The sequence below is a fragment of the Haliotis cracherodii genome, unplaced genomic scaffold (genome assembly GCF_022045235.1).
Source record: "Haliotis cracherodii isolate W230 unplaced genomic scaffold, xgHalCrac1.p SCAF_11, whole genome shotgun sequence".
Classification (NCBI taxonomy): Eukaryota; Metazoa; Mollusca; class Gastropoda; order Lepetellida; family Haliotidae; genus Haliotis; species Haliotis cracherodii.
The window spans coordinates 36,769,714-36,893,698 of record NW_027266266.1 but is presented as its reverse complement, the minus strand read 5'-3'; the positions used below and the strand labels follow the sequence as shown (position 1 = coordinate 36,893,698).

The 123,985-nt window shown below is 40.2% G+C and overlaps 2 protein-coding genes across 6 annotated transcripts; one reads left to right on the top strand and one right to left on the bottom strand.

Annotated features, from left to right (window-relative positions):
• The first annotated feature begins 3,734 nt into the window (after positions 1–3,734).
• On the top strand, positions 3,735–38,178 carry LOC139456454 (serine/threonine-protein kinase TAO1-like). 4 transcript variants are annotated; one of them, XM_071238174.1, is made up of 20 exons: positions 3,735–3,895; positions 13,802–14,062; positions 14,597–14,668; positions 14,946–15,047; positions 16,235–16,280; positions 16,426–16,575; positions 17,833–17,985; positions 18,501–18,676; positions 21,387–21,578; positions 22,300–22,446; positions 24,487–24,516; positions 28,248–28,340; positions 31,764–31,937; positions 32,226–32,360; positions 33,290–33,418; positions 33,967–34,164; positions 34,542–34,781; positions 35,084–35,296; positions 35,715–35,897; positions 36,597–38,178. In XM_071238174.1, exons 2-20 carry the CDS (start codon positions 13,937–13,939, stop codon positions 36,834–36,836), a joined length of 2,799 nt encoding a protein of 932 aa, XP_071094275.1. In that variant the 5' UTR covers positions 3,735–3,895; positions 13,802–13,936; the 3' UTR covers positions 36,837–38,178. The 4 variants fall into 4 exon arrangements, with proteins under 4 accessions (XP_071094275.1, XP_071094277.1, XP_071094278.1 ...); XM_071238175.1 differs by lacking the exon at positions 3,735–3,895 and adding an exon at positions 3,952–3,993; XM_071238176.1 differs by lacking the exon at positions 28,248–28,340.
• A 9,014-nt stretch (positions 38,179–47,192) lies between these two features.
• Positions 47,193–105,160, bottom strand: LOC139456452 (serine/threonine-protein kinase NLK-like). Of its 2 annotated transcripts, none has more exons than XM_071238172.1 (10): positions 104,769–105,160; positions 74,248–74,377; positions 71,499–71,554; positions 62,012–62,118; positions 61,146–61,231; positions 60,297–60,506; positions 54,006–54,194; positions 53,341–53,539; positions 52,737–52,839; positions 47,193–52,075 (listed from the first exon to the last, which is right to left on the bottom strand). In XM_071238172.1, the coding sequence occupies exons 1-10, from the start codon at positions 104,951–104,953 to the stop codon at positions 51,979–51,981; spliced, it is 1,362 nt and encodes a 453-aa protein (XP_071094273.1). In that variant the 5' UTR covers positions 104,954–105,160; the 3' UTR covers positions 47,193–51,978. The 2 variants fall into 2 exon arrangements, with proteins under 2 accessions (XP_071094273.1, XP_071094274.1); XM_071238173.1 differs by having other exon boundaries at positions 52,743–52,839.
• Positions 105,161–123,985: the final 18,825 nt, after the last annotated feature.

Below are 123,985 nucleotides of genomic sequence, written 5' to 3'. Positions count from 1 at the left end.
TGTTATTTTCTACGGTGCATAAAGAATTTTATTTTATTTCTTGATGACAAGAAAAAGGTCAAGATGTAGCTGGGACTGACAGATACAGGTTAGAGAATATAATTATTTTGGGGCTTTTTTTTCTGTGAAAGTTGAGGCTGAACAGTGGTGAGATTTTTTCATGTTTGTTTTTATCAAAATCCAACATGTCCAATGAACATTTTTGCATGTAAAACTTGTCAAAGAACATCTTATGATATCACACAGACCTTGCAACCATCTCAAGAAATCTTGTTCATAGTACCAACTTGTTATCAAGGATCACCCGGACACCTCTCAATATGGGGTCAATGTCATGTAGAGAACTCCAAAAGATACATGTTGGGGATATATGATAACTAGAAGTGATGCATAAACCATATGGGGTTTCTACAGAGAACACTGCTAGATTAATATTCATAATGATACAATGACCATTCTTTGCTGTTGTCCTTTAATGTCTGCTTGTGTATGATTGGTAAAATTACCAAAGTGGTATGACTCTCAAATATGCAGATAATTTTTTCCTGTTATGTATTTATGTATCTTGTCTCAAGGGGGAAATGTATACTAAGAAAGAAGTCACTTAGTAGTTGGGGAACCAGTGGTCAAATGTGGCACAGTCGTGCCCCTTACCCATGTCAGGATCCACTGGTCATTCCTTCACATACCAATTTTACCCAATTATGCTTCTTGGTCCAACATCAGCATTATACATTGAAGACACAACACAACTGAAAATCAAGAAGGTGCCCAGCCGGGTTGTAATAGGGGACTAAATGGATGGGCTGATCATGCCCAGTACTTGATTTATTGGGAGTGGTATCTTGATGGCAGGGTATGTTCATCATATCAATCACTGGTTTGTCTGATCAAGAATATAGTTGATGTCTCATTTCACAGGTCTTTTTACTCTGTGAGTCTTGCGTTAGGGTTGTTTAACGCAGCACTCAGCAATATTCCAGCTATATGACGGGGGTCTATAAGTAATCTATGCAATTGGGATACGATGACATGCATCAACCAAGTCAGCAAACCTGTCCACCCTATCTCGTTAGTAACCTCTTACAACAAGCATAGTCGCCTGTTACGGCAAGCATGGGTTCCTGAAAACCAAATCTAAATCTAATCTCCCTAAAGTTTGTATGGTTCATAATTTCTTGAGATAAAATGTGATACTCCCTAACCGTCTCTACACGTCCATAATATACCCTATTCCACTATCATGGCGTCAATGCTGTAAAATCCGCTTCTGTTTTGTCTAATGATCAGACGTGTATAGACAACGTGTGTCGATTACCAGATAACAACACAGGCATTTTCAAAATTCCATTGCTATTTAATCCCCCTAGCATATTAAATTACGGTAGAAACTATACAGTGACTGTCAAATCAGTATAATGAGGCGCATAATGTTAACCCCAAACACTAAAGCATTCTTCACACGTGCATTTTTAACATAATTCAAATCACGTCCGTCGCTGTTATTGATACATAGACACACAGAGGCCAGTGCTACTTCCCCATACCACGGACATACCTCGGCAATATTCCCCGGTCAAGTACTCATCTATATATAAATGAATGATATTTGACGCCGCGGTCACCAATCGTTTCCGGCATGGCCAGGCAAAGCAGTGGTTAGAATCATGCGATGACACCAGTCAACCATGGCTCGCAGCCCAACCCAGACTACCTTTTAGTTGGGTTTGTTTGTTGTTTACGCCGCCGCACTCGGCAATATTTCAGCTAGATGACGGAGGTCTGTAAATAATCGAGTCTTGGCCAGACAATTCAGTGATTGATATCAGGAGCATCAATCTACGCAACCGGGATACAATTACATTAATCAACAAAGTCTTCGAGCCTGACCACCCGATCCCGTTAGTCGCCTCCCACCACAGACATGGATTGCTGAAGACAATTCTAACCCGGAATCTTCACGGGACCTTTCTGTTGGGTCGTACGACAAGCATGAGGTTAAAGATTTCTTGGGTCCTTTTCTGATCCGGAAGCCTCATGCATGAGCGAGGCAGTTGGATTTAACGCCGTTTTGAACAGTTCTTCGGTAATATATCGCTGCATGCCAGCTTAAAATGCGGGAGGAAATTAACCCCAATGTGGTATTACTAATGTTGCAGTGGAAATCTGTGGGCGGGTAGTTTCGGATTATGTCTGTTGACTCATTTGGGTACTTCCGACTTATCTACGACCACTGAAGGGCGACAAATGTGTCCGCTGGCTGACTTGCCAGGGTGAGTGAGTGAGTTGGTCAACGCTGTTTTAACGTGTCATCTTCAAAAAATAATTATGCATCAGTCTGTTGAAAATACAATAGTTGCCTGCCTCAAAAATGACATTGTTGCATGGTGTTTTTGTTTTTTTAAATAGTTAGGCTCATATAGTTTGAAATAAAAACTATATCTGGTTTTGTAACTGTAGCTGAACAAATATCTTATCGCCATTCAAAATCCCAACCAACACAATACACGGATGATTATGTTCCTAAAACAGTCCACAGACACACGAGCTTGCTGTTGTCTTGTTTTTTCCTTCTGCAGTTCAAACTGACGAACAATCCTATGCGCAAGGACACCACGACTTAGATGAGCCTATAAACCTCATGACGATAACTAACCCCAGTTGACCACGAAGACAGGTGGGTGTCTGTCCTACAGCTGCACATATTGATGCCGCCAGCCAATGTAAAACATAATTTATCACATCATCAAAGTATACATGTAATCCTCATTCACTGTATGGTCACTTTGACCCGTTAAGATCCAGATTAGATTTGGTCTTCTCCATCAATCCTGCGTGTAGCAGGAGGCGATTATACCTGTCGTAAAAGACGGATAACGAGTTTGCTTGATATTAAAAATCCAATCACTTTTGGATAGGGACCAATTCTAACTTATTAGGCTGGCTCTTTTGATAATTCAAACTCCAAAAATGATAATGATTATAATTAAAAGTGACACTTGAAGTGAGATTGTTTATAAACATTGCTATACAATAAAGCAGACACGGATATCACGAGTATCGCCGAATTAAACTAACCAATTAAATTATCAGATATACTTATCATCAATGTGTCGATGACCATACGTTGCCAAAATAAAAAAGATATGCATACAATAGGGGTGCATTTTAATTAATATTTTGACAGGGGACTTTCGTTACATATTTTGGAGTCATGAAAGTATCTCACGGTTGGGATCCCAACTGTTTTATTTTTCTACAATGACGAAAAAGTATTTAATATGTCTTTATAATTGTACATTAATATACGACTAACATATAGGGTCTATATCGCATAATATCAGATTGAAGTAATCATTAATTGATAAAAAGAAACCCCCTCATTTTTCACTTATACGAAAGCTCGAAGCTAGGACCAAACGACCACTGAATTATGATTACACCACAGTAAATGGAAATGTACTTATCACCTTCTATGAACTGTTAACATTTATTTGGGTCAAAATATTGTGGCTTAAGTTTTTGATACATAGCACTTGTTAAGGGGACTTTGAGACACACCTAATGCTTTTCACGTCTCATTTATAACTATTTGCTTGCTGTGTCCACAAGTTATAAATATATCCATTATATTTCCGACAAAGTTGATTTCAAAAGAAAACTCGAGTGGAATGTCAAATTGCTCTATTTTGGACCAATCATCAACCGATATTCTAGTTGGTGCTCGAAGCAACTTCCGGTGACGTAATGCATAGTGTTTCCTTGTTCGAGAGGTGAAAGGGAAAACAAGATTTGATACCCCTATACTCAAACTCTACAACAATGGTTGTGCGCTAACTAATCTTGGAAGTTTGAGGAACGAATTGGTTGTCACACGAGACGGAAACGACCTAAAGTAAGGTCTTTTCAGAACACTTTTTTGTTTGAAAATCGTAACCCCTAACGGCGCATGTCTGAATCGCCATATTGGGTCGGAAAGGAATTTACTGCAAGGTGCTTCATTATAGAAAACATTCTTGTATACAGTTCGTTGCATCGTTGTAGTGCAGATAGTCATTATATCCAATGTATTGTCACATTCTGTATGTTTTGGCATAGTTTGTCGTACTAATCAATAGTGATCATAACCTACGGAGAATTATTTGGGGTCAGCTAACCGAAGAGTTGACATAGCAGCTAACACTCCCCTTGGCTTGTCTGTGATCGTCCTACTTTGAAATCAACACACCCTTGTTCGAGAAATTCGGCTACCCGTGCGCAACTGATCATATCACCACGAATACTTTACTTTCGTTTGCATGTCACAGTGTCTATTTGACATTTCGTTAAGTTAATGCTTGTCATAAAAAAGTTGCCATGTACCCCCATGTTTACCTTGTTGAAATGTCAAAGTTGTCACATTATGCTACAGACATTCATAGTATTGAGTTTCAAACTTTGTTAAATTACTTTTAACATCATAGATCCACTGTTAATGCCATTGAGTAGCTATACAATGCATTTCAGTCACATTCGTAGAATGCATGTGTTGACTGTTGTTTAGTATCTTAGTTTTATGAAAGTAATGTCCGTTCAGATTTCCTGATGGTGATTCTGAATATATGTTATGCTCACAAGTATTTGGAATGAAATGCATAAACTAGAAGGTCTGACACTGTGCATCACATACATGACAAGACACATGTCATGAATATAAGAATAGTAATTTGACATTTTCTTTTTCCATTCCCAAATGATGCAATGATACTTTGGAAATTTCAAAGTTTATCCCCACTTACCATGCTTGTATTTGAAATAGACAAAACATCGCACCATGTGTTTGTAATTAATGTTTTGTAATTCAGTGTTGATTGATGTTTAAGGCAATGGCTCATCACGGTAAAGATCAGGATTTGATTACTCACAAGAAAAAAGTGTGTGGAGCTCATTTTTCTTCTCCCGTGCAGTGATGTGGTTGGAATACTGTTAAAAGCAGCATAGTACTGTTGTATTTCCCTAACTGTTTTGTTGTTGGTATTTGACAAGTTAAATGACGGTTAACAACATGAACATGTTTAAGGAGGAAGATGCTGAGATCACCGCTGCTCTGAAAGATGGATCAATATAATCAATCAAATAATTTCATAATTATTCCCAATAATTTGATAATAGACCTTGACAATCATGACAGTTATAATTATTTTATAAATACTTATACATCATTGTAACATCATGGCAGGCAGAATCAATTGCCGCTCAAGCCATTGTTGTGATATGTTTTATGCAAAGGACATTCTATGTTAATGAGTAATTTACAAGAAACTATTAAAAAAACTGAGCTGACTCAGAACTTTTTCAGTCTCAGACCTCTTTGCTGTAAGTTTGTAGTATATGTCTCTGATCTGTCCACAAAGTACCCTCCTCACAACTGACTGTAGGTTTGTGATTATGTCTCTGCCCCCTTCACAAAGTACCCTCCTCACAACTGACTGTAGGTTTGTGATTATGTCTCGGCCCCCTTCACAAAGTACCCCCCTCACAACTGACTGTAGGTTTGTGATTATGTCTCGGCCCCCTTCACAAAGTACCCTCCTCACAACTGACTGTAGGTTTGTGATTATGTCTCGCCCACCTTCACAAAGTACCCTCCTCACAACTGACTGTAGGTTTGTGATCATGTCTCGCCCCCCTTCACAAAGTACCCCCCTCACAACTGACTGTAGGTTTGTGATTATGTCTCGGCCCCCTTCACAATGTACCCTCCTCACAACTAACTGTAGGTTTGTGATCATGTCTCGCCCCCCTTTACAAAGTACCCCCCTCACAACTGACTGTAGGTTTGTGATCATGTCTCAGCCCCCTGCACAAAGTACCCCCCTCACAACTGACTGTAGGTTTGTGATTATGTCTCAGACCCTTTAACAAAGTACCCCCCTCACAACTGACTGTAGGTTTGTGATTATGTCTCGGCCCCCTTCACAAAGTACCCTCCTCACAACTGACTGTAGGTTTGTGATTATGTCTCGCCCACCTTCACAAAGTACCCCCCTCACAACTGACTGTAGGTTTGTGATTATGTCTCGCCCCCCTTCACAATGTACCCTCCTCACAACTGACTGTAGGTTTGTGATTATGTCTCGGCCCCCTTCACAAAGTACCCTCCTCACAACTGACTGTAGGTTTGTGATTATGTCTCGGCCCCCTTCACAAAGTACCCTCCTCTCAACTGACTGTAGGTTTGTGATTATGTCTCGGCCCCCTTCACAAAGTACCCTCCTCACAACTGACTGTAGGTTTGTGATCATGTCTCGCCCCCCTTCACAAAGTACCCCCCCTCACAACTGACTGTAGGTTTGTGATCATGTCTCGCCCCCCTTCACAAAGTACCCTCCTCACAACTGACTGTAGGTTTGTGATCATGTCTCGGACCCCTTCACAAAGTACCCCCCTCACAACTGACTGTAGGTTTGTGATCATGTCTCGCCCCCCTTCACAAAGTACCCTCCTCACAACTGACTGTAGGTTTGTGATTATGTCTCGGCCCCCTTCACAAAGTACCCTCCTCACAACTGACTGTAGGTTTGTGATTATGTCTCGCCCCCCTTCACAAAGTACCCTCCTCACAACTGACTGTAGGTTTGTGATCATGTCTCGCCCCCCTTCACAAAGTACCCCCCTCACAACTGACTGTAGGTTTGTCATCATGTCTCGGACCCCTTCACAAAGTACCCCCCTCACAACTGACTGTAGGTTTGTGATCATGTCTCGGCCCCCTTCACAAAGTACCCCCCTCACAACTGACTGTAGGTTTGTGATTATGTCTCAGACCCTTTAACAAAGTACCCCCCTCACAACTGACTGTAGGTTTGTGATTATGTCTCGCCCCCCTTCACAATGTACCCTCCTCACAACTGACTGTAGGTTTGTGATTATGTCTCGGCCCCCTTCACAATGTACCCCCCTCACAACTGACTGTAGGTTTGTGATTATGTCTCGGCCCCCTTCACAAAGTACCCTCCTCACAACTGACTGTAGGTTTGTGATCATGTCTCGCCCCCCTTCACAAAGTACCCCCCCTCACAACTGACTGTAGGTTTGTGATCATGTCTCGCCCCCCTTCACAAAGTACCCTCCTCACAACTGACTGTAGGTTTGTGATCATGTCTCGGACCCCTTCACAAAGTACCCCCCTCACAACTGACTGTAGGTTTGTGATCATGTCTCGCCCCCCTTCACAAAGTACCCTCCTCACAACTGACTGTAGGTTTGTGATTATGTCTCGGCCCCCTTCACAATGTACCCTCCTCACAACTGACTGTAGGTTTGTGATTATGTCTCGCCCCCCTTCACAAAGTACCCTCCTCACAACTGACTGTAGGTTTGTGATCATGTCTCGCCCCCCTTCACAAAGTACCCCCCTCACAACTGACTGTAGGTTTGTCATCATGTCTCGGACCCCTTCACAAAGTACCCCCCTCACAACTGACTGTAGGTTTGTGATCATGTCTCGGCCCCCTTCACAAAGTACCCCCCTCACAACTGACTGTAGGTTTGTGATTATGTCTCAGACCCTTTAACAAAGTACCCCCCTCACAACTGACTGTAGGTTTGTGATCATGTCTCGGCTCCCTTCACAAAGTACCCCCCTCACAACTGACTGTAGGTTTGTGATCATGTCTCGGCCCCCTTCACAAAGTACCCCCCTCACAACTGACTGTAGGTTTGTGATTATGTCTCAGACCCTTTAACAAAGTACCCCCCTCACAACTGACTGTAGGTTTGTGATTATGTCTCGCCCCCCTTCACAATGTACCCTCCTCACAACTGACTGTAGGTTTGTGATTATGTCTCGGCCCCCTTCACAATGTACCCCCCTCACAACTGACTGTAGGTTTGTGATTATGTCTCGGCCCCCTTCACAAAGTACCCTCCTCACAACTGACTGTAGGTTTGTGATCATGTCTCGCCCCCCTTCACAAAGTACCCCCCCCTCACAACTGACTGTAGGTTTGTGATCATGTCTCGCCCCCCTTCACAAAGTACCCTCCTCACAACTGACTGTAGGTTTGTGATCATGTCTCGGACCCCTTCACAAAGTACCCCCCTCACAACTGACTGTAGGTTTGTGATCATGTCTCGCCCCCCTTCACAAAGTACCCTCCTCACAACTGACTGTAGGTTTGTGATTATGTCTCGGCCCCCTTCACAAAGTACCCTCCTCACAACTGACTGTAGGTTTGTGATTATGTCTCGCCCCCCTTCACAAAGTACCCTCCTCACAACTGACTGTAGGTTTGTGATCATGTCTCGCCCCCCTTCACAAAGTACCCCCCTCACAACTGACTGTAGGTTTGTCATCATGTCTCGGACCCCTTCACAAAGTACCCCCCCTCACAACTGACTGTAGGTTTGTGATCATGTCTCGGCCCCCTTCACAAAGTACCCCCCTCACAACTGACTGTAGGTTTGTGATTATGTCTCAGACCCTTTAACAAAGTACCCCCCTCACAACTGACTGTAGGTTTGTGATTATGTCTCGCCCCCCTTCACAATGTACCCTTCTCACAACTGACTGTAGGTTTGTGATTATGTCTCGGCCCCCTTCACAATGTACCCCCCTCACAACTGACTGTAGGTTTGTGATTATGTCTCAGACCCTTTAACAAAGTACCCCCCTCACAACTGACTGTAGGTTTGTGATTATGTCTCGCCCCCCTTCACAATGTACCCTCCTCACAACTGACTGTAGGTTTGTGATTATGTCTCGGCCCCCTTCACAATGTACCCCCCTCACAACTGACTGTAGGTTTGTGATTATGTCTCGGCCCCCTTCACAAAGTACCCTCCTCACAACTGACTGTAGGTTTGTGATCATGTCTCGCCCCCCTTCACAAAGTACCCCCCCTCACAACTGACTGTAGGTTTGTGATCATGTCTCGCCCCCCTTCACAAAGTACCCTCCTCACAACTGACTGTAGGTTTGTGATCATGTCTCGGACCCCTTCACAAAGTACCCCCCTCACAACTGACTGTAGGTTTGTGATCATGTCTCGCCCCCCTTCACAAAGTACCCTCCTCACAACTGACTGTAGGTTTGTGATTATGTCTCGGCCCCCTTCACAAAGTACCCTCCTCACAACTGACTGTAGGTTTGTGATTATGTCTCGCCCCCCTTCACAAAGTACCCTCCTCACAACTGACTGTAGGTTTGTGATCATGTCTCGCCCCCCTTCACAAAGTACCCCCCTCACAACTGACTGTAGGTTTGTCATCATGTCTCGGACCCCTTCACAAAGTACCCCCCTCACAACTGACTGTAGGTTTGTGATCATGTCTCGGCCCCCTTCACAAAGTACCCCCCTCACAACTGACTGTAGGTTTGTGATTATGTCTCAGACCCTTTAACAAAGTACCCCCCTCACAACTGACTGTAGGTTTGTGATTATGTCTCGCCCCCCTTCACAATGTACCCTTCTCACAACTGACTGTAGGTTTGTGATTATGTCTCGGCCCCCTTCACAATGTACCCCCCTCACAACTGACTGTAGGTTTGTGATTATGTCTCGGCCCCCTTCACAAAGTACCCTCCTCACAACTGACTGTAGGTTTGTGATTATGTCTCGGCCCCCTTCACAAAGTACCCTCCTCACAACTGACTGTAGGTTTGTGATTATGTCTCGGCCCCCTTCACAAAGCACCCCCCTCACAACTGACTGTAGGTTTGTGATCATGTCTCGGCTCCCTTCACAAAGTACCCCCCTCACAACTGACTGTAGACTAAATTTGTGCTTATGTCTCTTCGTAAAGTGCCCTCCTAACAACTGGATGTTTGTTTGAGCTTATGTTTCTGACCTCTTTCCAGGGTACTGTCCGAATACCATGTTTATGTATATGGTCTCATCATGTAGTTTCAGCCTTCAAAAAGACCGCCTCCGTGGTCTAGTGGTAGAGTGTCCGCCCGGAGAGCGGAAGGTCCGGGGTCCGATCCCCGGCCGCGACATACCAAAAGATGTTAAAAGATGGTACTTGCTGTTACCCTGTCTGGAGCTCGGGATTAAGTGGTCGGCTCGGAGTCAGTATACTGTGTCTGAGTGGGGTATTCATGTTAAACTGTGGCATGGTATCTCAGTGAGCTAGCACTATAAACCGGCATCAGTCCGGACTAGTACAAGCAGCCACACACACGTACATGCACGTCGCTATATAAGTGCAATCATCTTGGACGCGACGTTAAACCCCATTTCACCTCACCTCACCTCAGCCTTCATAAAAGATTACAGGTGCGTGGCACATCTTGCATTGTGATTTTTTTGTGTGTGAAGATGCGGTGCATGATACATAATGCTTTTGTATCGATACAAGACAACACACTTGCTAAAATATATCTTACTTCTTATTTAATGACCTCAGCCTTTTTGTGAGTCAGGTATCACACAATGTGTTGTAATTAGCATGATAAGTATTTCAAGTTTACTACTAAAAATAGCCCCTATGAACATGTGTCTACAGCTGGCCTTTACTTTTGAACCTGCTCTGAAATAATTTTAGTCAAGACCTTTCCATGTAATTTGACGTAACTAAGGGCATCGCAATACATATCGTATTGTGACTTAAGTTTTACCTCAGATGTTTCACAACATTACCTGATAATCAAGTCTTTGAAAGGCATTTAGAAGTGATACACATGAGGAAGAGAATTTATGGATATCAACTTCTTTATTATGACGAACACAACATTTCAGGGAACATTCACGTAATGAAGGCGTAAAGTATATACTACAAAACGTTGTGTTGCACATAATAAAGAAGTAGACATCTATAAATCCTCTTCCTTAGTATCTGATAATATTGAAAATATTCGGTACTTCAATTTGACAGTAAATCTTATATCAGGTTGCTACTATCTTAGGACAGGGAAGTAGATAGTGACCACTTGTCACGCTATCAGCGTTTTACTGAGCGTCCTTGAATTTTAATCATTGGGTCATGGCAGTCTTGAACAATGGATGTTATACATGGTTAGAAATAAAAAAATTGTTTTACTTTTCTGCAAAAATGATCTACTACAGAGCTAGTCCTTATGGAATTTAACTTATCTGGGACAAGCTGTCTTATGTTACAATGGAACTTTCAATTGGATAATAACAAGGACCCATTCACTTTCATGCTTAATTTTGGAGTTTGCACATTCCTGTCCATTCTTTCAAATCACAGACCTGCCCCATTAATGACCCTGGTCAGGGCTCGGTTTAGCTTATTAAATGCCCAAGTGCAACCTATTATTAGAAAATGCAACCTAATATTCATGTCTACATGCATCAAGTGCACGTCAAACATTTCAAATTTGTGTCTGACGGAACCTTTTTTGTCCACACAAAATTTATCTTTGAACATACTCAGTACCTCTCACATTTATTCACCACACTACACCACTAATCCCTGATCACATGTACTTGTCATGCTTTCTTGTAGGCTTGACGTCCTCAAACTCTGGGTACTTGAATATTATGTGCACATGTTCCTATTATGTTTTACAGCAATGCGCCATTAGTTTGTGTGACTGGCGGCAGACCAGCCTATGTTTCAACTTTGATCAAATTTTGGAACAGGGTGCAACCTGGTTTTGTCTGGTGCAACTTGGTTTTCATGTGGACATGCACCTGGTGCAAGTTAAATCAAGTTCCTTAAATCGAGCCCTGCTGGTCTGTGTAGCGCCATGGCTCTACCATGTCAGCTGGTTGTTAAATATCTGTGACCTTTGTCATTGTGGGCTCTCTCTAAGTCGAATATTGAGATCACGCACATTGTTTTAACTGAAATACGATTTCATAATAAACATCAAATATTGAAACCTTTTTCATGTACATTTCATAGTATCGAACTAATATAAAACTTTCAAATTATAATACCTGATATACAATAAAACTAAACAATGTTAAAGGGGCGTCCTGGGGCTCTTGAGGTCTTCTATGATGTATAGTCTGGGGGGGGCCCTTAAAGTTAAATCTTCAACTTTTAATATTGGGGTTGTGAAAGGACCTTTTTACTTTATTGCTTAATTTCAAACACTGTAACTTCTTGGTTTTAATCATGTTAAGTCTGCATTTCATGTTGTTGTTTTTTTATCAGAACATTGTACATATTTAATCATTATAATATAAATACCCTCTGTGATATTTACTCCCGTACCTTGGCTAGTGTTGATCAAATAGTCGACTACGAGAACTACTATTTATGTGTGGTACTGTATAAACATTGAGTTTTCAATTTCAATGGCCTCTTTTCAAATTCAATTTGTTTGTCTGTGAAAAGCCTACACTGCCGCCTCTCAATGGAAGTGATCCACGGCCCTCTTTATGACCACCAAAGTGAATTCATGAAAACCTGTCTGCCTGTGTCAGTATTTGGTATTGAAAGTTAAATACCATACTAATGCTATAGATTGTGGTGATTATATTAACTTGATCACATTCATTGCTATGGTAGAATCGCAAGCATCTGTGTTAACATTCACAAACTTTTAGATGCGATTTTAGGATCATTATTATTCTGATCATGTACACAGTCTGTGACTTTAGCCTCTTGTCCGAAGCCTGAGTCTAGTAAACTTCCGTTTGGTTTAATAATTAATGCAAATGCGAAATCCTTACATTAACACTAAAATCTTCTGAAAATGAGGTTTTGGCAAGTGCAGTGTGCATTAGGATGTTGCCAAGGAATAGTAAGTTGAAAATACAAGGAGATATTGTTTGATCTTTTATCCCAAAACCATCTTCCCTAGGCAAGTGAGTTAACTGACTATAAAAGTCCAGTTTCCACCCTTGCCGAACTAGGCTGGTGTTATGGAGTTACATTTTGGCTGGGCTAACGAGTCTATGCATAGTCCAATCAAATTGCGTAACAAAATCGAAATCCGGTTGGTAAACTGTCGTGCTGATTTCGGTCGATTGCAGGATTTGCAAAGCATGTGCACCGCCAACTCCTTGTCAACAGATATTTTCCAAATCTTTTCATGATTTTAATCAAGGTGCTCACGTGATCTGATGCACTTCGCGATTTAAGACCCTGTTTTATCACAATAGAGACCTTGATTATCGATCAGATCGTCTTGTTTGAATCAAATGCAAGTGATATGCGAGGTGGAATCTAATTGGTCCATAGGAGAGGTTTAGAAGGGACATAACTCGTAATAACCACTGGTGGCGCTACAATCGAGCCCAGGAATATCAGCCTAGTTCGGCAAGGGTGGAAATATATTTTTAAACAAATCAGATGTTAAGAATATTTATTACAAGTGAAAAGTATCACTAAAAGTGAGAGTGTTGAATGAATGCATGATTTTGAGTCAAATTGTTTTTTTGTCACAAGGTTTTAACAGTTTTGAAAAGGTCTTAGATTTCATGATGCTTTCAAAATGTAACACTTTCTAAACGTGTCCTCAAAAATTCCTTGAATTAGTCAACCATTGTTAATTCGGCTGTTAAATACATGTCTTAGTTATTTTTATTTTTTTTATGATGTCTGATGACATCATGTAGCAAATAATAAGTAGGTCATAAAAATAATATTGAATGTGAAACACAGGCGTAAGAACTGAAATATTTATTTGGTGTATATGGATGTGCAACTAGAGCCCTTCCGGTGAATATGTTTGAAAGCACACTGGTGTCTTACTTTAATCCTTGAAAAAATTATTTGATGATTTCCCAGACTAGGCCTTAAGAATACCTCAAGTTTGTAGAAGGCTCAAGTTTGTAGCAGGTTTTGTACGGACTATGTCTTACCATGCATGTTTGTAATAAGTTTGTATGTTGTGATTCAGGCGGAGGTGCAACTTATCAAGTGTGATCTATGCCGCTAACGTGCCCTGGCGGCGAGCCACTTCCCCGCTACAACTGTCGAGAGAGGTAGAGGGCGGCCGCTGCCGCGGAGTGCCAGTGCTGCACCTGCCACCGCCATGCCCTCCAAACCAGGCAGCCTCAAAGACCCTGATGTAGCCGGACTGTTTTCCACGGAGGATCCGGAGAAGATTTTCACGGACCTCCGTGAGATAGGACACGGGAGCTTTGGGGCTGTCTACTTTGTAAGTTGATTCTCTTTTTACGATGGACCTATGGTTTATGGCAATACAACTTTTTGTGCAGAGATGCATACCCTAGATGACAGGATCTGCTTGTCATAGGTTCGATTTTTATTCTTAGTCTGTCAGCTCTATGCATGTGTAGGTGGGTTTCACAAAAATAGTTACTACTCACAACCTTGGTCGCTCTGGGCTTTTCCCTCACATTAAGCTGACCCACTTTATTTATTGTTCAAAGAGATGTCAAAGCCAACATACTCACTTACCTTTTTTAAACGAATTGAAAGGCAGAATTTTTTTTATTGATTACATACACACGCACCCACGCCCCCCTCCAAAAAAAAAAAAATCAAAAGAAGATAAAGACACAGCCCATCCTCACTATATTTTCAAAAAACATTGCCTGAGAACCAATTCTTTTGTTTTTTAAGCCTTAAAGTAAGATTGCAGTTAATTGGAGCCATATCATTTTTAGGCCTTATTTTAATGCTGTTTGTTCATTAACATAACCAATGATGATGATGTTGTTTCTAACAGGCCAGACATGTCCACACCAATGAGATTGTTGCCATCAAGAAGATGTCATACAATGGCAAAGGATCAGCTGACGTGAGTAATCCACATCTTGCCTTGCTGTTAGTTGTCTGCCACATGCTTGTTATAAGCAAATATTTCCTCAATATAAGTCCAGTTTCACACAGTAAATAATATTAACAATTTGGAGAAATAAATTGATTGTACAAGAATATTGTCTAGAAAATATGTAATGGAAAATATTAAATATTTTATCTTAATGTGAAATTAAGTCTCCTCGAAACACTTTAGTCTGCAGCATGAAGATTCAGTGTAAGGAATTAATGCTGATTGAATGTGACAATTTTTCCAGAAATGGCAAGATATCTTGAAAGAAGTCCGGTTCATCAAGCAGCTGAAACATAGGCACACCATTGATTACCGTGGCTGTTACTTGAAGGAGCATACAGCATGGGTGTGTATGACTGGTTTCAACTAACTCATTCACATCTACAACCTGCACCGCTTCAGGCTTTCCTCCCACACTAAACTGAATTGTTCAGAGCTTTTGACTCAAGTCAGATGATGTGTTGTAAAAGGCTACTATTTACAGACTACTGTCATATAGCTGGAATATTGCTGAGTGTAGCGTTAAACAACAAACAAACATTTAAAATGAAGTCAAGTTCATCATGATTGGCTTTGATACGAGTGTAATGAGATATTGATGGATTACAAATGTTTGCCCTTCGTTTAAATTACATCGATAGGAATTTAAAAAACACTTTTGATATCATCATAGCGTGCATAACAGTTGATAGTTTCTATAGTCATAATGACTTATAAATAAAACATAACTTAGTTTTTGCGGTCAAATTTCAAATCTGTCGTGTCAATAAGCAAGGTTTACAACTTCAGATTAGAGTTACTTCCCTTTGGTTTTAGTTGCAACAGGGAAGAAAATGGCCAACTTTGACTTTGCTGGCAATACTTTGTTCATTTCTATTACATTGATTAATAAAGGACCGCCTCCGTGGTCTTGTGGTAGAGCGTCTACCCGGCCGTGTCATACCAAAAGACGTTAAAAGATGGTTCTTCTTGTTACCCTGTCTGGCGCTAGGCATTAGGAGGCTAAAACAAGGACTGGTCGGCTCGGAGTCAGTATACTGTGTCTGAGTGGGATATTCATGTTAAACTGTGGCATGGTATCTCAGTGAGCTAGCACTATAAATCTGCATCAGTCCGGACTAGTACAAGCAGCCACACACACACACACACTTGCATGCACGTCGCTATATAAGTGCAATAATCTTGGACGCGCCTTTAAACCCAATTTCACCTCACCTGATTAATATAGCTGTCAAGCCTTAAAGTTGGTTTAATCAATACTTTTGCAGTTGTTGACAACTGGCTCAAAACTATTGTAATAATGTGGGGTACTGTTGCCATACTATCATGACATTATAGTGGATATAGTCCCTTTCGTCTCTACGGTCCTGAAGGCCTGAAAATTGGGGCCTTTCTTGTGCTGAAACCTGCGAAAATAACATACATATTGCATGTCATTACCATGGCATCTACTATTAGAAATCTTGTGAGGAAACCTACACATACGACATAATTTGCAATGTTCTAGTAATCGTTTTTTTTTTTGTGTTTCAGCTTGTTATGGAATACTGCCTTGGATCTGCATCCGACATTATTGAAGGTACGCTGCACGTGTCAGGCTGTCCCCATGTCTCATGATACAGGTGTTGTAATGATACACTCAAGTATCAGTGGAAACTAAACTTTGACTGATTCACTCGAATGTTGACTGCAGTAATTCACAATGGCCTCTTCTTGATTTTTAGTTTTAAAGATGCCCTTAAAGGAGCTGGAAATAGCGGCAATTTGTCACGATGCCCTTCAGGGTCTAACCTACCTCCACAGCCAGGACAAGATTCACCGAGATGTCAAGGCAGGCAACATTCTACTCACTGAAAATGGCACCGTCAAACTAGGTGGGTCTTGTTGAAAGATTTCAACCAAGAAGGATAAAAAATGTTTTATGATATCAATTGGATTGATAGTATTAAAATCCTATTTTACAAGTATGACTGTTTCCTTTCTCCATATTTATACAGCCTGTTGTCACCAAGGTTGAGCTGCCAACACTCCCACAACCTGTAAAAAGAAGGTCATCATTTAGCCTAACAGTCGGCTACTTTGGCTAAAATAAATATAGCCTTGGTTCTCAGGCACCGCCTGCATCATCATAAAGTCTGCCGCACGTTTTGTTTTCATTTCCAAAACAAAACACCGCCCGTCCGCACTATTTTTTCAAAAGCGAGAACCATTTCAGTATTTTTTTTAAGCTTTACACGTCTTGTTTATCGACTTGTATGAAGTCAATGTAGGGTGATGCATCTGTCAAATCGAGACACTCCACTTGTATTATTGGAAGTTGCTGTAGTCAAAATAACAACGTAATGATAAAAATGTTAACTGAGTTTCGGAATCACATGGCTGTATGTACTGCAGATGATTCATATCATCAGGGTTTGGTGTCCCGACGAGAAGATCTTAACAAAATACTAACTGTAATTTGGGAAAGATGGCAACTGCATCAGCTCATCTTCTGTCTCCGGTGGACAATAGTCTAGTGGTAGAGCGTCAGCTCGGAGAGCGGAAGGTTTGGGGTTCAGTCCCCCAAAGCATCATACCAAAAGATGTTCAGTGATGGTACTTGTTACCCTGCTTGGCACTTGGCATTAAGGGGCTAAAACAAGGACTGGTCGGCTTGGAGTAAAAAAACTGTCTGAAGGGGGTATTCATGTTAAACAGCGGCATGGTATCTCAGTGGGCTAGCAATATTAAATGGGCATAAGTGCACACACACTCACACACAGACACACACACATTATTTATGATATTCTAATATTTCAGCTATATTTCACTGATAACCATGACAAATTAGAAGAAAAAGCATTGTGACATACTTATATGTCAGTTTGTGACGTTGAAGACAACATCACGTCGTATTGTTCTCAACAATGAAGCAGTGTGACATCATTTCGCTTCAACTGATCCGAACAGTTATCGGAAAGTTATAACACCTGAATTTTCTGGCCTTTCGGGTAATTTTACTTCTGTAGTGATCCAGTATTAAGACCTTCTAATTCTTTTCATATTGCCATCTAGATTAGGACAGTGATACAAAAGATTGTTGAAGATGCTTTCGATTTTGTCTTTTAACTTGTGACTATTGACTGTTTCAGCTGACTTTGGTTCTGCATCACTATGTTGTCCTGCCAACTCATTTGTGGGGACTCCATATTGGATGGCTCCTGAAGTGATCCTTGCCATGGATGAAGGACAGTACAATGGGAAGGCAGATATATGGTCTTTAGGAATAACTTGTATAGAACTTGGTGAGTCTGTTAAAGATTTGGATGCTTGGATGGGATAGTGAATGAATTTGTTGTTTAATGCTGCACTCAGCCATATTCCAGCCATATGACAGCGGTCTGTAAATAATCGAGTCTGGGCCAGACAGTCCAGTGAATGACGTCTTGAGCATCAATCCACGTCATTGGGATAGATGACATGCATCAACCAAGTCAGCGAGCCTGACCACCCGATCCCGTTAGTCGCTTCTTACGACAAACTTAATCACCTTTACAGCAAGCATGCGTAGCTGAAGACCTATCCTACTGCGGTTCTTCACGGGCCTATGTATGGGATAGATTGGTGGAGGAGAAAGGAAGGATGGATGAATTCTTGTAGTTATGTCATGTTGCATTTTAACTACATTCAACATTAACTGTATTCATTGAGGTGGTGAAATTCAGAAAGTTTACCGACCAAGCTATGCAGTCTCATAGAAATACAGTCCCTTGATAAACAGGCTATGCTGTGGCATTCAGTAGCTGTGTTTCTGTTTCAGCTGAGAGGAAACCACCTCTATTCAATATGAACGCTATGAGTGCTCTCTACCACATAGCTCAAAACGACTCCCCGTCTCTGTCAGCTGGAGAGTGGTCGGATGACTTCAGAAATTTTGTTGACGCGTGTCTAGCGAAAGACCCAGAAAACAGACCCTCAGCAGCAGAATTGTTACAAGTGAGTAGATGCTGCGACTTCTTGCTGCACTGTTCTTTCAGTGTTGTATACACCACATTTCACTCTGTAGCTCACTAGCCATGCCACAAACTGTTGGTTTGGAATCCAAATCCCAAATGCTGATTTATTGTGATCCTGCTTATTAGAAACATAACCATGGTCTTTCAGTAAAAATTACTGATTCTTCAAGATGAGCTGAGTAATATTATTATTTAACTTATCCTGCAGTACTACCTTAATGCTTTTACTGCTATTTCCTTGACAGATAGACAGAGCTGTGAGAGGTCCAGGCTGCAGAAGAAGTTGTTCCAACTAGTTGTGTGGCTCACACCCTCCCACAGCTAATAAGTGACCGGAGGTGCCGGTGTCACATATTATCACATTTCTGCTAGTCATCATACTGTACAGATGTTTGAGAATAAACTCCCAGTTTCTAACAACCAGACAGCATCCTATGCTTGTCCTTTTGGTTGCCAATGCATTCATAATTCATGGTGTGTTATTGTGGTCCTTTCAGTTTTACAATTAGCGTTATTTACGCCTGAATTTGGCTCTTTGTCGCACCTTACTTCGTGTGTGTGTTGTTCCATCAGCCATCTTGTTTTTGCCACATTGTCATGTCTTCATGTTTTGTGCTTTGATATTTCATATGTCAATCTTCGCTCTTGTTCATGTGCTATTAACACTTCTATCCTGGGCTTTAAGTGTATTATATACTTCTTGAATTGAAGTTTTCTCTCGTAAAGTTATAAAAGTTTGAATTATTTGCCCGTTTTTCTTTGTTGGCATACATGTCATTCATGCTTGCAACGTTTCCTTACTTCATAGTTTATGCCGTGTTGCTCTCAGAGTCATGGCAGTAATTCAGCTCAGAATCCCCACCTCTGGTGCACCGATTGTACAGATCCCTGCTCCACGTCGCGGTGTGATCTTGGCCGTTCTTTTCCCCCTCATGACTTCACTGAATACTTGAGGGTCTTGAGAAAAGCCTGCAGACATCCCCAAATGGCCGACGACCATGTTGAGACTTCCCTGACACCTGAGGTTGACTCTGAGGTCTTGTTATCCCCTACCACACTGCAGTTTTTACTACTGTCTCTCTTCCTGACGTTGTCTTCATCCGTGTTCACGCCTGTCATGTCCGCCCCCACAGTCACCTTTGTGTCAATGGGACATCCAGCACTGGTGCCTGTGATGCCTCCCGGTTTTGGCTCTTTCCCTGCGCCGTATCTGGACCCCACTTGGGTTCACTGGATGCAATCATGTTCCCACCATCCATGGCTCAGATGGTGCTTATTGGCCCCTTTGGCGACTGCAGTTTTCCACTGCTCCCTGTCGGCCACATCTACTGGTACATCCCCACAGTCAGTTGCCACATCCAGCTCCAGACAAATTTCATCTGCACGCTTGGTCTGAGTACTGTTCGAGCACAAAGCACATGGTGCTGTCCACCTTGGGCTTCGAATCAACTCCCAGGACAGCCGGACAGATCTTATACCATTCTCCCCTTATCATCGAAGTGGGTTTCGAGGATGAGGATGAACTCTTTCTCTGCCCAGTTTGAGCAATCCTGGTTGTCCTTTGTCTTTGAGGATCTTGGAAATGACTGTTTATTCCGGTCTCTCCTACATTCCAGACAGAAGTTAGTTGCAACACTATCTATTTGTGGCTTCGTTCCATTATCCTGCAGGCTTATGACCTTGCCAGTATGTACCCGCCCAGAACCAACAACCCCCATGAGATTCGAGCCGTCACTTTGACCATGGCTGTCCATTACAACTGTTCCATCAAGTCCATCATGGAGGGTTGTTCTTGGCACTTAGGTACTTCTTCGAGATGTGGCTCTTGAGGATGTGCAAGTTTTGGTCCCCTGGTGGTAGGGCAACAGGTCACAAACCCCAGACGGTCTTGATGTTTACACCTCGGAGCTGACCCTGCGACCTCTCTGGTAGAATTTATCCCAGACTAGAGGGTTTCATACTTCCGGTTGTTCCATTTTTCTTGGTCGGAATTGAGTTTCCTGACTGGACTTCATCTCTCCTACTCTCTCTCATGTGGCTCTATCAGACAGGAATGGTGTTTGGTTTCCGGTTTCCTGCTCAGGTTGCTATCTGGTTACCTGGACTGGTTGAGGGTCTAGTTGCAGGATAAGTAAAACATTTAGTAAAATCTAAATGTTTTTTTACATTTTGAATACCTATCCTGTATTACTACATCTAAAGTGACGCCCATCGCTTTGCTAACTCCCCACAAAGTGGTTCAGATGTTAGTTTCTGGAAGTAATGTGATTATACGTGACATCGCCACTTCCGGTCAAGTCGTAGCTGTGGGAGGGTATGAGCCACACAACTAGTTGGAACAACTTCTGCAGCCTGAACCTCTCTCAGTGCCGTCTGTCAAGAAAATAGCAGGAAAAGCATTAAGGTAGTACTGCAGTATAAGTATTCAAGTGTAAAAAATATTCAGATTTTACTAAAGTTGTTGGTTCATACTCACAGGCCTTTCAACCTCAGCAAGAATATGCTATGTTGACAGCAGAATTGTTTTTAGAGGGAGCTTGTCATGTCTTAAGTCCCAGTTTCTGTTGCCCAAATGGGTGTAATTTGAATCCAAACTTTGGCACCCCTGCCATGATGTTGAAGTTTGGCACAAAACGGCAGCAAATAATAGTCCTTGGTTATGATCATGATAATATGCCTGATATTTGCAGAACCAGTTTTTAACCCGTATTCGACCACCCGATGTGATACTGGAGCTGATACAGAGAACCAAGAATAAAGTGCGAGAGTTAGACATGTCTCAGTACCGTCGCATGAAGAAACTGATCATAGACAATGACGAGGGCAGCACGGAGCGGTCCCCTGCCCCATCCTCCACCGACGGGGGTGAGGAAGATTCTCAGGTAAGGTTCCAGTTTTCAATCTCCTTTACCATTGATTTTAAAATTTTCCCTAAAACCCAATTATTTAGGGTATTTTTAATGATATAACGCTCAAAGTGGCCTATGGTTATCTTAAGTGTTAACTTAAATCTTGAATGGATAGTAACTATAAGTTACACTCGGTTGCACTTATTCTCTAGGTATCTGTAATGAACTAAATGGAAGGGCCTGAAAAGTGTACCACATTTTTATGTGTATAAGGTAGTATGAGTAACATTAAATAAGTTTATTTTTGGACCTTATTTTAGGGAGGTAGCTTTTATTCAAGACCTTGCATTTGTGACTCAAATAGTGTAAGCACCCTGTATAAGCTGACATCATCCAGTTGATGTGTTGGTGGGGGGGCACGGGTGGCCCAGTCGTCTAAGGCGCCGCGATTCGCTGTGCAGAGTTGTGTCCCTTGGGCACGCCAGAAACCTATGATTGTGGGTTGGAATCCCGGTTCGCCCCGATTATGTTTCTAGGTTTGTCAGCACCATACCCGTGCTCGTGGGTTTCACCGAAGTGATAAACGTCTGAGACCTGCATCACTTCGGGCTTTCCTCCCACATTAAGCTGACACGCCGTGATATAACTGGAATACTGTTAAAAGCGGCGTTAAACCCAACTCACTCACTCACTCACTGATGTGTTGGTGATGTCGTAAACAACATTCACTCACTCACATGTTGACATGGTACAGGATGACGACAACTTGGATGGCAGCCGGTCGGACAGCCTGCAAAGTCACAACAGCAACTGCGCCAGTAGCCAAAGCAGCATCGCCAGTATAGGAGCCAACACGAGCGACCTGAATGCCATCCACTCTTTCTATACCCGCGATCGGAGTGTAAGTCTTGCCACCAGACAGTACAACAGTTTTATTCCAGGAATTACATTTCAAAACCAGCTCTTGATGAAACTAAAAATGTTGGAACTTTCTTTCCAGTTCTGAAGACTTTTTATCGAAATAGTTTTTTCAGCATCACATTTTCAGAGGATTGACATGACATTTTGTTATGAAAGTGGGAACCAGTATAAAAACTTTGCTTGCTATAGGGGCTGTGCTGAGCCTGCTATTACAGTAGACAGATGATGGATAACTGAAGGAACATTTATGTGATTGTGTTATTAACTTTGCATAACACCTGCGAAGATCCGGTTAGTATTAGCCTTCAGCAACCCATGGTTGTCATAAGAGGTGACTAACCGGATTGGATGTTCAGGCTCGCTAACTTGGTTGATGCATGTCTCCAGTTGCGTAGACCAGTGTTCATGATGTCAATCACTGGGTTGTCTGGTCCAGACTTGATTATTTGCAAACCACTATCATATGGCTGGAATATTGCTGAGTGTGGAACAAACAACAAACAGACAAACAAAACAGAAACTTTTGCATAAGTTAGTATAACTTATTTCAACAAACTATTACGATGCAAATATTTAGGATACTTGATGGGCATAGGATTGTGTTGAGTTTTGTCAAAGATGTTCATCTTTGCATTGTCAGTTGTCTGTTGGTTCCATTTCTTAGTCTGGATGACAAAGATCATGTTTCTTCACATGCTTCATCAACATCAAATTTCCCATCTTGTCTCCTTATCGTAATGGTAAATCTTCTTGGCCGGCCTTGTCGCAGGCAGCCTGGATTCGATTGTCAGGTTATGAAGACATTCCCAGAAGGACTCTAATTAATGCTTCATGGATGCTCTCTTCATACATTACTTTGTCATATCAACATAGCTTTATACATGTCATGATATTCATGTTACTATAAACATGATAAATACAAAACATTATTTTGGACATACTACATGTGACCATCTAGGGTAAGGCAACAAAAGGTCATCATGGTACACATACAGCACGTGATAAGAAAGTGTGGAAAGTGGGGGTTTATTTCAACATATATTTAAGGGGCTGTTTTGGTCATAAGTTGAATGTGACATATATACCTACCAAAACGATTTGGAGTAAAACATTTTTGTGTGCAAAACAGTAGATTGTATATGTAGTTTTAAGCAGTTTGCAGTGAACTGTTATTTTGTTCTTTGTTCAGCGTGTCAATTGCCCTTATCCATTCAAAATTTAAAGAATTTATGCCTTTAGATTGGAGAGAAAGATATGCACTGTGCTTGTATTGTCTTTTTCACTTGGCTAGATTCAGTTCAATCACTTACTCAATTTTGTGTAATTCTTCAAGACATGACAATGTAAATTTCACTAGGACGGATAGCAAACTTTCATGTATATTTTATTTGAAGTAACTTGTATCAATGATCCTGGTTAGGTAGCTCAGGTTTTTTTTGCTTAGGTTTGAGTCCCTTGTAGAAACATACTTCAAACCCATTGTTGTTTGTCCTTTGCTGTGATGTCATTGAAAACTTTCTCACTCAGATTAAGCACGGTTTTCATATTTTTTCACCATCATGGGTGGCTCTTTAAGGCACTTCATCATGTTGTGTGTAGTCCTGACCCTTAGATATGCCAGGATCTGCTGATCATGGTTTGAAATACCTATGTGTTGGTCAGCCTGCACCAATTCCGTGCCCAGGTTTCCGGCCAAAGTAACTTGGGATTTTCTGACCACATCTAGTGGACACACCCACTCTCTGCCAAAGCCTGCAAGGGGGAAAATTGACACTTGGCATAATTTTCAGTAGCTTTAGTATTATATGGACTATCATTTGCTGAGCTTACTAGACCTAACAGAAGTTTTCAAGACTCAGGTTTTGGACTAGTGGCTTAAGTCACAGACTACACACCATGATGTAATACTGTGCAAAGTGGTTTTATCCCAACTGACTCACTCACTTATGGTGCACAGTTGGTAGAAAGGGTTCCACAGTGCAGATGTAACAAGAATTAATTGTACTGCTTGTATCTTCAGCCTCCCCCAACCGTACAAGTTGAGACACAGGTAACTATAGCATGGCCGTCACTCTGCATGCTGCCCTTGTCGTACCAGTCTCCCCCAGTGGGCCAATATGCAGTATGTCATGTACTCATTATACTGTCCCCCAAGTTACATGTATACCTGTGGAAATTTTAGCCAAGGGAATTATATTGGGGTTCTCCTAGGCAGCTGGTCTCAGGTCTTCAACAAATACCAGTAAAAAAGGACCAATAAACATTCAAATTCTTATGTACCTAAATGTTACCATACCTCCTAATTAGGCATTAGAAAATGTAGACTTTAAAAAACAATCCCAATTTTGGACCAAATATATTTTGGACCAGAGACACTTGGTTGAAAAGATGTGAACATTTCCCGGTATTGAAAAGACTAAAACAACTGAAATCTTGATCATAAATGGTGTAGGCTAAAAAGACACATTCAGAACATTATTATCTGAATGTACTTTTGTTAGCAAACTCTACTGAGGTGACTTAATGGATCAGGTAGTCAGGCTCAGTGACTTGGTTGGTAGCATGTCGTAACACGATGGCATGGATTGTTGCATAATATCAATCACTGGATTGCCTTGTCCAGACTTATTGTCAGGCTGCTGCCACATAGCTGGAATATGGCTGATTTGGGCGTCAGGCTAAATAACAACCAAGTCATAGTTTACAACAGTACGTGTTATGGTAATTCTCGGTTCCGCATTAATGGTAAATGTAACTATGGTGTATTGTCTTGTGCTTGTCATCTGCACATTGATCTATAAAATGTTCATGACTGAGATGGGCAACACTTCAGCCACAAGCGTTCAGATGGCAGACCTCAGAGTGAGGTTGTTTACTCAGAGTGGCACTCTACTTTTCCCCATGTTTATTCATATCTGTACAAGCGCTGACCTGCCATGTAGCCCATCATGTGGCTAGTGCTGTATTAAGTTTACACATCTTTAACTAGATCAAAAGTAAAACTGTACAAATATTGGCAGTCAAACGTAACTACCTCACAAGGTCATGTTGCATGAAATTGATTCGAAGTGAATGTGCTGCTTAACTTCATCATTTGACAATAATTCGGCAGAGCATTTGAATTAAGCCTTATTTTGTTTTTCTCTGCAATCGTCTGCATGTTATCAAAAGCCAATGTACTTCTGTTTGATGCTTAAGTATTAAACATGCAATACCAGAGCTGACAAGAGCATGTTGCATACAGTGTTTCTCAGTCGTCATACTGTAATTACTCTTGTATGAACCATCTAAACATTCAAGCATAAATACTGTATTCGACCCATTAAGCGCCCCGCCCCCATTGAGCGCTTCCCGGTTCCGAAAATTTATATAGTAATTATTTCGTTTTAAATGAAAATCGTCCGGGAACCGAGGTTTCTGGATATTTGAAGTACGTATAAGCGGGGCATGACTGTATTCTGTTTATTTTAGATATTTATGACTTTGAATATTATGGGCAGAAAGAAATTACACCGTACCCCTTCAGCGAAGTCCGGCTTAAAAAAAATCACCAGACATGTTGATTTACCATTTAAATTGTATTTTTTGTTCAACTAGGTATCGTTTTATATCCAGGGATTAAGATTACCTTGTGTATTTTCTCGTAAACTAACCCGGACACAGCAATCAGCTGTACACACGTTTTCTTGGAATCTACCGGTTATTCGGTCAAGACACACCCAATGATATAACTTTACAGGATTTTAAATGCAAGGATTGGCAAAAGTTGTATCTGAAACTATTTTTTTATCAGGAATATTATATTCCAATATCTTGTTAATTTAGATGCAGCTTTTACTAAACATATTTAAAATAATAATAACCCTAAGCGAAGCAGCTGATCGCTATTGACGGGTATTATTTTTTACATGGAACCAGTCTGACCACTCACCGTCAAGGCTCCCGTGCACGTGATCGCGTGATTGCGAGAATTACGTGTTGACATAGAATCGTCCAACAAAAACAAATATGACTTTTAACCATTCAAAGTATGGCATTTATGATATATGTATCCATTCTCTGTCAACTTAAGTTCGTTTCAAGGCGTCAATAGTGGTAATCTGACTGTGGTTGCTTATTAATGAAATAAGTTACAAACAAAAGTCCAGATATAAACAGGACACTTATTATAGCCAGACAGTGTAATAACATGAATAATTTGCGAACTTCAGTATGGATTTGTTGACATGGTATTTCCGGTGTTACATGCCCACAGTAATGTCTTTCCATGGGGGAAAAAACATCAAAACTCATTAATTTGGGTATAATGCGCACCCCCTTCTACACAGCTGTGTTTTTTGGAAAAAAGGTGCGCACTATTCTCAAGAAAATACGGTAAGGCTTACTGATGAATTTACGCCAATTTGACCTGAATTGTCCCCAATAAGCGCCCACCCTTTCTGTCTTTTTTTAAGCGCCCTGGGCGCTTAATGGGTCGAATACGGTATGCTGAATTTATTTAATGTTTCAATTTTTTTATAATGTGATGGATATGACAAGTCATATTCTTACAAGATTAGCATCTGCAAATAGATAAGATATTGCTGCTGCAGGTTTAAACATTCAATCACTCCCTTGACTAAAATTTGACTGTGAAATGAATTATTTTTTATTTTTTTATGTAAGTGATGCAAATTAATTATAAAACATGTTTTTAAATCATGATATGCAATATGTGGTTGAGACTGCCTTTGTTAATTGTACTATAATCCCAGAGTACCCCATATCAATGTTAATCATGTTGCTTTCCTCTTCAAACCAGCTGTTGAATATTGTTTTTATTTTCCTGTTTATGTTGATAGAATGATTACGGTAGTTATGATAGTGTCTGATATTTATTGTAAGAATTATCATTATTTTTTATGGTTGTGAAATAGACATACATGAGATTTAATGTCCCAGTTTGCATCTGGAAGTTGGCTGTTTGCTGTCCTGCCTTTCACATCTGTGAATAAACAACAGTCACAGAGTTAACTGACCAAATACATTAGATGAAAAATGCTATACAAAATTAAAATGAATTTATGATGTCATGAAGAGCGTAAATCATCTAACCAGGAATCAAAGTAAGATTCATTCCTCTCTTCAACAGCTGTGTTACCATCATGATCAGGGATCTATCTAGACTTGCTCAGAGGATGATAGTCAGCCCTCAGTAAAAAAGCAGAATAGTCGGAATAAATAATTTCCCAAGTCATGTTATTACAGTTGCAACTAATTATTATAACTATGCAGAGGTGAGCTGGATTGTGCTGATAGCAGGACCAATAAGGAGGATGGGGCTCTAATGCTAAGTTTTTCATTTTTGCATTGAAGGAAATGTTAAAATACCTCTGACTTTAATATAATAAGAACTTCCGAACAAATTCCCAATTTTTAAACAAATTACATGGTTTCTTTTCCCAAGTTGCCCGCCAAAAGCACTTAGTTTGGAATCCTAGATAAATCCCTGATGTCATCTAATTACATTACCGGGTTCTGAAATACTGACAACTGCTTGTAGAAGAAAATAAAATGCTGGTACTGTTAATTTATTGTAATAGTAGTCTCATATATCCAACATGCCATAATGCTGTTTGACCTCAGTTTCCACAATAATTCACTGCTTCTGTAGTGTATTTAGTTCCTTCACTGATGAATGAATACAGCCTCTGCTCGCTCGCCCCACTGTGTTGACATCATGTGTGTGTGGCCTTATTTTGTTGTTGACTCACATTATGACATCCCCTGCTTCGTTATTAGGGTAATGTGCCAAATACTGACCAGTTCCCTTCACACGTGAAGACATGGTCATGGTTTTCACGGAGCGGTTCGTACAGTCCAAACTCACCAAAGGTAGGCCGGTTTGTGGGAATGAGATGTGGCCATAATGGCTTCAGTCTTTCACTGTGGCTGACGTCTTGTCGTGGGTCGCCTGTTTCACGAGGGCTCCATTATAGATGCGTCTTTAGATTCCGTTTTCCTTTTTTTTGCTTGATTTTGTTTCATCTCTGGATATATAAGTGTTGTTAACTTACTTTCCGATTATTTAGTTAATATAGCTGCTATGCATGAATGATATGACATTTTGTTTTGCCGTATTTGCACGTACCACAATTTACACTGCACAAGCCGTGGGGAGCTTTATCTTTTCACAGTGACCAATGAGGACACCTTGGGATGCATTAGTGCTCATGTAGTATCCATTCATTATGTATGTTATTGATTTGGAAGAATTTGTCATTTAAAGACATCTTCTAGTTTCCAGCCAGTTATGTAACAGAATTTGATCTCTCAACATATGTGCAGTTACAATTGTGTGGTTACCATTTTTACATAACCTAACCTAATGCTTCATTATATCTTGTAGTAACACATCCCCCAGTATCTGTAAATAACTTATGCATGTTACCTTCTACCCTAATGCAACAGAAAAGTATTTAAACTGTATGGCTACTTTTCCTATGTGTATATATTCTGAGGTACCTTGTAGCCATGGTAACAGTGGCATGTGCATGTTAGCTGTGTCATAACCAACAGGTACATGTACAGGTTAATTAACACTTTGGGGATTCTGGATCAAAGCTATTCCCTGTACCCAATGCTTGGTCACTGAAATGAGGATTGGATTGGCTGAGTATCTGATAAGGAGATAAACCTACTGCTTTCAGTTTGGAGGTGTTGAACATGCATTTGATACCTGTAAATATAATTCTAAACCATGGTGTGAGATTTCTATTTTGAAACATTTTAGGTATCAAATCATATTTGTAACCGTGTAAATTGAAAACATTCCATTCTACTATGACAATAAAATGAAGCTCTTTTGTAATAGCGAAGTGATGAGTGATGTTGCATCAGTCGAGTCTAGTATTTGTAGTAGATTGAATATGTTTGCTTTCATATATTCAAAACATGATTTACACCGTAATTGATAATGCTTAAATCACCTTGGTAATAAAATCATCTACAGTCTAAGCATTATTCAATCCTTCTTCCTTAGAAAATATGAAGTGACCTATGCAGTACAGTATTATCGTGATTATATTCTCACATGACCGACTTGGTGTCACGCTATGTGATATGTAGGACTGTATGCCAAGCTCTGCTCATGAAAGTGAATCTATGAGTAGACTCTTGTGGACGATTTTGCTTTGAATAATTTGCCACACTTTACATAATTGAGAAACCACCTGCAGATGTTTTCCAAAGCTTTTAAGCAATTTTTAAACTTATCCTATCTAACTCTATGCATTTCATCCTTCTTCTTCCGATCCTTGTTTGGAAATGCCCTAAAACAAAGTTTCCAGCTTCTAAGTTGATTTCGCCCAAACACTCCTTGCATCACCATAGCGCCCACACTAACAATCAGGCCATGCACCTGAATCTTGTGAGGCAGAGGGTGTCAGGTGATCAGATCTTGTAGGTCAGGCTACACTGGATTCGGGGGCAAGACTTGATTGTTAGGCTGGTTGCCATGGTGATGCAAGGTGTGTGTGGGCAAAATGAGCTTAGAAGCTGGCAACTTTGTTTAGACGTTTCCACACAAAGATCAGAAGAAGGGTGAAATGTATAGAGTGAGATAGGATAAGTATTATAAATATACAATTTACTGTAAAATTTACAATAATTGCCTACTGTTTGGTATCGAGACAGAAGTGCTTTTGAAATAATTTCTTTTGCGGTGATGAGGTCATTATTAGGATCATGGTCTAACATTGATTCAGTGCCATTGACAGACTGATCGGATTGCAGGATTCTAAAATGTCATGGTAGAAAATTGTTTTGGTGGTCCCAGGCCTGAATGACTACCAGGCCATAGATGGCCCAGTGGTCATAGATAGCCCAGTGGTCGAGGATGCTAACACGCCCTGTGCTGTTGGTGCCCTGTTGGTGGTCCCAGGCCTAAATGACTACCAGGCCATAGATGGCCCAGTGGTCGAGGATGCTAACACGCCCTGTGCTGTTGGTGCCCTGTTGGTGGTCGCAGGCCTAAATGACTACCAGGTCATAGATAGCCCAGTGGTCGAGGATGCTGACATGCCCTGTGTTGTTGGTGCCCTGTTCTTGGTCCCAGGCCACGGATGGCCCAGTGGTTTAGGATGCTAACACGGCCTGTGCCTAGAAATAACTGAAATACTGTTGTCTTGTTTATTTAGCTGAATATTTCATAATGTTGCAGTGTATACAATAATTTTTACTTGATTTTTGGAAACTGGAAAAGGTTAATTATTTAATCATTAATCATGTTAAGTACAAATTTGAGGTAAGAGGTTAGAAAAGAGATAACAACTGGCTGTTCGTAACATAAAGAACCATGTAGGCTTATGGGAAAATGAGGAAAATTATTTTACATTTAATCATGATGTTTTCATGAGTATTAAGAAGATAGGTTTTAGAATGATTTTTTTTAAAAGAATTTCTTATATATCTGTGCATGACGTTATTGTTATTGTTATGTCTGCATGATCTTTTAATACAAAATTTAGTTAACTTTTCTACACTTTAACAATTGATCAGTAAAAATTGATTTTCTAAGAAATAAGTTCTTTCTCCATTCATGTAGCATGGATTATAAGAGCTTTAGTTAAAACATGTTGGTAGCTTACTCTCTTCTAAGAACAGCTTTTGTTTTGAAACAAAAACATTTTATGTACTTTTCGTTTTGAAAGCCAAAACTATTATTGAAAAGGTGGCTTGATTTGATTTGGTCAATAGGGGTACCTCAAGGTACATCCATTAACTCAGAATGTGAGATCTGGTGATGTTGTCTTTACTCCTTTACACATTTATTATGTAATTGATGGAACACACAATAGTGGGAATACACAACTCTCTGTCGTCTTATTCATACACTTGTCTCCGTCTCTGTTCTAGGCCTTGTTATCAGAGCTATGTATTAAACAATAACGTGTCTCTTATGGACTGATGGACCAGTTTACATTTTGCTGCACAGAATTGTGTCCCTTAGCCATGGCTGAATACAGATTTGTGCGTTGGATCCCAGATTTCACCGTTTATGATCCATGGTATATCAGTAATATACCCATGTGGGTTACGCCATACTAACAACGATAATTTGCATCACTTTTGGCTCTCCTGCTATGCTGACAAGCCATGATATATTGGTAACTGAAATACTTTTACAAGCTGATTTAAACCACCCGCGCTTAAAATATAATAAAGCCAACAGTTATGCCAGATGGAGATATGTCTATGTTTTAGATGATAGATTTAAGCAGTTCAACAAGTGAAGGGTGTGTATATGTGTCTTTGCAGCCATCAGCAAGTAGCGCTCGAGGTATGGAGTTGTACCAACACAACTTTGCCACCATCCGGACACCGTCCATCGTAAGGAAGGAAATTAAGGACCATGAACATAGTAATGAGCTCCGGGAACAGTTTACGGGTTACAAGCGCTTGCGGAAACAACATCAAAAGGAGTTGATACAGGTACCACATGCTTTTATCCGTTTGTTAACTCGAGGCCCAAGGGATTCGGGGGCAAGTCCCATGATTATGTCGGCACCAAACTGATCCTCACAGGTATTTGAAATGTCTGGGCCCTGCTTTCCCCTCACAATAAACTGATACAGAGATATGACTGAATACTGATCCAACCCGAATTAGACCCAACTCTCTCACCTCTTGAAACATTTGTAAGGGGGGATAAATCAGTGAATTTGAGCCTATTTTGTTCAGTTATGTTGCTCTTTCACCACCCACTCTCTGACACTGCAGATGGAGACCCGCTTCAAGGCTGAAATGGAAGAACACAAACAGAAGTTGGACAGGGAGTATGAAAGCTTGCGGCAGAGGTTCTCAAGAGAAATGGAAAGACTCAGGATTCAACATTCATCTGAGCTGGACCGAGGGGTGAGTCTGTACTACAGATACTAAGGTGACATTTGACAATGCACCAAGACCTTGCATTTCTACCCTTACTAGTCCCATCACATTAAAGATTGCCTGTATTCATGCTAAGACTATGGGCAGACAGGGCAGGTCATGTCTAAGTTTTAACATGTTTCATCATGGTATTGGGACATGGGTGGCCCAGTCGTCTAAGGCGCCACCATTCACTCTGCAGAGCTCTGTCCCTTGGATACGCTACAAACCTATGAATGTGGATTTCAGATCCTGGTCGAGCCTGGTTATATTCATGGCTTTGTCAGCACCATGCTTTTGGGTTTCACCAAAGTGGCAAACACCTGAGATATCAGGCTTTCCTCCCACATTAAGCTGACATGCCGTGATGTAACTAAAATACTGTTCAAAGCAGCATTAAACCCAAACTCACTCATTCATCATGTTATTTGATGTTGAATCTGAAGTGTGTTGAGAGGTCATCTATTGAAACAATCAGTAGTCTACTGAAACAACGATTTTTATTCATACAGTCATCAAAGTAATTCCATTAAACCATGTACATTTCAAGTCCAATGATAGTTAAGCCAGTTGGTGCTTTGCTTTTACGGAGAGACCAATGGTAGTTGCTCTTACTTATTACGGGGGCACAGATGGCCCAGTCGTCTAAGGTGCCGCGATTCGCTGTGCAGAGTAGCGTCCCTTGGCCACGCCAGAAACCTATGATTGTGGGTTCGAATCCCGGTTCGCCCCTATTATGTTTCTAGGTTTGTCAGCACCATACCTGTGCTCGTGGGTTTCACCGAAGTGGTAAACGTCTAAGACCTGCATCACTTGGGGCTTTCCTCCAACAGTAAGCTGACACGCTGTGATATAACTGGAATACTGTTAAAAGCGGCGTTAAACCCAACTCACTCACTCACTCTTACCTATTACAGCAAAGGACCAACCAAGCTCAGGAGAGGAAGATGAGGAAGGACATGAACCAGGCTCACGACAGTGAGAGAAGAAACTTCAACCTGCTGATGAAGAAGAACTACAAAACGGATAAGGAGAGGAAGAAGAAAGTGAGTTGAGGATCACATTCTGTATTGTGTGTGTGTTCTCTGTATGCACTTTATAACATGGGGCAGTAGTTAGTTTTGGCTCATCTTGACCAATAACCCTGCTTTAATTCCCCACATGGGTACAATGTGTGAAACCCGTTCTTAATGAAACCCTAATGAAAGGAAACACTCAAGAAACTGAAACCTCTCTCTGAAATACTGCTAATGCCATATACAAATTTTGATCACTCACCATGCTCACCTCCCTAACTTCTGGGTCATGAGAGGCCCATTAGTCTCAGTTGTAGATCCCATTGCACAGAGTTGCGTACCTTAGTTATCCCAGGATCAGCTGTTTATAAGGTCCCAAATTGCTCTGATTATTAACCTTGGTCTGTCTGCATCATACCAGTTTTCGTGAGTTTAAGCAATCAGAGTTACCATCACACATTAAGCTGACATGTTTTTATAACTAAAATTGTGTTTAAGAATCAAAACAAACTCATTCTGAAACTAATGCAATGAGGTAGATGGTATAGATTGGCACTAAGTCGGATGAGTTGTTGCAGGACATGGATGATGCCACACCTAAGAAGGAGCGCGAGGACACAATGAGGAACTACAAAGAGAAGATGTTGCGGCAGCAGAAGGATGCAGAATTCAAACTGGAGAAGCAGCAGAAGGACACCACCGAGTTTCAGCTGAGGAAGTTCCGCAGGAAGAAGGTCCTACAGTTCCACCAGCTGGAACAAAAGCTCTTGAAGGAGGTGAGCTACATGACCTCGGATCTTGGAGGGATTCAATTATCATTAGCTCCATTTTCAGTACATGGATTACCTATTGAAGCCTTGACAACACAGTCAAGCAGCTCCAATGTTATACTTCTCAAGCTCTCCTCTGGCTTTTGAAAAAGGAAATATAAATCCCTTGCTCTTTCTGGCTTTTAGACACTGATGATTCCAGGTCTGAAAAGGTTCCCAGTACCTCATGCTTGTTGTATAAATTACCAGCTTATTGGGGATAGAATAGTCTGTCTTATTGTACCCACTTTACTTAGTATGAGTGCATTTTACTTGTAACTATCTGACCAGTAACTGTGTCTGTCCCTGTTTTGTGACTTTGTTTCTCATCTTATCTATTGCAGGAGATTGGTCAGCGTCGGGCACAGCTAGAGTATGAACACACGATGCTAGTGCGGCACCATGAGTCCACGCAGGACCTGGAGTACAAACATCTGGCGGCCATACAGAAGATGAGGGACGAGCAGCTGCGGAAACAACATGAAACAGAGCGAGAGAATCAGAAAGAATACACAATAAATGCTGAAGCAGACCTCAGGAAAAAACATGCCTTGGAAGTTAAACAGCAGCCTCGAAGTTTAAAGGTGTGCCTTGTGTAGTTAAGATGTTGACAATAATGTCTTATAAGTTAAGATCTTTGGAAGCTTTACATTTTTTATAAGATTTGTTTTCTTTCTGCTACTTACTTTCTTTGTCAATAAGCCACAGTTCAGGAAGCAAAACAAAATCAAAATAAATGCCAGAATTGACACAAGATAAATTTCTGGAAGGCATAGTTTGAGTAAGCATGGCAGCTGAGGTGTTTGAAGAGAAAGAGAGGAAGTGTCTGATCACAATGCACTTTCTGTGTATCAAACTGGGTCATCAGTTGATGTTTCTCCTTCAGCAAAAAGTGGTGTTAATACGGCGGCAGTTTGACGACGCTGTGAAGACGCAGCAGCGGCAGTACAAGGCCTTGAAGGAACACATCCTCCAGAACACACCCAAGGCGGAACAGAAGGCCGTGGTGAAAAAGCTGAAGGATGAACAGATGAGGAAGCTGGCCCAGCTCGGGGATCAGTACGAGGCCAGCATCGCAGATATGTTGCAGCAGCAGAATGTGAGTCACACATTTAAAGGTGTACAGACAGATATTGGTACTTTTGTATGCAAGGATGAAAATTATATCAACTTATAATATGACCTAGTTTGTTCAATTGAGAGAAAAAGCCTTACCCTGTGGTGTTTATTAGTGATTGTGTATGTTGAACTCAACTAATTAAGACAATCTTCTGAGCCTAGGCAAACTCTGTATGAAAAGTCATTAGTGTGTATTGTCATACCTTTTTGGAATTACTGTGCAAGCATGTTATAGTGTCTTATACAATATATCCTGATCATAATATTGACAACAGTCAGCATTGTTTAGGATGTTTCACAATGCTCACTTGGGTATAACTGGAATGTTTTTGCATCAGCTTGTGATATGCTCATGTCTCTCACCGGCCCATGACTTCATGACCTTGTGTATATGACAGGTGCGTCTTGACGAGTCGCAGGTCGCTCAGGTCCATGATCTGAAGCAGAGGCTACAACAGGAGCTGGAACTGTTGATGGCCTACCAGAGTAAGATCCGCATGCAAACCGAGGCGCAACACCAGCGGGAGAAGAAACAGTTGGAAGAACGTGTGTCCCTCAGGAGAGCACTACTGGAACAGAAGGTCAGTAAACTCCTCTTGCTTAGAACACGGGTGGCTGAATGGTCTAAGGCAACCTTTACTCAGCCAGGAGCAGTCATGGGTTTGTTTTAGAGTTGTCCCATTGTCCTTTTCTCATTTTTGTCTATCCTGTAATATTTTTGGTAATTTGTTATTTGAATGCTTGCTCAACTCATCTTTCAATTTAAAGTTAAAAGACCAAAATCTGTATATTTCTATTTGTGAGATCACTTTAGTTGTATCCCCCAAAATGCGGTAATATTAGATAAACACTTTGTTTAATATGAATTAAGGAAGTGATTTAGCTCTGGTGGTTTGGGGATTCTGTTGGGACTTTTGTCATTGATCATCAGTTTGCTTCATCCATGGTGATGATTATTGTCTTTCCGTCTTTTGTTCAGGGAGTGCATGTCAAAAGATTTGATTGGAAACTTGAAGTACCTTGGTCTAAAAATGAAAATACTTGATAGGTTGCAAACTAAGGGTGAATGTGTCTGTAGTTATTTACAAAGAAATAAATGAACATTTTGAATACAGCTTGGTATCAGATAGTATATTTCTCAACAATCTATATTAATGATTTTTGACATTCATCATGACATGGATAGAGAGTTATTATTGATAGTGATCATTCATCGGTAAACCACATTCTGATGGTGTCTAGCCTGCCTGGATGATATTCATGTTGTGTTTTGTCTACAGATGGATGAGGAACGGGTGACCCTTCACAAGGAAGAAGGGGACAAGAAGCGCCAGTTACATGAGAAGCAGACAAGAGAGGTGGAGGAATTTGATATTGAGACAACAAGTCTCGGACTTAATGCAATGGAGATAGCAGAGGCATCTAACATCCCTGATGATGACATGAGTTATCGGGGGAGCATGCTGAGCCTTAGTGGAAGTAGCAGTAGTAGTTCTTTCTCCTCCCAGGTGCCCACATAACTACAGCTCAGTCTTAAGTTTACTGTCCCCCTCCCCCTCCCCCTGATCCCCAGCAGGTGCCTGGGTGTCTGTAGATATATAAATATGAGCAGAACTACCAGAGTGTGCCTGAAGCACATGTGGATGCTCCACCAGTGTATGGAAGACCCGCGGCTCAAGGACGGTGATATTGGATGCCTGGCCTGGTCTTCTTTACGTGGCAATATGTGACAGTGTGATAGAGACAGCGGCGGCGGTGACGACGATGCGACTGACCGGAGGTGGGGGAGTGCGTGCCGGGGTCCATTATGTGCTAAACGGTGATAATACTGGGTGAACACGCCCACCCTACGGGACTAGCCACACAGTCTCATCCCTTTAATTCTCAGGCTTCCTCTTAATGAGACCGATGTACCAGAGATTGAGCAGAGTTATGCCATTCTTACTGTGGCAACCTGGCCAACAACTATCTCTTACAATGTATATATACCCTCTTCAGAAAGCATACATATATAGCCTAAGATGGTCACTCCATTATATATTCATGACATAAGCAAGTGACCATTCAAACCAGGGAAAGCCCAAGGGGTACCTACTGAATTAGCAGCTAACTACTTTAAGCATTACCCTGTAACCCTAAGATATTTATCAAAGACTTCGACTTAGGATCTTGTCTAAGTTGCTCAAAGACTGAGATAGCTAAGCATAAATTATTGGCCGGTGGTAGCATTCTGAAAACTTATTACATTTTTGCATGTTCTTTTCAATTCACATGCATTCAATTTAATTTGAATTCAGAATTTACCTCATATTTTGTACGTGGAATAGTGATAAGTGATTATTCTGTTGATTTCTGTGTTATTTGTAATTGCGTAGGCCATTGTGAACTAACAGTTAGCATAAGGGTGACACTAGACCTGTTGCGACTTAACTCATTTCTGAACCCAAATATACCTTTCATGGAATAGGCTTCAATCTGCAGTCAGGCAGATGGTGATGATTGTGATGTTCATCACAAATTTCCTGCACAATGTCCAGGTACAATGTATAATAATTGTATAAATTTTGTAAAAAGGTAAAAGAGGTTAATTACTTGATGCAATCTTGGGAGTGATTGTTGTACCAACGGCAGACTCTGCCATCAGGGAGAGTTGTCTCCCTTGATTACATGCAAATGGAGGCAAACATGCTTACTGTTGGACCTACGTTGACTGGCAAAACAACCAGTGAGATATTTTAATATTAGGACTGACATACAACACTAGTTCAAGTGTAACAGTATACAGTATACATGTATTCTGCCATAAACTACTCAGTTGGTTGTCAACAAGAAAATTGCAATTAAAATGATTACCTAATTCAATTGGGTTGTGTTCTTTCTTACTGATGGATGTGGTTGCCTGTGTGGCATAACCATGTGCCAATGGTCCAGTGGATGTTGATATATTATCTGTCACAACAAAGTCCCAACGAAGTGTGAGCAACACATTCAAGACCCTACACACAATGTTACACTCATGAATAGCTCTAGTCTTCGACCAAAATATATTAAGGTTTTATCAATCTAGCTTCGCTTATTAGCATGTTCTAGTAACTTGAACTACAACGTGTATACAGCTGAAGCTTTGTATTAACGATCCCAGCTATGGTGTGTCTGAAACCTAATTCTGATCCGAATTTATGCATGACTGCAATATGTAAAACAAAATGTCAGTTTTGCTCATTACTCGCCATAGTTTCAGAATAACATATATGTCTTTTGGCATAGTTTGATTTTTCATCCAGCTACGATCTTTTACTTTTACTTGTAAATGTTTTTGTTTAAGAAATGGTTTTGTCATTTGATACACAACCATCTTGAAAAACAACCACATTTAAACAATTGTCTTTACACTTGTGTGATTATTCCGGTCATTCCACATTAGAGTTGGACATACGGCACCAGCCTGCATGTCCCAAGTGGTGGGAAAACTAGATGATATCAGTTTAGCTGCTGGGAGAACTAGTGCGAAATGAGTGGAGTTTCACGCCTGGTGTAAATACTGTTATCCCTTCATCCTTAAAGCATGATATACGAGTTGTGTACGTATCATGATCGGTTATTCACAGAACAAAAACTACCTACCTGGTGTATATAATGGGAAAATAATGGCCCTTGAAATCAAGCTCATTTCTGAAACCAGGTTGAAATATTTAGAAAAATGGTTTGATTATTGGCAATTTCACCCTTCTGTTTACAATCTGATATTATCTTTTTTACTGATTTATTAATCTACTTTATTTACAATATACTTCAATTTTAACATAAGTAGCTTAAGATGAGTCTGATTACATGGAAGACTGTCTCTTTCTTTGGAAAACAGTTTGTCTAATTAACATTGGTATCTACCTACAATAAGAATAGAAATATCTTTGTCTATTTTTAGATGAATTGAATGTCATCTTGGATGTCATGGAAGTGTGAATGGACTTTAAAGTAATTTTTTGTCGGCACATACAACGAAATATGAGATGCCTTTAATAAACTAGTTTATAAAGCTGATATTACGTGTATGCTTAGGGCAACTGTTGAGTTGGTCACCCACATGAAGCCAACCCTTTCCAAACTAGACATGAAAATAAGCACACCAAGAAGTCATCTAAGGCAACACTAAGATGAACGATATTGGCATAACAAATAAAAACAATATCCGAACAAGGGTAAATATTGCACGAGCTGGTAAACACAGACCAACATATTACAAGTTTATGAGTTACAAAAAAGTAACAATTTCACGTGCAGGTAATGACAATTGTTTATTGCTCTTTTAAAACAACCTTCGAATTCTGAATACTGAGGTGTGGTGAAATGGGGTTTAACGTCGCGTCCAAGATGATTGCACTTACACAGCGACGTTCTGAATACCGAGGGTCACTAGGTAGGCTAATGGTTCGAGTGTTTGTTCATCATGCGGAAGACCAAGTTACGTCACCCACCTGGGTGCCCACTGGAACTGATGCACATGTTCAAAGACTGGTTACCGGTGGGATTCCTGGTAAGAATACTAGTAAGTAGTATATTGGTTGATGGCATGTCGTACCCCGATTGCGTGCGTCGATGTTCCTGATGTCAACCCTCTTTCTCTCATATCAGTGTATGACAGTGAATGTTTCATATGCAAGTCTTAATCATATAATTCGTTGTCATATTCAGTGTTGCTGTTGATTAAACACATCTTAATTAACTCCCGAAAGTGTGAGTTGCTAAAAAGCGTACAGCAGGTTGAAATGTTATGGCTGTCTGACCAACAACCTGTTTTGAAGGTTGGAAGCTTGAAGTGTTTTCGCTGCGTGATAAAAGAAATAGGTTTCCATGTTATTTATTTCCCCGAATTCGTTACTTAGTAAAATACATGTAAGACATTTACGAATGTTGTGAGGTATATGCTTTATAAAGAAGTAGCCCCGGTGCGGGTTTAGAAACAATAATCCGTCAGGACGTCATTGTGCTGCTTAAAACACGAGAAGTATAGCTCTTGTGCGTGTTTAGAAACAACACTGTAGTTGTTCCTATGCACAACATTTATTTAATGCGGTTCTAGATGTATGGAGGTGAAAGTGTTTTAACAGACGAACACGCGAATGTCTTAAATATAGGAGAATGGTCAACATGTTAGTTTTTAACACTTTTATAAGTACGATAAGATATTCACTTGAAGAGAAATTTAAACATTCAGCTGACTTTAGGTATTTGACATTTAGTGTGTGAGAGTAACAGATAGTTTATGCTTTACTATAGAGTCACAGAAATAACGGTCATACGATTTCTCCAGCAACACAACCGACATATCCGTTAACTCCGGACATCCGAATCATAACCTTTATAATTATTATAGAAATGTATTACCTATAAGTTGGCGGAAGGATGGGCTATGTCTCCACGTGTATTGTTGTTCACTTACGTTTTGAATTGGGTCAAAATGGTATCAGAGAATGAAGAATAAACTAATAGACTGATGCACAGATTATTAACTTGGAATTTCAAATTGTACGATAATTTATCTGACAGCAGGGTTTAACCGGTCGCAAAATATTGCGTTCTATACGCATACGAGTGAGTGAGTGAGTGTGTCGGGTTTTACGCCGCTTTGGACAGTATTCCAGTTATATCACGACGGGTCAGCTGGATGTGCGAGTAATGTCCGCAATGCTACAGGTCTCAGATGTTTACCACTTTCTTGAGACCCACGCGCACCTGTAGGCATACCAATTGAGAATTGACGCAAATAATGTGCACTGCGCGTCCCATCGATATTCATAAGAATATGACATTAAACTCAGCTGTACCCCACACGTTATATAATTCTTTCCTGATAGAAAAGTTCTGACAGTCTGTGTCATATGTTTACTTTGCTTTCAACCATTCAAACAAGAACATAATAAACATTTCTCTCTAAACGTACTGGTGTTGGTCACCCTGCGTGGGACCCATTGGCTATTATACCAATGTTGGCTCTTCCAATTGGAAACCTCGTATGTCAATTTAAATAAATAATGAGCATATTTGCTAGTCTAGGAACCCCCGAGAAAGTTCTTTCATTATTTATCATACAATGTGTGTGCGCGTGTGTGCGGGTGCGTGCGTGTGTGCGTGTATGGCAGGCAGGATAACAAAAGAGATAATCTTTTAACGTATTTTCATATGCCACAAGACCATTCAATGTAATTTGTAAACATATACTTGTAATGATAAACATAAAAACATGTACACTTAAGCACGGGATAATGCAGCTATTGGCGTACTCAACCAGTGCAATCGTACGTTGCTAAAAGGCGAAAAGATGTGCAGCAATACGATGTTTTTCAAAACCCCCCTTTCCCTGTGAAAATTATAGTTATTCGGAGTTACTCTACTTATCTGTTGTGGTAAGTGCATTCGGAGAATGCCTGTTATGTGGTGTTAACTTGTGTCAGATCCATTTCACCACTGAAAAAATAATGTCGGTAAACATTTGATTCATTCACTCACTACAGCACTGAATTGTTACAATTTGAGAAAGATATTGGTTACAGTGAGTGAGTGAATATGGTTTTACGCCGCTTCTAGCAATATTCCAGCAATATCACGGCGGGGGGACACCAGAAATGGGCTTCACACATTGTACCTATGTCGGGAATCGAATCCGGGTCTTCGGCGCGTGACGAGCGAACGCTTTAAACACTAGGCTACCCGACAGCCCCCGTATATTGGTTACATGGCATAGGACCACAAGCATCTTTTTCAAATGTTACTGCACTTACCCAATTGTTATTTCCGAATTTTTCTTAAAAAACAGGGGCCACGGGTGGCCCAGTCGTCTAAGACGCCGCGATTCGCTGTGCAGAGTTGCGTCCCTTGCGCCAGAAACCTATGATTGTGGGTTCGAATCCTGGTTCGCCCCAATTATGTTTCTCGCACCATACCCGTGCTCGTGGGTTTCACCGAAGTGGTAAACGTCTGAGACCTGCATCACTTCGGGCTTTCCCCCAACATTAAGCTGACACGCCGTGATATAACTGGAATAAAGTTAAAAGCGGCGTTAAACCCAACTCACACACTCACTTAAAAAACACCTTCCGGGGAAGAAATCACTTTCAAGAAAGTTGGTTTTCAAACATAACGTTCATTGCAGCCCGTTCATAGTAGACACAGCAATAGTGAATGTCTACCTCATGCTCCTCTCAGTTTTAAGTTAATTCACACCAATTCCGAAATTAATTTGATAGTAATGGTGCATTTGTTTTATATACGCCACGTCTGCTTCCATTCATGTCGTCTGGAATAACGCGAATTAAAAACTCGTGCAGCGGAAGTGAGCCCCGATTGGTCAAACTTGTGTCCATGACTTCACGTGACACTGCTATACATAGCGAACACCTGCGTGAAATATACAACGTATCAACACTGATTTGAGGTTCGTTTGAGTAAACAGTCAACGGAAGGACCCGACTGTAAAAATGGAGAATTTTGCGCTCCTATTTCCAGCGTGCAAAGCATATGACCCCTTTCAGGATAGTTAAAAATGGCTTCGCCTTGGCTTTAACATAAGAGAACGCCTACAAGTATTGATGTATGCTGTATAAACTGAGAAAGTAATTTGTTATGGCCTTAGAGAGAGAGATTACAAAGACACATATCACACATCCCTTGATTTTTACCATTAAAATAAAGTGGAACAATTACTATACAGGGTTAGTAATTCCCTACGTTGTAGTGCTAATTACAGTTCAAATCATGATAGCACAGGTATACTAATTTCCAGGTGCCTTACTTTGAAGACTCAGAAAGGTTCATTTAGAAATCATATCATTTTTTAAAATATCTTGTGGTGGCGTATGATATATGAAGTCAATGATAAATGTTTTCTAGCAAAAATAGTGTGCGCAAACATTCAAAACAGTTTTTTTGGCAAGATTAACGAAATCTTGTAAACACTGTATAAAACTGCGAATCTTTCTTCAAGGTCACGCGGTAATTCTATGACGTCATTCTAAAGAATAAAACTGAAGAACAAAAACGAATATGTAACGTCATCTGAGCCGGGGATAGCGTGGAACAGGTTTTGGCATTGACTGCGACCCATGTGAAATCGATATCTATTGCTAGCATGTGAGGGCAGTGTATTGCGTAGCATGCTGAATAGGTCCTCTGTGAACGTAAATGATGACGGTTGTTGTCACGGCGTCACACGCGATAATAGCATCAGGCTTGGTATGTATCTGGTGGTATATATCTAGCATATGTCACCATTATCTAGTAGATAGTGGGAGAAGTATATATTTATTAGTCGTTGTAATATAGGTATTTTTGTGTTGTTGTTGTTGTTGTTGTTGTTGTACAGATAAAAAAAATAAATGAATGCAGCATTAAAAGAGGGTTTAGGTGATCCTGGCACAGTCGGCCTGGTGAGGCACATCATCAGCTCAGAGTCCATGCTCCCGCTACACGCAGTCCAGACAGCGAATGGGACTCCTCCCAGGAAGCACTGCTTTGTCGAATCCACCGAGAACCTTAGTAGTAGTAGTAGTAGTAGTAGTAGTAGTAGTAGTAGTAGTAGTAGTAGTGATGGTGGTGGTTGTAGTTGCAATAGAAAGGTATAGTCCTCGCCACTTGAAATAGAATCACGAAATATCGCGATGCTCAGTTAACAACGATAGCTACATGTGTGCTAATACAGTAAATTATGGTTATAACGAACTCAAATGGACCACTAATTTTATTTTGTTATATCCGTAGTTCGTTATAAGCTATCGAATGTGACACATCTTGGAAAATACATCTTATAAAATGAGCACGGCCACCCGAGTAATATTGCTGTTATCCCTTTCCTAGAGCCCACGCAGTAACATTCCTGGAATATTGCCAAAACATACTTGATTATCCAGTACCTCTTTATCACATCTCTATTCTGTTATGATATATCATGACTGGGGATTAAAAACACAGGATAAGCGAAATGTGCCGTGAGCGGTGTAGAAACAGCTCAATCGCTCAATGAGGCACACGTAAAATCTCTAAACTCGACCACGTATTCCTCGTCAGCACCAGTTGGTTTCATTTTTGCACAAAAACGTTGCAGACTCAACCACTGAAAGGAACGTTACTTTCTTACCTTCTTTGGTAATGTTTTGGTGTGTTGGACTATATCACACAAGTGCTAAAAGTGTCTAAAGAATGTACGGTAAACGATGTTTATAATGAACATACTTATAACGAACTGACCGATATAACGAACTTATTTTTTAGTCCCGGCCATTTGTTGTATATATGCTGTATATACACTTATAACGAACTACGGTTATTACGAACTAAAATGAGTGGTCCCTTTGAGTTCGTTATAATCGTAGTTTACTGTATTTCTTAGTTTACAAGGGAAACCTGACAACTAGACAACATTAGGACGCGCCATGTGATATGCACGTACAGCATATGTACATTGAAGTCTCCCAGCACAGAACAGTACGCTTCCTTCAACCCTTGTGTGCTCCGTGTGTCCGTTATGGAAGGACTTCAGTTTGATTTGATGACTTCAGTTGCCAACTAGTTAAAACGTGTTGTAGACATTATCTGAGACACCTGTCGTTGGAATTGGACGAAATAAAATATAATAGTTTGTTTCGTCTTCATGATTTCCATGCTTTAACGTCTGATTCGTTTTATAGGACCTATTTGTAAATTTTGGTTTTGTTGTAAGTTCATTGTATTCAAAAACATAAGGCATAGTCGTGTGTTTTTTCGTTTGGTCTGAATAGGAATGCTCTGTGAGAGAGTGAGAGAGGCAAGTGTTTTCCGAATTTGCAAATGACTGAGTGAGTGTTGGGTTCTATTGCGTGGTACTGCATTCACTTGCAAAAATGATGTAGTCATTCACAGTGGACTTCTGTGCCATACGTCATACACTAACACCAAAAGGCATTCGCCCCTCATGGTTTATTCTCCCTGCAGTGTTTTATTTTACAAAAACAACGACCACGAGTCATTTATTTCTTATACCAAATATCAACATTTTGTAGAGCCACTTTAAGGATGTTAAAGAAAAGTGTACAAGCTTTAAAATATTTACCCTGACGACTCGCTGAATAAAATCCGACCTCGGGAAAAGTCCACTTTATGAACAGGGAGTAGTTAAGTTTGGTATTTCCCGAATATTCTCACAACTTTAACGTCAATTATCTGTACCTTTTCTCCCAATACCGAGCGTCAATCCCTGCCCCTTCAGGATGCGATCGCTCGGCCATTGCGTCAATCTACACTGCCCAACTACGTCTATGGGGAACAATTCACTTCCTTCTGATAAAGACTTTTATCATATAATGGGAAGGTTCTTCGGCAGCATAAAACCAACGGATAAAAACGATATCAGCTGGGGTCATATGCGGATAGAGATGCAACTACGTATCAAAGGTCAGCTTGTGACTACTTTCAGTGTTTATAAACAAACCTGGCATCGCCCTTGTCAGAATTAACCATCGGGAATCGTGAGTGGTAGTGAGTGAGTGAGTAAGTTTGTTTTTACGCCGCTTTTAGGAATATTCCAGCAATATCACGGCGGGGGACACCAGAAATGGGCTTCACACATTGTACCCATGTCAGAAATCGAACCCGGGTCTTCGGCATGACGAGCGAACGATTTAACCACTGGGCTACCCGACCGCCCCCACCGCGACTGGTAAAGCTTTGGGTCAACCAAATACATAAAAGATGCAGGAGTATATTACTAGTGAACATTAAGAACTGTGCACATGTTACATGTTAACAACTGTTAAACAATGTATATGTAATACAAATAATGTGACACAATACTTGAGTTTGTCTTCTTTATTTTTTGTGTGGTGTTATGACTTTACCTTCTGACAGGAGTCCGTTTTTCCCTGCTCCCATTTACACGACATGCATACTGCTTTTCCATTGGACGAGACGTCGGCCACATGACCTCGAAACTGAAGTTGATAAATGTGTTAATGACACAACATGACGTCCCTACGTTTTTAACGAGACTGCATTCTTGAAATGACGTAATCACTGACGGACTACTTCCACATTCCTTGGAGAAACCCCTGGGAGTTCCCTAACACGGATACATATACCGAATCGTTGTTCCTGATCATTTATACCCTTCACTCTTGAACTCAACGTTTTAGAATACATTATGAAAAGTAGGAGCGCTAAACTGCATGATCGTGCACGGATACCCACGCTATGAACAAAATGAAAAAATGCCAATCTAAACTATCGTATCGAAAAGATCCACCTCCGACGTTCATACAGTTTAGCCCCCACCCTGAAAAGGTTCATACTCCAATGAACTCACACAACGTGAGAGTCAATTCTTAAATAATTTTTTTGTCCAGTGGAATAGCCGTATATCCTGTAAACCTCACATTAAAACAATATATGCTGTTAGAACCCTAGTCCAATTAAAGTCCAAAGTGATACCCTTTCTTGTGAAATTAGTTTTTCTATTGTTTTCAGCCTATCTGGGTAGCAAGGATTCGAACCCAGGTTTCCGCAGTGACGAACGAATGTCCTAACCACTAACATACCCACTCCTTGTCTTCAGCATGATGCCAATGGTGGGCATTCAGTCATGCGCACTCAGCAATATTCAAGCTCCATGACAGTGGCCTGTAAATAATAGAGTCTGGTCCAGACAACCCATGCAGGGATTGATATTTTGAGCAACGATTCGTGTTGTCGAGTATGACGATATGCATTCGAATCACTGGGCCCGACCATTTATTCGCTTCTTATGACGAACAGGTTGACCAATTTTAACCCTGAATCCCCACGGCGTAGGGTAATCCGCCCCCCATAAAGACTTACAGAAAACAGAAGTGCAACTATTTATCAATGTTTTATTGCAAATCCAGATGGTGTACAATGAGTCTATGGCAATCTTGAGCTGTGAATCGGATGAGGCCAACGTCAATACACAGCCGACAACATCAGAATACCGACATGACCAACAGTCAAACAAACAATTTCCAGTTGCTGCTTGAATGCCAAAAAAATAATCATTTTAAGCATGATGTAACCTCGGTAATTTGAAAATGTACAAAAAACATTTATTTGGGCTGTCTGGTCCATGAAGCTATTCTGACATCTTCAGCCGGTGTGCTAACCTTTCATAACGTTCGGAGGAGTGAATGTGTCTGGGCGTACATCTTTCACTGCTGCTGGTTGTCGGAGGTCATGCGACTTATCATGTGACTTATCAGCTGATCGTCACATGACTATACATTTTATCATTGTTGTGACTAGTCTATTAACACTCCGAGGTTGGGGAGGGGCTCGGATCGAGTTATCTCCCTTTGAAGGTTATTCAGACAGAACTAATTACAGGTATTATTGCACATTAATGGTGGTTGTTGCAGATTTGGAGAAAAACATTTGAAGACAATCTCTTGAATTTACAAAACAAGTTCACAAAAAGCAGTTGAATGTGCTCACAAAATATTGTACACTGACAAAAGTTGAAACTATGCTAAATATGTCCTATTTCACTCACAACAGACAGAATAAGGCTTCAATCATTAATAACAGTACATGTGCTAAGACTGTCAGCTACAACTAGCATATGCATTCAACCTTTGCTTCACATGTATTCAGTATTAAATGCTGATTCTAATGGACTAAGTACAAGTTGTACAGATATGCCAAGTATCGAAAAACATTATCACCTGTCGATTAATAAATTTGGGTAACACTACAGACCTTGGAGATATATATGTGTATATGTATTTACAATTAGTGATCAATGATAATTTTAATTATTTGTCAGAATCACCAAATAATCACCAAGATTTCATTTTCAAGTCATAAACTTAACTTACCCGCTGTGGAAAGACACACCCACAAATACAAAATACACCAATTTGCAATCACACAAGTACAGATTAGGAAAATAACTCTTCTACATATTAACAGATACTATAATAGATTTTCATATGAAGAGCATAAATTACTTAGAATAGCATCATTGTGGAACATGCACAGCTATCTACAACATAAATGCAGGGTCAACCCAAGTTGGAGCAGAACACTGGTACATTTTCAGCAAATGCCACTAAGGAGAAAGCCATGTTAGCAAGGGTTACCTCCCTCTTATAACTGTACAGGTCCATTCTTGGCATCTGGTCTTAATAGTTTGTCAAAATATCATTGACAGATGAACGATACAATGTCAAATAAATCTTCAAGATGTAGATGTGTTGTCATGGAAATGGTTGAGGGGGTATTTTTCAATTATGTTGGAAAATGTTAAGAAACAAACATTTGCTATTTCGGAACTGAAATTTGAGATGTATTTTCATAAACATAATTAAAGGAATATGCCGAAATGTCAATGTTTCTGAAACCAGACAATAGTATCCAACATGGCAACTGTCATCATTATGAGTGATGGATTTAATTTCAAAAGCAAAAGCATGGTTTTTGTAGTTGTTACTTCAAGTATTTGGATGATAATTTGACGACCTCATCTATGTACCTTGCTACATGCTATGACAAAAAAAGGGATTCCTTTGAATGCCTGATGAGATGCACTTAATAATCACACAGGCATCGGTATATTTGAGGTGAATATGATTGATTTCTGTCTCCCACACGCTGCTATCCTGCAAGCAATCCTTGGACTACTACTGTAACACAATGTATAATACACAAGCACGACTGATAGCCGCAAGAGGTAGAAGTATGAACGCTCAACTCTCAAAGTAATGCCATACTGACGATTACTCGAGATAAATACTTTCTTTCTATACAAAGTTTTATATAAGTTAGAATACGCTTTTAGAAGTACCCTTTTCATGGTGCAACATTCTTATGGACTAACAAACATTTCACATCCAAAAACAATTTGAAAGACATGATGTGCAATACCTATGAGAAATTGTCTCCACAATTAGTTAAGTTGATTTCATACTGATATTCAGCGAGTAAGAGAGAATTAATACATTCAGGAAATTGCAGAAATGTTTGAAAATAATATTTTGGTTTCAATATTTTTACTTATGTAACGTAGGAATCGAATCGGTGACATAGGACTCATTATCAAATACTTGACTACCCAATCAATTTGCAGTGAAATCACAAATTTGGAGAATCATTTTCAGATTGGTCTTGGCTTTGAACAATTCAATTTTACGACAGGAGGATGCTGACATCTTGAGTGAGCAATATGCAATATTCCAGGTATATCCTGGCAGCATGTCACTGACCATGCCTGGACCTGGCACACCTGTTTTGACATCATTTCAAGGTAGAGCACATCATTCGTTCAATCATGTCTTTGCTCATATTACATCTGATGTTGTCACATGGTGTCAGACATGACATGGTTTTTACCATTAACATTCACTGTTTAAAATATTCACAAAATGGCTACGATAGTTTCATAAATTCCATTACCAACATCAAACACGTTTGTAAATTTTCAAACAATCTATACTTGTATAAGAAGAATAAGTCATTACAATATATTTGTTACAAAGCAGATTGGGTTGGAACAATAATCTACACACACCCAATATAGATAAAAAGCCAATAACAAAGTTTGTAAAATCGGACTTGGAAATGTTCACACGTTGAGCACTCCCGCTAAGTTTCCGTGGTGACAACATAAACGGCTATTTTGGTTTGGTTCGGTAGAAAGATGTAGATGTTTATCTGCCCCACATATACATAGATGATTGCTGCGAAGCTCACACTAGTAAACAGCACCCAGGCTACATCCTTCATCTTCAACAAGCCACCAAACAGGATAAAAACTGCTACAAAAACCAAGTTGATGACATCATTGACGAATTTGTAAAACACTTTCATATTTCAGTACCTAATTACACAAATACTTAATGTAGGACCTTGATAAACTGTTATTGGAGAGTGTTTCATCCTGTTTGTTGCCTTGCAACCTATAGAGCGGTTAATCTCGGATGTAAATTGTCTATAAAATGACCATTTCTGGTATATATACATTATGGCCGACTATACAGCAACTGTAAAAGCTCACGTAACAGACAACCACGCCATCTACCCCCAACAGCTAATCCCAGTCTGTACAACACGCTCCCCACACATAGTAGATATTTACACTAATACTTCCGATGGAATGGCAATTTCTCAAGATGACCACAAAATACATGAGATGATGATGACTGGCTTTCACTGGAGTTACCTCCCTTGGTGTAGTTCATCAGGCAAGGACATACATTATGCCTGTTGCTATGCACATATGACAGCGGTATTATGCGTGAACTGAACCCTCAGTTCGTCTATCTGATGCCATTTCGCATGCTTCATTTACTGTGTTACCCTACCTCGGAGATGGGTATATCCTCCAGCGCTACTTGTGTACAAAAGTACAAAATAGACTTGATGTTGTCTACATAATTTCTCCTCGAAGTGTCTACCATTGTCCAGATACTCTAGAAAGTGTCAAAATGGTATGTACAACATGTCTAGCATATACATCACAACATCAAGAATATCTTGGTAGTTTGAGTCGTAAGGCAAGTCAGTGTTGATTGGCTGCCTGAACGTGTTGAGGATTTGATTGGCTTGCCATGGAAGTAGGGTGTAATAAAGCGTTTGTCACTCAATATTTTGGCGTATTTTTACTGGGAATCTGCCTTTCCCATGTTCTGTTTTGCAAGTTAGACATGCATAGATCTTTGAGACTGTATTGGATCTGATAATGCCACTTTCCAATGTCTGAAGGTTTGTTGTTATCATAAAAGTTAGTACAAAACAAGCAAACATAAATAAGAGAAATACACTACATATAAACAATACTGAACAGTTGCCTGTTTAGAGAGTATACCTAAGTCATGTGATAGTCATGTGACTGTCAGGTGGAATATCGTACGTCATGTGCTCACTGAGGGGAAATAGTGGCAAAATAAATATGGTGTAAAATGAGATCAGGAGTGGGTTCCAGGCGACGACGCACGCACATGCATGTCTACACACATGCGAGGCAGGTAACTGGTCGTAATGGTGTGCTGGCCCGCGCGCCATTGGTCAGGGTCACCACCACCCACTCACGCACATACTTCACGGAAAAAACACACGCACAACTCATGGAAAATGTACTGTACAAAAATAGTGTAGTAGTGATGGGTACCCAGAGAGGATAGCCATTGCTGTGAGCCCCTATCAGCACCAGTCTTGTTGCTTGTATCCTTTTGATGATTTTCAAATACTCGAAGGTCAATGGTTTCGCCAACTCTGTCCAACCTGTACATATTCATATGCCTTGTATGGCAAGTAGTCTTTTTGCTTCAGTAGAAGCGGTGTGATTCACCAGTTCAGCCAGATGCTGGTCTGTAAGCATGGGCCAATCAGCATGCAGCTTACATATTGACTAGGCCATTAGGAGGTGGATGCCAACACATTTCAGAGCAGTATTTCTGAGTGAACTGTACATCCATGTATGGAACTCAGACGAAAACAACAGCCACCTCCACTATATCATCAGTCCATGCTCGGCCGCGTGTAGTCAGTGTTTTACCTCCAACAGGATGGTACTACCCACAGGTCTAGTATATCGACCAATCAAACACATTGTCACATCCAGTAGGCTGAAACTGATGTATACGCGAATCCTGGCCCTGAGCAGTCTGTTCACATCTGGTCTGTCTTCCTCTAACATCCATACGGTAAGTTGGGCCCACGGGACTTACTGGCCAGGTTCGAGTTTTGTTGGGAATGGGACTGGCTACGTGACTTGCGTCCCTTGACACTGAAATATCAACATGTTACACATTAGTACTATTCAACTCACAAATGAACTGTGTTCAATGCTGTTATCAACTATGTTGCAGTTATAGCACAATCTGTCAGCTGAATAAGAAACACGGGTTGTATGCTGATTGATCACATTTGTTTGTTGTTTAACACGGCACTCAACAATATTCAAGCTATATAATGGCGGTCTGTAAATAATCAAGTCTGGATCAGACAATCCAGTGATTGATATGAGCATCAATCCATGCAACAGGGATACGATGACATGCATCAACCAAGTCAGCGAGCCTGACCACCCGATCCTGTTAGTCGCCTCTGAGACAAGCATAGTTGCCTCTTACGGTAAGCATGGGTTGCTGAAGACCATTTCTAACCTGGATCTTCATGGGACTGATTGAATACAGGAAACTCACACACAGCATACATGTTAGTCTAGTAACTGTTTTCCAAAAAGATTAGCTTCACCAATTTGTATAAATGTTAATCAAATCTGATTACATAGAAAGGCAATGAAGATCAATTTTCGTTACAAGCTTACTCAACTAATTGAATGCATTTAATGATAGAATAAGACCTTAGTATGACAAAAAGAACAATAGGGTAAATAAAACCACAGTTAATCTTGAATGAAAAAAATATCAGGTAAAATAACTCACACACACCTTTGGAAACTCTTAAATGAGATGGAATTGGGGTTTAGACAGAGTGGGACTCGCTTGGCTCGTTGCTGTTGTTCTGATATAAAGTGATGGAGCTTCTCTGAAAACAAGAAAACAAAATGTAAGTGATCCTGTTGAAATATGAGTATAGAGAGTCGATATTGTCTGATGCCACAAAATCTCCACAATCACGATGGAAGGTAAGCAGTCTGTACCAAATATTTTTGTCCGTGCCCATAATATGGCTCTTTCTGTCCTTTTTTTTAGGAATCCTTTGTGCTTAAGTGAGCTTACAAGACCAGATTGAATGTTACTAGACTCTGGCTTCAGACTAGCGGTTAAAGTTGCCAGTTGTCACCGAGTGCGGACATCCAGCAGCTGATATAAGAGCACTGATAGGTCAGCAAACACTCAGTACGACTTCACATAGAGGGCCGTTAAGAGCAGACTTGACATATTTGTAGTTCAGTATTGGCTACTAAAATCTGTACAGCTTTTCACATAAAGTTAATGCTGCCTCTTGAAAATTTCAGCTTTGAGGATCTTAACTCTAGAATTTCAACTTGATTTGTTGGAGAGTTATTGTGTAGTTGTATCTCACCTTTGACCTTTGCTACAGATGTGAGCTCATCTTCGAAGCTATAACTGAAGGGTTGGTGACAGGGAGGCTCGAAGTCCGAGGTATAATGGCGTCCGGCAGACGTGTTATAGCAGCACTTGCACATGCACGAGTGATACCGAAGTCGACCTTCATCTAGGTATGGGTGCGTTAATGCATCACTGGCTGTTATTCGTTTTTCCTGAAACACAGAGGGGTGAGTGAGTGGGTCTGTATAACAACAATAATCAGGCTACATCAAATCATAACAAAGTGGCTCAAATAAACCAATTGTCTATAGTGTGGGTAACTATCAACATCTAGTTAAGTTCTGATGACACACAATGTTTGTGTTTGTTGTTGCTGTTGTTGTTTAACGCCGCACTCAGCAATATTCCAGCCATATGACGGCAGTCAGTAAATAATTGAGTCTGGACCAGACAATGCAGTGATTGATATAAGCATCTATTTCTGCAATTGGGATATGATGACATGCATCAGCCAAGTCAGCGAGCCTGACCACCCGATCACATTAGTCGCCTCTTACGATGATCATGGGTTGCTGAAGACTTGTGCTAACACTGGGTCTATGATGTCACACAATAAGCCATATGACATGAGTTGCTTCTTTCCTAAGAAGTGAGGTAGTAGTGAATGAGTGTACTTACTGGATTAAACACTAGCATCCTACAGAGTAGATGGACTGCCTCATGCGTGGCCTGGCCAGAGAGGGTGTAGAGGGCTGCCAGTGAGGGCTGCTTGTGGGGCTGGCGGAGGATGTGGGCCTTGGCACCTTCACATGCTGTCCGCATGTCTTCCAGGTTGGGGGTGCCGAGGAGGTCGGTGATGAGATCAAGCTGCAAAAGACAGGACACTTGATCAATACTGAACACACACAATACTCATCAGCCACAAACAAGTGTATGTGAGTGTGTGAGCTAGGATAGGAGTGTGAACTAGGGTGAGTGAGTGTGTGAGCTAGGATAAGTGAGTGTGAGCTAGGGTGAGTGAGTGTGTGAGCTAGGATAAGTGAGTGTGAGCTAGGGTGAGTGAGTGTGTGAGCTAGGATAAGTGAGTGTGAGCTAGGGTGAGTGAGCTAGGATGAGTGAGTGTGAGCTAGGATAAGTGAGTGTGTCAGCTAGGATGAGTGAGTGAGTGAGTTGGGTTTAACGCCGCTTTTAACAGTATTCCAGTTATATCACGGCGTGTCAGCTTAATGTGGGAGGAAAGCCCGAAGTGATGCAGGTCTAAGACGTTTACCACTTCGGTGAAACCCACGAGCACGGGTATGGTGCTGACAAACCTAGAAACATAATTGGGGCGAACCGGGATTCGAACCCACAATCATAGGTTTCTGGCGTGCCCAAGGGACGCAACTCTGCACAGCGAATCGCGGCGCCTTAGACGACTGGGCCACCCGTGCCCCCTTAGCTAGGATGAGTGAGTGTGTGAGCAAGGATGAGCGATTGTTTGAATGAGCTAGGATGAGAGTGTTTGAGCTAGGATGAGTGAGTGTATGAGCTAGGATGAGTGAGTGTTTGAGCTAGGATGAGCGAGTGTATGAGCTAGGATGAGTGAGTGTGTGAGCTAGGATGAGTGATGGAGTGAGTACATTTAACAGCAATTTTGCACAAAATTCTTTTTGCTAGGCTTACATTTTTTATTTGTGGGATTACTAAACATTTTGGCCTAAAATTCAACTCGGGTGACTTAATTAATTTTCTCTAAATTTCAAAGTGCTACTAATCAAAAATCTTTTCTTTTCTTTTTTTAAATGAAAAAAAGAAAGAAAAGTTTTCCCATTTTATACAAATAGCAGCGACAAAAACAAATCTCTTGGTTTCTTTTCATTTCACGTCATCTTACAACAGAATCATCAAAAATGTTTATGTCAAAGTCATTTTTTTTTCTAAATTCATTTTATGGGGAGCTGATTGGTCGGTCTTGTGTATATGTCGGTCTTATATATGTATATATACCTTATTTTAGATGGGATCATGTACATATTGAAAGTAAACAAAAGTTGCATCAGCTAAAGAATCATTTTGTTACTGGACAAGAAATAAGTACGGTAATGCAGACCAAAACAATGATATGTGTGGCCATCAAAACAGTTCAAATTTTCAATTTATTTTCTGATCCAAGCAATAAATAAAGGTTGCTCTCCACTTCATCATGTCTTAAATATATTACAAGAAATAAGCAAGTATTATAGCACAGCCAGCATCTGGTATGCAGTACTGGGCACCCCGGACACAGGGCTTCACTCCGGGCCAGTACTTCCACAACACATACATATCCATCAGCATATTTGTTCCTAGTTCTCATCCGTTAGAATAGATATGATGACCATTATCAAGGTATCAGTGTACAATGCTGCACTACAAGCAACTATTTGGGTGACAACACGATTTTATTTGCCTTGAATACATTGCAATGAATCTGCACTACTACTCCAGCATGTTAGTTGGACTGTCTAGTAAATAACAGTGTCCAGTTTACCAGTAATTACCAGTTTTTTACCTGAAAAATTAGGCTTGGACTGGTAATTCAGGTGACTGCCAGTCCCTCTGGGCCGGCAAATAAAATACCTTATAAATCTTTGTTGTTGAACAAAACATTGGCAATATTCTTGTAAATTCATTTTTCTAACAAAGTCAGGGTTCCCCCTTGTCTATTTTTATTGCAAGGAAATAACATTTTGCTTTGCTTTGAGGTTAAATATCCATTTGTAGTGACTTCGTCTCGTAATATTAAAAAAAGGAGAAAATTGTGACTGAAGTTAGTGGGAATGATGTATAGATCTAATTAAGTTACTTCAAGGTTACGTCTTTGCACTGAACATGATGTTGAAAGAATGAAAACCATGTAAGTTTCATACGGTTTTTTTAATTTGCTAAAAGTTGGGACTGGCAAAAAATAGTGGGGGGACTGGTAATTATTAGAACTGGCAGTTTCAAAAGCCAGTGGGAACACTGAAATAATCAATTCTACTAAATAATAATTAGAAGCTTGTAACAAAAATCCACAAATTACTTTCGGGGAGATTACTCAGTAACAAACACATCCAATTGGAGTCATGGGAAGCTAACTGCTTCATTTAAACTGAAGAAAACAAAAAACAATTAGTTAATTTTCGAAAACTGATGCAGGTGTGTGACAATGAATCAATTTTTATGTATTTTTTCTTTTAAGATACTGTAATTCACACTAAACCTTTACATAAAGCCATTAATTTATCAAACAGCTAAGACTATTTTCATTCCAAAAATATGTGAACAGATACAAAACAACAGACTAGAAATAACACATCTAACAACATTTCAAGATTGTGCAGGCAATAATTTCCTTAAAAATAATGTATTATTTAATTCAAAACAGTGTTATGAACAAAAACATTTTGCCCCATGTTAAAAATATTTGCTAATTTAAGAGCAAGTTGTCATGCATCCCCCACAAAAGGCCCCTGAACAAAGCCAGCCAGACAAACAATGCACACGCCAATAACGCGGATGTGGGTATGAATTAATAACGACTCCCTCTGCTTGGTGGCCTCACCGTGAACTCAATCTGGATGCACTGATAACAGACCTCCCTTCATCTGGGCGAGAAGACACGGATGGTTTTGCCGTGATAACAACAATATTGTCATTATTCTCACCATCATGACCACAATATCACAGGGAGGAGACAAAGCTCCTTGCACTGTTTCAGCATGTCAAGAGTAAGACTGTGTATTGCATACAATGTCAGTCTGTTAGATATAGAAGCTATTGTCTTATAAGGATTTCTGCAACTACAAGGAATTACGTAGGCCTGAAGGCGATAATAAGCATCTCACATAGCGAAGACAGACTTCAGTTATATTTCTGCAATTGCAGTTGTTACAATTAGTAAAGACAACAACAACTGTATTTCTGAAGAATTGTATGGTGTAAAAGATAATGTTAGGGTCTAAACAATGAACCTAAACTACTCATAAAAAAATTAAAACTATTGAACAAGATTTTGTTTGAATAATATGAATATTATCCTGAAACAATCAAGAAATAAAACACATATCTTATGCTTATGTTTCTTATTAATCACATTTTATGATATACACAGAATCTGTGCCTTTGCTTAGAAAAGTAACAAACTTATATTAGATGAAGCACATTTTGTTCCTATGAAAGGAAATTCAATGACATGTTACTTAATAAATGACAAAGTTAGATAGATCAAAATATCCTCCATTTAACAAAGAACATTAGGAAGGATTAGAAATGATTAGCCATAATTCAACTTGAAAGAAATTGTGATCTTCTCGAATTCATCATTTAAATGGGAGGGGAGTGATGTCAAAATATTGATAAAGCTGGCCTATTACTCAGAGGCATCTCAGGAGACGACCCACTGCCGTCGCGGCAGTGACGCCAACTCGGATGTACTCTTTAGAATCTGCACAGCATCTTGTAATACTGGCTACAGGAAGACGGTGGCCCTTCCCTCCAAGCACTGTCTCATCCACAGCGGTCTCCCTGTAACCCCTGACATGTTTGGCCTGGTTACCATGGAAACCACAAACTAATTGATTTACTTTCACAGAGTGGTAATATGCATTCATTGATCTGTGGTCGTGAGAAAGCGGCCCTTGCCTTCGTCTCTCCAGATTTCCGCGGATGTCCTCACAGAAGACGGCATAGGCCATTCCCCACCATGGTGCCCCGAGTAGCACTAATTGTTTTCAGCTTTCGTTTTTGAAAATATTGACGTTCTGTACATCATTAAAGACACCCTTTGTTCAGGCCGAAGGCCCTGAAGCCCTTTACTTATCACTGCCATGTTCAAAGCTTAGAAATATAATTCCTGACCACAATGCAAACATAGGTGGAAGCCACTCTCCATGATTGTTGTACAAGACGGTGCCTCTACGTAAACACTGTCACGGACCTGAGATTATAAGAAATTAATTCTGGAAGACTTTGGGAACAATACAAATCAATAACGTATGCTAACACTTGCAGCCATATTTCTTGATTGAAGTTGTCTACCGCAGCGCAGATAATGGTTAAATAGCTACATGAATATTGACGAGGATAGAGAAGCGTCAACTGCCTGAACTAGCATCATTGAATAACTGTGTCATTATAGAAGCTAGAGAGATAAATATAGAATAGATATTTTTGATTGGACAAAATGTCAAATTGGAACTCTTTCACTTGACTGCATCACTGAACACTCATAATAACTCAGTGTAATGTGCAATATCATCAGTAAATACAAACCCACAGGAAACAGTGCACAGGTAATATGTCCAATACGGTTTTGTGGACTTGAGCCATGCAAGTGTCTTATTTATATGACTATGTCAGAGGCTACGGTCAAAGAAATGCGCATGACATTTTTTTCAAAGCTGTTTTGCTAAAACCAAATGTCCATGATTCAGCTCAGTTAGGTTCCACAATCAATACTACAGATATTATATTACATCTCTTTGTTAATTACTGCCCATTTCTATAGTATGTCCAGGTCAAGTTTACAACAATATTCTCTGTGTATTACAAGTCTCTAATATGAAACCTAATGACACATTATACCTTATATACCATTCTACTTGAATCTGATGGTATATAATGTTTCAATCAATGACCTGTCATCAGAGAAAGGTTAATGGAGAAGGCCAGATTACTGGTACTTCTCAGTATCTGCCCACAATCCATCTAGTCAGAGCCACATACATCCACGTTTATTAGCCCTACCATGTATTTTGGCAACATATCAAGTACACTTTATAATCTTCACACATGGATTAGCCTTAACTCTGCCGTCTAGTCCTTGGAATGAGTGAGACTTTACGAATAGTGAGGACAAAATATTTCTGCTGATTTTTTTGTTTGAATATATGCAAAAATGATTTCTCCGAACTATTTCATATCAAATTCACATGAAATTGTTGAAATTGCAAGAATTCAAATGCTTTTCTTCAATAATAACAATTTCTTTTGACAAGTACAACATTACAGATGATCCAGACAATATTGTGTGTCAGTACATGTATGTACGTATGTGTCTATCAGGCTGTGGTTACCATTCTCCACATTTGTTCATCTATTATAAGCTGGTCAGTGTGAAACTACTCCAGATTTCAAGCAGACGTGCTTCTTATAAGTCAACAAGGAACATGTATTCCATATTTAAGTCAAAAAGCAGTATCATTTTCATTGGGGCTGCCATCTTGTTTTCACTTCTGATACATATAATGTACACATATAGGAGCCAAGAGACAGGTATATAGGTTCTAAAGATATTAATCCAATCAAAGCTGTAGAATCGTGCTGTAAATCGACACCCCACATTTGACAGGACAAATGATAATGAATAATGAATGGACGAGATATCCACCGCTGCATCCATTAGTGGCATTATGTTTCAACAATGTATCAGTGCATCTCAAATTTTACAGCTGACAATATGATGCATCTGTTTTCAAAAGTAATATATACACAGTTTTGACAACCTGACGTGATAATTACTCTGACCAGCATTACCTTACCACCTGTCACGAAATAAACTCCTAAATCTAACAGCACAATATATTTCTCAATAGCAGTTAAGAACACTGATTTGTTCACATAGCCATAGTTAATCTGTCATAGCCTGTGCGCACTGCAACACAGCCTTCCACTTGTGGGTGTTCCTTTACTTCTTTTGAGTAGCATACAGTGAGAACGAGCCCAAATCAACCTGCCATCAGAGTTCAACCTAAGCTGGTTGACCTCTTGCTAGCCAGGAACACTTTACATAATTGTGCACATTAAATATCACGATATGTATTTAAGGGAAACCCAACCATTCTGATATGTATCTGTGAGCTAGGCAAATGAAGAAAGCCCTAATATCTGGTATGTATAAAGATCAAGGAGGTTAAGGGGGGTGGGGGCTAGATCCCTGTCAGGCTGCATGGAATAACTGCCTACCTGTTGTATGGGGCTCTGGGCCTGGAACAAGATGCGTCTAGAGAGAAGTTCTGCGAATATACAGCCGACCGACCATATATCCACGGCGGATGAGTAATGTTTGGCCCCCATAAGGATCTCCGGAGGTCGGTAGTACTGCGTCACCACTTCCTGGGTCATATGTACAGATTCCTCAGGCTCTTCGATGCGTGCAAGACCAAAGTCACAGATCTGTGGAGGAACAAACATTGCAGGTTAGGCCATAATAAAATTACTAGACTCTACTAAATGCCTCATTTTACATTCCCCCAAGTACACACAGGTGGATGAAATTGATCACATCTGTCAACACTTGATAGATTCAGTTGCCTAGGACAGTTTGAATAACAAAATAAATCCTGATAAATGTTCCAGTATCTCAGTTTCATATATGGGAATGAAAACCTTTGAAGAAATTGATTGTTGCCTGAACATATTCATGAATGGTTATTGCCTAAGAAACTCATCTGACATGATTGGTACAGCACAGTTGGCATCGTGCCAGTCACATGTCACTGGGGCCTGTAGTTGACCAAGTGTCATCAAACCAGTGGCCGATAGCATGAGCAACAAACCACTCAGTCAGGGTAAAAGGACACATAGTCAGTGAGGACACACATTGTTACACCCAACCCTACTTAAGCCGTCCACGACAGTGCAATCTGACCAGGAATTACAACAAGGGCAAATGTCACTGTACTGATTGTACCAAGATTCTAAGAATCTGGCATGATTAAAATACACTAACATTGGAAATCACATAACTACCACATTTGCCATAATAAGCGTAATAAGTACTTGGAAGAAGTTGGAGTTGTAGTTACTGCTCACCTTTAAACAACAATTACTATTTACAAGGAGGTTGCCGGGCTTGATGTCCCTGTGTAGAACCCGGGCGGAGTGGAGGTACTTGAGGCCTGCAACAGACAGACAGACAGACACAGTGAGTTGCAGTGGTTCACATCTGACCAGCAGATCTACTGATCCCTACTACTGACCACAACAATGTTACACATGACCGTTACTATATACAAGGAAACAGTATGCACTCTGCGACTTCCGGCACTCGTCCGCAGCCCCAGTCTTGGTCCATTTTGTTTGGTTTAACATGATCAGCTTATAAAAGGTCCATATGTCAACACCCATGAGTGAAATCAACAGCAACCTTTCCCCCAAAACAACAAACAAACATTAGACGTCCAGACTATCATTTGATGGTTCCACTGGACCTTTAAATCATTTACTAGACTGAAGCCAACAGACCAGCACTTGTGTAAAACTATGCATATTGCGCAGGGCCTTTATAAACAATTTGCCAGTTATTCCTGCACTGAAAGAAGATGACAGTTACACATACACTGTAAAATGAGCATATTCAGTTCCTTTCACGAGGCACTAATAGAATCAATACACCAATCACAGAAGAACTTCACGTTAATAACTCTTATCATGTTAACACTTATCAACCAAAGTAAGTCATTTCTGAAGCATGATTAAGAAAATGTCACAACGCTTCCATGGAAATTTGCCTATCTAAAATCTCAGTGTGCCTAACGTGGCTAATTCCACACAGAGTTACTTCCCTTTAGCCATTGTGAGCCCTCTCCCACTAGTGATGTCGCAACTACCGTACAGCACTCACAACCACTGTGAACTACTGGGAGTAAAAGACCTACATTTGGGAAAGCAAGACTCACCTCTGAGTATTTGGTAGAGAAAGACTTTGACGTGGTCGGCAGTGAGCGGCTGAGGTGACACGATGATCTTGTGTAGATCACTCTGTAGCAGCTCTGTTACCACATAGCTAGCAATGGTTAAGGAAACAACGTTCCTAGGACAAGGTGATGATTATCATATTTAGAAATCGGTGAATCAAAGATATTTTGTGGAATATCCTGACATGCTCATTGAATGGTACAATGTTTGGAAACACAATACTTTACTTTTGCAGAATAATCAATTGATGAACAACAGATAGTAGCTGATCAGGAATACTGGAGAATTAACGGTGGACAAACATTCTGAAACTTTAGCCACTTTTCCAAAGCCCAGGTCTAGTAAAATGTATTCCTGTCCAGGAGGATTAACTGACAAAAGGTAATATTTTTAGCCTACAATCTGAAACAGATTCTGCAGAACATATTCAGGCCAGTTCAACTCACAGTAATACTTTTCAGAACAGACTGAACAACTCTCATTGTGTCCATAATCTGAACGCTCTAAGTGCTAACTTCAGATCAGAATTAAAGATTTATAAAGTAAATTATAAAGACCAAACCAAACAAAAGATTTCTTTAGAGGATGTCTAAACTTTCTTAACCATGATAACCACTGTTCAATAAAACTACAAAATAGTTGAGTCACTTCATCTTTATACTTTTAAATAAAAAGAACTGTTTAAAGAATAAAGATAAAATAACATTAACATGGTTGCATGATAAAATGGAACCAATTTTGTAATGTCAGATGGCCATCAAAAACATAATTAAACAGTATCAGTAGCCATTACTTTTTTTTATTAAATCACTGTAAATAGCCATCAAAAACTTTTTTAAAATTGATATTTTTTTAACAAGATATGTGCACTGTAAACAAATCACCTTTCACAAATCCCATAATTATGTTGGTTTTGAATGAATCATAAAAGACCCATTACACCAATCAGTGTGTCAATATTCTTGTTGCCAGGCAACACTCAAACAAAACCATGATTGCAAGTCCTTGCACGTTTCTCGGTGTACATAACGAAGTTGACCTCAAATGTCTACCCAGAATGACTATTGTTATCCACAACAAATACATTTCTCAAAAGAAGTCAATAAAAAGCAAATGGATTGTTGTCAGGAAGATATTACTTTACTTCCCTGATCTGTGGTAAAGCATGAAGGGAAATGCTATTGGCCGACAACTTACAATGGTTACACACTATTGACCTGAGAAGGTCTTTGTACTGCAATGGACTTGACTTCCTTTGTTAACACAGTCTGGTCATGGTATACAGCTCATAGTTCACTCCACAGTCTCAGTAAGGAAACAAAAACATGACTAACAGCCATGAAAGGTTTCAAAAGCTGGACAATCCAACTTAACATTTTCCTCCGAGAAAAACTACCTTCCATGTTCTAAACATTTATGAACATGCTTAAAATGGTTTGAAATAAAGTAAACTTTATCAAATTATTTTGTGTAAAACACTAACTTAAACAAAAGCCATTTAGAAGCTACAATGTTTTGTAGTTCAGGGTATTTTTATTTCAATGTTTTTAAATCAACTCATCTTGTGAGAAATATCAAAATGTGCTGTTTTTTGTATGTTTTTCTATTGTTGTTAATTCATTCCAAATGCCTCAGTGATGTACAATATTTACACTATCAATGTATTGTTGAAAGAGTAATGTTACTCAGCACAACATGTCTCAGGTGTAAGATGCAAAGGAACCAACTTCTCAAACAGTAATCTTATTTTGAAATATCTTTAGGATCATATCAGTAGTTTACATTAGGACAAGTGGACATCCGAAATAATTGATTTGAAGATACAAATGAGAATATTAATAAGAAAAACACTTTGTAGTGTCTTCGAACAAAAATATACCACTGCCTTTTTCAGTGTTTACCAAGTGTAGAGAGTATCTGCACAGAGCTGAGCCTCTCATTGTTAATATTTGCCTAAACAGTCCCTCACCGACACATGATGTCACCGATATTTATAGCCTTCTCCGGGACAAAACATCCCAGGAGCCAACACCAGCCTCACACTTAGACTTGCTCTGCCTCACAATCTCATATCATATGGAATCCACGTACCGTTCCCTAAATACTTTTCAAAAATAATAATAAATGTATAATAACATTTAAAAACAACCAAACATCCACATGGTTAAAGAAAATGGTTTCAATGAAATAATATATAGTCACAGAGTTAATTAAATTTGGAATGAAGCCTGGCTCCAGTCTCCTTCCTTCCAGCTGATCGGAGTGAACTGCTAGCTATGTCAACAAAGACCCTGGTTGACTGGTCTAACAAAGCCAAGCCATTCCTACATGTCTTTCTCATTGTGTTAGGTTGCTTGTATCAGGGCACATCCAGAAAAAAATATGTTGTCTTAATTAAACATACAACTTTCTTTTTTCAACTTATATTGTATCTCTTGATAGAATAAGTACATGTTTCTTTACATCTTGAAGATAATTCCTTAAAATTTCTTATTTTATCAAATCTGATGAGATCTAAGAAACAGTAAGAAAATAGTCTTAAAAATAAAAATATCTGATTACATAACTTGTTAGCTTTTCATGAAGCAAATAAACATATTATTTTCATGTACTTTGAAGACAATGTTCTTTTAAAATTATTGACCAAAATATTATCCGATCTGTTGTAATTTATGAAACAGTAATAAAATGTCTACATGTAATCTGTGATGAAAATGATACACACACACACACACACACACACACTTATATATATATATATACACACACACACATACGTGTGTGTGTGCGTGTGCGTGCGTGCTGGCGCGCACAGTTGAATATATGTCAGTTGAATTCATGGTTTCATCAAAAACTAGACTATTCAGCTGCGAGTATATACAGCATGCCACATCCCAGTCACAGCTGTTCCTATCTGCACAACCAGTAAATCTAGTAAATCTAGTAACTCTAGTAATAACACTAATACCCCCAGTCACACACCTTGGGCTAGAATTGAAATTCAATTGTCTCCCTGATTCTGCCATATGGCACAATCCCTACTGTGAAGTGGACCAACCCATTGTTGTAAATGGGTGTGAACAGAAGTCACAGCTGTTTCAGAAACAAAGACCCAGATTCAAAAATGACTGCTTTGACATTTGTATGAAGACAGGGCTTGTGTAAGTGGGTCACAATATTCTTTCCACAAACAGCTTGTCAGTCACAATAATGTGGTGTGGCAGCAAGAAATAGGTACCTACCTGTACATAGAAAATATGTATTATGCAGGTGGAATAACCAGCTACATTTAAAGCAGAATAATTGTAGAAGGGCTTTATTTGTTTGAACTCAGGAAATATCGCAAGTTAGAACTAAACTTTAAGTAGACAGGAGCATTATAACAAAGTTCTTACTTTTTCAAAACATCTCACATGTAATGATCTAAAACTAGCGTAATAGTCATATGGATATGTTAGAACGGAACCACAATTATTAATAACAGATTCCATTTCTTCGAAACAGGGTGGTGGGGGAAGGATCGCAAATGATCACAGCAAATTCACAGTACCCAGTTGTATATGACTGAAAATGCATCCAAAGCAGGTTTTGATATAAATCTTAAAAACAAATCTAGATGATATATTCCTATACAACTTGGAAATTAGATCAACTGCAAAAAACACCTGAAATCTTTCCGTTGGTGCCAAGTTGCCTATCAAGATCTGAGGAGGAAGATCTGGCTGGCATGGTCTATTTTTGCTAACAAAGTGGCCTGAATCTTCAACTAACGACCAACATTTTCTTTGACTAAATAGGTGAGAAAAAACATGCTAATAAGATCCAATTGGGTCAGCACTTGACCCACAAATCATAGACATGGCAAACAGCCAAGCTATTGATGGTGAGTTACCACTGCAACCATTTTTATAACACTGTCTCTGATTGGACAGCTGTGAAGCAACAAAAGTTCTGATTGGTCATTGTGACAGTTATAGGTCATTGGCATCTACTGGTTATTTTGGTCAGTCAATATTGACCACAGGTTTACAGACTTGAGTCCTATTCATCTCAAACGGCTGTGGAACAAATTAATTCTGTATTTAGAAGAGAAGGACTTCCTTTGTCACAATCTCACACCTACAATGTAGACAAAGGTATTTCGAGATCCACTGTTCATTCTCTCGTAAACAGTCTATAGGTTTTGTATAATCCAATAGAGAAAGAGTATACACTGGTCACCTTTGTTGATTTGATTAGTTCAAAAGGTCAGCTTTCTCTGGATACCTGTGCTATTCATACAAATTCTCTTCTAACAAACCGACAACAATTTGCCTCGCCAACAGTAGACACCGCCAGTGGTTCGATCGTCCTCAGAACATCTGGAAGCACAAGTCTGTTCTCCCCAAGTCTGTTTAATGTGCCACATAAACCACCAGTCAAAATAAGTAGATACCCTCCCCTAGATTGAGTCATGGCACAAAATAACTCGTGTTCAAAGAAATTGTATTTAGTAGTACTGAAATAGTTGAGCCTTCAAATACAGCAGTAACACAGTTCTACCCTTAAAACCCATAGTAATTTCCTACCTTAACTCTATATTCTGTGACACTATTGGGAGTAAATGATTTGCTTTAACTGATCCTGTGAGTTGGTGCGTGAGTGAGTGTGTGGGTGATGTGAGTGTGTGAGTGAAATGGGTATATCTGGGGGTGTCAGCTTAATGCACGAGAAAATACCAAAATGACAAAAACAACATTTTACTGAAAACTAAACTGGTATAGTCTCAAGAGTGCATACACGACCTCTTAGACTACTGGGCCAATGCATTATCAGTCAATGTCAGTCTCGGTTTGAACATTAATAAAAAAAATAAGTACAAAAACAAAACAAAAAAGCCGAAAGTATTGACAGTAACACTTGTACACAACCCATCCCAAATATTTGCATAATTATTTTTTTCTTCCTCTACTCATCTATCCATAAATCTATTTCACACGACATACCCAAGTATATTTTTCAATATCAACCAATCAAACCTCAGACATCAGGAACATGGCTAGGTGCATTGTGTACTTGAATATGGACCAATCAGAACTGGGACAACTCAACTCCCTCTCACCCTGTGGAATATGGCAAGGTGCATTGTGTACCTGTCTCATCACAACTGGGGATAATCCATTCAAGTAATTAATTCAGGTGTAGCATACACGCATCCTGGCCTGCCTGCGACAAGCTGTCAATCAGTCAGCGCTGGCAGTGACCTCTGGTGACAGGTCAATCAAACAGTGAGGAGACAGATACAAATATGGGCAGTTTGTTGTGCACACATGAACCGATCGTCCCAAGGTTGTTCAAATCAAACCAGGAAGCCTAGTGCACCTACACGTCTTGAAAGAACGTCCAAAATTACAGAAAATATGGTAGATTGCATAAGGTGACAAAAACTGTTTGCAAAAAACGCCTGTGTGGGAATTTCACACCTTGTCCCTCCTCTTCATTATATAGAATCTGTGGCGAGAACGTCCACACAAACTGACCAGGGTGTACTGAGTGGGCCAAGACAGGGAAAACGTAGCTGAATAAGCTATTACAGTCAGGAATGTGTCTGGGCCAACACAGAGGCCCCTATTCACCCCTACAGGACAGGGAAAACGTAGCTGAATAAGCAATTACAGTCCATTGTGTATCTGGGCCAACACAGAGGCCCCTATTCACCCCTACAGGACAGGGAAAACGTAACTGAATAAGCAATTACAGTCAGGAATGTATCTGGGCCCACACAGAGGCCCCTATTCACCCCTACAAGACAGGGAAAATGTAACTGAATAAGCAATTACAGTCCATGGTGTATCTGGGCCCACACAGAGGCCCCTATTCACCCCTACAAGACAGGGAAAATGTAACTGAATAAGCAATTACAGTCCATGGTGTATCTGGGCCCACACAGAGGCCCCTATTCACCCCTACAGGACAGGGAAAATGTAACTGAATAAGCTATTACAGTCAGGAATGTATCTGGGCCCACACAGAGGCCCCTATTCACCCCTACAAGACAGGGAAAATGTAACTGAATAAGCTATTACAGTCCATGGTGTATCTGGGCCCACACAGAGGCCCCTTTTCACCCCTACAAGACAGGGAAAATGTAACTGAATAAGCAATTACAGTCAGGAATGTATCTGGGCCCACACAGAGGCCCCTATTCACCCCTACAAGACAGGGAAAACGTAGCTAAATAAGCTATTACAGTCAGGGGTGTATCTGGGCCCACATAGAGGCTCATATTCACCACAACATCTGCAACAAATGTCACTAGAAAGTCCAAAATTGGAATTAAAAATTCCTAGTTCTATACAGCTATAACTTATGTTATGGCTTTGTAGAGATCACTTCTGTTTCACAGTTAGCAGGACCAATCAATGGCAAGAGTCTTGAAAGCTACGTCTAACACTACTGCATAACATGCAATTTGAAAAAACCCAATGTTAACACACTCCTGAATTAAAGAACAAAACACTTTAAAAAAGAGTTGAATAAAATATTTTACTTTCCGTGTCCACTTAGTTTGAAATACTAAAAATAGCCCTGACATTGTACAGTTGGAAACCTAATGGTATACCGTTATAGACATTCTATTTTAACAATATTGACGCCTAGTTTCTAAGTAACAGCTGAACTCAGTAATCTAAAAATAATACACAACTGTGGTTCATTCTTATTGTAACAATCATCTAACATTTCAATTCAACTACTCTTCTGTAGCGCTTCTACTCCATATCTAGTTTCATTAACTTAGGAATTACAAATCTAACCAAAAAAAAACATCCTCACCATGCATACTTATGTCCAAGTAATAGAGAGATTTGATTGGTCAGTTTTACCCACTCCTAGAATGGTTATATATTAGTACAACAGCAATTCAAGAACCTGCCAATATGGTAACTCTCTACCTGATATATTTTCAGTCGGCGAGATTGATTTTTTTCTGCTACAAAAGTGGTATAGACAGGCTGAGTACCAATGACGCGGGTCCTACTAAAAATACATCCAGGTACGGTTGCAATAAACGTCATTCCTTACTGTTATAGGAAGTGCTTTGGATAGATCTCCTTATATTCAGTTATTAAAGCAACATGGAACAAGTTCACACATGATTTCATCTATAATATTCCATGCTCAAGTATTGGGGAGAAGGAAGTGCTGATGAGAGGGGCAGGATTGGACTTAAGCTGGTATTACTGTTACAATTTTAGGTCTTGTCATGTTTTTTCCCAAAAAGCAAATTAATATCTTGGTTGTTTCCACATTTTCAATTACGCTACAGACGAGGGGTGATATGTAGTTCTTGGGCTTCACATTACTCTAAAAATCCTTGTTTACATCTGACATCTGTTAAAACTCCAGCTATACCCCTGAAGCTGCATGACGTTTAACATGGACAGATTCAAACAGAATACCTGCTTCACACACTTGAATCACTGGTGAGATCATATTCAGCAACAACTTCATTTCCAGCTAATAAGTCATAGTAAATATTTCACTGACTCCTCAGTAGGGCCTACTCATTGAGGATAGGGATAACCAGCCACAACCATACAGCCTTCAACCTACCCACACAGAAACAGACAGCCTTCAACCTACTCACACAGAAACAGACAGCCTTCAACCTACCCACACAGAAACAGACAGCCTTCAACCTACCCACACAGAAACAGACAACCGTCGACCTACCCACACAGAAACAGACAGCCTTCGACCTACCCACACAGAAACAGACAACCGTCGACCTACCCACACAGAAACAGACAGCCTTCGACCTACCCATGCAGAAACAGACAACCTTCAACCTACCCACACAGAAACAGACAACCGTCGACCTACCCACACAGAAACAGACAGCCTTCAACCTACCCACACAGAAACAGACAGCCATCGACCTACCCACACAGAAACAGACAGCCTTCAACCTACCCACACAGAAACAGACAGCCTTCAACCTACCCACAAAGAAACAGACAGCCTTCAACCTACCCACACAGAAACAGACAGCCTTCAACCTACCCACAAAGAAACAGACAGCCTTCAACCTACCCACACAGAAACAGACAACCGTCGACCTACCCACACAGAAACAGACAACCGTCAACCTACCCACACAGAAACAGACAGCCTTCAACCTACCCACACAGAAACAGACAACCGTCAACCTACCCACACAGAAACAGACAACCGTCAACCTACCCACACAGAAACAGACAACCGTCGACCTACCCACACAGAAACAGACAACCGTCGACCTACCCACACAGAAACAGACAACCGTCGACCTACCCACACAGAAACAGACAACCGTCGACCTACCCATGCAGAAACAGACAACCGTCAACCTACCCACACAGAAACAGACAACCATCGACCTACCCACACTACAACAGACAACCATCGACCTACCCACACTACAACAGACAACCCGTTGACCTACCAACACATATTAAACAGACAACCGTTGACCTCCCACTTGAACAGAACTGAAGGAAAAGACAGAGTTTTCACTAGTTGCTTTACAAGACCACCAAAATATGAAATCACTTTTTCTTTTTCTTTCACAGCTAGGTATTACACTAAGAATATGTAAGTAATATTATTCCCAGCTGTCAGAGGAGCAATCACATCTGATGACTCCTCAAACTCCTTGTGAGTCTGCAAATGATGATACCGGATCAACACACCTTTGATGTTCTCCTTGACTTCCCCTGCAAATATGTCTGGGTGTAAACAAAGACAACATCTGCTGAAACTTTTGTCAAACCATAAACTAACAATACACTCAATATAATACAGAATGAAAAAATAATACTTTTAAGGCATCTCCATTTTGGAGGCCAAAGATTTGTATATTATATAAGAATGAAAGGCCTAAATGTCCAACACCTAAGTTGCTATTTGAAGCTGAAGTTTAAAGCATATGATATTCCCAACAGAACGCACATGCGCCTCCACCCTGACATATACATGTGCACCACCAACACAGCAGGCTGACATTCAACCAACCTCCAAACCTATTCCTGCTCTAAATGTTTAGACTGGGTAGGGCAGGTGAAAATACAGGTAGCATACCGTCAGTCACAAATATTCACAGGACCTGACAAATAAGCACTATTCTGTTACAAAATAGATCACATTTTGGGGGCTTATTTGTAGCAGTAACATGTTACATTTCTTATTTTGGGTTGACTGGTAACAAATGCTTGTACACTGACATTGCTGAATGTTTCCTCCAGAAACGAGAAATATTATACTCAAAAGGAAGCTTAAAATGCACATTTACAATAACGAATGTTGCATGATATGCCAGTAATGTGAGAAACATAAATAGTTCATGTCAATTCAAATCCAACATATCTACCATATTTCATGGAAAATATTCCTAAAAAATAATGTATGTCCCGAACATGTCAGCGGTAATCATCACCATACAAAGGATACATTTCTTGGAAGAAGTCTATGTGGGGTGGCTGAAGTATATCTAATGATGATAGGACCTGCAACAAAAAATAGTCCATGTTACTTGCAATACAGTCAAGTCTCATTACATCCGTTACAAACATCTTAACGTTCATCTTGTGGGGGTTCTCAGTTGGATTAGTCCCCAGTAAACTGAGGTTGTTTTACAGGACGGGGGTTGCTCCTAACATCAATCACTGGTTTGTCTGCACCAGACTTGATCCTATTCAGGCTGCTATCATATAGACGGAATCATGGAACATTGGAGGGACAGAGGATACATACAGAACACATACATTTAGGGGTCATGAATATTTATTGAAGATATTTTTTGTAGCGAAGACTGAGCACACAATTTCATAAAAATATCCTCCAAAGTATTCATGATCCCCACCTTTTTTTTGCTCAGTAAGCATATTTGTTTTTCATGTTTTGGGTCTAACAGCTTTGATTACCAAACTTAATATCCATAACATCCTTGGTCATTATAGGGAAGTCACTGATTAGTTCCAGTCTCAATCCCAACACTGCATCAGACAATCTACAGATACGGTCTTCTGAGAAGAGTACTGACCATATTCATGGGAAATGAAAGAAAGTGTTTAGGTGTGTGATGAATACATTTATCAGCAATGAAATTACATTTGTTCCTTTGGATCCCACGAGTTTTAAGGTGAAAGGGCATTCTACTATAGATAATTTACTTCTTCTGGGACTATATCTATGGGCTAATCTTCCGGCCAGGTGGAATCCTGCTCTGTGTTGAAACATAAGCCTCAAAGTAAACAGTCACTTCCACTGCTAAGGCGTGAGGCATTCTTCCCCTACAGTTGCCAGAGAGGGGGTAGAGATCTTATCACTTGACCTGGGGCCTACTCCCACAATTGTCGCAGTTTAAACAAAATAGACATGCTGACTAAGCACTTATTGTACACGGGACACATTTCAGAACATTGTTCCGGATTTCATAACCGTGTCAACTGGTTAAACCACAGAAAACTATTTTCATTCCCGATCTGAGCTCAATATTAGTTTTCCTTCAATGGAGCTATTTTTAGCATAACTTGACCTCTGTAATTCTATGTTCATAATTTTAGAATATCTTACTCTGATTTGTCTAGCTGAAATTATAATGAAGAACTATTTTAATTAATTCTGATATTTTACAAAAATTGTAATTGTTCATGTCAATAAAAAAATAATTTATAAAGATAAACATTTCAGGCAATTGGAAACATTGATCTTATCCACTACTCTTACAGGCAAACATGTATTGAGATAACCCTAGACATTTTTTAGAGCTTTATCCTTGTTTTAACATGTTTTTCTTAAACAATGTTGGCCAGCAGGAAAATAATGAAATCATCCAAATATAAGTTTCTGAGGGATGCTGACAGGATATCTCACTTTATCACAAATACATATTCTCAAACTGGAATTCATTTAAATTTATTTTACATTACAGCTGCTTGTCTGCACATACACTGAAACTGAAGTGCTTGTTCCCAATGGCAACCCATCATACTGACCAGATGACCACAAGTGTGACACATTGCTTATGTCCATAGAAGACAGGCCCATTGTACAAACATTTCCTCAACCCAAGGCCAATACATTGTCATGTGGTCTGTCCCTGGAGTCCCTGTCCACTGCCCTGGAGGGACTACAAAGAAGGGGAGGTCACCAGGTTCCACAAAAAATTGCATAAACACAGGTTTTTACACCCATTAAAGTGGTTCATACAGACAAATGTCAAGGAAAATATTATGATCTGTCTTAGTTGTCTGCATTTGGGTTATTCCAATTTCAAATCAAATGCCACTTGTGTGCAAGTGGTTTGTTTTATTCCAACCATTTCACAGCAGGGTACACCAAGAACTGGTTCATACGGAGTACCTGTATGGGGAAATATCAAACCCAGATCTTTGCCATGACAAAGCAACACTTTAACCTCATGCCTACAACCCCCAAAATACACTTGAAACCAATTTATTGTAAAGCCAGCTACTTGGAACTTATTTTGTTGCCTTAATTCACTCATCTTTTATTGGTAAACCTTTACTTGAAATTTGGGCACTTTTAAAGGAAATCCAATTGATTGCACGCCCTTTGTCTAGAAACCCCCAACAATACCCACAGTTGATGGCCAACACGTACATTCAAGCAGTAAGGACCCTGCACATTCTGATTAAAGTCCTAAAACTGTGATGACTTCAGCTTGAATATTTTTCCCAACAGTAGCAACGTGGACAGAGGGACATCAATGGACAGATTTAGCTGTGGGCCTGCTGGTTCAGCATTTACTATTGCTTGTATGGTTCCCTGGTCCGTACCTACCAGAACTTAGTTCAAGCCATCTCTCAAATCAAGATGGAAAGAGTGAGTGAGGAGGAGTATGGTGCTGGCTTGAGTGTTGATTTTTTCTATTAATAATATGATAAACATTTCATGTTGTCTGGGTATGATGTCACCAAGTCACTGAGCCTGATCACCCGTTCTGTTAAGTTGCCTAGTACGACAAGCATAGGAGCAAGAACCAACCAACTCTGGAACCTACTGGGGATACAACTCTGGCACCAACTCTGGCACCAACTGAGGAGTATGAAAGGGAATCACCATCTGGTTTAATGATGACAAAAAAAATGCTTCTCCTATTATGAGGTCACCTTTCCCTCAAGGAGTGATACAATTGATGACATTTTTTTAAACTGGAAGAAGTTGTGTGACTTACATTATCATGCCTGAAGTGGCAGAGCATCCGAAGTTCTCGGTACACCCGTTTACAGGAGATGAGGTTTTGGAAGACATTAGGCATCTTCTTGAGCGCCACCCGTTTGCCGTCACGAGGGTCTGTCACAGCCCTGAAAACACAAAAAACACACAAGTGATAACAGTCATACAACTAACTACACAGAAGAAGTGCTACAGGTATGGTTGTAACGGTACATTGGTTTAATGTAAATGAAGCGGGACTATGTATCAATACTGACACGTACAAACAAGGCCATCTTATAATATATCCTGAGAAAAGGACTGACTGAAGCTACATGTGTAATATCGCCATCTTACTAACCAGATATGTATCAAACTGTAACAAGATGTATTGTTGCAGGACTATTGATCATTAACTTATACACCTAGGCCCCAAAGCGATCTTGGTGCTGCAACTGTCGTACATCGATGGGACAGTATGGGAGTTTTTATTATCTTAGCGCTAAGATCAATTTGTGGAACTGTGCCCAGATCAGCAAGTTCTACACCACATGACACAACTCTACAGGACAGAATACTTGTACATCACTGAAGATGTATATTTGCCTCCTCTTGTGATGATGGGGAATTTGAAAGTGCCTTTTTGTTATTCATTGCCATTTGTTGATTTTCTGATTAGGAAAACATTATGTGTAAGAGATCAAACTGAAGATTATCTTTAACACTTTATTCATTAAGGGTGTCTTTTATGTGGTATTCACAAGTCTTGAAAAATTCAACACCATTCCAAATATTGACATATACTTAAAAAAATGAATATTCTATTGTTACACTATTCAAGCATTTCAAAGTTAAAATTAATTTTATCAGAAATACTTGGAAATGGTGAATTTATTCAATGGTATTTCACACATCACTAATTTACATAAAAGTATTATTAAACATTACTCCAAGACAAACTGCAGTAAACGAGATCACATATCAACATAAAACTGCTGACATCGACACTTGTCCATACCCTGCATGACAAATGTCATCAACTGAATGGCCCTTCTAGGAACGGGCTTGGCTGCTACTGCAGCAGGAAATCAGGGATATTGTTATTGAGTGGTCACACAAGCATAAAACTATCAACTAAAGACACAAACAACCCGAGGTTAGCCACCCCAGGTGACAAGTTCACAGTTCGCACACCCTGACCACCTTTGTCAGAAGAAGAGGTCACACTAATAAAACTGGTTTCTTGGTCATGTTCAGCTGATTATCAAAGTCCAATGACCCCAACACTCTATCCAGCACAAGCCAAGTTTCTTCCTTTCCACCTAATCAAGTTTGCCCCGTGAAAAACAATGAAATCAATTGAAAATCATGTCAAAAGTCTAGTTTCAACAATACAATTGACATACAATTAGGCCAAAAAGTTCTCAATAGTTAATCATGTTAACAGATACTTCCAGGGAAACCTAATTCAGTAAAAATAATGAGGACAAAGAAATATCCAGAGTGAGTGAGTGATTTGGGTTAATAACAATATCAATAGTATTTCAGTCATGCTTAGGTCATTATTAGCTGAGTGAACGAGAAATATTAGTGTTACTTGATTGAAACCATTCTGTTAAAGGTACGGGAACAGACGGCAGGATATTCCTTAACAGACCTTTGAGTAATACACACCCAGTAACATCTAATATACAGAAATGTAAGTGAGTGAATACGGTTTAATGCCACTTTGAACAGTATATATATATATTGCTGTTTGTCATCTTGATGTGGGAGGAAAGCCGGAAGTCACTTGACCACAAGGATGGTGCGATAAACCTCGAGACATAATCTGAGCTAATCCGGCATTCTGGTTTCTGGCATGCCTAAGGGACACAACTCTGCACACCCATTTCTGGCGCCTCAGACAAATGGATCACCGTGTCGCCGCAAGATCGTAGTGCAAATACTGATTCCGTTACGTAAGAGATCACCTACATGGAGATAATGGAGCAAACCGACAAGACTTAACTGCCATTGGTCACTTCATGCATATATACAGCCTCTGATGTGGGAGGCAAGCATCACTAAGCTCCTGGGAACAGGAGGGGTGTACGTTTGGGATCACATGTTAACACATACCACTCAACATTTACAAAAGACCAACCTTTTGACTATTTTGGTCTTACCAATTGTTGAGTAGTACACAACTATGATGAATGCATTGTGAGTTATTTTCGTTGGGTAGTCGACCTACTTTTGTTGAAAATATCCACAAGTGTTTGTTGCATGTTAACATTTAGCACATGAGGTCACCCATGAATCAGACTGAAGCAAAAGTGTTTATGTATAAAAATGGAAAAGAGGTGCACACCCTGCCCCAAACACCCCTCTCTGGGTGTGTGGGCGAGAGAGCTATGACTTGACTAATGTGACCTGTTACTGAACCATCGCCCTGGCTAGTGTGTATGGCTATAGATTTCTAGAACATAATATTTGTTAATAGCACACTCCAACGTATAACTTCATATCTATACAGTAAGAATCCTTGAAGCATAGTCAACTCAAAAAGTGACGAGGTCTGGCTGAAAAGCGTCTTTCACAGGCAAGGTCTTGTTGAACAAGCTCTGTCCTGACCTCAGTGACAAAGGGCCCTCTTTATCATGATCACAGAGACTCAATGTTATTGAAAGGGACAAGGAAAGAATTATGCCTTTGATCTGATCCTATCTGAGCTTCAAATGCCATGGAGTTATGAGGTTTATACCACAGTCAGTGTCTATTGTCACATATACACCAGTCGTAACACATGGACAAGCCTGGTGGAATATACGATTACAATAGTGTGAAATGTCAACTATGTTGTTAGATCAGCATCACTTTGGGACCATGCTGTATTGGTCGAAATTGTGCACTTATTTTAAAAGCTCAAGCAATGCGACACTTATGTGTTAGATAAAATATTGATTCTGTTGCTTGACATTCAGAAAAAGGAACTACTGCATCAAATCTGTGTAGTCATCATCCAATCATATAGTGTATAGTGTCTTAAATAATAAAATTTCTTAAATAAAACCAATCACTTTCTCATAATACATGTATGTTTAAGAAAATGAAAAAAAACATGAAATGTGTTCTAACATATTGGATCAATATTCATCAGATCGTGTAATAAAATATTTATGGTTCAGGCCGACAAAAACACAAAGGTTCAAATAACATGAAAATTGGGTTTGGTTGGTAGACAAGTTTTATTAACCTGTATTTTGGAAAGGCAACAGATTTTATAAGATCATCAACGAATATTGTCGCGGTTTTCAACTATTAGTTATTTGAGAAATCAATTAACATGTAGAGGCTTTTTAGGGCCTGTAAGCAATTTAATAATCTGAATGTATAGCAACTCTCTCTCTGTGTGTGTGTGTGTGTGTGTGTGTGTGTGTGTGTGTGTGTTTTATCATGTTTATCTACGCTTTTAACACATCTAGTTATATCATGGCGTGTCAGCATAATATCGGAAGTGATGCAGGTCTCAGACATAAATCACTTCGGTGAAATCCACGAGCACGGGTATGATGCTGACAAACCTAGAAACATAATTGGGGCAAACCGGGATTCGAACCAACAATCATAGGTTTCTGGCGTGACCAAGGGATGCAACTCTCCACAGCGAATTGCAGCGCCTTAGACGACTGGGCCACCCGTGCCCCCAGGAACTAATTGAGCGTCTCACACCCTGACAGTATCGATGGGCACTGGTTCAACACTACAAGATACTGTTGTCCTGAAGACTGGGTGTTGTTGAGGGGAGCGTCTCACACCCTGACAGTATCGATGGGCACTGGTTCAACACTACAAGATACTGTTGTCCTGAAGACTGGGTGACGTTGAGGGGAGCGTCTCACACCCTGACAGTATCGAAGGGCACTGATTGGACACTACAAGATACTGTTGTCCTGAAGACTGTGTGTTGTTCAGGGGAGCGTCTCACACCCTGACAGTATCGATGGGCACTGATTGGACACTACAAGATACTGTTGTCCTGAAGACTGGGTGATGTTGAGGGGAGCGTCTCACACCCTGACAGTATCGAAGGGCACTGATTGGACACTACAAGATACTGTTGTCCTGAAGACTGGGTGACGTTGAGGGGAGCGTCTCACACCTGACAGTATCGAAGGGCACTGATTGGACACTACAAGATACTGTTGTCCTGAAGACTGGGTGTTGTTGAGGGGAGCGTCTCACACCCTGGCAGTATCGATGGGCACTGATTGGACACTACAAGATACTGTTGTCCTGAAGACTGGGTGTTGTTGAGGGGAGCGTCTCACACCCTGGCAGTATCGATGGGCACTGATTGGACACTACAAGATACTGTTGTCTTGAAGACTGGGTGATGTTGAGGGGAGCGTCTCACACCCCAGCTGAAAGGGTCTGGGCAACATCTGGTGTTCATTGCCGCCTCTCAGCATGTCTAAATAGATAGCCATACCTTCTCCCTCCAGCTGGGAACAAACCAATTTGAAAGGCTGACTGGCTCAAAACCATCAGCTTGGTAATAAATCTGGATGATAAGCAAGAAACATCCCTTTGGAGGGGGTTGATGGGCCAGCTATATGAACTCTGCCCTGATTTACTGACTATGTAGACACTCCAGTCAAAATGACGGCTCTCCGTTTTTAAAGAGTTATCTGTCACGATAAAGTGACTAATATAGGTTGGCCAATGACTAAAAACCTTTTAGCAGTATTTCTGTTAGATCATGGTGTTAGTCTCAAGTGGAAGAAGATCTGTAAGTAATGCAAGCTTTAACATTTTCCACTTTGGTGAAACCCATGTAAGTATGACAAGTATCGTGGTCTATGTGGATCTGAACCAAGCACCAGTGGTTCATGGCAGCTTACAGTGGGGGACAACTCTGTGCAAACCCTAAGAACACACAGCACTCGTATCATCGCTCACAAAACAGTGAAAAATATTTCCATTCCAGAATAGGGTAATATTTTATTCATTTCTAATAAGTAGAACAAGAATGGATCAATTTACATTATGAAATATTTCAATGCATTCATACAGTATCATGCATATCCTGTGAACATCAACAAATACATGCCATGCATAGAACATGCAGAATTAGTTTCATTTCCAGACAAACTGCTGACAATATTACTCCCTATAAAAACATTTATCCAGCATATCACATCGCGATACCAGGCTGTAGCAGTAATTAACACACCGGCATGTCTAGCTCGGAGCATGAAAGCACTCGCTGACTTGTCAACACTTACATCAGCCTCGGGAACACAAGGCAACATCTTCAACTGCGGTCTTGTGTCATCACGCAGCAGGGTTGACAACAATGGAGGATTACAGTAAGTCAGGTCATTGAGGGGTACACAGAATCTTGAAATATCGGCCTGTTATTTATCAGTAGATAATTGACTATTTTGTTATAGGTCATGTCATCGAGAGGTGCAGAAAATGTTTAATATAGTCTTGTTATTACCAGTAGAATATTGACAATATTGATGATGGGTCGGGCAATTGAGAGGTAGAGAATCTTTAAATACTGTCTTGTTATTATCAGTATACACATAGACTGACATGTCAAAGAAATATTTTATATAAAACAATAAATGCTCTGGATTATACCGGCAGGTTGGGGCAGAGGGGGGCATACAGGATCTCCAACTGGCATTGTGTTCCATTATATCACTGAAGAATCTTTACAGCAGGTGAGAGGTCAAGGAGAGGTCAGGGGTCAAGCAGTGGTAAAACACAAGGTCTAATTACTGCTTCCTGATGAACTTCCCTGTATTATTACATGCTTGAGGTGGCTTGACAAGGACATGTCTGTCACCCACTTCCTGTGTGGTCTGTCACATACTGAGTCTCTTGTCAGTGAGTTGGCTCTAATGACACTTTGAACACCAATAGACAATATACAATGTATTACACCACTGCAAAAACACTTTTACATGACTTTATACACTATTCAAGCAATATAACAGAAGGGGACACAAATTGTATTGATGTGGGGAATCAAACCCAGGCTGTCAGCATTATTGGCAAATGCTTCCGCCACTAGGCCACTCTACAGCTCACTCAGAAGGAAAGCTCTGAGAAACATAGGTCATGCAAGTTTGTGGAACCTTAAGTGTGAGAATGGTGGTGACAAACCGTGACTCAGAAATCTGAACTCATGACAAGATGATCCGTGCTCAACTGACAATACTTGGCTCACAAATTCAGATGTGTAGTACAGATTTTTGATAGCAACTTAAAAATGTAATGAAAGTAAAAAAACATATTGTACAACAAAATTTAGAGTCCCAGAAATCCCATTAACATGCTGTCTTAGTAAAAGCTACCTTGGTTAAATATAAGCCTTGAAATGATCCTTGAACATATGAACCGTACGTCATAATTAAAGATCAATTCCTCAGAACAGAAATCACTTAATGTTACTTTCTACACACCCCTATTAATCTGATTAGTGTTGTAGAAGGCTCTGGTAGTCCACTAGCAAATTGTAGCTTGATTTCCCTTAGGGCTATCAACTGATGGCAGCTACCAATGTTGTACAATGGGTCTGGTAAGGCAAGATTTCAGAATAGGCAGTCTTACACTCAGTTGACGACATTTCATTCAATATTTACCCTGATTTTTTTCCACAAATAATGTGTTATTGATTAGCTAAATTTAGGACTCCACAAATATGTCTGCCATACTGCAGTGGTTCGGGGAAGGTGGTTTTGCTAAACATGTGTATGATGTAAGATAGAGCTCATCTAGAATCTGTATATCTATACCATCAATGTGATAAGAAAATATGGCAAGCAGGGCCACATGAATGGAGAGCCATGAATGCCCTTCTTATCCACAACTACACAACACTGGTAATATTAATATATCCCTTGGCAGGTTACACTGAAAAGTGCATTCGGTTATCATATGGCTAAATGAGTATAAATATATATTTCAAACCGACGAGGAAGGGTGTTTATAAGAAATTGTGAAAAGTAGGGGGTTCAAATGGAACTTAGAAAGAGGTGAGTTTTTGCAGCATCTTGAGCGAAGTGAATGTAACACTGCTTGTCCACATCATATCATCACTTGCTGTTTAGAAAACCATATACCCTGGTACTCAACAGCTTCCAGTAACTCCTTAACCTGTCTCACATGTTTGTGAATGGGTAACAGAAACACTGTCCACACATTTCAAAAATAGAAACAAGAAGGCCTGATGAAACGTCACACATCAATGCCAAAGACACTTGTAATTGTTTCATCCTAACCAATAAGACACAATGTGTCAGCTAATGATTAGCCATTACAAACATCTCAGTAATTATTAAACAGTAACTAATCCTACATACAACCTGTCACTACATGAATGAACCAGCTATTTATACCGCGATGAGCCTGCCACAACCTCTGCCACATATCCCAGCAGTGAAGTGTCATGGTTCATATGTAACACATCACCATATTGGCACAATGCACGTGCAGCAATTCATATTCACACATACATAACATACTTGACTCGGATATCATAACATCGACTCCTACAAGAGTTGCCCTAACTCAAGATGTCTGGACAATGTACAGGGCAGAGCCACTTCCTGGATGGGTTGGACTGTAGGACTAGTTGGCACAGTCTTGTGCTGTTAATGTCAGCGAGGACAATGACATGGGATGAGGATTGATGGGGATTTATTGGAGAGCATCATACAGAGCATCACACATAAGACTCATCCTTGATGAGCAAAACTCGCATTTAGCAGTACAGGAGTGGAAGACGATTCAGGTCATGTCTTGTAAATTATTTACAAGTTGTTACATGAGTGCAAATCACATCATTCATAGACTATTTGGTGGAAGAAATGCTGTTTCAGCAAGCTAGTATAAAGTATAATATTATAGCGCCAGTCTACGGGTAAATTAAGGGTTAGTCAGATCACATTTATGTGTATGACTTCATACAATATGGATATTGCTGCAATCCATATGAGCAGACTGGCAGTGTAATAATATACTATCATATTGGAATATCAATGCCAGCCTATCAAACTGGTTACCACTACAGGATTTTGAGGTATCACAAGAGAAAGGTTGAAACTACTGACGGTGACAAGACACATCTTAGCATATTCTCTTCAACAAAGGACAGAGGTGGTTCATTTATGCATATTCCATGTATTCCGCTTGATAGTTTGCACAAATTTTTGTACTTTCCCAAATGAGGGTGTTTATGCAATAGAAATTTTTATCTTTATCTTGTTCTATAATTCATGTTTTTCTATTTAACAAGCCCTATCAAACAAGCCATATTTGCAATAATGTTTCCTCAGTGGGAAGAAAGTGGCAATAATTTTTTGAAAATATTCTAGCACATGGAGATTAAATGAACATGTCCAAAACCATATTATGATAATAGTTTCCAAAATATATTGATATGATTCACAAACTAAATGTCTCAATACAGAGTAATGCTGCCGATGCTTATCTCCAGAACAGTTATGATATTGGCAATACGTCAGTCATTCCACATCAGATATGTAGGGTATAAAACAGCAACTCCGACAGGATATGACATCAATACATTCTCCAGAATTACATACCTAACTATTGCAGAGGTTGATTACGTATGTTAACGGTAGAACAATCTTGTTCCCAGCAAATGCCCATCATAATAATCAAGCTACCGGCATTCAAGGAAGGTACATATCATATTTTCATCTACATGATGTAGGGAATATAAAACCTTTATGTCTGGAGGAGTATTCAAGTCTTATTCCCATTGGTGAGAAATGTTTAGTTAACCCATGATATGAACTGATATATCACTGTTAGATAGAGTGTTGATGTTAACTCCTACAGTAGATGGTATACATGTGGAGGGTCTGTATATGCTTTGCAAAATGTGCAAGTCTGACTGTTTCCCACTGTATGTACCTTCACTAGGACTTCAGATAAAAGCATCAAAATTAATAATTGTTTCTGGCTGCCTGAAGAAGTCATCATTCGCTTCCTCACTTAGCAATATTCAAGTGATCTGATGGTGGCCTGTAAATAATCAACTCTGGACCAGACAGACCAGTGATTGATATTATGAGCAAGATCCATGTTGCTGGTTCACTCTATAAACAAGTGACTGAGGCAGACCAACTGATCTCTGAGCCTGTACACAAGGAGGCTGCATAAACCTGGTGATACTCTTGTTTACGGAACATATGAAACATGTTACCAGGCACACACATGTTTGTTTGCTCCTTCTGTGATGGGTTGTTTGTTTCTTGTCTGTTGTGCGTAGGGGGGACATTCTACATACACTTCTAAGGAGGCTGAAGCCAGACTATGGACTTTCATCAATACCAGTGGTTTGTTAGCTGTACACTATGCAGTAGACAGCACTCATGATGAGCAAAGGTGAACACCTACTGTGAGAGACTGTCATGTTCTAGATAATCACGTTATCTTGTACATGTTGTACTAGGGTGAACCTTCTCACCTGGCCGAGTAACCCCACATTTCCTCATCACATTAACACACATTGTTACTGTGACTGGCTGATAGGAAATAACTCGCCAATCTACCAGCTCACGTACAGAATCCACAGATATCATCTTAGCAAGAGCATGAATGCTGCATGTATATAACAGAGATTGATGCTGTTTGTTCCACATATGGTAAATAAGGCAACTGAATCTAAAAACAAAATTTTATCTTTATCGTAAAACATCCCACCAGCCATAAAATTCCAGTATCTAATTGTATCCTGAACACACAAAAGTTCGTGATATGAATATTTTGGGGGATTTTCTTTCTTTCATTCAGTATATAATCGTCACATCCAAAAATAATCCTGAGCGTAGGGTATTTGTATTATGCACATGAAGCAAGAAACACAATTTTTAATGTTTAGCATAAAGTCTGTTCTCAATCCCGTTTGTTCACACTGACCTAAATGGAAATAAACTGATTGACAGACCACTGTCATACATAAACACGATAAATAGTTTTGTAATATGTTCAACTCTTATATTCATCTCAGATTGTTTTAGTTTATTATATAGGACTTACATCAAAATCATCCATTGATCATAAGGCATTTTCTTTCTTTTCAATTTTGCATAGGAATCAGGTGCCTAATGAGAACATAATAAGTTCACTTTCAGTCAATAGTGTTGGAAATAGCTAGAAGCTCGTTACCCAATCAGACCCAAGGCTTAGATTTAGGCTGAGAAGCAATCATTCAAGTGTCCTTTCCTGTCTATTATATTTCTAACTTTCCACATAATCTATAGCAATGCCAAATACCCATATAGAAGATGTATGTGAACTATTTGGAATTTAGATTTCAGTCCCTACTACCACCAATGCCTGAAGCTCCTTGTGACTGCTGCTAAGGCTAGTGACAGGGTAAGATTCAACTAACATCCTATGGTCCATCAAACCAGCCACATATGTGGGGACACCTAGAGGGGGCCTCAAACTTTATGTTCATCAGGAGAAGCCAATGCATTAACATGTTTAACCAGGGGAATGAGAACGTCAGTCCTATTATATTTTCTCTCAATTCATACTACAGTTCTGATGAATGTTAACATTACATCAGTGAGTGAGTGAGTGAGTGAGTGAGTGAGTGAGTGAGCGAGCGAGCGAGCAATATCATGGGGGGACACAAACAATGTTGTAAAGGCCCCACTGCCCCATGACATAATCACAACATTTAATGGTATCACAACAGTCTATTAGCAGTCTGGCAAGGGTCCTGGAACACCAGCTTGTCTTACACACATGCACCAACACACCCGGCCATGACGGCCCCTGGTACAACTACAGTACATCATGGACTAGAAGAATTACACCAACGCTATCACGGTGAAACCCATAGGATTATCCAGCATGTCAGACGATCGTTTAGAAACACTGAATGGCCTCATCTAAACATGACACTCTCCCAATCACTGTTTCTCTGTGCATGACCAGACACTGTGACTGTTGATGATGCCCCAGTGTTCAAATCTATGGGAATCCAAAATAATCTCCATTTAGTTTAACTTTCCCTTTTACAAAGAGTCCTCCACAACAGAGTCAGTGAAGTGTGTAACCTTGTATAAAGTCATCTTAGGACCTGCTTCAAAGTTTCCACAGACGAATGTCAAGATTTCTTTCACTGTTACAGCATTGTCCTAATCAAATGTGGCTGAGTGTTTGTCAATCACCATTGAAGCATAGAGCCTGGTTCAGGGAGACAGGCATTATACTATAGATCCACAGCAAACAGACTTCTAATGTCAGATTTTCGGTTTATCAAATGTCAGATTTCTGTCTGAGCTCTTCACATTCATGGTATTTTCAATGTACATGCACTTGTTCATCAGCACTGAAGGACATCAAGATGAGGGCTATATTGATCAGCAAACACAGGGTAATATCATCGACCTACAAATCATTACACCATCATTACAAAACATCATGCCCATCTTGATATAGGTAAAACACAGTCAACAGAATCCAAAATAAAATGTTGAGAGATGATTTGAGAGAATAATATCATTTACAATTGAGATGTTTCTATGCAATTCTAGAGTGCAAGTTATTCAATATCATTACGTTACAGCTCATATAGGCCACCAACAAAGCACTCAAGGCTGGACCACGCAAACTAGGGCTGGGACGGGTAACTCGGGTCGGGTGGGTCCTGAGTAGGACCAGGGTACCCACAGCACTACCCGGACCCATGGTTAGTCATGTGATATATTGTTTAATGACAAAAATTATCTAAAACTGGCTATGGTTACACTATAAGTCACTAATGTTCCCATTTCTTTCTGACAATTCACCCATTCCTTCTGACTTGTATATGTTTGAATAAAGATAAAACTTCATGCAGTAAACTTCAGTGTATGCATGACCGGATTGTTTTACACGTATATCTAAATACATTTTGCCAGGGCTACAGTCAAACTTTTCCAAATCAGACAGTTTGTACCTATCTCTTGATATCTACAGTAGGTACCCGGGTAGGGTCGGGTAATAGGGTGGTTGGTACCCAAGTAGTAAATTTGGACTCGTCCTAGCCCTAACACAAACCATCTACAGTATGAGCATTGGACACCAGCCACATGTAAATGAAAACTCAGCATCTTCAGTAACCATGTCCATTCATTTTCATCGTGAGTGAGTGAGTGAGTGAGTGAGTGAGTGAGTGAGTGAGTGAGTGAGTGCTGCTTTATGCCCACCAACACTTCCGCTCATCAGCATTTCAAACACTGCATAACCCCCAAAATATTTTTGACACAAGTATTTCTCTAACTGATCAACTACTTATCTACAGCCTCATCTTTTGAGCAAGATGTACATACATGTAGTTTACAATAAAAATGTTTGATACTCTGCGATGCATGGAAGTTGGCTCTGGTAATGGCCTCCTGGTACATGCAGTGTGTACCACTGGCAGCTGGGTAGGTAGGTAGGTGCCATCTGTTATCACTGTGCCTATCAGTGAAGTAACCTCTCAGGTCTTCTTCATCGACTCCCCAGCCTGTGTGCCTGGCTGCATGAGTCATACCCAACTACTACTACATAGCTCTACATCCACAGAAAAACAGTTTCTGGAAATAGATGGGAGACACATGCACCACACTATGAATATGTCTCATAGGTTCTCATGTTGTGGCCAGGCTATATGTTTATGAACATCAAATTGTAGTTTTTGTTAAGATTAAGCAAATGTCAGGTTACTTTTCTTTGGCGAAGAATTTAAGGCCAAACAAATGTATGATATAATATCAAGCTATTTTTTTTCAATCCCTGCAAAAACATATTGCAATGTTGCTTTTACAACAAAATATTTGCAAAAACGGTAATATTACGAACTCCTAAACTTGCCTTAAACGATACTAGTGAAGGCCTCAATTCTTAATGATAATAATAAAAATGTAACTATTTGTAAGGTAGTAAATGAAGTAATAGCTTGAAATATCTAAAACCTGATTTGAACTTTAGTTTGAAGCTTTTAACTAATTTAATGAGAGCTATTTTCTGTGTCAGCAATGAGAAAGCCACACCAACATTAAGGCTCTTAAGAACCGTGCAGACTGGCAAAGGACTGATATGCATCTAAGATTAGCTGCATCTACTGAACCAAAAACCATCTTCATTATTCATAGTGCCATCAAAATTTGATAAGAATCAATAAGGGGACAAAAATGCAGTTCTTCCAAGATGTTCTTGAGGCAGCTGCAAGATGTGTGCCTGACACAGATCTAGCACAATGTCGCTGTGCAGGCTGGTACGATATTGTGGTTATGTATAGTTGTGTGTGGTGTACTGCTGTAATGCCACAGGTGTGGATACAGAGTATGCAAGATAACCAGGGTGTGTGATGTGCACAAAGCATGCAGCATACATGAGAGTATGCAGTATGATGAGAGTGTATATGATGTGAGGATTGTATGTGATATGAAAGGGGTGTGAAGTATGATCACAGAGTATGCAATATCACCAGGGTGTGTGATGTGCACAAAGCATGCAGTATGCATGAGAGTATGCAGTATACATGAGAGTATGTAGTATGATGAGAGTGTATATGATGTGAGGATTGTATGTGATATGGAATGGGTATGAAGTATGATCACAGAGTATGCAATATTTGAAATATTTCACTCTGCATATTGAAAAGGACACATGTTATACTGATTGCAAATATTTGAGATCCTCAAAAAACAAAAACACATAATGTCCTGAAATTTAATTCAATGTTCAGTCACAGAACATATATAACAAATGGAGACGACTTGGAAGGGGTGTTCTAAATGCAATAACAGATACCAGAAATAGCCATACTCAAGCAGGACAATGTGGACAGTAACAGCAGCATACTGTCTACACTTGACCTTTCACCTCCTACCCCTGGCCATGCCTCAGCTTTCAGGGGTAACAAAGAGCTGACCCTACCTCCTGCCTCCACTACCAGAGTCAAGTCAAATAATACCTCACTAGGTCTGGGATTGGCCACAGACAGGAGACAGGTGAACACGCTTTGCCACCGGACAGCTGGTGTGGGTGGAAACGTGTCTCAACCTGTTCCTAGGGGGAGCTATTCAAAATTGTTAATGGGGTACATCCTCTGGCAGGATGGGTGGGAAAGAAGGGTGGCGTGCTGGAGATTATACACAGGACTGGCCACTTCAGATAAAACAGCAAGTCTACAACATGACAATGCCCAACACTGTGTTGACATATATGGATCAGGATTTAATACTGACACTCAGGATTACGCCCCCCACCAACCAACCAACCCACCAACCCACCACCAAAAAAAATGAAGAAACATGGTTTTTTTAAATGACTGGCTGGATGTAAAAAAAAAAGAATAATTGGGAAAATATTCATAAGTGATATGAAAAACACATCCGGTGAATGGCATATATGTTTATAAAATTACGTTAAAAAATTGGTCATTCTTAAGAGGAGTGATTTAGAGAAAATGAGTTTTTCGACATAGTTGGATTATATTTTCAACATATAGTTTCAAAATGGATAAATTATATACAAAGAATTATAGATTAACAAATTAATATATAATTACTGATATCAATCTTACTGCTCTCATTTTAATGATTTCATTTTGATATTCAAATAACAAACATCAGTGTTTAATGTGTGGTACGAATATATTCAGTGAAGCCCTCAAACGAACATATGCCATACACATGGCACAAAGTTGAAGAACAAGCACGCCATACATATTACTGTCAAAGAAACTCTCTTTATGACTACCACATTGGCTGTGGAACAAGCCAGTAAATTCTATCTCAAGGCATAGCCAATAAATCTGGGAGGTTTGGTCATAAAACACTTAATGTTATATAGTAACTCGGAGATACTAAATGTCAACTCAGCGAAATAACTGAGGTTATGGGTGTTATCAAGTCAACACTGGTACTATGGACAGGCGATTCAGTCCCCCTCAGCCATTCAACTCCAGGGGTCCCAGGGGTCCCAGTGTACCAGTGTACCCCCTCCCCCATGCTTGTCACAGACTAAAATAGGGAAGAGGCAGTCACATGGCTGTTGATTCTGTCTCCGGCTACCCAGCTGTATCAATCAATGATCATGCACTGGGGGGGTGGGGCAGGGGGTGTGGGCATATGAACATCAGTTTGGTTCACATCAAGACAGGGATAGTGAACACCCATTTGGTTCACATCAAGACAGGGATAGTGAACACCAATTTGGTTCACATCAAGACAGGGATAGTGAATATCCATTTGGTACACATCAAGACAGGGATAGTGAACACCCATTTGGTTCACATCAAGACAGGGATAGTGAACACCCATTTGGTTCACATCAAGACAGGGATATTGAACATCCCTTTTGGTTCACATCAAGACAGGGATAGTGAACATCCCTTTTGGTTCACATTAAGACAGGGATAGTGAACATCCCTTTTGTTGAAAGCCCTGCAACTGCATGTCACACTATCAACCATTGGTCTGCATGGATACAGGTGATCATGTAACTATTATAATGATGCAGATTGTGAAACAAAACCAGCCACGAGTCCCACATTCATACACTGTTAACCCCATGTACACTGGATGTCACTTGTCACTTGCTGTATAAATATAAACCTGGGCTTCATCAATCCAGTGGAGACAAGAATCAAGGCCTACACAAGTTTTACCTGCTAGCTGACAGCAGCACCATGAAATCTGGTTCCCAAAGGGTTGTAATCAATGCATCTGTTCAACTGAATCATCAGATTTAGACACAGACTAATTCTGGGGGTCACATGTAGTTCATTATACCCCAACTGACTCTAGAAAATTGGCACTAGCTCCATGATCAGCGAGGCGACATCGTCACAGCAACCTTTTCTTACAGAAATAATACAAGCCATACAATGACCAGCTGATGGAATTCGTTATCAAGTTACACAAATTATCCCGAAGATCATTGTGTTATATGTTTCTTAAAAACGAAATTGGTCACTTATCAACTGTTTTCAATGACTTTATATGCAAAGACAACAGAACCCGAGACAGCGAGGAAGTCTACATTGTTTCAGGAAACTAGGAGCACAGATAGACAGCTGCCTGAGGAGGGGATGTCAGCCAGATGGATAATGCCTGATCTGAGAGACTGGCAACAGTCTAGATGGTCCTTGCAGGCTGATTTCATTATTGACCAGGGTTCCACCTCAGTGTTGTCAGCTGTGACCTTGTAATGAACTCATAGCCCAGTGGCCACAGATCATCACTAGTTCACTGATCGGACACACATGCTAAATACATGTTCGGGGCTGGTTAAGCTGAATGAATGCAGCTCAATAAGGATGAATACTTTCATGACAGTTGTGTTCAAATCAGTCTCACAAATGTTTACACTGGATACATTGTTGGGGCTAGTATGTCAGGCTGAGGGGCCCTGAAGAATGTATGGATCTAGGGAAATCATAATGGATAGTTATGGGTAAATTCCCATGATCCTTTGTGAGATAAAGGAAAGGAAATGCTATGTCTAGGTTGAGAAAGATGATAGCCAAGTGCCTTAAACCCACAGTGCCTCTCTCTGGGAATTGCTTCAAAGGTTAGGCACATTATGTTGAGTGCTCAGAAAATGCTGGATTTAATATCTGTCAATTATATGTTTGTCAAGATGGCAAGGTTAGAGAGATATCATACAAAAGATGTCTGAATCCACCTTTGGGCACAACAGTGGGAGACTTACTCCTGTAATTATTGTGTTTTGAATTTCCAGAAATGTTGGAAAACATACACAGAAACAAAAACACATTAAGCCAAAAATATTTCACACAGTGTCATATTGGTAGTCATTTCAATTCATAGAATAATGAATTGGAGAGACTGCTCTGTAATCCTGGTTACATTGACTGACCCACCGGTCAACTCCTCTAATTCTTTCAGAAGATAAACATCAAGTGTTTTCAGATGTGTGGGAGTTATTGAGTATTTGAAGCCAGAAAGCAATATGGAACCAGCAGCATCAGTAATATTCCGTAATACTCTCTCCCTATGTGAACACTCATGATAGTAAGACATATGATGTCATGCTGGAATAACATAATGTCATGATGTGATCTATGCTTCCATGACAAATAACCCTGTTCTGTTTAGCAGAATCTGGACAAGAGCAACTAAACTGAAGTAGTTTTGATAAATATTTATCAAACCTAAAATATCAATTTTGTTGAATACAATGACTGTTTTGAAATTTGGAATTGAAAAGAATTGCACTCAGAAAAGTATTCACATGCAGTCAAAAGGCCAACATATTGCAGGGATCCATTCCTGTTTAATGTTGTTTTCAACCAATCCGATTGCAACACACTCCCATCCATTTGGCAATCATGTATAGACATAGTGTCATCTTCCAATAGAAGGTATGAGATATTTAGAATGATGATCTACAATGGACAAAACATCAGTCTCTATACTTCATGATTTACATCCCTGAACATTAACCTCATCACCCTGTATTCAAAGCAGTAATTAGAAAGCATCACCCATCCAAGTCTAAAACGGTTTGTTGTCATGCTAATTTCATTGCACTTTGGACCAGATGACCCGCAGTGGCTTACAGGTATCAGAAAACACTAACTCACATTTAAATACACCATAATCATGCACTGACCTAGCAAGCTGGATATACAATACTGTTAGCACCCACATTACCAGGAACAATGAACTGAGTACAACATTGTATACATGTCTGTTCAGGGCTGTACATGTTCTCTCATGAGGTGGTCTTCAAACAATATCACTAATCACACAGCTGGTGGAAGGTGGGAATATTTATACAGGGCAGACACCAAGTACATGGATCTAGGTCAGGGAGGACAATGCTGATGGATGGATGGGGCAAAATAGGGCATCATTCAGAAACATTTTGTAAATAGGTCACAGGACGTTTCAATTTATTTTTAGCACTGTTAACCTAGGGTAAGACCTAATGGAGAAAACATATGGGGAAATATTGATGCAGTGCTTTGAGATTGGTGTGATTAAATGAGTAGGTGGGAGAAGAGACTCGAGACTCCAGAAGAAATGACGAAATTAATGTGGTGGGTTTTGAGGGCTGAGGATAGCTGTAGAAGCCTGACTGAGACAGAGACATAATCATGATAATGGAGGACTGAGACAAGATTCACGTAAGACGATTGAGTAAGACATATCGAGAGGATGTCTAGTCAGAGGCTCAGAGGGAAGGTACAGGTAGAAGCAAGGAACGGGATGGGTAGAAGCGAGGGAAGGTACAGGTAGAAGCAAGGGAAGGTACAGGTAGAGGCTAGGGAAGGGACGGGTAGAAGTGAGGGAAGGGACAGGTAGAAGCTAGGGAAGGGATGGGTAGAAGAGAGGGAAGGGACGGGTAGAAGTGAGGGAAGGGAAGGGATGGGTAGAAGTGAGGGAAGGGATGGGTAGAAGCTAGGGAAGGGATGGGTAGAAGAGAGGGAAGGGATGGGTAGAAGTGAGGGAAGGGATGGGTAGAAGCAAGGGAAGGGATGGGTAGAAGAGAGGGAAGGGATGGGTAGAAGTGAGGGAAGGGATGGGTAGAAGTGAGGGAAGGGATGGGTAGAAGTGAGGGAAGGGATGGGTAGAAGCGAGGGAAGGGATGGGTAGAAGAGAGGGAAGGGACGGGTAGAAGTGAGGGAAGGGATGGGTAGAAGCGAGGGAAGGGATGGGTAGAAGCAAGGGGAGGGATGGGTAGAAGTGAGGGAAGGGATGGGTAGAAGCGAGGGAAGGGACAGGTAGAAGCGAGGGAAGGGGTGGGTAGAAGCGAGGGAAGGGATGGGTAGAAGCAAGGGAAGGGACAGGTAGAAGCGAGGGAAGGGGTGGGTAGAAGTGAGGGAAGGGATGGGTAGAAGCGAGGGAAGGGACAGGTAGAAGCGAGGGAAGGGGTGGGTAGAAGCGAGGGAAGGGGTGGGTAGAAGCGAGGGAAGGGACAGGTAGAAGCGAGGGAAGGGATGGGTAGAAGCGAGGGAAGGGACAGGTAGAAACGAGGGAAGGGATGGGTAGAAGCGAGGGAAGGGATGGGTAGAAGCAAGGGAAGGGATGGGTAGAAGCAAGGGAAGGGGTGGGTAGAAGTGAGGGAAGGGACGGGTAGAAGCGAGGGAAGGGGTGGGTAGAAGTGAGGGAAGGGATGGGTAGAAGTGAGGGTTTCAATAAGCTTTATCTCTGATGTGACTGCCATGATGTGGCAAGGTTCAGCTGCACTGTTTACGTGCCACCAAGTTTGCCCCAGTCTACAGACTTCATTGATTCCCCATACATGCCTGAGGGTTGCTTCATTGTGCAACCTTACATGTCAACAGCAGCTACTACAGCATGAATCAATTCACTCACACACGCAAGCTGTGGAGAATTATGTCATCCTTTGCTGGTACAATTTACCATGTTTACTGGAGTACGTCTCATAGAAATAACTGACTTTACAATTCAGGCCTTAAAGTGACATGTCACACCCAAATTTGGTGCAAATTGCATGAAGAAGTGGACTAACATTCAAAGACAGTTTAATCAAATACAAATACTGCTTTTAGCTGATTGTGAAAACTGAATACAACCTGCTATGTTAAAAATCCATTTGAATGTCAGGCCTTGTGTTCAACATCAGACTGGAAAACACTTGCATGATATGTCCTAATAATTGTTAATCAAGATATCCATGGATTTATCAAGGACTCTAAATAAGTGCCCCTAGCAGCCAGATTGGGAAACATCACCATTGTGTTCAAACTTTGGGCGTTTTTAAAGTTCTTATTTTTCTAAATTCCGAGATATTTTACATTTGAAGTTTAATATTGAATTCAATGCAATAATGTTAAACTAACCATGAACGCCTCTTCCTCAATATTGGTCCCGTTATCAGTGACTACAGGTCACTTCTACAAAGCCATAACAACACAAATTGGGAAATGTTTAATTCCAATTTGGAAAACTAGCTGCTGAGGTAGGGCCTAAAATCAGCCGCTGATACAGCTCAAGATAAATCCCTGTTCATTAAGACATATCAACCAAATCATCTAACATCATTTAGATGGCTATACATGAAAGCCAGTTAATTAATTCAGAGTACTTAACACTAACAGATCTAGACTTCACAATCATATTCCTAAACAATCTTAACAATGATTCTTCTATATTCCTGTTATTACTAAATCTTTCATGTACACCTCTAAGAAGACAAGTGTTTTTTCTCATTGCGGTGTGACTCTACATCACAGACAATTAGCGTCGTAAAGGTCACCAATGTACCAGAATAGTGCAGAGGAAATTACTTCATCCTTGGCCTGTAATGTGTGCAATTTCATCCTCTGCATTTGTCACTTTCAATTATTCCCACATAACACGCGTCATGTTGTTTTGAAGAGCCACTCATATCACACACTCAGGCCAGTGTAGAACACATACATAAGTCTCACAACTACCATGAACTACAGCACATAACACGCGTCATGTTGTCTTGAAGAGCCACTCATATCACACACTCAGGCCAGTGTAGAACACATACATAAGTCTCACAACTACCATGAACTACAGCACATAACACGCGTCATGTTGTCTTGAAGAGCCACTCATATCACACACTCAGGCCAGTGTAGAACACATACATAAGTCTCACAACTACCATGAACTACAGCACATAACACGCGTCATGTTGTCTTGAAGAGCCACTCATATCACACACTCAGGCCAGTGTAGAACACATACATAAGTCTCACAACTACCATGAACTACAGCACATAACACGCGTCATGTTGTCTTGAAGAGCCACTCATATCACACACTCAGGCCAGTGTAGAACACATACATAAGTCTCACAACTACCATGAACTACAGCACATAACACGCGTCATGTTGTCTTGAAGAGCCACTCATATCACACACTCAGGCCAGTGTAGAACACATACATAAGTCTCACAACTACCATGAACTACAGCACATAACACGCGTCATGTTGTCTTGAAGAGCCACTCATATCACACACTCAGGCCAGTGTAGAACACATACATAAGTCTCACAACTACCATGAACTACAGCACATAACACGCGTCATGTTGTCTTGAAGAGCCACTCATATCACACACTCAGGCCAGTGTAGAACACATACATAAGTCTCACAACTACCATGAACTACAGCACATAACACGCGTCATGTTGTCTTGAAGAGCCACTCATATCACACACTCAGGCCAGTGTAGAACACATACATAAGTCTCACAACTACCATGAACTACAGCACATAACACGCGTCATGTTGTCTTGAAGAGCCACTCATATCACACACTCAGGCCAGTGTAGAACACATACATAAGTCTCACAACTACCATGAACTACAGCACATAACACGCGTCATGTTGTCTTGAAGAGCCACTCATATCACACACTCAGGCCAGTGTAGAACACATACATAAGTCTCACAACTACCATGAACTACAGCACATAACACGCGTCATGTTGTCTTGAAGAGCCACTCATATCACACACTCAGGCCAGTGTAGAACACATACATAAGTCTCACAACTACCATGAACTACAGCACATAACACGCGTCATGTTGTCTTGAAGAGCCACTCATATCACACACTCAGGCCAGTGTAGAACACATACATAAGTCTCACAACTACCATGAACTACAGCACATAACACGCGTCATGTTGTCTTGAAGAGCCACTCATATCACACACTCAGGCCAGTGTAGAACACATACATAAGTCTCGCAACTACCATGAACTACAGCACATAACACGCGTCATGTTGTCTTGAAGAGCCACTCATATCACACACTCAGGCCAGTGTAGAACACATACATAAGTCTCGCAACTACCATGAACTACAGCACATAACACGCGTCATGTTGTCTTGAAGAGCCACTCATATCACACACTCAGGCCAGTGTAGAACACATACATAAGTCTCGCAACTACCATGAACTACAGCACATAACACGCGTCATGTTGTCTTGAAGAGCCACTCATATCACACACTCAGGCCAGTGTAGAACACATACATAAGTCTCACAACTACCATGAACTACAGCACATAACACGCGTCATGTTGTCTTGAAGAGCCACTCATATCACACACTCAGGCCAGTGTAGAACACATACATAAGTCTCACAACTACCATGAACTACAGCACATAACACGCGTCATGTTGTCTTGAAGAGCCACTCATATCACACACTCAGGCCAGTGTAGAACACATACATAAGTCTCACAACTACCATGAACTACAGCACATAACACGCGTCATGTTGTCTTGAAGAGCCACTCATATCACACACTCAGGCCAGTGTAGAACACATACATAAGTCTCACAACTACCATGAACTACAGCACATAACACGCGTCATGTTGTCTTGAAGAGCCACTCATATCACACACTCAGGCCAGTGTAGAACACATACATAAGTCTCGCAACTACCATGAACTACAGCACATAACACGCGTCATGTTGTCTTGAAGAGCCACTCATATCACACACTCAGGCCAGTGTAGAACACATACATAAGTCTCACAACTACCATGAACTACAGCACATAACACGCGTCATGTTGTCTTGAAGAGCCACTCATATCACACACTCAGGCCAGTGTAGAACACATACATAAGTCTCACAACTACCATGAACTACAGGTTACTTCTCAAATGGAATTGTGGGCAAATTGAAATGTTTTAGTTCTAGTTATATGGCATAAAGGACATTATTATTTTTAAATAAATAACTTAAATAAAACTGCAAGACTTTTGGACGACGTAAATTTTCAACATGTTGAATAAAAATTTCAAATAAGCTTACAAGTTGAGTTGATTGTTTCATCTTTTATCAAAACATATCCAAAATACTTTTTTACCCCAAAAATACCTTATTGCATCATAATAATTACTGTGTATGACAAACAACTGAACATGCTGAAAGGAATCTCAAAATGTTTAATAATTTGGGCCCTTGTATTTAATCCTTCTACTGCTCTTTGTGTCATCTTCTCTGACCTCTAAACAATATATACCTCATTACTCCTGTTTGCTGCAAACATACAAGTATTCAGAGACTGATATCGATATGGATCAAGTTTAGAACCAAGCCTTATCTACAGAGGGTATTGTGTTTCATATACTAATATTACTCATGTCTACTCTTCTATGTTCATTTGTTCAACCAACAGCTGCTCTGAAGCCATCTCCTTATATTTCTGATACATCAATTTATCTTCAAACATACAATATCAATCATTCGTGTTCAGCAAAACGTATTTGGAAACATACTGACAAATAATGAAAGGTAACTTTACATATTTTTATTCAGTGTGTCTACTATTGTGACATATACCTTGGACCGACCATGTCATTTTGAACGAGATGATAAAAAGAGCAATCCAAACAAAGTACAACAAGCAGTGATATCACTAGTACATGATCTGTCTTCTCCAACACAACTGGAACCACCCCCCATCCTAAAACACAGGGTACCATTGACTACAGCCAAAAGTACATTTTTTACAGTCTTACAAATGTGTTTGTATATAGAGGACTCACTTGTAAGGGGGCACAATTCTTAAAAAATCTATGCCAGAGAAAAGATTCATTTTGATTGGTCAGTTATTTTAAGCTCATGCAAATGAAACTGTTAGGTATGTGATGCGATACATGGAGATGACGACACTTCTTAAAAACAAAGCTATTGAAGCAAATGGGTCCAGGGTATTTATGGAGATATCATACCCTTGATAATCAAAGGACACTAAAGGACAGTTGTTAGTGAGTGAGTGAGTGAGTGAGTGAGTGAGTGAGTGAGTGGCCGCAATGTCTCATCCATATTACAACAGTCAGTAAACAGTCAAGCCTGGTTTATGAATAACACACTAACCATGGCACCCGGCAATCAGACAGGTCACATATCGTAACCCCCCAGTACTCGTTAGGGGTGTCTTGTGACATCATGCTGGGGGACAGAGACCCCAGGACTAGGATTCACACAGTACTTTTCTGGCTGGTTGAGAATCGAAGCTAGTCCCTTGACATAAACCTCCCAACATATCTGTTGTCATCAAACACTAAAACCACAGGCAGAAAACTACACTCAATGAATTCATGAATTTTTTTCACATCAGTCTTGTAGATCCAAGCTTCAGTTCCAAAATAAAACCTATTCGCCTACAATGAGCCTGTCCCACTTTGAACCTAGAAGTTGAGGAAACAATACCTCAAACTCCAATACCAAGCCTAAAATGAGCTTTATCATTGTTAATCTCTCGCAAACTCACAAAAAGGAATGCTATGTAACAGTATGTGACAGTGGTTAAAGAAGTAATCGGCAGAGGAGGCTATGAACTGCTGTAATCAACTCACTTGCCTTAGCCGTTCATCAACCAACGAGCCCACATATTAATCACCAGACTAACCCATGTCTTGATCACCAGACTAGCCCGCTTTGTGACCTGCCTTAATTCCCGACCATGCAACATTGTTTCCAAACATCGTAGCCAAGCCATGTAAATATTATCTTCATTTATAAAACGACTTTGGTTAATAGATGCACTGACACAAGACGTTCACAAGAGAATAAAATATAATTTTTCGCCTTCCTCTTGAATCTTAAGTAAAAAAGTCAAAGTAGGTCAGGAGGGGAGCGAAATAATCCATTGATCAGACTATAAAAGGATTCATTCCATTTGCACTATTGTTTGTTTGACCATATTCACCTGATTACTAATACTAATAAGAAGTTTTCAAAAAGCAATTTATCTCTTGACAACATACCCATCATGCACAACCGTTTGAGAAAACAATCTGGAAATAAGTATTGAAAAAATCTCATTTTGTGGATGCTGCCCTGATGAACTATGAAAAATGTGAACTGATCAATGACGACCCTCTTCACTTCGTAACCTGCAGCCGCAGAGGTGTGACGTGTTCTGTTGACGCACAAAACCGCATGCGGACAGACCAAGACAAAACAAGCTCCCGGTACAAGCACCACCGGAATACCACCTACTCCCATCGATGATGCTTCCAGCAGGTGACTAAGGGATGTGTTTATCAGACTGCCCAGCCTATTAGACCGTCACATGGTCAACTACATACACCCTGGGGCAGAAAACAAGGCCAATAAACAGAACCCTAGTGAGAATATCTTCACATTTCTCACGGCAAATTTAAATTAATTTGCAGATAAACCAATCCTAACCAAATCTTGTGAAAGTAATACATATTTATAATTGCAGTAAGGTAAAAAGAGGCATATTATCAACATGATAAAGCATATATAAATGCATTAGCTCTTTAAGCATGTTAACAGAATGAACATCCAACTTTCCACAAGAGACATGAAAATTGTTAGGAGTAATATTTTTATTGCTAAAATAATGGGAATAAAACAATTTAATTAAAGGATGAGGTATGAGAGACCTTTTTGGCACCCTGGAAACGGAAAATTGTGAAAACTTTAATATAACTGAGCTAGAAACTAGCCACTTTATCAGTACACAAGTGGGGATAAAATGAGGCTGATTTTGTCGAAATTCAAAAGACAATCTGAGTGTGCAATGATAGCAAGTCTGTGGCCCACAATGAATTGCTGTTGCCTTTGTGTATATCAGAAAAACTGAGCAAAATCATTTTTAGAAAAATGTTTCCCAAAACCAGTTGAAATCAGTCTTATGTCAAAATCATTGGTTTCCCATTACAATAAAACAAATCTATTTCTCATTCACAAGAATCTTTTATGATTTCCAAAAGGGTTTTGTCCACCCATTATTAAATTCTGTCGAGTTTGTGATCTTGTCCTTTGAGGCTTGTGAATGTGCGATTCTTGATGTAAAGTATTCTAAACGGATGGGATCGTCAAAACGATCTGGTAGATCTTCACATGCTAACCCAGTAGTTAACACTCTGGGTTACTACCAGTTTACAAGTAACACTTACATAGTTTTAATTTCATACTTTTTCTTCCTGATTTTCTGTATATACATACATATATTTCCAACAGAAATTGTGTATTGGGTCACAACAACTCAAGAGATTCCTAAATTATGAGACCAGAGGCATTTTGTATCTTATTTCCTTGTCATCAATGGATGGGATTCCCATGCAGCATGACTGTTTGGTCAGATGTACATGGAGAATTTCATCAAGTACAGAATGAGTGAGTACGGTTTTACGCCACTTCTAGCAATATTAGAGCTGGGGACACAATTAATGGGCTTCACGCATTGTATCCATGTGGGGAATCGAACCTGGGTCTTCAGCATGACCAGTGAATACTTTAACCACTAGGATACCCCACCACCCCATTAAGCAAAGAAGGATTGGAGCACACAGCACATCTTCATCTGTAAAATAATGTGAGGCGGGCAGGGATGAAAATATAAACACTGGTAATATATCATGGCCTAAAGGGGGATTCACAGACAAATAGGATTTGGGTTAACGATGTCTACTGCATACAAACCAATAAAAACCAGTAATAAGCACCTGACCGCAATAAGAATGCAAATATTGTATGTATATATATCCCATCTGATGGCTGATGGACAGAGACAGCTGACTGACAGCTAATTACTTATTCATTCAGCAGTGTAATTAACATGTGTGAGTAACGATGACTATCATATTAGCACCAGCCGGCTCAGCAGTACACACCTCACCCTTGTGTTCATTCCGTCAGCAATTTTAACCTACCTCTATTGTCAACAGCAGAGAATCAATACACTTCCAGCACACTGCACCTACTGAATTCCAAGCCCATGAGAACCCAGATCTTGCAACAATGTCCCAGGCAGTCAGTGAGGGTGATGTACTGATGTACACTGCTTTAATTTAAAGCTGGAATGCCAAGTTTCACCTTGTCACTTGTAACATGTAATAAGTGACCCAATTTTGAAAAAGAAATGGGTACACAAAATACTGAAGTGCCTTGGCCAAGGGCACAGGTAACATGTAACGGGGTGTGCACTCCCTGCACCCCTCTCCGGATTCGCCAGGTGACTGGGAAAGGTTGTTTGATTGGTAATCATCAATGGCCAGATTGACACCCATCATCAAATTTCAGATGAAAGAAAGAGGTTTAGGAATAAGTACCCACTGGCACCAGTCTCCCTCTATACTGTTCCCTAACCATACCTGATGAAGGAATAAGTCTATAGTCTGGAACATGTTCTACATAATAAGTAAAACAACATCCATGAATTCCATCTCTTATGTGTATCACTTCTAAATGGCATTCAAAGACTTCATATCATGGCACACCAAGAATTGGCTTCATGTAGTGTATCGCTGCGGGGATTTGAACCCGTCATCCACAAGGCAAGTACTTCTAGGGTACCCATTCCATACCTAATTGATGTAAACAGATAACAATATATTTGCTGAAGAATTAACGTAGTTTGAATCTGTGTATTGTATACATATGATTGATGTCAATGAACACAGTGCTAGTTGTGTGAGGATGTTCTAATGGCATTCATTGTGCATGTGAAAGCCACACGCAATGATTGAGTGGACACACTGGCTTTACGTTTTGTTTTGATTCTGTGTAATCGTACCCAGTTATAGCTATCACCTTGTTTGTGTGGTCCACACTTGATTATTTATGGGCTACTGTAAACACAAAGTGTATTACAGCTCGAATATTGCTGAGTGTGTGATAAACAAACAGCTATTGTGTGATAAATATTTTTATATGCCAACTTTCGTAGAAAGATCTGAAATTTTCTACACAAACAAGCCAAATACACATCAATAATAACACGCATCAAAATAACAACAGTCTGCATAATGCACCTGCCGATGACCTTTCCACTAGTCAACAGCTAATTCTTGTTGACGCTGACAAACAACATGCTCAACTCAACACCCATCCTCATGGCAAGTCAATACCCGATACAAGTGTCATTCCGTGCCCAATACACGCTACCTACACAAACCAGCCCTGCTAATTGACTTGTCAATTGTTGAACATGCAGCAGTAAGAGAAGCAGATAAGCTGAAGTCCCTGGTTCAAATGCCATAAAACACCTGAGCTGGCTGAACCAGCTGGTGGCATGTACATGAAGCTTCAGCACCATGGAATCAGCATAGCCATGTCAAGTTCACAACTGTATAAACAGACTAAACTGTTTTGTAAACAAGGACAATTTCGAGGACTTGATATACAATTAACACTATTACTCACTATTGAGTATGAACCAGCTGACTTTACTATTGAAAAACAGTTCTATATGCCAGAGTTGAGAACACAACAGATATTCTATTTAACAAGTCAGAAAATGCTACGATACCGTAATACATTAGTGGGACAGTATGAAAGCCCTTAAGAATATTACATTCATAATTTCACTTAACATAAATATTGTAAAATAATACCTAAAGAAATAGCATTAAATATTTTTAAATGCCATGTATATCAGAAAATAACCACAAACAAATGTCAATGTTATTTACAATTGGTAAATTGATCATAAATCTATTCAAATTATTATTAATCAGAATATTACGATTTGAAAAGTACAATGTCAGTGTGTCAGGTTCAACATAAAAATACTTTTCAATTGGGAATGGTAGATTGTTGAGAAATTTGATACTTTATTCAATTTACATTTACTACTATTTACACAGTCTGTGATAGATGCTGTAGAAACACAGGTGAAATTACCACTAGCAACACAAGCATGTTTTTTTCTCTGCAGCAAATATAAAAAAAACCATGTGCGGATGTCACTAATCATGTGACAAGCCCTGGTGTAGACTGATACAGAATTAGTGAAAAATGTGTGTTGTATGAAGGACTAGCTAAAATTATTGACAATTATTATCTATATCGATAGCCCGCCCTAGTGATATGTGAGCTGAATCACTAACTCTCCTATGGACATCCTGAGTCCAGGATGGGATATGTTGTTCAGTAAACATATCTAAAACAGTTGTTGGTTTGTTGTTTAATGCCACACCCAGCAATATTCCAGCTACACGATGGCGGTTTGTAAATAATCTAGTCCAGTGATTGATATCATGAGCATCCATCAATGCAACTGGGATCGATGATATGCACCAAACAAGTTGACAAGTCTGACCACAAAAAGAAATATGCAACATACACTGTACAGCATGACCTAGCTTTGTATCACTGAATGATATTGTCATTAGAAAAAAACATATAAAGAGAGGTAGGTACTTGTGGTGATGGGGCATCAAGGCATGCTTTGGTATTTGCCTACACCCCAAAATCTGTATTAGTTTAACACTAAGCTTGACCTTCATACTGTCTAAAACTTTTTACACAAGGTTATTTATGAATACTATAATTGCTATTTTCCTATCACAGTTGATGTTCTAAAAGATGTTCAGCATTACAATAGGTCATGCATCTCTTAAAATTGGTCAGAATTCTCCATGTATAATAGACAGATGGTATCATCATGAATTCTATGTTAATAGAAGGATGACTAATTATATATAATATATAACCATTATGGTCATCAGGAGAATAAGGACGATCCAAAATAATACCCATTACATGAAACAAATCAGTAAGAGAAAGTTGCAACTAACCATATCATCATTGTTACAAAGACATATACTGTTTATGACAGTGATGAAAATCCATTAAGCATGTTAAGTGAGCTGAATTTTAAACCTGGTTGATATGATCTTTATTGCTGTTTAAATTTTGATTGTTGTAACTGTTTACACATTTCATAGTAAATACACCTCAAATGTAAAACAATGTTTTGACTGCCACTGTTGTATAGCTGAACATTTATGGTTTTTATCACATATTTCCATCTGTTCTAGAAAATGATCGAATTAGATAATGTGACTTGCAGATTAGGTCAGTTTTTGGCTGTCCTTTTGCTTAACCAACAAACTGCAAAGGAGCTTGACACGGTTTCTACCGATTTATACTTGGAAAGGTGAAAAGCAGCAACCCAGACTGCGCAGGTAATATGACATGCATTTAGTATGGATGAACGGGTGTATATAAAAGGTAAAGCATGGCATGAAGACGATTATGGGCCTAGTTCACGACAGACGTCTAGAGTTGGGGGAAGAATGCAAATGGGAGATAATGTACTGCACAGGGCGAGTTATATTTAGCCACATGACACACTTCTCAGTTAGAACACGTTTAGCAGATTAGCCCAAATATTTGTGATACTTTCATCAACTATGAATACAATTTGAGAAAAACGGTACATGACTCGACTTCAGTACTGTGACAAGTGACTAAATATGATGAATCAGTGTACTTGATGAATCGGCCAAACCCACATTGCCCTTAGAATTGAGTGCATCATTTCACAACAAAGGCGAACCACGACAGCCCACTTGTGAAGCCAAACACGGCGTTTTACTAGCATATTTCGCCAGAATTGAACATACAGACACGCGAATATTGACTGTACATGCACGCTAGGTCGTTTTCACGTCCAGTTTCATTTATATTGTGTATGTAATAGGCGATTTTATGTGAACGTTTTACACAAAGAAGATCGACAATGGAATGTCACTAACTTACCATACAACACCAAACGCCCCGTATCCAATGGGTCTATCTGGTTGAGCGTCTTGGGCAGGAACCACTTGATAATATGGTACAGCCACTGCCGCTGCCAAAATCGCCCCTTGGGTGGGGGTTTGGGCCGGTCCCCCTTGGAAAGACATCATGTGTCGAGAGTTGTGTCGCTGACCAACCACCGCCATTGCCTAAATCACCCAGCACTAGGCTGCCGAAAAATTATATGAATTGCAGGTTTTATCACGTATGCATGTCCAAAAGCGTGGTTTTCGGTTAGATGGAAGTCTCTCCTAGTCCTATGGAGAGTTTGGTGGCTATATGCGGGAGAAAACCAACAAAATAAACCGAAGAAGTGGAGAGCAACGGAGCACTGACTCACACGCCGAACCAGCGAAGCCAGCACACAAAGAGGGTCACGTGACCACGCGCTGCGTTCCCAAGATTCGCTACATCGAGGCTTCCTTTTGAGGCCCCTATTATTTTTGGCATTCCTTTGAATTTATGTAGGTAAATGATATCAAAGTAGACTGTGTCAACTTAATGACTGCATATTATTCTAATCGAGATATGAATAAACTCTATAACGTCATTATGATAAAATATTTATCTTTATTATCATAAATGAATCTGTCGGTATTTTTACAACTTCAAATGTATCTCACAACTTATAGAATCATAGAGACTTGAATGGAAAATTCAAATGGTGTATATTCAAACTACATATTTATTGGAGAATGATACCACATTTTTAACATTATTTACTAAAGTTGTTGAAGGGAGTATTGTTAGCGCATAAAGGCAACTTCGCTAATATGAAGTTATCAATAACTGAAATTAATTATACTTTATTTCATATGGACTATCTGGTTTCCACTGAGTGAGCATGCTTTAAGTTTGCGTTGTCATCATCATCATCATTTTCTCAACTGAAGGTTTGTTTTTATAATGAGGGAAAATTGTTAAAAAATGCCACTTTGCATAAAATGTTAAAAAAGAAGAAATTCAAAAGTTACAAATCAAGTTTAATCATTTCTTTTGAACAATTTTATTTTCCACTTGATACTGTGTTATAACTAATTCATTATTAATAATACATTGCTCTTGTTAAATTCTCCATTGTATTTCTTTAATTGATTTATTACTTCAAGACAATACGACACAAAAGTCTCTTATTGTCTCACGTATGCCAGTTTTGACAGGACTCACTATTAATTATTGCGTATCATGTGTGTGGAAATAGGTATACCTTTCTGTTTTTGTGCTCTCGACACATGCATATAAATGTAATGTCTGCTACTACTACTGCTGCTACTGCTGCTGCTATAACTACTACTCCTGTTGGAGAGCCGCCCGTCTCCACGACGACCTGCACGACTCCGCCGTGTTCTTGGACTGTGTGCGTCACCACCTTCGTGACTTCTATAATAGCACATTGCCATATATCTAAACATTAAAACTGCAATAATACAAAAGTAAACAATGAGATGAAATGTGGCGAAACAGAGAGGTTTTTATTTTATCTCTTACAGAAATATCAATTAACAATGAGATGTCCTTGTCTTTGTTTTGTTTTGAAACTTGGAATTGTCTTGTTCTACAAATTGAAAAGTCTAAACAGAGTTTAATTCACCTGTCACGGTTATATTGTAGATGTGTTTTAGCTTTAAAAGAATTTCTGGTTTATCAAATATACCTGCTTGATTTTCATTCCTTCATTTGAGAATACAGCTTTTAATCTGAAACTTACATATGTATGCATACACTACGTATATATAAGATCGGTAATTCCGAAAAATGACATTTAAAATATATGTATACGCCCTGTTTTGAAAATTGCAAAAACTCAAATCAAACTTAAACCATGTTTGGTAGGTTTTCTTGCCTTAATGCCATTACAGCTTTCAATGTTTAAAACATGTGCGTGCGTGAGTGCGTACGTCTGTACGTACGTATGTATGTATGTATCTATGTATGTACGTGTGTATGTATGTATGTATGTATGTATGTATGTATGTATGTATGTATGTATGTAATATTTATGCATAGCGACAGCAACACTGACATCTGTGTAACATATTAAATTTGTTTATTTTATTTTTCAAACTATATCTGGTCTTCATTCCATGATTAGATGGATTTCCTTTCCCTAATTACCTCATAACAGATTCAAATCTGAAACGTTATGTTTGTGGATGTTTTTTTATGTACGAATATACTATTGAAACATTGAAACTTCGAACTTGTACTGATCTTGACAACTTTAAACAACTTTCTGTCTCTGTCCGGCGTCATGTAGGCCGTGTTTATTTCTCACTCGTACTGTAGGCCAGTTTGCGAGGAAATTTAATTTTACCGCATGTTGTGACAAGTACACGTTATTTGAAAGGATTTACGATAAGAAAGTAATGTTAAATTTTCCTGACGTTTTTAATTCTATTTTCCTGATGTTTTTAAAACTATTTTCCTGATGTTTGTTTGAGTGACCTTTCAGGTGATTATGAAGACAGGGTAAACGTGTATTAAGGACCAAACCGACACTCCAACAGGAAGTGTTCCTCTCAACCAGGTTATTGATAACCCTGTCCTGCTTGACAACGTCCATGGCGGACTGCCCCGACTGACTATCTTTTACTTGCGCTTCATTGACTTGCGCGAATGGGAAGAATCGAACCTGGTGTATGTGTGTGTGTCTGTTTGTGCGAGAGTGTGTGTGTGCGTACGTGCGTGCGTGCGTGTTTTTGTATGTGTATTAGCGTTCTTGTTCGTGTGTGTGTGTGTGTGTGTGTGTGTGTGTGTGTGTGTGTGTGTGTGTGTGTGTGTGTGTGTGTGTGTGTGTGTGTGTGTGTGTGTGTGAGTGTGTTTGTATATGTATTAGCGTTCTTGTTCGTGTGTGTGTTAATAAAAAAGCAAAATGTAATAACCAGTGCAGAAATCACCGGAAGTAATTGTTTCTAACTTGAGCACAGCAACACTCGGACCGCCACACTCAAGTATAAAGTACACCTCCAAACGTTGTTCCGCGTGGCTGCCTTGCAAGTTAGGTAACATTTCTTGAGATAAGAAGTGAATGACACAGGTAGACAGGTTAACTGAACTACGTTACATGACCTGTAGACAAGTCACGCATCACGTGACAAGTAAACAGGTCAAATATTAAGGTGACTTTCAGTTTACAAGGAAACCTGGACGACAATCTGTGTTCCCCCACTTGAACCGTATGTCAGTGATACATATCTCAGTTCAGAAGGTAGATTATAGTCACAAAGTTCATACTAGAAAATCATGTAATCAGTCTTGACAGATTAACGGGATACCGACTTAAATTGTGTAATTATAGATAACGGGATATTTCAAAACCTACCATTATTACAAAATGACTGCTGTAAAAATATTTTACACTCATCTTTAATATTCCAAAAGAAAACTGAAAACCAATGTTTGGTCTTTTGCATTAAGTTTTGTCTTGAATATCCCCCCCCCCCCGCGCATTAGTTTTGTCTTGAATACCCCCTCCAATCCTGTTGAACCCAGTAGAGTAGAGACAATTGAAATCATAATATACATTTGCATTTTTTGTTTACTTGTATAAAGATATTTTAGGCATTATTTACATGTTATTATATACTCTGCAAAAAAGAAACGGGAAAGTAGTAAAATCTTACATGTCTGCCGACCTCCTAACTTAATACAAAAGATGAATTGGTCCTTTCTGTATGGATTGGGATTGATTTGTTTGGAAAAAAGGATGTACTGCAGAAATATGGTGAAAAGATAATAAAATAGCAACAGAAAAACAAAAACAACCAGGAGAGAGCATGGCGCCGAAACACACCAACATGACATGCACGTACAGCATCACTGGTTGGACTATGAAAACGTTGCCATCACGATCTTACAGCAAGTGAACATGCCACGACTGACGGAAGCCCAGCGCCAAAACTCGACCGGCCGACTGCGTACAGGAGAATCATCACCTGGTCGCAATCTCATTAAAATCAGATCTTTGTTCTCGCTATTGCTAAACAAAGATCTGAGGACATCCCATTAAGGGTCACGTCAGAATTCACGATTCTGTGGTGATAGTGTCATGATGTGGGCAGCCATCTCCTACACTGGTAGAACATACTTTGTGCAAGTTCTTGGGGATTAACGACACAACGTTTCACGGATGAGATTCTTCGGCCACACGCCCTTCCCATTATGCAGAAAGCGAAAGTAATTTTCCACCAAGACAACGTCCGACCACACATGGCAAGACCGACAACAGCCTTCTCGAGGAATCACAACATCCAGGTCATGCCATGACTCTCCTTGTCTCCTGGATTTAAACCCAATCGAACATTTAGGGGATTGCTGAGTGCAGCGTTAAACAAGAAACAAACTGCCAGCACACCAACAACAACCACACAACCTCCGACGGTTGGCACACGCACTGCAGACAGAGTGGGTGACAATTCGGGATCTGATTGCTTCCATCGGGATCTGATTGCTTCCATCGGACAACGATGCCGTGTCATTTTGGAGTCTAATTGTTGCGATTCTAGATTGTGAGAACAGGTGACCTTCAATTGAAATTCTACTGTTTCCATGTGCAACCCGGGTCAATGACAATGGTGTATACCAAAATTACCATCTATTGATTATTTATATGATATATCAACTTATTTTGCAGAGTATTATAATATGGGACCCAGTCCGGTTCATAATAGTCCCCTAACCTCCCCTGTTTGTCATGCAAAATGAAGGCGACGTAAATATGGATTGGGTGGCCAGAATGGCAGCTGTCATGGGTATAATCAGGGTGAGTGAGTGAGTAAATATTGCCAATCTATACTTACCCGATCAGGCAAACTAGTGATTGATAGCATGAACACCGACCCAGACCGTCAGGATACGATAGTATCCACTCTGCCATTTCACGCACTGTGAGTGGTCCACGGAGGCTCATACAAACCAGATCTCTTACCGATACGACACCACTCTCTGCTTGAGATTAATGAAGTTTTAATGAGATTGTCGACTGATGTTAACCTGAAACCAGAACAATCATATTGTGCTATTTAGCCAAAGGTCACTTTATACGTGGGTTTGTAGCTGATTTGGCCACCCATATGTATATTAGCCTCCTACTTCACAGTTCTGTACATCACTTGCTTGATAACGTCGCATACGTTGTAATAAAGAGGTTGCATATCCATTGAACTAGCTCCCTTGTTCGTCATACCAATTCCTAAAATGCTACTGAGATAGAATATGGCCTGATAGAACGTGCTACTTGACTGCTTGAAATATTTTAGACGCGTTGTATTTGTAAACAACTAATTGTATTCTGTAACATGATGATCTGAACTTTTTACAATACGGGCACCTGTTTTGTATTGAAAGGGGTTTTATTTTAGAAAAAAAATCTGTCCCAGGAAAGAAATAACTAGAGAAAACAAGCCGAGTGTGTTTTTCGTATCGTAAATATGATAATAATATAAGTAATACATTGTGTTATTACCGTGGCTTATGCACATATGGATACAATGCCCGAGTGATGCGCTCTTCATAGTGCCAAATGATATGCAAGGATTTTTGTTTATATACTGACCTGCAAAAGAAACGTCACCATGGATAGATATATGAGAAACCTTATCTGTCCAAACACTGTAAACATACTTTGAGACATATTAAAAAGATGAAACTTGGCAAAACTGATCATCAAGGTTGAAATTAAAGTGTCAAATGTTCTTAAAGTGAAACACAACACTAGTCTCTGAGAAAATGGCATCACAAGTCAGTATCTCGTTTGTCCGCCACGTGCATTGATGACTGCCGTGCAACGTCGATACATGGAATGGATGAGGTGGTTGATGAAGGCCATAGGCACTTGAACGCCTGTTCAGCTGCAGTTGGCGCCCTGCAGTTGGCGCCCTTGGTCGGACGTCATTCAGCCGTCTTTGAATCTCGTCCCACAGGTGATCAATGGAATTTAAATCGGGACTGAGGACAGGCCACTACATGGTTCTGATGCCATTCTGCTGGAGGAAGTCTCTTGTGGCTCTCGCAGTGTGGGCACGGGCGTGCCAAATGAAGTATGGCGTGTGGTCTCAATGTGATCAAATTGATCAATGTGTGATCAATGTACCGAGCTGCTGTGACACCATTGCCTCTCCCTGGACCGATGTTCTGGATGACCACAGGGCCGACCCTCTGTGCAAGACCAATTCCACCCCATACAAGGATTCTCGGACCACCCCACGAGTCTCTCTCAACAACACAAGCATCCGAATAATGTTTCCCACGGCGTCGCCAGACTGAAGACGGTTCCGGCTATGACGTGATGTCAGAATGTGTCCTCGGTGTGGCCTGTGACAGTGGAGGTGTTTGCTCGTCAATCGTTGACGCACGGTGTCCGCACTTATGTGTCGCTAGTGTGTCCCCGTGGTCTGCCGAGCAGTATCCGCAAAGCGATCAAAGCGATCTTGAGGATGCTGTCGCACATCTTCTGGTACCGTTGCTGGAGCCTGTATATGGCCCTTACGTGGACTCGAAGTACATTGGCTACTTGCCGGGCGGTTTGTCCAGCTTGCAATCGTCCAAGGGCTTGGCGTCGCTGATCTCGCAATCTTGGCATGTAGTAGCCATTCAATAACGAATGAATGAAATCCGATCTAGGTGGATTTTTATAGGGCAAGAAATTGGGGAACGCATGTGCATTTCAATTTGCACGGAACTCACGTGCATCGGGTTACCATGGCCGTTGCCGTGATGCATTTGGGCGTTTAGTTTCTTAGTTATGGCCACAGGCCCAAAGTACATATGTTCATGATCAATACAAAAGCTTTTCAATCTTAATAAACATACAGTTCATCATTTATACATTCCAGTGTCTTAATTTCTAATTGAAATTATAAGCATGAAATGATGGCTACAACTTTAATACAACATATACAAAACATTTACAAAAGAATTTAATCATGGTTTTTTTGTAATAATAAATGGCGTGAATATACTTAACTCTTAACTCATGCAGGAATGCTGGACAATCAATGCAAAGTGAAACTCGTTTTCAACATAATCATTGCCATATTTAAAACAATAAGACCAAATTCGGGATTCAACGTCAATACCTGATCTGCGTCCAATTTCAATCATCTAGTTGTGACAAATATGTTTTCATACGAGAAATGATTAGTTTAGTAATACTTTCAAGGTTCTTGAAAGTATGCATTACTTGGGACCAATTGTAGAAATCACACTACAACAGGTTTTTCTGCTTTCTACGTCAAGTTGCATTCATGATTTCTTAGTCAGAATATTCCAGTCCCGTTGTTCGTTTTGCAGCGGATTGGGCGCATTGAACAGAGGCCGACAAAAAGGCCATATTTTAAGACCGCTTCGTTGACTTCTTTAAAATTTGATGATGACACTGATTACCATTCGCGTCATTACGGCACTCAAGCTGGACGGATGGTTACAATTGGAATAAGCGCCTGTACATTCTGTTCCAATCCATCCCTGTTGTAAAACTCGACGCCTGGTCATTAAAATATGTAATGTTCATTCCAATATAGTGGCCTCGGCTTTTCCATCAATAATGCTTTGGATCTGATCTGTGTGTAATATGAACAATGTTGTGCTTATTTTGATTCGTGTAGATTCCATTACATGCAGAAATAAAATGTCAAAAAATATCTTTATTTTCGGTTAAGTACCGAAATAAGCAAAGTTCAGCATTAAGTTTTCAGTCGTCGGATTCAGGTTGACGCCTTCTGCGTGCGTGGGGTAGCTTAGTGCTTAACGTTATCCGATCTCCATGTTTCTGCTTGTAAATGTGTCAGGCTTTTACTTTGCACCCCTCGCCCTGATATGGACGAAATAGTGGTAACAGCGACGGAAATGTAACTCACTGACTCACTCCTGAGCAAGACCGCATTTATCAGTACCAATTCATGGAACACAAATAGATGAACAAAAAGAAAACGTACAACTATGAATAAAAACTTCTGGTTTCTTGCGTTAATACATGTATTAGCGATGTTTCAAAGTAGATTCTTACACCGCTATCAAGATACCAAACACCAGTACTTCACTGAAAGAAAACTATCAGAAGCTATAGAAATCCGCCGTCACTAGCCTTAGATCCTTTAAGGGTATTACATCCCGTCTGCCTGTGAAGATCTAATCAAGCAATAGCTGTTTTAATCCTTATCCTTACTGTGTATCAGACTTCCTTACCTGTGTGCTTCATTAAATTATGGGAACCATTTTGTTATCATTTACCAGTTGCTGTTCCTGTTAATCGGCTGCCTATCAGAACGTATCATGAATATCTATATCCCCCTCATTACTTGCTTGTAATCACTCCAGCTCGATAACGCTGGAAGAATCTACACAGAAACGTCGCTAAATGCAATAAACCAGAAAGGTAAACGTTTTCGTAAAGATGGTAACAGCACGGGTACCACCATCGGCTTTGACCGGCAATGACACGAGTCACCGACTTATAGGTTACGGAAAGGAACGAGTGGTGGCGAATGGTCACGAACGTTGGCAAGAACTGATGGGCTTGTGTGCATATTTTATGTCCGCTTCTGTGACTGTTGTCGGCCGTGATACGTAAACATAAAACGGTAAAATATTGTCTCGCGCGTAGTGACTGATAGGTTCGTTACGCTCATATACACCTTGGCCCAGACTCGATTATTTACTGGCTTCCGTGACATTATGTAGCTGGAATATTACAACGTGAAACAACAAACAAAGCATTCTTTAAACGCGGAGAATCCACTGCAGGCGCAGAATCTTGCCACGTAGAGTAAACAGGAGGTGTGTGATCGGGAGGTGACACCGGCAATAGGCTTCGCGCAATATATCCATGTTGGGAATCGACCCCGGTGACGAACGTGTGATTTACACATAACCTGCTGGGCCACCACAAATTGCAGTTGTTAGAGGTAAACGCGGTTATCTCCCTTTGGACAGTAACACGAAGGATCCGATTCGCCACCACTGGTATCTTTCCGTAAGCCACAAGAAGGTCTGTCACGGAAAGGCACGAGTCGGTTACTCACTTACGAAAGGTGGGCTCACTGTTGGATAGAAAATTTACTTGTGCACGACAGATAAATATCAGCCCATGCAAAAATAAGAAACGAAAAAACAAACCCTGTAAACCGTGTCATTAAAATATCAATTTCTATACGTATATAATGTACATTATTGTCAGTTTTTATTTATTTTTATGAAGGGGGTGTAGGCAATGGCGATGGTGATACGTACATGCAATAGAACTATTCTTAATGTCCATGCAGTTAGTGCCTACTATTGACTAAAGTCCCCAGTATGTTTAGATTGAGGTTTTACGTAGACAAGCTTTCGGCACTGTATGATGTTTGTTGGTTTGTTGTTTAACGCCGCACTCAGCAATATTCCAGCTCGCCAGAGGAGCGAAATATACATATATTTCATTCCTAATAAACTGCCGAGCAACATAAAAAAAATAAGAAATGGTTATTGGATGATGTTCATAAACTGACGGGCAAAAGAAACTATACCAACATTGATTTGGTGTTGACAACATTATCAAATACATCACAAAAATATAGTGTTGCGAGTTGGAAAGAAAATTTATCTGACAATGTTCTGATTCAAATTCCACAAAGGTGGCACTTACAGGAACTTCAATATCGGGTAAGGAATGACACAGGGGGTAAATGTCAATTTGCAAAATAAACAAATCATCTGAACGAAAACAGAAAAAACATTTTTTCACAAATGCATTTCTGTCAGTATCACTGTCAGTGGCTTGTATGGCCTCCATTGCTCGGAATACAGGCTTGGACACGTCGCCGCACGGAGTTTACAAGATCCCTGGTGACGTCATGGGGGATGGCTCGCCATTCTTCCAACAGTGCCTGAATCAACGTTTGACGACTTGACGGAGGGGGATTTCTTTCCCTTACTTGTCTGTCCAGATAGTCCCACAAGTGCTCAATGGGTGTTAAGTCAGGCGATCTTACTGGCCATTGCAAAAGGTTTACATTATTTGCAGTTAGGAAGTCTCTGGTGATCCTGGCGGTGTGGGGGCGAGCGTTGTCCTGTTGGAAGATTCCTCTGGGATTCCTCTGGAGGAAGGGAAGCACCACAGGACGCAATACATGGTCGATGTAGTCTTGAGCTTTTAAATTACGGCCAAAGACAACCATGTCTGTTGTTCGGTCCCTGCAAATCCCACCCCTAGTAGAGTCATATCCCTGGAATCCGAGACCACTTTGTTCCTACCCTTTTTTTACGATGGACCTGTTTAACTGACATGTTTACCTAAAAAATTAGCCCCCATGACCCTCTGGAAAATGACGGCTAACTCTGCCAGAACGCAAAATTCAAAATGGCCGTCGGCGTCATTTTAAATAGCATGAAATAGTATATCTCTGGAAGAATATCAGCCACAGACACATATAAGGTGTCTAATTCCACTAATTTGAACATGATACATCCATTGGAATCGTTATTATTTACATTAGAAGCAATTCTGACCTTAGAAATTCCAAGATGGCCGCCGGCTGCCATCTTGAAAAACAGAACATATCATATCTCGAATACTAGATGGGCTACAAGAACAGATGAGGTGTCTTATTAAACTAATTTTAACATGATACAACTATTGGAATGGTTACTTTTATCCTTGGGATCATATTTATCTCAATATTCAAAATGGTCACCGACAATGTAGGATATAAGGTATACTCAACTACAAAAGAAACGCACATGCCGGATAAGTTTGAAGGGTTATATCTTGGAAACTATATGAGCTTGAAAGATATTTTTGTAGGTGATAAAAGCTAAAATGTTGAATTTAACAAATCTAGTAAGACCATCCTCTATGATGTGATGTGCAAACGTCAATTAATGAAAAAAGATGCCTTTCGCAATAATTGTAGGAGATTATCCGGTCTACTTGCTCTTGCTGGAGTTGAAAGTTGAGAAGGCGGTTCAGTTCAGCAAAATTTTGCCATTCATGGCACCCTTCCACATCCAAATGTCATTCATCTATGCCATTTACAAGAGGTTTAAGGGTTCAGGTATTTCTGATTTGTTAGTGGCAGAAGGTGTATTTGCAGAAGGGTCTGTAGATCAAGCACTCCGAGGAAAACATTTTAAGCGTTGTGTACGATGTCTGTACTTCTTCTATGAAACAATGGTCTAAAAAAAACAACTGATATGTATAAAAAAGAAACACCAACTGATCTCTGCTTGATGCTTGTGTGACGAGGAAAATTCATGTGCTTACTGGACGTGACCATAACTCTGGTTTCTATGGGATTGGCAAGAAGAGTATTGTACATCGCACCCAGCATCCTGAAGAAGCACAGAGCCTGCTAACAAGTTGTGGTAGAGAACTTCCAGTCACACAAGATAAGAACTTGGAACGATTTGTAATTCGTTATGTCTATTGTTATTCCAAAAGTGCAAGTTCGGGAGAAGTCAGGGCATCCAAGTGGAGAGAACAAAAGAAAAAAAACACCACCAGACTTGCACGTGATTCGGACAGTCTCCGCCATCACTTGGAACGGGTAAACTACTTGGCATATTTGCACCCCTCTCCAATAGGTCATGGTTGGCATTGTGATCCTGACCTTAACCTGCCTGATCATTACAAACAGCCTGCTTTACCTTCAACAATTACCGTACCTGCAATCTCACCAGCAGACGATAATGACAGTGATCTATCTAGTGATTCTGATGACGGCAGTGATGGGAGATCATGCAATGACTCATGTAGTGAATAAGTGTAAGGAGTTTCCAAAGCATCTTTTTACTTGCGTTCTGTAGTTCTTGCCTACTCATATAATTATAAGTATTTCAAACACCCAAATAATTTCATGTATGGTGACCATTTTGAATATTGAGATAAATATGATCCCAAGGATAAAAGTAACCATTCCAATAGTTGTATCATGTTAAAATTAGTTAGATAAGACACCTCATCTGTTCTTGTAGCCCATCTAGTATTCGAGATATGATATGTTCTGTTTTTCAAGATGGCAGCCGGCGGCCATCTTGGAATTCAAGGTCAGAATTGCTTCTAATGTAAATAATAACGATTCCAATGGATGTATCATGTTCAAATTAGTGGAATCAGACACCTTATATGTGTCTGTGGCTGATATTCTTCCAGAGATATACTATTTCATGCTATTAAAAATGGCGCCGACGGCCATTTTGAATTTTGCGTTCTGGCAGAGTTAGCCAGAGGGTCATGGGGGCTAAAGTTTAAGTTAAACATGTCAGTTAAACAGGTCCATCATAAAAAAAGGTAGGAACAAAGTGGTCACGGATTCCAGGGATATGACTCTACTACCCAGACCATGACGCTTCCACCACCGAATGGCACGGTCTCCTGAACACAACATTGGGCTGTTCTCTCTCCCCTCCGACGATACACACGCACACGATACAACTGGAACCTGCTCTCATCAGAAAATAGAATTCGTTGCCAGTTCCTGTTTTGCCACCGCTGTACCATTCTTGCCCTATGGAGGCGGTTACGTCGGTCACGACGGCTCAAGGTCATCCCGCGAAAGAGTAGGTAGGCCCGAATACAGTGTTGTCGAAGACGCCTGGCAACTGTCCTACTGCTGAACCACATGATGTAAGGCTGTGGCTGCCGATGACGTCACAGTGACGATTTTGTTTGACAATGAAAACTCCAGTTCAGTGCTGATGTGATATTTTTTAAATAAAATATATATATATATATATATATATATATATATATATATATATATATATATATATATTAGTTTTGGACCTAAAGTAGACCGCCTCCGAGGTCTAGAGGTAGAGCGTCTGCCAGGAGAGCGGAAGGTCGGGGGTTCGATCCTCGGCCGCGTCATACGTTAAAAGATGGTACCTCTTGTTGCCCTGCCTGGCGCTGGGCATTAAGGGGCTAAAACAAAATCTGGTCGGATCATGTTAAACTGCGGCATGGTGCTAGCAATATAAAATCGGCATTAGTCCGGACGAGTATACAAGCAGCCACACACACACACGCGGGCACGTCGCTCGCTGACTTGGTTGATGCATGTCATCGATCCCAATTGCGTGGATCGATACTCATGATATTAATCACTGGATTGCCTGGTCCAGACTCGATTATTTACAGACCGCCGTCATATAGCTGGAATATTGCTGAGTGCGGCGTTAAACAACAAACCAACCAACCAACCGACGTTAAACCTCATTTCACCTCACCACCTTGGACCTAAAGTTTGCAGTGTTCCGACGACTGTTTTCAGCATAGTAACCATTTGATAACGTTTGTAACATTTGGTCACGTCCATTTTTCAAGCGTACACCTTCTGTTTACCGGCAGTTTATTTGATATTTGCAATGCGGAAATACTCAGCTAATCTCTTTGTGCCAACACAACAACGATAATAATTTCAGCGAATCTTGGGTTCATACCCTACGATCAACGGATCCTGGCACAACTAAGGGGCGTAAGTCACATAATTATTATGTTGCATGTTAACAAACAGCGCTGTTCTGACAGATACAATTTAATTTGTAGCAAAGCAGATATCACTGAAAAATATCATTAACACTTTCAACAGCACATAGATCTCCCATCTTTACTGTTTCATTTGTGAAAAATCCAACAATTTGCAGTGATTAAGTGATCTTCTAGCTGGCACCGTGTTTTTTTGTAAATAACCAGGTATACGATATATGACAACAATAATGTTTTATTTATTTAGAGCATTTATTTGTAATAGTTATCAAGCTCTCCACCCAAAACATAATGACCCCAAAATGGCCAACGTAGCTAAAATAAGATGGAAGCATGAAGCGTACACATCTGCGCGAGGCAAGGGTATTACTGACCGGTTTAGAGTTGACACTAATGATGTTTTGATAAACGTACACTGTTGACTTTCTTCACATATTTAGCTACAAGTACAAAATGATTATTACAGTTTAAAACAATTTCTAAGGAAATGACATTTCACTATTATCCTGCGAGGTGTATCAAATATGAACATGCAAGACACATGGATAGGAAATGTAAATTTACTTCATCTTCAAGGTAGCCAGAAGTACACATTTTAAGAGTCTATATATGATCATATGATGCCTAATCATCTTCTAGTGTGTGAGTGAGTGAGTATATTTTTACGCCGCTTTTAGCAACATTCTTTACATATTGTGCCCATGAGGGGAATCGAACCCGGGTCTACGACGTGACGGGCGATCGCTTTATCGGGAAAACGTCGGGAAAACGTCCCCTTATTATAGTTCCGCATCGCCATTATTGAAATTCATCATGCAACAATCCTAGCAGAGCTAGAAACAAACCCGCGTCAACTACCAGTATACATGAACATAGTGGTCAGTGGTGGAACAAGGATGACCCAAGTAACGGAGTAGCATATCATGTCGAAAGTTACAAAAGCCAAATAACGGAAATAAAAAGCTTATACAAATCTATTGAAAAGGAGGGGTGCAATTAATTAATGTAATACATCCTAGACAAACGGAAACAATTCATACGTTTGTAAAGTCAAATAATTATTGTTAATTTGTTGTTAATTAGACATGCCCCAAATGATTCAGGTACATTGAATATGTTTTTATACCCCAACAGAGCAGAACAGAACAGAACAGAATTCCATTTTAGTCTATGTACATAGTATGCTGACGTTAAGGGAGTAGTACATTGTTTTTATTAGTGTCGTACCCCTCATCTTCCCGAGGCAACAGCCTCCACTAGCCTATTTACTTCCCACTAGGCTAGTGGACACGTTCGCCTCGGGAAGATGGACACCCCTCTGAATCCGCGGATGGGGGTATTCGCAGGATGTCGACCTTAACATCATCCGATTGTTGTTTTAACTGGGGGCCTCCGTGAACGGTGTTATCACGAGCGTGAGTGAGTTCACCAACTTTCATGCAGTCAGCGATGTTTCATATTAATTAGTGATCGATGTTATTTTCTATTTAAATACCCGTTTAGTGTTTGCATGAAGGGATGGTAGTTCAGGTGACGAGCAAATGGCTTCTACTAGAATAGGTCTTCAGCAAACCATGCTTGCTGTAACAGGCGACCATGCCTGTCGTAGGAGGCGACAAACCGGATCGGGTGGTCAGACTCGCTGACTTGGTTGATGCGTGATGCTCATAATATTAATCACTGGATTGTCTGGTCCAGACTCGGTTATTTACAGAATGCCATCATATAGCTGGAATATTAATAAGTGCGGCGTTAAACAACAAACCAACCAACCAACCAACCAAATGTTAAAAAAGAAGAACTATTGAACATACTCATACGTTGTATTTTATAATCAACAACTGTAAGCTATCTAAGCGTTCAACCAATGACGCAATGAAAGCTTTCGATGGAATTAATAATGACTGTTTCCTGCGTCCTGGGTTTCAGTCCAGATAGTTTTACAAGCCAATGTATGTGATGCAGACTTCCTGTTGTTATATGTGGCACTGGGGACCCAGAGTTGCGTCCCTTGGGACTGCCAGAAACCTATGATCGTGGGATCGAATCCCGGTTCGTCCCGAAAATGCTTCAAGATTGGCATCACCATACCAGAGCTCGTCGGTCTCGTGTGTCGGTCTCGTGTGTTCTCTATCCAGAAACACACGGACGCTATATGTAGCATCTAATATACACGTACTTTCAATGGAAACAGAAGACACACTTGACATTGTATTTTACTGTTACCTTTATGTCAACAACTATAATATTAACATTATGGTAATAATAATATAACTACTACTACTACTCGTAATCGTAGTAGTAGAAGACGTACTACTACTACTACTACTACTACTACTACTACTACATCTAAAAACTACTACTAGTACTATGCAACTACAACTACTATTAGTACTACTGCTAATAAAAACTACTACTACCAATACTAATAATGGGCGGTCGGGTAGCCTAGTGGTTAAAGCGTTCGCTCGTCACACCGAAGAACCGGGTTCGATTTCCGACACGGATACAATGTGTGAAGCCCATTAAAACAATACTCCCTCACCAATACTAATACTAACTTTATATTGATATTGCCCCGTATCCAAACCCTAAAGCGTACTCTTACCGCTACACAATAGTTACAATGGCCGATGGATCAGCGTACACTCAAACTACATTCTCAGCTCCCTGGGAACATACATCACAACAAAACATCTTACCTATTCTATTATATTTTATATTGGCTCTAATTTAAAGACGCATTCGACGAAAGTTCAAACGTATACCCCAGAAACCCTAAAGTAACAAGAATAGGGACGGTTGGGGTAGGCTGGTGGTTGAAATGTTCGCTTGTCACACGGAAGGTCAAGTTCATTACCGGCATGGGTACAGTGTGTGAAGGTCACTTCTGGTGTCCAGTTGCTTAACACCACACAACTGTCTAGCCATACCCACTCACTCATCCACTCTGTCTGAAGACATTGAGTGTCCGGTTTCATTCTGAACCTACCGGAGGCAGTAAGCGGGATTGTTAGTGCATCTCGATGTAAGCAGTTTTGATAATTGAACTCATCTTTCGGAGAACAACCCGGTCCGATTCAAAGCTGATGTAATACTGTGGGTATATGTGAGACTCCAGCGCCAAGGTATTTGTGGGCGTTCCGTGAAGACAAAAGAAGAACTTTTCCCCGAATCTGGTGATGTTATCCTCCGTTATCACCTTGTCACGTGACACCTCAGACAGCCCGAGCGCCAGCACCCTTTGTTCACCGGACACATAAGGGGATGTTGGGTGTAGAAAAAAGGTTCGGCCACCTAGTTGAATCGAAAATGAGATCATTTCAACATTTCTGTTTGTCACCACATCCACGAAATTTCTTTGGTATGCGGCGAAGTAAAAGGCGTTGGCATCCTCATACCTGAACGTGTTTGGGCGAACCCGGTAGGAGCTATGCTCCCTATAAACCTCCATATAGACGCCACTGGTTGCAGAACTCTTGATCTTCACACGACTGGGGCTGTTGTCGTCCACTGGCACGAGGTCGTCATCACTGAGCGACGTGTTCCCTGATATGTCAATGTATACACCATCGTCGTCACTCGTCACGATGGAAATAGAGCCGGTGGGACTGACGGGGGCGTCGTTGATGATGACACTTTCCTCGCTGTCTTCCTCGCTTCCACTGCCGCTGTCGTCTGAAAATGTCGTGTTATCAATAATTCCGTCCAAGCTGTCGAGTGCTTCAGAAGGGTCAAGTGCGGTAACATTCCCAATACTCCAATGCGGAGACATGCATCTAATCTGTTGGACCGTTGCAGTAGAAACGTGTTCAATTTCTCGGCACTTTCTCAGATAACTCTTTCTCTGCCCCGACCCATCAGTCTCCACCGTGCGAGATATAGATAGCGACATCTGCCCAACTGGTGTACAGCACGACACACTTCCGCTGGATTTGCGACCTTCACACTCCTCGTCTTTATCACAGAAAGAGATGAATGTTTTATCTCTGCGAACTATTTTGGGCAACTCTGTTTCACCAACGGTTTTGACATTGACAGAGGAGTCGACTTCTTTGTAAGTATCACCTTCACCTTGATCTTGGATCAATGACCCGTCAAGCATATTTGAAGGTACTCCCATCATAAGATATTCAAATGATCAAACTTGCAGCTAGTTCACTGATTACCGTCGTCTGTAGGTTCTGTTCACACCCCGCTAGCTACTGTGTCATCTACTTTATAGAAGCGTACCAGGAAGTAGTGAATTATGGGTAAATCATCATCTGTGGGTTTCCCCGAATTTCAGATTAGTCACAAGCTGTATGAAATTCCGATTTCCCGGCCAAGAGGAAGGACTAGGTTCCTGCTTTTGTAGCTCGGTTCACATGGCTCTGGTTGATAAGGTGCAGACATTAAGTCAAACCCCACTTATTCTAACGCTTTTATCTCGAGCTATTATTCAAGACAATGTAGTTCTGTGTAGTCGGTCTTATGGACATTGGGGGCACGGGTGGCCCAGTCGTCTAAGGCGCCGCGATTCGCTATGCAGAGTTGCGTCCCTTGGGCACGCCAGAAACCTATGATTGTGGGTTCGAATCCCGGTTCGCCCAAATTATGTTTCTAGGTTTGTCAGCACCATACCCGTGCTCGTGGGTTTCACCGATGTGGTAAACGTCTGAGACCTGCATCACTTCATGCTTTCCTCCCACATTAAGCTGACACGCCGTGATATAACTGGAATACTGTTAAAAGAAGCGTTAAACCCAACTCACTCACTCACTCTTATGGGCATTGTTGTCTCGAACTACAGTTTTTCAAGCCTTCATTGCCTATGAAAACAGTATTGAATTACAACATATGCACACTGACAAGCTCTTGTTTTCCATGAACTACGGATAGCCCGACTCATATCCGAATGACCCTAGGACTTCGAGTTAAAGTGGTTTCAATGATGGGAATCATAAGACTCTAGTGATTGCTCAGACTTAAAACATGTTATGGTTGATGCAAATTGTCTTAGACCATATAATTTTGCATAATGACCCATAGTTGCGTCGGTTTTACTTGCTTAAAATGCACGGTCGCGTTCAGAATGGCCAGTGAATTCCTGACCCGGAATCTACTGGAACAACAATAGCCTGACGTCAACATGATGGCTTGATTGATAGAATTGTCTTGTTTCCTGTCATTAATTCGGTCAAACAAATATCAAACAAGAAAGGTTTTCCTGGTTCAAATGATTGTGTGCTGATATATATTTGATCAGTTGTAATGAAGCTATTCTCGTCGTAACAAGCTGTCTCATAATGGTCAAGCGAATTCCCGTTAATACAAAAACCAGTATTTCAATACCGTCATATTCACATAAAAGGCCCTTTTCTAGGTTCCCGCCGTAACAATGCACACTATTGCTCATGAATATATGTCCCCCGTCGATCCAATGACTTTCATTTTGGTACCATTTGCCTCAGACTTGTCCACGTCACGTGCATGTCTTTTACCAATGTTTATGCACTTTGCCTGTAGTTGGTCTCTCTCGCTAGTGTTCATGCTGTCCCAGCAAACTGTCTCTCAACGTCTGCCTGTCTGAAAATATTGTAGTTGTTCCAGCCTTTGGTGTTTACATTTCACAACTTTTGAGATACAATCGGGCATGCCCGTTGTACTGGGATTTCAAAGAGCGTCATACGACATTTGCTCAGGAGTTGTTTGATCAAGGTTACATCATTCAAGG

Coding starts and splice junctions, on each gene's coding strand:
- LOC139456452 (XM_071238172.1), bottom strand. CDS start 104,953: ATGGCGGTGGTTGGTCAGCGACACAACTCTCGACACATGATGTCTTTC. Junction 60,507..61,145: donor ATAGTAATTGTTGTTTAAAG/GTGAGCAGTAAC, acceptor GTTCCTCCACAG/ATCTGTGACTTTGGTCTTGC. Junction 54,195..60,296: donor CCCAGAGCCCCATACAACAG/GTAGGCAGTTAT, acceptor TGTCTTTTGCAG/CTTGATCTCATCACCGACCT.
- LOC139456454 (XM_071238174.1), top strand. CDS start 13,937: ATGCCCTCCAAACCAGGCAGCCTCAAAGACCCTGATGTAGCCGGACTG. Junction 21,579..22,299: donor GGGGTGAGGAAGATTCTCAG/GTAAGGTTCCAG, acceptor GACATGGTACAG/GATGACGACAACTTGGATGG. Junction 32,361..33,289: donor CATCTGAGCTGGACCGAGGG/GTGAGTCTGTAC, acceptor TACCTATTACAG/CAAAGGACCAACCAAGCTCA.